This window comes from Megascapheus bottae, chromosome 34 (genome assembly GCF_031878675.1).
Source record: "Megascapheus bottae isolate mThoBot1 chromosome 34, mThoBot2.hap1, whole genome shotgun sequence".
Classification (NCBI taxonomy): Eukaryota; Metazoa; Chordata; class Mammalia; order Rodentia; family Geomyidae; genus Megascapheus; species Megascapheus bottae.
In genome coordinates, this window is record NC_143542.1 from 2,446,819 (window position 1) to 2,556,067 (window position 109,249).

At 43.0% G+C, this 109,249-nt stretch overlaps 3 protein-coding genes and 1 long non-coding RNA gene across 5 annotated transcripts; 2 read left to right on the forward strand and 2 right to left on the reverse strand.

Moving 5' to 3' along the window:
• Positions 1 to 418: 418 nt before the first annotated feature.
• Sptlc1 (serine palmitoyltransferase long chain base subunit 1) lies at positions 419 to 37,891 on the reverse strand. Its single transcript, XM_090324389.1, has 15 exons — positions 37,780 to 37,891; positions 34,620 to 34,727; positions 33,876 to 33,970; positions 27,587 to 27,680; positions 27,111 to 27,183; positions 18,306 to 18,438; positions 13,297 to 13,426; positions 10,263 to 10,352; positions 8,118 to 8,225; positions 7,143 to 7,238; positions 6,507 to 6,603; positions 4,561 to 4,615; positions 1,877 to 1,994; positions 901 to 974; positions 419 to 597 (listed from the first exon to the last, which is right to left on the reverse strand). Exons 1-15 carry the CDS (start codon positions 37,834 to 37,836, stop codon positions 504 to 506), a joined length of 1,422 nt encoding a protein of 473 aa, XP_090180515.1. The 5' UTR covers positions 37,837 to 37,891; the 3' UTR covers positions 419 to 503.
• Positions 37,892 to 37,998: 107 nt separating this feature from the next.
• Positions 37,999 to 74,255, forward strand: LOC150042610 (uncharacterized). Of its 2 annotated transcripts, none has more exons than XR_016533590.1 (5): positions 37,999 to 38,195; positions 49,283 to 49,375; positions 58,231 to 58,285; positions 72,656 to 72,756; positions 73,601 to 74,255. It is a non-coding gene; the product is annotated as an uncharacterized LOC150042610 (long non-coding RNA). The 2 variants fall into 2 exon arrangements; XR_016533591.1 differs by having other exon boundaries at positions 37,999 to 38,104.
• LOC150042611 (spermatogenesis-associated protein 31E1-like) lies at positions 59,122 to 66,434 on the reverse strand. Its single transcript, XM_090324069.1, has 5 exons — positions 66,228 to 66,434; positions 65,536 to 65,593; positions 64,961 to 65,021; positions 61,268 to 64,772; positions 59,122 to 59,136 (listed from the first exon to the last, which is right to left on the reverse strand). The coding sequence occupies exons 1-5, from the start codon at positions 66,423 to 66,425 to the stop codon at positions 59,122 to 59,124; spliced, it is 3,837 nt and encodes a 1,278-aa protein (XP_090180195.1). The 5' UTR covers positions 66,426 to 66,434.
• Positions 74,256 to 89,682: 15,427 nt separating the features above from the next.
• Positions 89,683 to 95,706, forward strand: LOC150042612 (spermatogenesis-associated protein 31E1-like). The gene is made up of 3 exons (XM_090324070.1): positions 89,683 to 89,931; positions 91,387 to 91,604; positions 92,216 to 95,706. The coding sequence occupies exons 1-3, from the start codon at positions 89,695 to 89,697 to the stop codon at positions 95,643 to 95,645; spliced, it is 3,885 nt and encodes a 1,294-aa protein (XP_090180196.1). The 5' UTR covers positions 89,683 to 89,694; the 3' UTR covers positions 95,646 to 95,706.
• Positions 95,707 to 109,249: the final 13,543 nt, after the last annotated feature.

Here is a 109,249-nt window from a genome sequence, read left to right on the forward strand (position 1 = left end):
AGTCACACAACATGTTACTCTGCAGAGAAGCCACCATTTCAGTTTACATGGCAGATACTGAGAAAGAAGAGGCTGAACCTCAACACTGCATGTTGAGTCTCACTCAAGGTGTTCCTCTTAGCAGTAAGTTGCCACATCATTTTCCTATGAAATAGGAAGGAGTGCTTATGAAATCATGACTACAGAAAGGAGACATGAGCAACTAAAGTTCCAATTTTAAACAAAAAAGAATACAAAATACTAGTACAATAAAACACTTAGTACTAAATAGTATAATTTAAATACCATTTATATGCTGTCATTAGTCTTTTAAAAAGTCAGGTTTGGGGCTTTTAGATGGGTTTTCTTTTCTTTTAAATAACAAGTGTTCATCCCTCTGGCCATACATTTGGTCCACACCCAGGCGGATTGGAGGCAATCGTCACTGATGCCCTGGGCCACATCCTGGGCAGCTAGAGGTCTTTGTGTTCTGTGTGTGCTGGGCAGGAGCCGCTGGATGTGGCCTATAGCAGGACAGCTTGGGCTACTTCCTTGATGGTGGACGCCGCTTTCTCCAGTTCTTCCTCTGTTTGTTCCACTGTGACCACAACCCTAATGCTGAGTAACAACAAAGGACATGGAAAAGCACTAAGCGAGAGGCTATACCCAAGGTCAACTATCTATGGTCATTCAAATCCTGCTGCCACTCAAGAACTTTCCTTCCTGGACTGGCTTTAAACTATACCACACACAAAAAATTAATTTGCAAACAGAACACAGGTGATGTGCTATATCGAAGACTAGATATTCTTTCTTAATCTGTTGATATTAAGCAAAATAAAACAAAGCCAAAACCACAACATATTTCCTAAGAGTTTAAAGCGAGGAAGAAAGTGAGGTGATACTTTAATGTCAACCAACCTTGGAGGAGGGAGGGACTTCTCCTCCTTTTCCAAGTAGCGGGCTTGAGTTAATGCGATGCGTCTGCTCATACACTGCAGATGGAAAAGGAAAACATTAGCAGCCCAGACTTAGACCTTAGGAACAGACGCAGCAAGGGACGCTGAGAGCACCCGGAAATGGCTGGCATTCACACTTCCAACTGCAACTGCTAGGAGACAAAGCTGAAAAGCCACTCCATACTCCTGAGCCTCCTGCAGTGGTAGATGGGTGTGGGCTGCAGCGTCCGGGATACCGAGTGTTCAGGGAAATGACCTGTGCTTCTGACTGTAGGGCTTGACGTAATTCAGATGTATGCAGCCACGGTGGCTAGCATTTCTGACAAAACATAGAACACAGGAAAGCAGTGTGAGCACGACAGGCAGTGCTGCTGAGGTTGAAGACCCAGAGCCCCTAATGATGTGTGGCTAAGGAGTAGTGAGTAATATACACGGACTTCCAGAAGGTAGAGATGGGAATGCTCCTTCCAAGTTAGAGGTGTGGTAGAGGTCTTTTCCTTCCTACAGGCTTTCAGGAACATTTGGATTCAAGAGTTGCTGTCTCTGAGCTATGTTGCAGGTTCGCCCCACCTGGACAGCTGTTTAGCATTGGCTGTAAAACGCACTCACTCTGTCCCCAACTACAAGACTGCGGGCTTGCCTCTGTAAGGGGGAGAAAGTGAATTTTCTGCAAGGCTATTATGCCAAGGATATCTACATTCACCACAGGACGAGATGCACAGCTTGAGTGGGAGTCTACTGGGTGGAAGAGAAGGTCTGTTTCCTGTGCCTACTGGCACACTGAGCTCATGAGGCCTGGCTGAGGAGACCCAGGGACAACTTTCCACCACTCCCTCCATCTGCTGGGGCAACGAGATCTTTCTACAAGTGATGCAGAATCACTGCTAGGGGAGAGGGAGGGAGGGGCATGGCCTTTCACTTGAAGTGCCGACACTCACCTGGTCTACGATCTCCTGAAGCAGTTTCATATCCTTCTCTCGAGACCCAGTGCTCTCTTCCAGCTGGAGGTGAAAGGCCGGGGAAAGGGACTCCCCCACCACTTTCAATCCAGAAATGCTAAAGAGGCGAACACAGCACACTATGAATTCCTTCCGGGCTCTTAGCAGCTCACACAGAAGTAACAGAAAAGGGCCAAACTGTTGAACCTTCTTAGCAGGACAGAACAAGACAGGGCAAGATAGCACAGTGACTCGGATGGAAGCACTGTCCACTGGAACTCTAAGGTCCACAGAAAAGCGAACGATGCGCCTGAGCTGCCTCTTGGTCCAGGAAAAAGCTGGGAGAGGCGCTTCTGAGTGCATGACCACAAGGAAGGCACCCTGCGCTCCAGAGGTACCAGCTTTCTTGGAGAGTGGGCATGCTCCCCGCCTGTCCAGACACCTCTTCACAGGTCCCTCCAGCCCTTGGACTTGCCCCATCCTTGTAGGTCTTAGGTTTATTAGGGCTGTGCTCCAGAATGGGGCCCTGACCTCCTCTCCTGTTTCCTGAACTATGAGGCGTGTGGTTTAGTCTGTCCTATGTTCTGGCTTTTCCAAAGGCCCAAATAATATGGCCATTTGACCAGAGCTTCCAGCCTTCAAAACTAAGTCAAAAATCAGTCTTTTCTCTTTATCAGTTTTGCTTTAGCAATTTTACTGTAGTGATGGAACACATATAAAACAACTGTGTTCTGTGACTACTGTGAGGAATTGAAACTAATCTGACCTTGTTTTCAAACTACCTGTGCAAATTATTAATTTGTATCATCGTCTTTAAATGTACTATATCTTCTATGAGTACTCAATAAAGTAGGCTGCAGGTCTGAATGATGGAATTTTAGAATCTAGGGCATCTGGAACAGCATTTACCAAGGTCAAAACTAAACCATATACTTTAAAAACTTATATCCTATGTAAATGGGTATATACCATGAAGTACTAGTTTTCTTAGGTCTTCTTTTCTCAGAGGGAAACTTTAAAAAATTCCTTTTCAAATTAGCATTTCATATGACTCATATCACTTTCCTATTTCTTTTCCTCAAATAATTCAAGACACCAGAGGTCTAAATCCAGGTAGTGTTTGACCAAATCGGCTCAACTTTTTTTTTGCCAATCCTGGCCTTCAGCTCAGGGCATGAGCATTGTCCTTCCTTGGGCTTTCTCAAAGTCAGAGCTCTACCACTTGAGCCACAGCACCACTTCTGGCTTTTTTCTATGTATGTGGGACTGAGGAATCGAACCCGGGTCTTCATGCATGCTAGGCAAGCACTCTACCACTAGGCCAAACTCCAGGTCCCTGGGCTCAACTTTTGTATTAAGTAGAACAGAACTGAGAAAGAAGGAACCACAGAGAATCAGTGACCTAGTACTGCAGCTAGATGCTGACTGCCACAGAAGCTTAGGAAAAGCCACATAGACGCAGAACTATATAGCTCAAGTTTAGAAATGGAGAAGCTGTATTTCAGAGCCTGGAACTTGAAGAAAACATTTGACAAATATTTACAGATGGATAAGCACCAAGCCTTCCAAAGAAGGGGGAAAAAAAAGGTCACCTGTGGAAAACTATTGAGCCATATTTGTATTCTGAAGATGGTCTATCGGACTTAGTAACATGGTAGACTTAGTAGCTAGGTAAAGTGAGAATCGGTGTAACTGGTATCACTGATGTCCCTAGAGGAAAGTAGGTTCTAGAGGAAATTCCTAAGTGACAGCATGAGGTGAGGCTATCTATAAGAAGGGGTGGAATGATGACAGATGGCTAAGATTTCAGAAGAAAAGGTAAGGCCTGGATTCTGAAGGGCATCTGAGATTGGTACTGCCTCCAATGAGTTAGTAAATTAATATTTCACAAACCAATGCAACTAGAACTGATGTAAGTATATTCTCCTACTATAAATCATGCAAGACTTGTTACTATTGTATAGACACACCCAGAACTGTCATTGTCTCTGCCCTTTATTTTATCTAGAACAGCTGTGATTACTACTTCACTTATCAACTGCCCTTTCTGTTCAGTAACACATGTAATTTCCTTATCTTGCATAAGAGACAGGGCTTTTAGGACTGCAGAGACATATTTCTTCTTAGGAGGCAAAAAGGAAACACTTTGGGCAATGTGAGATCATTTCTTAAGAAACCAGAAACTGAAGATGTCACTAATCTCGGTTTTTTTTCTCAACCTTAAAAGGAATCTTAAAAAAATTAAAACTAAGGATTTTTTATTTTTAAAGAAAACATTCATAAGATTCCCAATTTCTTTTTCATGTCTTAAATTTACTAAATAGTAACATGGACAGCAGGACCCTAGTAACACCCAATTACCTTCCATAATATATTTATTCTGTGGCAATACAGAAATGCTCCAGTGTTTACCTTGCTTGTTTCTTGGACTAAGTAAGATGCTGTGTTATTTTATCTTCCATATTGATATAGAATTTTATTAGTATGATGAATTTTTTTTAAAAAAAAGCATGATTCTTGCCAACAAGGATAAATGGTTGCTTTAGTTTTATACAAATAAACCAAAGTGGGTGAACTGAGTTGTTTTCCTGGTTGCAGAGGCATTACATTGATTACAGCCTATAGAACCTTTCATTAAGTGCGCTATAGATAATCTTTATGTTAGCAAAAAATACAAAACTTACCCTTGTAAAGCTTTATGAATTTGTTGGCACTTTTTCTTTAATACTGCAAAAATATCTAAATGGAAAAAATTGTTGATGTATTGATTAATCGACAAAGTTGATAGTACTAAATAAAAAAGAATTTTAAAGGGTGGATGCCAGTGACTTAGGCCTGTAATCCTAGCTACTCAGGAGGCTAAAATCTAGGGATCTCAGTCTGAGGCCAGCCCACAGTACAGTCTATGAGACGCTGATCTCCAATTAACCAACAAAAAGCTGCAAGTAGAGCTGTGGCTCGAACAGCAGAGCACTAACCTTAAGAAAAAAAGCTTAGGAATAGCACTAAGCCCTTTATTCAAGCTCCAGGCTGATATACCACAAACACCCAAATAATTTTAAAGGCTCAATTCAAGTTCATCAAGCTAAAAGGCTACAAATCCTTCCATATGCTCTGTGGGGGCACTGAACTTAGTCTTTTGACACTGACTAGCCTCTTCTCACCCTATTCTACCAAATCTGAGAATCATGACTTCCAAGACAATGGCTTTTATTCTTGCCAAGACTCTACAGATTCCAGCTAAGAAGAAAATGGAACAAATTGATTTTTTCTTTTTTTTTCTTTCTTTCTTTCCTTCCTTCTTTCCCTCTCCTTCTCCTCGCCTGCCTCCCTACCCTCTATATGTGTGTGCCAGTCCTGTGGCTTAAACTAGGGGCTTGGGCATTGTCTCTGATCTTCTTTTGCTCAAGTCTAGTGCTCTATCACTGAGCCACAGCTCTACTTCCAGGGTTTTTTTTCTTTCTTTGTTGTTTTTGTAATTAATTGGAGATAAGAGTTTCTTGCTCTCCTGCTTGGGCTGGCTTGGAACCACAATCCCTGGATCTCAGCCTCCTGAGTAGCTAGGATTACAGGTATTAACTACCAGCACCTAGTCAATGACCTATTTCTTGATTTAAACAATTGATTTTTTAAAAATCTACCATATCAAAGTAAAGCATTTTGAAGTATTCTCCTTCTGTTGAAGGAAAACTAAAAAATGATCATAGCTGACCAAGAGATGAGGTTACAAAGTACCTCACAAGGGAGCATCTAACTGTTCACACAGACACATTCAAAAGCCTTCTGGGTTCTGAATTCGTATCAAGGCTATGTATATCAAGTACCAGGTACGGCTTCCTGTTCTCCTCTCCATTTTAAGATTTGAAAAGGCAGTCCTATTATAGACAGTGGCCACATTTTAAATTCTACTTTGACTTTGTATTTTGCCCACTGAGTTGGTGGTTGACAAAACAGTACTGGCAAGGCTGAATGAATTGGTGACTGAAAGTCTGAAGTAGGGAACTAACAATAGTTCTAATACTATATAGATCCCAAACCTGCACTTGAGTTTGTGGGCATTGGTTCATTTTTCAAAAAACTGTAAACCAAACCATGATTAGTTGTTTAAAGGAGTGAAAGCATCTACATTTGGCACTGACTGAGTGTACCTTCTCCTCCTGGCATCTCTGCATGCCAGAAAGCCAGCCAGGCTTTGGTTCCAGCTCCAAGCATAAGGACTGAAGCTCTGGCCTCCACTTCTGAGACCAGGGCAGTTTCTCTACTGCCATTCTTCTTATAAATGCCAGATATGGGCTAGTATCCCCTTTCTGAAATGCTGGGATGACTAATGTTTCAGATTTTCGAGTTTTTCAGATTCAGTAATATTTGTGAAGCGGGCACCTTACTGTGTAAGCCATGCCTCCAGCCCCAATTCTGTAGTGTTTACGTGAACATTCCTGGCTAAATTTCTAAAAATCTAAAATCTGATATTACTTATGCTCAGAAAATTTTGGATTTCTGGATTCGAAATGCTCATCTTGTCATGTAACTCGGCACTAGAGTTGTGTCTGGTAAATAATTTCCTTTTACTAAGTTCCCCCCAAAGCAAGCCACTGACACAGTTAACATAGCCTGAGCATTGAGACTGTACCTGGATTCTCTTCCATGATGTTGAGAGCCTCAATGGCAGCAGCTGCTAACAAGGGGGGTAACGAAGCTGAAAAGCAGTATCCTTGGCCAGAGAGTCGCTGAGAAGAAACAAGTCAAAACCTTACATATAAACATTCCCTTTTCTTTGGGCAGTGAGAAGAGTAAACATTTGAAAGACACTGAATTTCCCTGTCAGCCACAAAATAATGTGTAAATAAAGTGAGAGGGTAAGATCTAGTCAAGAAAAAGCACTATGCTCATAGAAAAATAAAACTAAAAGGGAGATAATTTCTCAAGTTAAATATTTTTGAGTTATTTTCTAAAAATCAGTAAAAGCTATATGATTGTAGTTCAAGCAAACTGAGCAAAAAGGCAGTGAGATCACATCTCAACTAATAAGCTAGTGTGGTTGTCTGTGGCTGTGACTCAACTACCGTGGAGAATAGGTGGTAGATCTCGGTCTGAGGCCAGCCTGGGTAAAAAATGGCTGGGGGCATACCTCAAGAGACAGGGCCCCTGTCTAGCAAGTATAAAGCCCCGTGCTCAGTTCATAGTACCACTGAACAAAAACAAAAATGTTGTATTTCAAAGATGTACTCTGACCAATTTAATAGTAGCCATCAATTTCATAGTTTACCTGGTGGTCAATTACAAAAGTTCTGCCACAACAGAAACCTCCAATAGAAGCAAGAGCATTCTCCATGTTGGCACTAATAAGGTCAATATCTTCAATCTGCCATAACAAGTGAGAAAGACCAATGGTTATTCCTCAACTAACAAGAAAATGAAAACTAGACAGTGCAAAGCTCAGAGACAAAATCCTTTCTTTCCTGGGTACCGGTGGTCCATGCTTAAAGTCTTAGCTACTTGGGGGGCTGAGGGCTGGTTTGAAGCCAGCCTGGGCAGAGAAGTCCCTGTGAGACTCTTATCTCCAACCATCCACTCAACAACTGGAAACGGGGCTGGGCTCAAAGTCGTAGTGCATGAGCCTTGAGCAGAAGAGCTGAGGGGCAACACCGAGGCCCTGAGTTTAAGCCCCACAAATGACAAAAACAACAAAAATCTCAACTTCCTTTAGTACATCTTTAATATGTCTGGATTAGTCAAACAAAATCTATGGCTGGCAGGACTGCAAGCATGGATATCTCTCTTCCTGATACTACTTACAGATAATTAAAAAAAAAAAAAAAGGAGATAAAATCGAAGACCATGGGATATTAAAAACATGCAAGGGCTACAAAGTAAAATTATTTTCTTGCTAAAGTAGTGAACTGGCTGGATTTTGCTATAGAAAGTACTCCAAATAAATAAAACTAAATCAATCAAAGTATTCTTAAAACACGTTATGCATCTATTACTCTCAGTATGTACTACAGGACTAAAAGATAAACTTTGAAAAGCAGTCAGAAAATCGGTATCTAAATATCAACTGTTTGTGACATACCATTGAATATTCTGTGTTCAAAGACTGTTTCACCAAACTTTCATTTTTGTCTGCATCCATTTAAACCAGGATCTGATGAGGAACACAATCTTGTGCCCACAAAAATATGCCTAGATTAGATGCACACATATTCTACAGGAAGGTAAATTTCCCCAGTGGAAGACTTACATTGATCCCATAGTGCTCAGTGACTCCTCGGCCATGTTTCCCAAGGACTCCAAATGAAAGGCTTTCTTCCACAAAGATTCTTGCTTTGTATTTGTATTTTAACTTAACCTGGGTGTTAAATAAAACCCAATTTTAAAAGTGATCATTAGTAGCACGTTAAATGTATTTCAAATAAATTACAGTTCACCTTTAGCATTTGTGTATTCCATATTTATAAATTTGCCTATTTGCTAAAATGTATTTGTAAACCCCAAAAGAATATCAATCGTACAACCCAGCCATCACTTATGTCAGAAGGCATGTGCAAGGGTGATATGGTAAAGAACTGAGTATTCCCAGCTGAGGCTCAACAGACCACTCCAAAGTATACTTCCAGTGGTCATGATTGCCACATTGCCCACAATTTTATTGGTGATTTTGCATTTAAAATGGTAATGCTGAAATGCTGAGATGTTTTCAAGGGATGACTGAAATATGTCTTATGGGAAAGTAAGTATTTGAAAAGTATTATTCTAGCAGGAAGGTAGTTTGGGTCAAGCTCATAATTAATAATCTATAAAGAAGGTGGGTTTTTTTGTTTTTGTTCTTGTTTTTTTTTGGCTAGTCCTGGAGCTTGAACTCAGAGTTTTGGGCATTGTTTCTGAGTTTTGATTTTTGTTTCCCCTTCTCTCAAGGCTAGTGATACCCACTTATACCACAGCTCCACTTCTGGTTTTTTTAGTGGTTAATTTGGAAATATGCCAGTGATCCTAGCTACTCAGGAGGCTGAGATCCAAGGATCTCCGTTCAAAGCGAGCCCCAGCACAAAAGTTAGTGAGACTCTTATCTCCAATTAACTACCATAAAACCAGAAGTGGCACTGTGGCTCAAGTACCCAGACCCAAAGATCAAGCCCTGTAATTGACAAAAATCTACTCTATTAAAAAAAAAAAAAAAAGCCGGGCACGGTGGCTCATGGCATGAGACTCTTATCTCCAATTAACCACTTGAAATCAAGGCGTAGGGCAGTAGCCTTGAGCCGAAGAGCTCAGGGACAACGCCCAGACCCAGAGTTCAAGCCCCATAACTGACCAAAAAAAAAGAAAAAGTCTCATGGATTTTTCCTGCCTGAGCTAGCTTTGAGCTGTGATCCTCAGATCTCAGCCTGCTAAGTAGCTAGAATGATAGGAATGAGCCACCAATGCCCTGCTAGTGAAGGTGTCTCTAAACAGAAAAGTGCACAAGACATATTATATACTGAACAAAATGTTGTGACCAGAGGGTCACAGAAATCTAATCCTGTATCTGTCCTAATAGCAACAATTTATGGGGCCAGGAGCATAGCCTGGTGGTAGAGTGCTCACCTAGCAAGTACAAAGCCCTGGATTCAATTCTTCAGTACAACATCCACAGAAAAAGCTGGCAGTGGTGCTGTGGCTCAAGTGGGAGAGCGCTAGCCTTGAGAAAGCCCAAGGACAGTCCCCAGGATCAGCAAAACAAAACATGTTTTTGGCTTTCATTTATATAAAATTCTACAAAGGTAAAACGAATCTGGAGGAACAGAAAATACATCATGCTTTGTGTGAAACCAGAGAATGGTACTGATTACCAAGAAACCTGAGAGGATCTACTAGAAGAAAATGTTCTATAACTCAACTGTGGTAGTGGTAGTGATAGGAATTCTACACATAAAGTACATTCTATTAAAACATATTTTTAAACTACATTATTTATTAAATATGCAGTATATATTACAAATATATATACAACATATTTACATACACATATCTGTCAACATTTATTTTGTCTCAATAAAGTTGGTTTCTAAAATCTATGTACAGCTGGAGACATGCCTCAAATGGTAGAGTACCTGTCTAAAAGCTAAGTACTGATTAGTCTTTTAAATGACTATCTATCTATCTATTTATCTCAATTATATGGGGAGATTTCATAGTGACATCTCCATACATATGAATTCTGTATCCCACTGTTTATGTTTTAAAGTCAGTTTTTTGACTTTTACTGTTAATCTACTTGCCTGGTATGTACATTTGAAACCTAGTATGAAAAACAGTACAGACATTATATGTCAGATGTAATCATAAACCAATACGAATCTGCCAAATAGGATAATCACTAAAATAATGATTGAACATGATTGCTTACCAATTCTGGAAGAGGACAGATAGTTCCAGTATTCTGATACAATCCTTCTACTATAATGAAACGTCGAGTTACACGAGCCTTGCGAGGATTCTTAAAAAAAAAAAAAAGTTATCCTTAATTTCAGTCTGAAAATACAAAATCAGTTACATACTGTCTATAACTTTCACCTCACAGTACCCATTTTGAAAATTGTTCAAGCGGTAGAGCACTTGCTTGACAAATGTGAAGCCATGGGTTGAATCCCCAGTACCACAAAAATTAAATGTAAAAGGTCTGAATGAATTTAAGACTTGGCAATTTGAGATCGTTTACTATTTATACATTCTGACAACATTAAAGGAGAAGCAAAACCTTCCCATCCCAGAATGATGAGAACAAGTCTGATGGAACCTTCTGGTCGACAGGAAAGGTATATCATGATGAAGTGATGCTATGGCTAAGAATGGCCCATTTCAATGTCTGTAAGTTTTATGTAAAAGGAAAGAACCGTAATGGAGATAGTCTGAAGAGCAGGTAGAAGCTCAGGTATGAAACCATGGCAAAATGTTGACGACAGCAGGAGGAGGACCGGGAGGGTCCTTTGTACGCAGCTGAGATTTTCTATAACAAGTTACAAAACAGGCAAATGCCAGGTAACTTCACCTCCAAGACACACGAAAGCCCTTTCCCTCCCACTCTTCACTGACTTACCAAGTCAGTAAAATTGAACTGCAATCCTGTCTAATCAAGTTCAAGTTGTGAGGTGAAGGGAATTGTTCAAATAATAGTTACCTCTCACACCTTACCCACACCGGGTTACTAATATCTTAATGGTAAGAATATGAATCTATTTCAGGTGTGTCAGACTGAAACAACAACAACAACAACAACTGAGTTCCACTAATAAAATTCACAACTGCTGTTCTACTCAAAGTTTCTTGCTTCAGGCTAGATGCTGGTATCTCACACATACAATTCTAACTACTCAACAGGCTGAGATCTGAGGATTGTAGTTCAAAGCTAACTAGACAGGAAAATCCATGAGACTCTTATCTCCAATAAAATACTCAGAAAAAGCCAGAACTAGTGCTATGGTTCAAGTGGTAGGGCACTAGCCTTGAAGACACAGAGGCTCAGGGACAGCAACCAGGCCCCAAGTTCAAACCCTAGGACAGGCAAAAGAAAAAAAAAAAAAGCTTTTTGCTTCTGCCCCTAGGGGAATTAAGAAAGTCAGGTATAAGCACAACACTTTAAGGAATGTTTCAGCACCTGTAGCTGTACCATGCAGTTTGCTGAGTTCTATAAAAGTGCAAATTACTGAGGCTACTCAAACTTCAAGAATCAAGACAAGCTAGATGAAAGAGATGTTTAAAGTTGCTTTCAAAGGAGAGGCAGGTGGGCAAGTAGAGAACATTAAAAGTTATCCGATTTTTATGCAAAAATGAATTTGAAAAACCAAAATATAAAATTATTTAAAAAGACTACTTGTGGTAGGAAAAGATGACATCAGTCAGTAAAAAAGTAAAATTGGTTGGGGAACCAATTTTTGTACAACCCAGCTACTCATACATAGGCATACATAGGAAGACTGAAGTTTGAGGCCAGCCCAGGAAACAGTCGTTGAGACACACTCTCAAAAACAAGCTAGAGGGCCAGGAGTATGACCCAGTGGTAGAGTGCTTGCCTAGCCCTGGGTTCGATTCCTCAGTACCACGTACACAGAAAAAGACAGAAGTGGTGCTGTGGCTCAAGTGGCATAGTGCTAGCCTTGACAAAGCTCAAGGACAGTGCCCAGGCTCTGAGTTCAAGCCCCAGCACTGGCAAAAACAAAAACAAAAACCCAAGCTGGGAATGACAAGTAGTACAGACCGGTGATATTGGTTAACTTAGTAGGTAGAAATAGTTTTGCAGTTGGAGAAAAGCCCAGTGAGACCTTACCTGAAAAAGAAACAAAAGGCAAAAAGACTAGGGGCACAGCTCAAGTGACAATAGCATTTGCCTAGCAAGTACAAAATCCTGACTTCAATAGCTAGTACTACCAAAAAACAAACCAACACAAAAACAAGCAATAAAGTAAAATGAAATCTCAGGACAATTTTGTTCTTGTTGCTATCCACAAATCCACGTATTAAAAAAAAATCTTCTAATAAACTCAAGCAGATGCCAGGCACTGGTGGTTCTTGAATAGCAAGAGGCTGAGATCTGAGGGGTTTGAAGCCAATCCTGGGTGGGAAAGTCCGTGAAAGTCTTATCTTGAATTAACTACCAAATACCAAAAGTAGAGCTGTGGCTCAAAAAGGTAGAGCACTAGCCTTGAGTGACAAAACTCAGGGAAAGCAACCGGGCCCTCAGATCAAGGCCCAGGACTGGCCTGGGAAAGGAAATCGTAATCCTCACAGTGATGCCTTGGATAGAGTTCCTCTGCCATTCTCCTATCAGCACACTGAGAAACCAATTTTCAAACCACCATCACCCTGAGCTAGAGAGGTTCCAGGGAACGACCTGAGAAAACGACTGGAGGGAGGCACAAGGAGCCCGATGCAGGGCACTGAGGCTCTATGCACAGGCAGCAGCTGCTTGGAGCTCCACAAGAAGGGTGGTCCAGGGAAATGGTCTCACATTGTTCATGAATTAAGAAATTACAACCTGCGTTTCTTCTTTCCATGTAAGTCACATATATTCCGATATGTCTTTTTTGAATTTACTAGAACACATCTCATTAAAGCAGTAATGACTCTTGGTGCTAACCATTTCGATGATAGTAGACAGCTCTCCAACTCATCAAGAGCATGCTGAGTCTCCCTCAACCCCCTGAAGACAGCTGCCTAGATTCCCATTCCCTACGCTTGCTCTATCTAATTATGGCTATGACAGGCAATTATGGTCAGGCTTGACTCTCTCCAGTCCAAAATGCATTTAATAATCAGCAACACCCTTATTTAATATCTAAATGTGATCTGCAGGCAAGTTCTCAATGACAAATTACCACCTCATATATAATTCAGCTGGTTAGAAAGTACAAAGGAACTATATAATTTTCTTCAAAGGCTCATACCTTTTGATCTTCAATCTCTTGTTCTTTTAGTAGTCGCTCCAGGTCAGCCACATCATTGTGTTTAAATAACTTGATGTCACTTCGTGATGCCTGTAATCCTTTCTGGATAGCAAAGCAGGAAGCCTTATCCCTGAGAGGAAGAGCGGTACCACATTCAGGTGAAAGGCTCTTGCCAACGTTCTCACAAAACAAATGCTGCTAATGTTAACTGGAACAAGACAAATAGAACATGTTTGAATACTTCCATGGCCCTGTTTTCTCTTCAATCTGAGAATTCTTCCCCAAACAGCTATCTTATTGAATGAACCATACCTCTTGCCAAATTCTAACCTCCCCAAAACGTGGATGATTCTCATGGGAGGCATATACCTTACTTACATACTTGCTCTTCCTGAGAAGTATACAAAACATCTCACTGTCAGTGCCATTTCTGACTGATTATTCTGCCATTACTTTGCCTGGAGAAGCAGTATCAGCAGCCCAGTGGCACAGAAACCTGGTAGACAGTAACCATTCTACTATGCAAACCACCCCAGAAAAAAAAAATCAACAGCTAACTCATCCCCACTAGAACCTGGATTTTGGGATCTCAAGGGCTATAACAGAGGCACCTCACATCTTTTCTGTAAGGCTGTCAAAAAGGGCCAGGCAATGTGCCAGCTGGTTACAGCAGACCTTCACTCCCACTCCACTGGAGTACACATTTTCATCCTCACCTAGCAGTAATGAGATGCCCTCCTCATCTCCACCTGGGCTGAAAGGAAAATCACAATGGTCATAATCACCTTGCAGCAACAATATAATCTCCTTCCTGGGTGTCAAAAGAGCTTATATAGGTCCCTGGGATTGAACGTCCAGGCAGGAATGGGCAGCCGTCTTCTCCACCCCTCTCTCTATTTATAACAGTGTCATACAAAGCTAGTTGAAACAGATGGTTTAGAAAAGGTTGGGTTGGTCTCCAGTAGTAGAACAGAATAGTAGAACACACTGAGGACAGAAAATATCACGCAGAATAAAGGAAAACAAAAAAATATAAATACTGGACAGTAAAGGATCCCAAGATGATCTAATAAAAATCAGAGAAGCTAGGATTTGAAAAAAAGTTTCAATGAATAATGTTAGTAGATCTAAAATGAATGAAATAAAATAGAAAATCTGAACATAAAAATATATAACAGAAACTTCAAAGGAGAATCCTATGCAGATATTGGTACTGACAATAAAACCAAAAGAGTGTCAGCAGGAAAGGAAGAACTGAAAGATAAAATAGAAATGCTTCACGGTGCACACCAGAGAACACAGACTAGAAAGAACTCCTGAGAGTATCGAAAGTAATCTAAGAACCATTGCTGAGTGCCAATGGGTCACACCTGGAATCCTAGCTACTTGGCAGGCTGAGGTCTGAGGATCATGATTCAAAGTCAGTCAGGGCAAAAAAGCCCATAAGACTCCAATTAACCACCTAAAAGCTGGTGGAATGCTAGCCTTGAGCACAAAAACTCAGGGACAGCACTCAGGACCTGAATTCAAGGTCCAGGCCAGGCACACAAAAATTCACACCTCCCCCCCCCAAACAACCCATCAGTTGTAGCACTAGACTCCAAGAAGAGAAAGAGGGTGGGACTATAAGAGTACCCAAAGAAACAATAGCCAACTGGCAACCCTACCAGTCATTTAAATGTGCAGTCATTTAAACCTAATGATTAAAAAACTGCATTTACCCAAACAGGTTAATCCAAAATCAATAGATGCCAAGAGGTGTCACAGTTAGATTCCTGAAAACTAATGACTAAGAATTTAGAGGAAAACACACACACACACACACACACACACACACACACACACACACACACACAGATGGGAGTGTGGCTTAGTGGTAGAGTTCCTGCCTCGTATGCACAAAGCCCTGGGTTTGACTCCTTGGTACCACATACACAAAAATCTGGAAGTGGTGCTGTGGCTCAAGTGGTAGAGTGCTAGCTTTGAGAAAGCCCAAGGACAGTGCCCAGGTCCTGAGTTCAAGTCCTAGGACTGGAAAAAAAAAACAACCCAAAACAGAAAAATAGACTTGGAAGGAGGATATAAGGATATAAGAATACCCACCTTATTTTTCACAAGTGATTATGAATCTGTACCAATTTCAATGGAAGAAAGAATGAGGTAGCCGGGCACGATGGCTCACGCTTGTAATCCTAGCTACTCAGGAGGCTGAGATCTGAGGATCAAGGTTCAAAGCCAGCCCAGGCACAAAAGGACCTGAGACTCTTATCTCCAATTAACCTCTACAAAATGGAAAGTGGGGCTTAGCTCAAGGGTAAGATGGTAGCCTTGAGCTAAAGAGCTCAGGGACAGCACCCAGGCCGAGTTCAAGCCCTATGACCCACAAAAAAAAAAGAGAGAGAGAAAGAGAGAGAGACAGAGACAGAGAGAGAAAGAAAGAAAAAAAGATAAGGTAAATAATTACTTTGCTGAAGCCTACCACATGCAAATCTTATGGCTGCTCAATGAAAGGAAAGAAACTCAAGATAGCCATCATGTTGTATCCCAACCAACTCAACAAAATCAATCTACCAAACACCATTTTCACTCTTAACGTCAAGCAGTCTCTCACAGATGGAGAAGAGAATATGGAAAATATGAACCAGCTGAGAAGGTCCAACTATTTAGGAACTGCAGGCTGAGCCACTGGACCTGGTAACAAAGAAATTGCTTTTACCACCTTTCCTCCAACCTGTGGCTGTGCACTGGGAAGAGGACGCCACCTGCTGGAAAGCAAGGTATAAAACTAGCATAGGACTGTGTTGAGCTCAGTGCCAGGCTGCCACTGCGTAGAAAAGAAGGCTGCATATGCAGAACAGAGGAAACCTTTAGGCTTGCCTGTGCACCAAGTGGAAACCTGTGTTGGCCTGTATCACTGTCAGCCTTGAGTGGGCCCAGGGTATACACTTCACCCTGGATTGTGACCTTAGCATCAGCCTTGATAGCCAAAAGATTATTTCTACCCCTATTCCCTGACCTTGGGTAACTCAGCTACTTCCAGGTCAGTGCTCTCAGATGGATTTCTGGACCTGCTGAACACCAGGCAGGTGTTTCAGCCTCAATAATCACCAGCTGCTAGGTGGGCTTTGTTGTGACTGACACCATGCAAGCCCTTGTAGCTATAAAATTTAGTCACCTTAGCTTAGGAGGCTAAGAGACTCCTGGGGCATCAGAGTATGACGTAAGACCCCACTCACTGAGGTTAACAAGACAGTAATAAGCACAGGAATATAACCTAGAACTCAGTGCCTAGCAGAAGCACCCTAACATTGGACAGCACCGCCACTCTCAGGACAGAGATTCTGGACTAGTTCTGAAGCTGAAGAAAGACACATACCAGGATGTATTAGACTTTTATTACAGCCAGGACTACCTATGATTGGCTGTGCTTGTCTTGAGCAATGAGTACGCTTCAAAAGAAGGGCAGCCTAGAGCAATGTGCACTTACTTGTACACTTCTTCTTCCTATGTGCTGCGCTGGTCTATAGGCAAGATGGGCTCTAATGGTGTGTCACAAGCTTAGTGTTGGTTGGCCACAGGTATGGCATAGGAGTCTGGGGATGATTCATCCGTGATAATACCACAGTGCTGTGACTAGGGACAAAGTCCCCAAGCCTAGACTGGCTCCTCGTATAGAACAAGGGCTGTAAAGACTGTGAAATGGAATCTTTCACTTGTTCACTCTTTGTTCCTCCAGTTTTGGCTTTTTAGTAATTTTTTTTTCCTTTTCTTTTATTTATTTATTTTTTAAATTGGATGTAAGAATCACACCTACTTTCCTGCAAGGGCTGGATTCAAACCGTGATCCCACTGGCACCTGTTGAGTAAGCATTTTTCATCATAGTGAAGATAATCAGTATTGCATGCTGTTGGTGGGAATGTAACTCAGTAAAGACACTATGAAAAAGATGGAGATTTCTTTAAAAATTAATCCTGTAATCCTGAGGCTGAGATCTGAGGATCATGGTTCAAAGCCAGCCTGGACAAGAAAGTCTGTGAGACTCATTTCCAATTAAGCATCCAAAAGATTGGAAGTAGGGTGGTGGCTAAGTGGTAGAGTGCTAGCCTTAAGCAAGAAAGCACAGGGAAAGCATCCAGGCTCTGAGTTCAAGCCCCATGACCAGCCCACTAGAAAAATTAAATTATCTAGCAATTCTACTCCTGGGTGAGTATTCCAAAAGAAATGAAATCAGTATGTCAGAGATATTTGTATTATCACATTCACTGCAGCATTATTCAAAAGTGTCAAGAGACTTAAGTGGCCCTCAGCCAATGGCTCAAGAAAATGTGAACATAATTATGCAGTGCATTTTAAAAAGCTAAAGGAATATATACATTAAAAATTTCACTGTAAGAAAAGCCGGGAAGCTGGGTATCAATGGCTCATGCTTGTAATACTAGATACCCAAGAGGCTGAGATATGAAGATGACAGTCCAAAGCCAACCTGGGCAGGAAAGTCGGTGAGGCTTTTGTTTCCAATTAACCATCACAAGGGCAAAACTGTAGCTCTAACGGATGGATTTTCAGTGAAAAAAAAACCATTAGGAACAAGGGCTGGATTCTTTGAAAAAGATATTCTGTTCTTTCATTATTATCTTTAGCTGTACAAAGTAAACTCAACACGTCAACTGTGAGGATAATGTACCTAAATGTCATCCCTTCCCTCATTCTCCCTAATTCTCCCAATCTCATACATCCCCTCCACTAAAGACATTGTGGCTTCATAGTCTATCCTTCCATTTGTCCACCTCCATTCTTACGTCACCATTCTTCTCCACTCCACAATACCTCATGTTCCACTTTCCAGCCCCAGCACTTTTAAACACCCTGGGAGAAGGTCTTAACAACCCTTGGCTTGGGGTAAAGAAATATTTTTTTCAAAAACAAAAAAGCAGTACGTTCCACGCATGACCCCTCTGAGACACTTTGCATTATTGTGGAAGGAATCCTGATCAGAAATGCTACTTACGCAAATATGATGTCTCCTCTCTTAGAGTAAGCAGGAATCGCACTGGCCACAGTGGAAAATCCATATGAGTAAATGATGGCCTCTTCGGTCTTCATAAACTTTGCCAGCCGCTCCTCCAAATCCAGGTGGACATCTAACTCAACAGGAAGTTCACACACTTAAACCTTCTTCTAATTCTTTTTCCCAGGGTGAGAAACCAACACAATGGTTTGTTCCCATTTCCACCTTATGGGATTTTTTTTTTAAAAAACAATGAACTAGGTCCGGGAGTTTGGCCTAATGGTAGAGTGCTTGCCTAGCATGCACAAAGACCCTTGGTACCACATACTTAGAAAAAGCCTGAAGTGGTGCTGAGGCTCAAGTGGTAGAGCTCTAGCCTTGAGAAAGTCCAAGGACAGTGCTCAGACCCTGAGCTCAAGCCCAGGACTGGCAAAAACAAATAAATAAACAAATAAACTACAAAAGAGCTATCAGAAGCTAGATCCAAAATACACTAGAACAAAGTAAATACAGGACTCTAGATATTCACACACAGTGAAACCAAAGGGGTATATTTTAAGAGAGGAACACAGAGACCCAAGACCTAATTGTATCTGATCACATAAAATAGTATGTATCAAAAGGAACCCCAGGAAAATGGAAAAGAGATTTTTTTCTTTGTTGTTGTTTTTGTTTATGTCTTGTTTGTTCATTTATCTGTTTTTGAGAGGGCAAGGTGGGGGGCCACAGAAATAGAGGGACAAAAGGTAAACAAATGGCCAGGCATAGTGGCTCACACCTGTAATCCTAGCTACTCAAGAGGCTGAGATCTGAGGATCTTGTTTAAAGCCAGCCTGGGCACTAAGGAACGTGAGACTCTTATTTCCAATAAACTACTAAAAAACCATAAGTGGCTCTGTGGCTTAAGGGGTAGAGTGGTAGCCTTGAGCTGAAGAGCTCAGGGACGGCATCCAAACCCAGAGTTCAAGTTCCACAAACGACCAAAAAAACCCAGTGTACAAATGCAGCAATGGTACTCATCAGACACTATGTTGAAAATGAACTATACGACTTATGGGTGGGGACAGGAAGGAAAAACTGGGAGTGAGGAGAGGGGTCACATAGCTGACTTATGAAACTTCTGTACCTCTGAACTTCACCTTTACAATCAATATAGAAAATATATATTAAAAAAAAAATCTAAGCCAGAAGCACTTGGGAGGCATATGTAAAACCAGCTGTAAGTATGACTATAGAGGTGCAACTGGGGAATTTGCTTCTCTATCATCCCACTATAAAATCCCCAGACCCACTGACTGCTTCAAATGCTCTAACATCCCTGAAACATTGGGGCTTTACCATTATTTTACATTAACTTACTGAACGCAATTTACATTTTGGCAAAATAACGTTTTGGCAAATAATAGTACACTGTCAAGACACTGACATATGCATTATAACTCACAGTGGATCCTCCTCTATGTTGACATATAGTTAAGGACCAGACATTCCTTTATAATGGATTTGATTATCTGAACTGTTTTTTTGCCAGTCCTGGGGCTTGAACTCAGGGCCTGGGCACTGTCTTTAGACACTTTCTGCTCAAGGCTTAGCGCTCTGCCACTTGAGCCACAACACCACTACTTGGTTTTTTCTGTGTATGTAGAACTAAGGAAACTGAACCCAGGGCTTCGTGCATGCTAGGCAAGCACTCTTAACACTAGGCTACACTCATGGCCCCTATCTGAGCTTCTTAAAGAGTATACTGAGGAAACAGAATTTATAACACCCATAGAAACATGGTCCTTTTATAGTAGTAGCGTAAGAATGCTAATGTAGGGCCGGAAGTTTGGCCTAGTGGTTAAAGTGCTTGCCTAGCATGCATGAAGACCCGGGTTCGATTCCTCGGTACCACATACATAGAAAAAGCTGGAAGTGGTGCTGAGGCTCAAGTGGTAGAGCTCTAGCCTTGAGAAAGTCCAAGGACAGTGCTCAGGCCCTGAGCTCAAGCCCAGGACTGGCAAAAAAAAAAAAAAAAAAAAAAGAATGCTAATGTAATTATGTAACTGGCATTTTTTTAATGTCCCTCTGAAATCGCCTCAAATTACCTTATTCCATTTTCATATATGTACACTGAACATTATGACTTCATGGAGATTTGATGAGACTGAAATTGAGCGTGGCTTTATTTCAGACTTTCAGTTGATTCAAACTGGCATATTAAGAATATCCCCATCAACATGGGTACTCATTACTATTTGTATTTCATGGTAGTAAAATAGCAAGAAGGATCTCTGAACCATTACTGACTTCTGACTTTCTATCTGAAGAAGCTAGGTTTTGGTTGATGTCAGCCCTGCAGAGCAGGTGCCATGATAGGCAGACAGGATAAGTGTAGAACTTGTGTCTCGTGATGCTATTTATGTAATGAAGAAACTCAAAAGCCAGGGGAGGGAGGCAGCAAGGAAGAAAACTACTCTGGTGTTTTTTGACATCTGTGTGCCTGTCTTTTGCATATAGAATGACCCACTTTGGCAACTAGTACCATAGCTTTGCCTAGAACATAACTCAAACATTGTCCACAGGCAGAGAGGTGGTCATAATGGGAAATGACCTAGAAAGTGATTTCAATGAATGGTATTTTCTACACCCGCTTATCTGCTGTCTGATTTCCTCCCCAGACCAATGATGACAATGCAAAGCTCAGCTGGGCTTTGGGGCTTCAAATTTGAGATTCTTAATCACTTAGTATGCACCTGAACGAATCTGAAAACTGGTTTAAACTTCTTGATGCCTCTTCTGCTAAAAAGAGGTAGCAATCACCCCTTTTTTAACAGGCTGGTAGGAGGCCCACACAGATTAATGCCCATAAGACACTTAAGAGTTCCTGGCACAAAACAAGCAGTATGTAATGCACAAACAAAGCCTGCTTCTATACAATGAAAGGGTTTCTTTTAAAAGGAAAACACAGGCTTTACTGTCTAGTTATCTAAATTTCCAGTAAAGACTATCTTCTATTAAGAACCAGTTGTTGGGCCTGGAATTTGGCCTAGTGGTTAAAGTGCTTGCCTAGCATGCACAAAGATCCGGGTTCTATTCCTTGGTACCACATATATAGAAAAGGCCAGAAGTGGTGCTAAGGCTCAAGTGGTAGAGTTCTAGCCTTGAGAAAGTCCAAGGACAGTGCTCAGGCCCTGAGCTCAAGCCCAGGACTGGCAAAAAAAAAAAAAGAACCAGTTGTTCAGCCTTACGGTGAGAAACCATAGCTTGGTTATTTTCCAAAGAAAAACCATGGTCAACAATGGGAGTTGTAAATAATCTGATATTTTCTCTGAAGAACTTCATATTTTAGTATATATATATTGTTTGTTTTGTTTTTAAAAAATGCTTATTCCACTACTTGGCATTTACCCAATCATCCAGAAACAAGGACATACTAAATCCACTAGCACAACAATGTTCACTGCAGCACTATTTACCATAGCAAAGATATGGAACCAACCTAGATGCCCCTCAGTTGATGAGTGGATCAACAAGATGTGGTGTTTATACATAATGGAATTCTATGCTGCTGTCAGAAAGAATGACATCACCCCTTTGTAAGAAAATGAAAAGACTTAGAAAAAATCATATTACGTGAAGTAAGCCAGACTCAAGGAAACACTGGTTTCTCTCATTTGTCATAATCAGTGGAAACCTTGGGCTCTCCTAGCAGAGATTTACAACAGAGCAAAACCTAGATACATAAGGCCATATAGTATGACACTAAATGAAAGGACCTCCAGGATATAGAAACAAAAGCCATATAATGAGTGACTGTTGTCCTTAATGTACTATGTTACCTCTCATCTCTTTTGCTGTCCCTTGGTTATCTCATATTGTTATAGTATTTTACCTTGTTATCTGATTTATTCTATATATGCTTATTTGGCTATTTGAAATAGGATAGGGAAGAGGGGAAAACAAGAGGAGGAGTGGGGGTGGGGGGAGAGAAATGGGGACCAAGACACAAGAAAGGGTATCAATGTTTGTGAAGTAATGCACCTTCTATCTGGTGAATATAATGTAACCCTTCTATTAATTATAATAAAAAATATATGAAAAAATGCTTAAGCTGGGTGTGATAGCTCACTCCTGTAATCTTAGCTATTCAGGAAGCTGACATCCCAGGATTGTGGTTCAAAGCTAGCCCAGGCCAAAAGTCCGTGAGGCTCTTATCTCCAATCAATCACCAGAAAACTGTGTGGCTCAAGTGGTAAAGCACTAGCCTTGAGCTGAAGAGCTCAGGGATAGTGCCCAGGCCCTGAGTTCAAGCCCCACCACCAAAACAAACAAAAATAAGTTATGGAGGGTATTTGTTTAAAAAAAAAACACAAAAAAAACAAGGGCCGGGAGTTTGGCCTAGTGGTAGCGTGCTTGCCTAGCATGCACGAAGACCTGGGTTCGATTCCTCGGTACCACATACATAGAAAAAAGCCGGAAGTGGTGCTGAGGCTCAAGTGGTAGAGCTCTAGCCTTGAGAAAGTCCAAGGACAGTGCTCAGGCCCTGAGCTCAAGCCCAGGACTGGCAAAAAAAAAAAGTCTCACAAACTTTTGGGCCACGAATTTAGCCTAGTGGTAGAGTGCTTGCCTTAGCATGCGCAAAGGCCCGGGTTCGATTCCTCAGTACCACATACCTAGAAAAAGCTGGAAATGATGAAGTGGCTCAAGTGGCAGAGTGCTAACCTTGAGAAAAGCCCAAGGACAGTGCTCAGGCCCTGAGTCCAAGCCCCGCGACTAGCAAAAAAAAAAAACAACACAATCCTTGGGAGTTTGGCCTAGTGGTAGAGTGCTTGCCTAGCATGCACGAAGACCCGGGTTCGATTCCTCAGTACCACATACATAGCAAAAAGCCGGAAGTGGTACTGAGGCTCAAGTGGTAGAGTGCTATCCTTGAGAAAGTCCAAGGACAGTGCTCAAGCACTGAGCCCAAGCCCAGGACCGGCAAAAAAAACAAAAACAAAAACAGGGCCTGAGCACTGTCCTTGGACTATGGACTTGAGCCTCAGCACCATTTCCAGCTTTTTTCTATGTATGTGGTACCGAGGAAAGAAACCCAGGTCTTCATGCATGTTAGGTAAGCACTCTACCACTAGGCCAAATTCCCAGCCCCCAAAATTTACTTTTTTTTTTGCTAGTCCTGGGCTTAAGCTCAGAGCGTGAGCACTGTCCTTGGACTTTCTCAAGGCTAGAGCTCTACCACTTGAGCCTCAGCACTATTTCTGGCTTTTTTTTTTTTTTTTCTATGTATGTGGTACCGAGGAATCGAACCCGGGTCTTCGTGCATGCTAGGCAAGCACGCCACCACTAGGCCAAACTCCCGGCCCCCAAAAGTTACTTTTACCAATTCTTTTCATGTTCATTACCTGAAAAGTTAAGAATATAGCTCAAAGAGGAAGTGTTTTTTGTAGGGGGTTTTGTTCCTGTTTTTGTATTTTTAGGTAGCTCTATGCTCACTGTGTAACCCTGGCTATCTTAAACTCATATCTTCCTGACTCTGTGCCCAGTGAGGGAGTGATCTTTGAGAACAAATGCCTAAATGTGAAACTAAAAAGAGAGGAAAAAAGATAAAATTCAAGCAATTGTTTGGGGGCCAAGCAAAAGAGAGTCCAAGACTTGAACTAAATTCTTCAAATATAAATAAGCAAAGAAAAGAAAGGGGCCTTCATATGTTTGTTTTTCAGAGCGGAGCAAGTATACCTTACAAATTTAGGACAATTTAATTATAGAGACTATTTTTGAGATTTAAACTTTAGAGTGAAATGACCTCAAGCAGTTTCCTCTGATTTTACTGAATACTAAAATTCCAAACTACATTAAGGTAACAATTATTTAAATGATTATTTCCAGAATAAGGAATAAGAAAAATTCTGCTGGATCACCAAAAGCACAAATATGGGCTATATATATATATATATAATATATATTCATATATATGGTAGGAGGGTGAAGGGGGGAATGACCAGTGAATATGGACAACTGTTAAAAAGTAATGAAACAATTTTATCTGAAGGGCAGCATGCCTAAGAAATATGACACATTACCTGCCAGTATAAAATTGTTCTACCACAAACTAACTTGCAGTCTTGGTCCAGATGTCAAAGTTAATTTGAATCTTTAAATATAATTTTAAGATATGGATGAATTTAAAAAATAATTTATAGAGGATTTGACACATTGCCCTGTATTCATTATACTGCCTCTTATGGCCCATTCCTTAAATGTGGTTTGAAGAGTCAGATTAAACAAATTTAACACATTTATTTCTGAGCCCTTGGCTAGCCTACCCAAGTACCTACGTTTAATGAACTTCAGCATTACAAACAACAATAACAACTACAAAACATTCATTTGACAGGACAGCAGAGAACAATGTGCATGCACACGTGTGTGTGTGTGTGTGTGTGTGTGTGTGTGTGTGTGTGTGTGTGTGTGTATGCCGGTCCTGGGGTTTGAACTCAGGGCCTAAGGATTTTTGCTCAAAGCTAGTATTCTACCACTTGAGCCACAACTCTATTTCCATCTTTTCGATGGTTTCTTAGAGACACTAGTCTCACTGGGTTCTTGTCCAGGCTAGCTTTGAACTGTGATCCTCATATCTCAGCCTCCTTACAGGTATAGGCTACTCTCTCCACCACTCACTAATGAGAGGAAAGCCTTGCTACTCAGGTAATGACTAGTAAACCCATAAAACATGCCTTTTCCCCTCTTGCAGTTTTCTAGTATTGGATTAAGGAAATTATTCCCTCTCAACAACAACAACAACAAAAACAAGCAAATAACAATTTATGCCTGAGACCAGAGGAAAGTAAGAAATTCTAATCTGAGTTCTGTGCTATGATCTTGACACTGAGACTGCAAGTCAGGACACTGGGTCTAATTTTAAGGTTGAAAAGAAATGAAGATGTGTAACTGTGAGGAAGGTACTTAACCAACCTGGGCTTTCTCTTCGTCTTTTGGATAGTTAGTATGACTGTATAGAAAAGATTTGTGAGACCCCCTTCCACCTGTACAAATCTATGATGCTAACTCTAGCCATCTGTTCTCAGAATGAATAATGTAACCATCAAGTTAAGGGACAAGGAAAGTAGTTTCTTAAAAGCATGCTAAAATTGGGCCGGAAACATGCCTCGTGGCAGAGTACTTGCCTAGCACTAGGTTCCATTCCTCGGTACCACATACAGAAAAAAAAAGCCAGTATCGATGCATAACATACTGCTATTATTGATCTTTTTATATAAATATAAATATATATATACATATATATAATTTGAATTTTTGGAAACTTTAGCTGTGCTGTCAACTTTGGAAAAAAGTATCCCAGTTTACCGTGTTGAGTTGGCATTGTACAGAAATTAATAGCCATATTGGTCTAGAAACGTTAAACTTTTTTTCATTTGTACAGGGGTAAACACACTGTATTAAATATGTAAGGTCTTATCTACGTGGGTTTGATTACAGAAACTAATAAAGTATTCTCTAAATAATAAATTTTGGTGCTTCTAAACAAAAAAAAAAAAGAAAAAAAAAGCCAGAAGTGGTACTATGACTCAAGTGGTGGACTGCTAGCCTTGAGAAAGCCCGAAGTAACCAGGCCCTGAGTTCAAGCCCCAGGACTGGCAAAAAAAAAAAAAAAGCTAAAATTATTGAAATTAGAAACTATGTAAATATTTAGAAAGGATGCAACAGAAGTTACCTCCCTGTTCTAGTTTCTCCACATTTGTAATTCTGTAAACCACAGTGTTATTTCCAGCAACCTAGGTATTTGAATAATTATTGAATGGCATTTTCAGAAACAAAAACCTATATACAAGTTAATAACAATAAAATGCTAGGTTTTCTTGGGAAGTTCTGAGTATGTAAGTTCATAGTACTTGCTATGGATACATTTGTGTATCTGGTTAGCCTATCCCAGGGTTATCCACACTCAAGGAAACTAACCATCTTTCCTCATATTCTCAGGAAGAGAAAAGCTACTGTTCTTACCTCTCTCAGGCACATGGCCACCCCTACCCTGCGTGTGACAAAGCATGACCTGGTGCAAGTTCTCACCAGCAGACAGAGGAGAGGAGCACATGTCTCCTACATTCTATTCAGAGTGTGGACAAAAGTACTCGATCAATGTATGGGATGTGGGAAGACCTGAGTCCCTTTGTAGCTATTAAGTGGAGAATCCTTAGTGGCTGGACACTTCTTACAGCTGTCGGAAAGGACAGAAACTGTCTTCTCGTGTCACTCTCTCTTAGGGTAGATGCAGCCTGACAGAGCACATCCAAAGGCACTGATAGCTCTGTTCACATACCACATCCAGCCCCAGACCCCAGAGTGTTTCCCCAGAGTGGTTCCAAACCACAAAATCAAAATGAAGTAACATTTCATATTCGGTTCAATACCAAGACTGATTTAAGAGTATGTTTTTCCAAAGAGTTTTGAAATAAAATTGAATTCATTTTTCTGTTGGGAGGATAGTGCTAGAGTTAGAACTCGGGCTTGTGTTGCATTACTATTATTTTTTTCCCAAAATAGGGTCTTGTTTTTTACTCAGCCACCCTGGACTGTGATACTCCTACTTTAACTTTCCACATAGCTGGCATGTCAGGTACATACCACCTTGCCCAGCTTTACACTGCTTGACGTGAGGCATTCTCTCACACTTTGTGGCCTTGAATCCTGATCCTCTCAATCCACACTTCCTGAACAGCTAAGATTTTAGGCATTATGCCTGGATCATACCGAATCTTAGCACTTGAACACAGTAGTCTGAAAAAGAATACAACAGCAACTTACCAAATGTGCCATAAAATCCTCTAGGTCCACAGGTACCCACACCATACTTCTTGAGAGAGGCTAAAGCTGCTGCCTTTATTGAAGCCAAAAAAAAAAAAATGAGGATAGGAGGAAAAGTTATGTGTAAGGATTCTTAAACCATGGAAAATTACATTAGCTTGATTCTCACAACCTGGTTAACTCAATGCTTTTTGTATATACATTAACAAATGCTTGTTAGCCTACAAACCTAATAAGAGATAGAGTAATTTCCTCTGACCTTTACCCAAGTCTGAATCACTAAGCTCTCTGGCTGTCACTCCCATTAAACATTTTTGTCTCCCTTATGTACAAGTCCAGGCTCCAAGTCTATCAGCTAGAGAAGTAAGGGGAGGCATTTGGCCCTTCCTGACAGTGTCCATTTCCTTTAGATTATTGCTTCCTAAGTCCACAATGCTACTTGCCCGCTTCAGCACTTCAGCATTATGTGTACTCACCTTAACGCGATGATTATCCAACAACCCAAGAAAATTAAAAGAGGCAAAGTTTATACATTCTTTTCCATTCACCACGATGTTGTGGCCTGGAGCACTAGGAGCAAAGAGACAAAGAGTGGATTGCTTGGGCGTATACCCAGGTTACATGTCATCCCACCGCCCTGGTGGCAGGCCCAACATAACAATGCTGTCCTGGCTACTGTTTGCCATCCAATGTTACCTTTTTCTTCTTTAAGAAGTTAAATTAGAACATGGTAGATTTTTTAAAAAAGTACCTTTGCATTAGTTCTTAATGTTTCACATACTTTTTTGTAAAAAAGAAAAAGATGAACTAGAATTCCATGTGGATACGTAGCAAGTTTTGCTTTGGCTTTAAAGCATGCTTGAGACATGTCTAAGTAGAGTGAGGAAAAGGGTGACGTTGTCCAAAAAGAAATGTACTATTTTTTTTTCCTTTGCTGGTCCTGGGGCTTAAACTTTGGGCCTATCCCTAAGTCTCTCTTGCTCAAGGCCAGCACTCCACCACTTGAGCAACCATAGCACCACTTCCAGTTGTTTTCTGTTTTGTTTTGTTTTTGTACTTTATTGGAGATAAACAGTCTCATGGCATTTCCTGCCCAGGCTGGCTTCAATCTGTGATCCTCATATCTCAGCCTCCGGAGCAGTTAGGATTATAGGCGTGAGCCACCAGCATCTGGCTAAGAAATGTACTCTTTTTCTGACTCTGACTCTAACTGTAACCCCTCTGCACATCACCTTTATAATAACAATAAATTTTTTTTAAGTGTTAAAATAGGTCAGAATACAATCTAGAAGGAGACAAAAAGAGAAAATATATAAACTGTTTAAAATCAAAGGCAAGAACAGGAAGAACAAGTTATGATCTTGCATAGTGGTTTAAAAACTAATGTTGGCAAGTGACGGAAATGCAAATGCCCTACTCCAGATGAATGGATGCAAAAAGTGTGAGATATACACACACACACACACACACACACACACACACACACACACACAATGGAATTCTACATAGCCAACAGACAAGATAAAATAATGGCATTCACTGGGAAGTGGATGAATCTAGAGCGAATTATGTTGAATGAAATAAGACCAAAAACAAAGAAAAAAAGGACATGGTATCCTTAATATGTGGCTATTAGATCCAAACAGTACAAGAGCGATGACTCAATATTTGGGTACCCAATGTTATGGACATGGTATTGGAAATATAAACATAACTACATAGACATAAAAATTTATGATGGGCTATGTACTCTATAGATATAATGTTTTATTATGTACATTAATATGTACCTATGATATACAAACCCTCAGCTTAATTTTAATTATGTTCTAAAATCTAAGTGCCAGTGATTGTATATAGATTCCCTTCTTGAATACTTGTTAAGCATGACATCTGAAATACGATGTAAAACCCAATGATAATAAATTCTTTAATTAAAAAAATTAATGTTGGAATGCTATTTAAGAGGACTCTCAACCTAATTCATACCTCAAAGTATTAGGGTAGCCAGCTACAGAGAAGTGATCTGAGCACCTATCTGTGCTCTGTCACCGCTGGGCCAGAGAAGGGCTCTCAAGGAGACATGCTTCTCAACCCTTTGCTATGCTTCTAAACTCATAGATTATAGCTACTCAATGCCTGACCAACTTTGTCACAGCAGCCTCATGTGACACAAGGAAACGAGACAGACCAGAACAACACACCAGACTTGCAAGCTACTGCACATACAGATGGGGAAATGGGCCACACCAGGACACTTTATTTCATTTATGGCTTTGTGTTGGACTGTGTCCTACAAAGTACACTCAACAAAATAAACTTCAGTTAGAGAGAACTGAGAGAAACAGGTCTCACAGATACTATTTAACACAATGAATGCACAAAGGAAGACACACAAGATGCTGGAAAGCTAAGTAATGAAAGACAAGTTGAAGTAAATCAATAAAAGCAGACTAATTCATACAAAAGGCAAGAAGCCTCTGAAAACAAAATGGGTTATAGAGTTGTTGGACACCATTTAGATTAAGGCTATTGACAACTCTGGAAGCTTAGGGATGTTTTCTGTGATCAGTTTCTTCATCTATAAACTGGGAGCAGAACCCATTTCCTAGGGGAAATAGGAAAAAAAAAAAAAGGACATGGCAGCTAGATGCAGGTGGACTGTGTCTAAACTCCTGGCTACACAGGAGGCTGAGCTCTGAAGATCTCAGTTCAAAGTCAGCTGGGACAGGAAAGGCCAAGAGACTTTTATCTCCACTTAATCACCAAAAACAACAACAATAAAATCACACATCTCAGAAGTGAAGCTGTAGCAACCCTGAGCTTAAAAAGAAAAAATGAAGCCTAAGTCCTAAGTTCAAGCTCCAGTACTGGCATCAACAAAACAAAACAAAAAGCACACGGCACATAAAAGGGTACTTTATACATTTTTCTTTTTCTTCTTTAGGCTTTCAAGGGCTTCTTTCAAAACTAATACCACCTATCTCCTTAACAGTTGAGATTCTTGGGGCCAGGGGTTTAGCCTAGTGGTAGAGTGCTTGCCTAGCATGCAGAAAGACCCGGGTTCCATTCCTCAATACTACATACATAGAAAAAAAGCCAGAAATGGTGCTGTGGCTCAAGTGGCAAAGCTCTAGCCTTGAGAAAGCCTAAGAACAGCACCTATGCCCTGAGTTCAAGGCCTAGGACTGGCAAAAAATAAAAATAAAAGAATTGAGATTCTTAATGTATTCTGTTATTTACTTTCCAAAGTCCTTGGAGCTAATTCCTCCCTAATTATACAAAGTATGAGCAATCACAGAAGGATGAAAATCAAAGCATCAAGGTAGGTGAATCTTTAGAAAGGCTGCTGCAGTGAGAGTCAAAGCCAATCTATAAAAATGGCAATACACCGACAAAGTCTCAATAACTATGCACAGGTAATCATATAAAATAATATTCTCTGAACTCCAAGGAAAGGAAATGAAACATCTTTTAGTTGCTATTGTTGCTGTTTTTGTTTTCTTTTCCTTCTGTCTTGTTAGTTGTTTATATTTGGGAGGGAAGGGGGGACACAGAAAAGGTAGAACAAGGATGAACAAAAACCAGGAGAGAGAGAGACGGAAGGGGACATGTAGTTCAAAAAGAATTGCACTCATCACTCATGGCCTGATTCATATAACTGTAATCCCTTTGTGTATCAACTCCACAATAACAATGTAAAGACTGCGGTGTACACAGAAAGTTAAATATCAAGAATAATCAAAAGGGTAAGCATGGGAGCTCACTCCTACTCCACTGAAGGCTGAGATTTGGTGAACCACTGTTCAAAAATGTAGCTCAATGAAAAAGCACTTGCCTAGTATGTGCAACACCCTGGGTTTGATTCACGTGCAAAAACAGAAAAGACAAGAAAAAGCATTGGAAAGTCAGCAGGGTGGTTCACGCCTGTAATCCAACCTACTCAGGAGGCTGAGATCTGAGGATCAAGGTTCAAAGCCAGCACAGGCACAAAAGGACCTGAGACTCTTATCTCCAATTAACCTATAGAAAACGGGAAGTGGGGCTTGGCTGAAGGGTAGGGCGGTAGCCTTGAGCTGAAAAGCTCAGGGACAGCGCCCAGGCTGAGTCTCTTCTCTCAATAAATTGGGCATGGTAATACACTCCTGTCAGCCCAGCCATGCAGGAATTATAAATAGGAGGCTCATAGTCCAGGCTGAGTTAGACAAAGGCATGAGACCTATTGTAAAAAGGGCAGCCTGTAATGCTAGCTACTCAGGAAGCTGAGATCTGAGGATCATGGTTCAAAGCCAGATTGGACAGAAAAGCCCATTCTCTTATCTCCAATTAACTACCAAACAGCCAGAAGTGGAGCTGTGGGTCAAGTGGTAGAGTTCTAACCGTGAGCAAAACTGCGTAAGGACAGTGCTCAGAGGCCCTGAGTTCAAGCCCTAAGACCAGCACAAAAAGAAAAAGGAAAGTCGGAGGGGGCTCTTGGGGGAAACACGGTATTTTGAACAAAGGCTGTGGAAATGGTGTCTGCAAGTCGATTGCTCCAACTTGGTAGCCCTTTGGTAACCGCAGCCAGGATTGGCTCAGTCTCTCCCATCAGTGGGTGTGCCTGTAATTACACTCAACTCTTGGTGTAACACATGAAGACCAATAGTTGGTAACCAACATGTATCTTCTTGTCCCTACCCTGCCACCTGGAACAGGGCACAATTATCTCCTAGTTGCTCTTGCAACTGGGTGTGGACAGTGGTGCCTTAAAATGACAGCAAAAAGAAGCTTCTGTACTACCCTCTGCCTGCTATCCTGTCTTGAAGTAACTTATGAATGAAAGCCATACATCTCAGGATGGGAACCTGGGGCCATGAACTCCCTGGAGCAGCCCATCAGTTAAAAGAAGAATTTTAAAAACCCAATCATGTACAAAAGAAACAACTACAAATAATAGCATAGGAAGGCTGGAAACAGAAGAGAACTACCTGAAAGCTGGTGCCGCTATTATGCTACTTGACAGACTTTCATGTAAAAGTATTGTTCTAGATAGAGAAAGTTGCTCTATAATGACGAAAAGACCATTTGAAAGGTTATAACAAGTGAGGAGCTCAAATACAACTAACAATGCACTTTCAAACTGAATAATTTCAGCAAAATAGAATACACCCACATAGGAGTACTTTATCCACTATCTCCTTTCATTCATTTGCAATTAAGCAGAAAGCAAATGGTTAGGACTAAAATATTTAAACAACAAAATTCCTAACTCAATAGACAAAACATTCTGAAACAGAGCAAATGTTTGCTTTCTTAGATACTACAGAACACTCACCATAAAATATAAACTTTCTGCAACAAAGTTTATTAGAGGAATATTGGTAACACTTCAAGCTACTTGAAAGGCTGAGAGCAAGAGGCTGGAGATTCAAGGCCAGCTTGCATAGAAAACTTTGTGAGACTCTGCAACCCACAGCTCAGTGTAGTAGCTTTTACCTGTCACCCTAAGCTTGGGAGGCTAAGACTGAGAGGATCTAGGCCAGTTTGGTCAGGAAAGCCAGTGAGACTCCATCACACAGAAGGGAAACTGGAAAAGGAGGCTTATACCTGTTGTTCTGGAAATGATGAGAAGCCTAATATAGATGGCTTGTGATCCAGGGCAGAACTGTGATCACTTTGACAAGAAGTGATATCTATCGCAAAACTCCTGAAAAATAACTGCCAGTTCAGTGGTCAAGTTCTTGCCTACCAAGTAGGGGACCCTAGTGCAAACAAAACTTTCCTCAACTTTTTTCCTGTGCTTTGGAAAATCATTTACATAGCACTTTTGATAATAATGGAAATATTACGCATATTGAAAAAAAATAGAATCAATTCTAAGTATTACCAAATACTGAGAAGGTATTGAACACAGCAATAAAAACAGATTTAAAAAATAGTATAGCCAGGAGCTGGTTCATGACTGTAATCTTAACTACTCAGGAGGCTGAGATCTGAGAATTGCTGTTCAAAGCCAGCCCTGGCAGGAAAAGTCCGTAAGACTCTTATCTCTAACTATCAAAAAGCAGGGAGTAGAGCTATGGCTCAAGTGGTAGAGTGCTAGCCTTTAGCAAATAAGGGACAGTGTCCAGACTCTAAGTCTAAGCCTCAGTATCGGAACAAAATAAAACAAAACAAAGCAAAACAAAAACCAACCCAGTATAGTTCAAAAGGGTAAAACAAACAATGTGTAAAAAATTATCTTCCTTTGGTACTCCTTGGGAGTCTATCTACTAACATCTAGACAGAAATGGCTAGGTATGCTGGTGGCTCACACCTGCATTCCTAGCTACTCAGGAGGCAGAGATCTGAGAAGCTAGACCAAGCAGAAAAGTCCATGAGACTATCTCCAATTAAACACTAAAAAGCTTGAAATAAAGCTGTGGTTCAAGTGGTAGAGTACTAGCCTTGAGCAAAAAAGCTCAGGGACAGAGTTCAGGCCCTGAGTTCAAGCCCTAGAAAAAGGGTTCTTGCGTGTGTGTGTGTGTGTGTGTGTGTGTGTGTGTGTGTGTGTGTGTGTGCACACGTGCACACACACGCACACACACACGCGCCAAAGCTATCTAGACTATCTCTTAAAAGAAATTTCTCTACTGGGAACTAAAGCAGTGAGTTACTCATAAAAATTTCTAAATGTTTTCCTTCAGTTAAAAAAAAATGAATACAATAAAAAAAGCAGCATATGCTTTAGCAAATACACTTCAAGGAAACCAAATAAAAATGATCCAATCAGCCAAATCAATTTACCCTGAAACAATGTTGTAGTTAAGCGCAGGATGGTCTTTTGAGACAGGAGGAACAAGAGGTTCAGGTTGCCATTCTTCAATCAATTCTTCCTTTTCCTAGAGGAGAAGAGACAGACAGAGCACAATGCTGGTCACTTCCTATTGACACCAGCAATATCTGAATTATATGCTGTAAGAGAAGATCCCAAGAAATACAATGCTAGAAATGTCTACCCTTACTCTAGTGACGGGGGTTAGAACAAGAATAGAATCTCTTTCTTATTCGTTTATTGTAAGCCAAGGTTAGTAGTTTTCATGCAGCCTTGTGGATCATTTGAGAATCTATGCCTAGGATTCTCCCACCTTACCACTTGAGACGGGAGTAAATAGGATTCTTTCTCCGAACCTCTTTTATGAAAACTAGGAGAACTGTTCCTTGGGGCTCAAAAATAGGTGTGCTTTCCCTGAGTAATTGGAATAAGCTTCAAACGGACACTAGTAAAAATCCAGGAGTTGCTCTTGTGTGCCTGAAACCATCTGTATGTTAGACTGTTGTTTACTCCTTTCAAAGAATATAGGAACATAATATGGAGTTCCTTTGGATACTGATCTTATTCTTCACTTTCCCTATATTTTTTTACCTTGATGTTTTATTCGCCTTGATTTCCTTACATTACAGAACATATTTTAACACATACTGGTTGAGTCACAATTCCTTTTTAGAAAGATGTAGCAAGTACAATAATACAAAAAATAAATTACTTACCTTAGTTGTAAGATCAGATCGCTCTTGTAATTTGTATGTCTTAGAGAAAAGAAGTCTGATTATCCAGAGTATTAGAATACCTTCCAGAATAAGATGGTAAGCAGGAGCCTAAAAGTGAGTAAAAGAAAAAAAACAAAGTAAATGAACTAAAGTCTTTCAAAATCTACATATTAAACTCAGTACCCCTGAATGCACTGCCTTTGGTGACCCTTTATCCCTCTTATATAATTTAATTTGTTCCTCCTTATATTTACTACCAAAGCACTCTGAATGTTTATTCATCCCTTTTCCTATTTCTATCTTCTTCACATGAAAAAGCTCTAATAGACTTAAAGACTTCCTTAGGAATACAAATGAAATTAAAAAAAATAAATAAACCAGACAAACCAATACTTAAAAACAATATTATCAGATAATTTTTTCTGGCTGGAAATGACTAAAAATATTACACTGTGGGGCAAGGAATATGGCTTAGAGGGCTTGCCTAGCATACATGAAGGCTTGGGTTCAACTCCTCAGTAGCACATACATAGAAAAGGCTGGAAGTGGTGTTATGGCTCAAGTGGTAGAGCACTAGCCTTGAGAAAGCTCAAGGACAGCGCCCAGGCCCTGAGTTCAATCACCAGGACTGGCAAAAAAAAAAAAAAAAAACAATATTACACCACTTAATAAGCCTTCTATCACCTCCATCTACTCATGAATAAGTTAATACTTAACATGCAAATCAGTTACTACAGTAATTTAAGTTTTGACAGCTTACTACACATTCTGTATCCAAGATAAATCTCCATAAATCCTTCCTAGACTATGGTAAGGGGTAGGGGTGGGAGGAAACTATAAATGCTTAAAGAAATAGTAGTTATTCTTTCTACCATAATCTCCCCAAAATATGTTATGTGTTTCATATCAATAATCACAAAGCTATCTATCTTAATATGATTATCTTAGATTTTCTGATCAACTGTATGATTTCAGATAAAAGTTAAGCCTTTGTATAGGTGATTTCAGATATCAACTAACCTTCAACCAGTGAGTTATAGGATGTCTTATTCCTGTGGGTTTTTGTTGGAAAAATCATTTGAAAAAAGCATTTCAAAGCCAGGTATAATGGTATGTGCCTGCAATCCCAGTATGTGGGAGATAGGAAGGTTTCAAGTTATAGGCAGCTTGGGCTACAGAGGGACTCTGTTCATCTAAAGTTCCTAAAAGGAACACTTAGAAACAATGCAACTGTTTCAAAGCACGGGCAGAAAGTGATAAGGATAGCTTTAAAAAAAAGTGAAAAATTGAAGAGTGTAAAACTGTTAAATTCATATGCAACAAGCCAATGTGTTAATAACTCTAAAACTATATATGTATGTGTGTGCATATATATGTATATATATGTATATGCACACACTATATACACAAATGGCTTTTTTACCAGATACACTATGCTATACAGATCCCCTCAAGTTCTTCAATATACATTTCTTTTGATGGTTTTTTTAAATTACTAATCCTTATTAAATATAATTCATTTAGAAATAAGTCTAAATATTATTTAAGCCATTAAGCTCTAGCAGGTAATTACTAGAGGCTGCCCAAATCGGTAAAAAGATTCCTCCGTTACAAGAAACTACTAATGTAGGGAATTAATTTTTTTTTTTTTAAATCATCTTTTCTTCTCAAGGCTAGGAGTTCTCCAAGTCTCTGATCATCACCTTTAGGAATGAAGTTAAACAACAAAATTTCCAAAACCAACATGCAAATATAGGAAGAAATTATGTTCCTTTCAAAATGTATTTCTGGGGGGGAGGGGAAAAGGGAGAGGGGAGGGGTGGTGGCTCAGGCCTGTAATCTTAGCTACTCAGGAGGCTAAGATCTGAGGATCATGGGTTCAAAGCCAGCCCAGGCACTAAAGTCTGTGAAACTCGTATCTCCAATTAACCACCAGGAAACCGGAAGTGACAGTGACTCAAGGGGTAGGGCGGTAGCCTTGAGCTGAAGAGCTCAGGGACAACACCCAGGCCCAGAGTTCAAGCCTCAGGACCGACCAAAACTAAAATTATTTTTAAAAAGTATTCAGTGTTAGTAACATCTTAGTCGCTGTAGTTAACCTCCTGAGGCAAGGGGTTGGGTACTGAGACTCAAAAACAAGAGGCTGGGAGCAGGAGTAGATCACTTGAATAACATGTTGGCCAAGTGCTGGGTTCAACCGCAGTATTAAAAATAATGGCAGAGAGCCAGACATACTTGTCTCAAACTATTTTTCATGAAGAATCTTCCCCATCAAGTCTTGTAACAGAAGACACTGTGATTATCCTTTCCGGTTAAAAGAAATACTGTTTCAAAAGTAGGGTATGGGAAGCAAAGCGAAACTCACTGTGTCAGCCCTGGGGACTTGGGTCAGTTTGTTAAATGTGTTATCTATCCCTAGCTTCTAGACTCCTCCTAATCAAAGTGATAGTTAAGGGAGCAAGGCACTACTCCAATGTACACAGAAGTTTAATTAGAAGTTAATTCCTTTCAATGCCTATAACCACATGTAGTCCAGTGGGGCCAGGAGACGATGCAGAAAAAAAATCCTACTCAACCGCACAGAGATTTGTCAATGCAGCCGCAGCAGCAGGAGCCAAAATTAACCAAACACCACCCTCCCCTGAGGATGTGAGAATTCTGATTTCATCCTTGCAAAATAAAAGGCCTAAAATAAATCTTATTAAAATAGTTATATATATATATATATTTTTAAAAAAATATATAAAATATAAAATGACACATGGCTGCAAAAGAAATGACCAAGTACCTCGTTTGTCTAAATCCGGGGATATCCCACTTGGTTTCCAGCTCCCACCGCTCCTCCCCCCCCTCCGCCCCACTCCAGTTCACTGCTCCACACACGTCCAGGACCGGCTCGGGGAGGACATCGTGTTGCTTCCTCCACCTCAGCCGTCAGTCAACTCCCAACTCCGCGGCTCCGGACCTGCCGGGGTCCCCCCGGTGGCCGATCCCGCGGGATTCGCACCCAGACCCCCGGCTTGGCGGCCCACGCCCGTCAACTCCTGCGAGTCCATTTCGCCTTGGGAGCGCCGGAGCGGGCGTGACCGAGCCAGCCCACCCGAGGCCTCGCACCGCAGCTCCACGCGCGTCTTCTCAGCCTTCCCCCCAGAAAGCTCACCTCATAGAGCGCCTGCACCATCTCCACCAGGACCCACTGCTCCGCGGCGGTAGCCATGGTCAGCGGCCGGCTTTCCTTCCGGAAGGCGGGACGCAGGTGGGTTAAATCGTGAGCCGCGCGGCCCAGTGACGTCATCGCGCCGCGAGGAGATGGGGTGGGGCGGGGCGTGCTGGTCCCGCCTCCCGACGCATGCGCATAAACCAGGCCGTGGACCGTTAGGCTGTGCACAGACCTGACTGCTGGCTGATGAAGAAGCTCAGGCAAATCTGTGCCAGGTACGGGTGAGGTGCCAGGCCCTGAGCAACTCGCGAGGGACAGAGTCGTGGTCAGTGGCCCTTGTCCTTGGCAGTCAGTGGTTACAGAATATTTCTTTTAAATTACATAAATAATCCAGTAATCCATGATAACTTTTGTAGGTGGGTAAATGTTATATTGTCTATGCAAATACATATCCATTTATAGATAATATTTATAACAATAGATCTCTATACAGGACACGTATATGTGCATATAACATATTTGCATATAATATATTTGCATGTATATATATTTTTTTATTTTTTATTTTTTTTTTGCCAGTCCAGGAGCTTGAACTCAAAGCACTGGGCACTGTCCTTGGGCTTTCTCAAGGCTGGCACTTGAGCCACAGCACCACTCTGGCTTTTTCTGTGTGTATGTAGTACTGAGGAATCGAACCCAGGGCTTCATGCACGCTAGAAAAGCACTCTACCAACTAGGCCACCCTCCCAGGCCCTGTGTATATTTTATACATTTATATATATTTAATATATCATATATTTATATGTTTAATATATTTCTGTACAAATTATGTAACACATATTTGTAATATATTTATACAACATATATTTGTATATTATCTTTATATATAAAAAGACATAATTCTAACATTCATGTTATATATCAAATATAGATTTATAATTTGTATGCATTTTATATATATATATACTTGTATAATAATTGGTAGGTGTATTTCATTTGATTTGATTTGTTAAATATAATTTGGATCCCAGGGATCTTATTTTTTCTACTTCTCCTTGTGTATACATATTGTATTTTTAATCAGAGAGCATTTTCAGGAATAATTTATTTCTCATTCATTTTCTTTAAACATTTTTCTATTGATGAAGGTAATTATTTAATTCTCTTTTTTTTTTTTTGTTGGTCATGAGACTTGAAGTCTGGGCCTTTTGTCCAGTTTTCTAGTGATTAATTGGAAAAAAGAGTCTCATGGACTTTTTAGTGCCCAGGCTGGTTTTGAAGTGAGATCCTCGGATCTTAGCCTTCTGAGTAGCTAGGCTTACAGGTGTGAGCCACCACTCCCAGTAATTATTTAATTCCCTTATATCAGTGTATTGTTGTTTACAGTTGACCCTTTTCTAGGGACAGTGCCCACGCCCTGGATTCAAGCCAAAGTACACACACACATACACACACACACACACACACACACACACACACACACTACTGAGAATTTTAAGACATGTTCAAGGACAGTGTCCAGACCCCAAGTTCAAGCCCCGATACCAAAACACACACACACACACACACACACACACACACACACACACACAGTGTCTAAAAGAAAAGAATTTGAGGTAAGATAGTACAATGTGGAGTTTTCCCAGGAGCATACGTTGAGTAATGATAAAATTATTAGCATAGTAATTAGCACATTCATCACCTTAAACAACATTTCTGTAGGGAGAAAACGTTCAAATTCATTCTTCTACCTGTTTAGACAAATACATTGTTCCTAGCCAGAGTTGCCACGCTGGGAAGTGACAGGACTTATTCCTTCTGTCCAGCTGTAAATTTGTGCCCATCGTGTAGCTTCTCCTAAGTTCCTTCTCTACATTCCTATCCCTGCCAACTTCCTCGAGATCAAGACATGATACTTGTCTTTCTATGTCTGGCTTCTTTCACTTTATGTAAGCTCTCAGTTTACTAAATATCATTCTAGGTTCACCCTGGAGCTATCCTGCCAATGACAGGATTTTATTCTTGTTTATGTGAAATAGTATTCTATGGTGTCTGTGCACCCCATATTCTTTCAACATCCATCTGTTGATAGACACTCAGGCAAAACACAGAGATCTTAACAGAGGTGATGGCAGAAGCCACAAAGACACAAGAATCGGTGAGGCATCTCAAAGATCCCCTGAAGCACAAGGAGGGCAGCAGTCTAGCTGGGGCACCTTGCAGGCCCGAGGAGCCCCTGGCCACTTTGGAGGGGAAGCAATCCTGAGCAGGGTGATGCTGCTTGCGGAGAATCCCATGGGGGAGAAGGTGGCATGAGCTCCCTAGAAGGCCCGAATTCTTACAGTGCTTTAAGGCCATCTGAGAGGGTAAGGAGACTGGCGATACCATCACTCTGTGATCCAGAGCTGGGGGGAAGGAGGTTGCTGTGGCAGCAGATCCAGAGCAGCACAGGCAGGGAATTGTGTCTTAGAAGCCATGGCATCCTGAGGCACTCAGTTGAGTCTGCTCATAGATAAAATGAAGACTCTGAAGAACAGAGAGGAACCAAGGCTCTTTCCAGAAAACCAGCAGACTGGCTTTGCCAGTACCTAGTGGAGGGAGGCCAAACGGGATGGGCTTGGAGAGACACCAGGTACTCAGTGTGGGATACGGTGGATGTATTGCATCTTGTAGAACCCAGCTGGGTAAACAGGTTCCCAAGATCATCTGCAGAAGGGGTGGAGAAGAGGCTGAGTTCTGGAGCATAAACAACCTAAGTGACAGAACTGGAATTCAGGAGGGTGGCAGGAAGCCAAGAGAGCACTTTTCACATAAGGGAGTAGCCATTCTAGTGAACACTGTTGAAAGGCCAAGGAGAAGACAAGAATGTCACATGTCTTCAGCCTCACAGGCAGAGTTAGCAACCTTGATGGGAAGAGTGATGTAGACGACAACTCCAATTGCAGTGAGTTGCAGGGAGAAATGGGAGGTAAAAGACTGGAGGTAGAGATATGAAGAGCTTCAGTTGTTCTGAGAATGCAGTGATAAACTGTTCCTCAGTATCACTGGAATGTTTATTACAGGAGTCCTGAAAATACCAAAACCCATTTATGGTCAGGCCCATTGCATTAACTGACCAGTATTTGCATATTGTCTACATATAGTTTCAATCATAGCTAAATTACTTGCATCAATACAATGTAAAATGCTTTGTAGATACTTTTCAGACCATAATGTTTAGAGAATAAGGATGAGAAAAATAAGAAAAAACTTTCTGGAAATTTTGTGGTGCATATTTATGATCAAAAATTGGTTGAACCCACAGAAATGGATCCCAGAGATATGAACTGACTACTATACTTACTTTATTGTGTCCAAGTATCATTTTTGTGCCAATCCCAGGCTTGAACTCAGTGCCCAAGCACTATCCCTAAGCTTCTTTTGCTCAAGGCTAGTGCCCTACCACTTCTTTCTTTGTGGTGGTTAGTTGGAGATAAGAATCTTTCTGATGGGCTGGGAGTTTGGCCTAGTGGTAGGTGTTTGCCTAGCAATCACTGATTCCTCGGTGCCACATACATAGAAAAAGCCAGAAGTGGTGCTGTGGCTCAAGTGGTAGAGCTCTAGCCTTGAGAAAGCCCAAGCACAGTGCTCAGGCCCTGCCTGAGTTCAATCCCCAGGACTGGCAAAAAAAAAAAAAAGAGTCTCATAGACTTTTCTGCCTGGGCTGGCTTCGGACCCCAGCTACCCGAGCAGCTAATTGCAGGCATGAGCCACCAGCACCAAGCACAACCAAGTATCAGATTTATTAAGAGTTTTTAGAAGGATTAGAACCCTTTGAGATTTTGTTTTTGAAAATTTGGGGTTATTTTTTTAAAAAAGAACCTTTATTTGTATTTATGTGGAATTCATTCCATGTTATATGATTTGAATTCTTTGGGTATAGTTTTTCCTTCTATGCAGCCTATTCTTCTGGTTTAGGAAGAATTTGTTCTCCTCAGTGAGTATTCCCTCCAGGTATATTAGAGCTTCTGCCTGGGTTAAGTGTTAATCCGGCTTGCCTGGGTGAACTCTGCAGGCACACCTGTGAGTGTTCCATGGCAAATCATGGGCATTTGTTCACCTAGATGTGTCCAACAATGAGGCCATCTCTGCCTGACCCCTCTTCTTGGAGCATAACCCACGGCATGCATGGTACCACATGCACAATCGTTACTCTGTATGTTGTGTATATGTACAGTGGATTAAAACTTAAGGTCCGCAAAAATACTGCACAACATTCTCGGTGACCTTCTAGCTCTGTGTGCAGCCTTGGCTGTCTACCCACATAACCACTGCTATGTCAGAATAATATACATTGCTTCCATAAAGCAATACGTCTAAGGCATTTGGTGACTTCAGATATGTACGCCTTTGGTGGCCTGGGTAGTTGCAAGGGTGTCCTTACAGTGAGCACAAGATCAAACACTCGTGGTTTGCATGCTGTCTTGCGGTTTCTGAGTCAAGTGAATAGCACACCACTTTCAGAGATCATGAGAAACTGTTTTGCTCCAGTTTTACCCATACTTCTCTCTCCTGGGGTTGTGCAAACACAGAAGTCAGTTTTTTTGGTATTTTTCATATATTTTTATTGTAATTAATATAAGGGTTACATTATATTCACCAGGTAGAAGGTGCATTACCTCACAAACATTGATACCCTTTCTTATGTCTTGGTCCCCATTTCCCTCCCCCAACCCCTGCCCCTCATCTTGTTTTCCCCCCTAAAGTCATTTTGGATCCAAACTGTTGAAATCATTCAACAGATTGTCCAAAAGAAGTTCCATTTTGCTTAAATGGGAACTTAATTATGCTAGGTAAAATTCATAGATCTTTCTCTTGGATGCATTTATGATGATACAGAATGTTACACAACTTTCCATTCTTCAATAACTAAATGACATACTGGAGGAGAAAGGTCCAGAGGACTACAGTTAGGAGAGCACCCCCCTTAAGTGATGGAATAAGAATTTTCTTTTTTTGCCATTCCTGGGCTTGAGCTCAGGGCTTGAGCACTGTTCTTGAGTTTTCTCAAGGCTAGAAACTTAACACTTGAGCCACAGCACCACTCCCAGCTTTTTCTATGTATGTGGTACCAAGGAATGGAACCCAGGTCTTTGTGCATGCTAGGCAAACGTTACCACTAGGCCAAACTCAGGGCCAAGAAACTAGTATGTTTTTTTTATAGTAACTCCTTTTTTTCCCTCAAAGAATTGAAATAGTTTTAAAAGAGTTCTTAAAATATAAACTCTTTGTTAGTGGGCAAACTTCCAAGCCATTATTCTACAAATACAAATGAAAAGTATTTCCATACTTTATTAGGAAGAGAAGGAAGCAACATTTCAAATTATACTTTGCCTCCACACCTGCCACCTACATATACAGTGTAACCTTGCTGGATGCTGTTTACAGAGTCGGTGCCAAGTTTCACCAGTTGTGAAGTACAGATAAAGTTGTTGTGACAATGAAGTGAATTAACAAATACAAAGCTGAAGACAGTGGCTGGCCCCTGTGTACTAACTGTCTCTGCTCAGGGTATTATCTTTGCACCTAGCAGATCTCAGTCCACATGCACTGGGTAGTCAAGGCTGGGATCTAGGCTCCCTTACTTAGCTTGCTCTGAGGTTTTTGGTAATGTAAACTTGACTCCTGTGGAATGCCCACACCCAAGTTACCAAGAAGCCACCAGCACCTTGGTGAGTGAGGGTTCCCGGAGCTATAAGGCAGGACAGACCTGGCAAGCCACTAAGTCCAAGTTCCATTCTATTTCAGAGTAGACAAGACAGGTAAGATAAAGGGATTCATTCAAAGGCACCCAATCAGTTAAAGACAGAGATGCCAAAAGGAAAACAAAACAAAAACAAAATAAAACATTGTCTCTTTTGTCAGCCCTGGAAATCCTCAGGATTTTCATCTGTAGAAACATTTTTTCTGGTCATTCTGTAAACAACCTAATATAACAATGATTTGCATAATGTTTGCATTAACTTAGGTGTTATAAATAACCTGGACATGATTGGTATTTAAAATGCATAATTAAGAAAACTCATTGGGGGGCCGGGAGTTTGGCCTAGTGGTTAAAGTGCTTGCCTAGCATGCATGAAGACCCGGGTTCGATTCCTCGGTACCACATATATAGAAAAAAGCCGGAAGTGGTGCTGAGGCTCAAGTGGTAGAGCTCTAGCCTTGAGAAAGTCCAAGGACAGTGCTCAGGCCCTGAGCTCAAGCCCAGGACTGGTAAAAAAAAAAAGAAAAAGAAAACTCATTGGTGTTGTATTTTTCATGAATATCAGCAGTGCCACTGCTGTTGGCACTGTTTGGTTTTCTATTTTAACACTGAAGGAGTGACATTATTTCCTATATTTATGAATTTATTATTAAAATCTTGGGGAAGAATAAGAAAAAATGCCTAAAATGTGTGTTTGGGAACTGTTATAACTCCCTTTTCCCCCAAAGTTGGACACCAAGTATATTCCTTAGGTTACTTTCCAGGATTTCACAATTATATAAAATCAGTAAAATAAAATAAAAAGTAGTTGTGTATTAAAAAATAAATAAATAACCTGGAGATGTGGGCTGGGAGTTTGGCCTAGTGGTAGAGTGCTTGCCTAGCATGCACGAAGACCTGGGTTCAATTCCTCGGTACCACAAACATGGAAAAAGCTGGAAGTGGTGCTGTGGCTCAAGTAGTAGAGTTCTATCCTTGAGAAAGCCTAAGGACAGTGCTCAGTCCCTGAGTTCAAGCCTCATGACTTGCAAAAGAAATAATCTGGAGATGATTTAAGGCATACAAGAAAATCTGTGATGGTGGTATGTAAATACATGAATCTTGAGCATCCACATATTTTTGTATCTTCAGAGGGTCCTGCTCTACTTTGCCCATGGATGCCAAGGGACAACACCATCATTTTGCAGTAGCATAATGCCTTTTATTCTTAGATTCTTTTTTTTTTGCCAGTCCTGGGCTTGAGCACTGTCCTTGGGCTTTCTCAAGGCTAGAAACCTAGCACTTGAGCCATAACACCGCTTCCAGCTTTTTCTGTGTATGTGGTACTGAGGAATCGAAACCAGATTTTCAAGCATGCTAGGCAAGCACTCTACCACTGGGCCACACTCCCAGCCCTATATATGTTAATGCCTTTTATTGTTGTCACCCAGTGGCCTATAGACTAGCTGAGATAACACTTACCCATAGCTGGCACAGATTGAGTTTGCTCTAGTTTTCTGCACAGGCAAAGCAGAGTGGACTGAGGCAGCTCTGATAAACAGGATCTGGGGATATTGGCTGCCAGTGTCCTGGAGTCCTAGCATTAATTCTTAGTGAAAAGCAGTCTTAAAAGTTACTAGTCTTTCAGCTGGGTGAGGTAGTTTATGCCTGTAATCTTAGCTTCTCAGGAGGCTGAGCTCTGAGGAGCACGGTTCAAAGGGAGCCTGGGCAGCAAAGTCTCTTTGAGACTCCAATGAACCATGCAAAAACTAGAAGTGGTGCTGTGGCTCAAGTGGTAGAGCTCTAGCCTTGAGAAAATCCAAGGACAGTGCTCAGGCTCTGAGCCCAAGCCCAAGCCCAGCAAAAAATAAATAAATAAATAAATAAATATCAGAGATCAAATCAGATAAATATATGGAGTATAAAAAAAATGGTCTGTTCAGTCAAGTGCAGTAGCTTACTTGTACAATCTCAGCTACTCCGGAGACAGCATTGGAAGGACCACAATTCAAGGCCAGCTCTAGTGAGTCAGCTCTGTTGCATGCTTATCATACCAATCATGTGACAAGCAATAGGTAGGAAATTTGAGGTTCAAATTGGCCGTACTAAAAAAAAATAGCTAAATAAAAAAGAGCTGGAGGTGTGACTTAAGTAGTAGAGCATTTACTAGGATAAGCAAACCGAATTCAGACCCTAGTATTTCCACAAACAAAAAAGTGCTTTATCTCCCATGGAAGTACACTAAGCCAAACACATTGGGGGACCCTGAGTGACCAAATGGCTTCTCCCAGTAGCAGTCACGGACCTTGTATCTTCCGAATTAAAAACGTGCTCTGCGTGGCTTCCCCTGAGTCAGTCAATGCACTGAGATGCCTGCCACTGTCCTTCCAGGAACTTCTCCACCTCTTCCTGCAAAAAGCGGTGTATCTCCCACTTCTAGTCTGACATAGCTTTATTCTTCCAAGTGAAACAAAATCAAAATCTAACTTCCAATGCAACACAACTTCCTGAATAAGCAAAAGATAGTGAAGATTCACATGAGGTCTGAAAGTATATTAAACAAAGAATGTGCTTATAGGACACTTTAAGAGGAAGCTATTATTTTCCAAGGGACAGTTGTATATCCGCTTTTGTGTTCAACTGCTGTCTGGCCCAAACAAAACAGGGCCTGGATAAAGGGAATTTGTTGTTGTTGGTGGTGGTGGTGCTTCTGGGGCTGGATGGCTCTGACCTCAAGTCTTATATTACAGCTCTCTGCACATTAGCAAAACATTCCCTTTTTGTCTCACTTTTCTGTTTTGTGTGAAGGGGATGGATGATCATAGAAAGAATGGCTTAAGTTTTAGAAGTGCATAGCCCAGGCAGCAAGAATTGACAGTTGCTTATTAGAAAAGTTCCAGACTGAACCAAGGCAGAAGATTAAGAGCCTTGTGTCATCAGAGGATGACTCCAGAACTGGCTTTTAGGGAGTGACTCCCTCCTAGCAGCTCAACGAGCTCCCCAGCTGCAATGGGACCAGGTGTGACAATGATGGCTCCACTTGGATCCTCTAGGGCGAGGACAGCATTCACACCTACACTGAAAAAAAAAAAACAAAACCACCCACCTGCAACATGAATGGAGTCCAGGACATGGCAGGAGTCCAACGACCTTCCTCCTCCCACAGTAGTTAGTTACAGTGTTTGAAGGAAGCATTTTGTGTTTTTGTCCGGCTCACCTTGACCCAGTTCACAAACGTGTCCAAGGCTGAACCTTTTGGGGATTGACCTCATTTATATTCCTTTGATGCCCCCAGGTGAATCAGTATAGACCCGTATTGGTCTTAATTCCCTAATCTATAGGCACACAAAGGGATGCTTAAAAGATATCCTAAACTAGTTCACCTTGCAGCTGTTTCTGTGGCCTTAGTTAGTCATCAAGCCCAAGGCATAGCATAGGTTAGAATTAGTTGAGTCTACTTCTAGGTAAGTCTTTCACCAGCAAGGCAGTCATTCAAGTATGCAATGGGTGGAGACTGACATAAGAGCTCATGAATGCAGTCATAATATACTATGAATATTGTGAAACTAGGAAAAATGAGAAAAGGAGTTGGGTTGGTAGGGATGGGAGAGAACGATGAAAAGGGCGATAAGGAGCAAGATAAATTGTACTTGCAAACATTCAATGATTATAACCCCTTTGTATACTACTTAAAGATAACAAAAATATAAAAGAGCCCATCATAAGCTGCCATGTTGGTCATCCAGCGAGTCAGGAATCATGGGGAGTCAAAGAAGAGGGGCTGGGGGCAAGAAAAGGCAGTCCAGTGGGGATGTTCAATTCCTGTTTGTCTTCTTCTCACTCCTTACTAGTGCTGGATTTGTGTGTGCATGGTCTGGCCTCTGCCTGGTGGAGCTCGGAAGTTCCCCTGGGCATAGAGTCTGGGTAAAGTTGTATTAAAGAGTTAGATTTTTTGTGTGTGGTACTGAGGTTTGAACTCAGATCCTCACACATGCTCACTGCTGGTACTCTTATCATTGAAGCCATTCTTCCAGCCCTGCTTTTTTGCTGGTCATTGCTGCTCCATCATTGCGTTGAGTCTGGGATTTTTAACTATTACAGAATTACAGACTGGAAGAAACTAATGACTTCTCTTTCTTCATAACATGACTGTTCAGTTGTGTGGTAATGTCAGTCCTGACAATAGCGACACGTTTGGGTGGGAAAAGTTGAAGAAGCCAAGAAAAGCGGGAGTGTCATGTATCTACTGAACTCTCTGATTATAATCAAAGGAGTTTCTGGAGTAAGAGTGCTGGACCAGGATCCAGAAGGAGCAGGACAAGTTTGGCAGCTTCCCTGTCTGCCTTGTTAGATTCCTTTCAGCTGCATTTCTCAAGAGCAGATTTGCACAATTGCATTTACCAGTTTCCATTGTGACAGTGTATTCCCCTTTCACTTCAGATGTTCAGTAAGGATCTCAATGTTGGACTTGAATTTTTATAGAGAGAAAATATCTTCCTCAACCCACATCATAGTTAGGGACACAGGAGTTCTAAACCTTTTAGAATTCCTGAGAAAGTATCCGGTGATTAGAAATGTCCCGATCACATACCTCTGCTCACCTCGTAATAAAGAAAACATCCACATACACCTTCTCATCACGTAATAAAACCAGTGATTGAGCCACCATAAAAATAGTGATAGCACAAGATTGCTCTTGCCTTCATTTTTCTGGTTTTTGTTGTAGTGTTTCATTGAGCAGGACTGGAGAATTAAATGCTATGCTATAGGCATTAGAGATGTGTATGTATACATGAGCCTTTGTGGATGAGGCAGAAAGAGAGCTTGTTGAAGGAGGAAGAGGAATAAGATGCACACACTAAAGCAATATTGAATGAAATAGTGAGACTCTTAATATATTTGGCTTGTACAGTTTTTACTGATCACCTACTACATGTCAGCATGTAAAGCACTGAATTGTCCTGAGACTATAGCAGTTATGCAGTGGTTTACAATAAGCAAGATATGGAAACAGGTCAGAGGTCAGATGCCCTACAATAAATGTGATTCCTATACACAATGGAATTGTACACAGTCACTAAAAAGAACAATATTTGCAGGGAAATGGATGGCTCAAGAACAAATGTTAAGTGAGGTAAGCCACTTTTGTCTCAGAGAGACAAAAGGCACATGATTTTTCTCTTATACAGAAGTTGGGTCTAAAATATATTTGATCAGTTTTATAGGACTCTAGATACTCATACACACTGAGACCAAAATAGGATACTCTGAGGGAAGAAACACAGTGCACGTGCTCCTGTGCCTTGTATCTATATAAAATTATATGTTCAGTGAAATGAACTCCAAGATATGGGAACAAGAGGTTTCTCTTGCTGCTGTTTCTGTTTTCTTCTTTCTGTGTGGTTTATTTGTGTGTACATCTTTGGAAGGGTTAGAGGAGGACACAAAACTCAGGGGAAGAGAGGTGAACAAGTGCAGTAGTGAGCTCATACACTGATAAACGTGAACTATACGACTCGTGAGAAAAGATTGGCTTTTTGTAGGACATCAACTCAGGTTTTTTATTATAGCAGCACAAAATGGACTAACAAGTTTTGTTGACAGATTTATAGGTAGGCAGTTCTCCTCTGGGAAGCAGAGATGGGTAGGAGGTGTCTGTGATCTTCTTAGTAAAGCTGTTGATAGAGTATTGTGGCACATATATATAAATATATAGAGAGAGTGTACAGAAATCAACTTGATTTTGGTTTGTTTATATCATTTTCTCTCTCCTACCTTTAGCTTCGTTTGCCTGTTCTAGTAGTTCCTTTGCTCAGAACTTCCTATGTCTGTGACTACTTTGTCTCCACTAGAGACAATCTTACTTCTTCCTAGGTAAGTGCATACCTTTTGCTCTTTGTCTTGCTCTACTAGGCTGTCTTGAGCACGGCTGCACAATTTTGAATGGGAGGGACATCATCCTGGTCCTTCATTGTAGGAGAAGAGACTAAGTACTGTGGTACTGGTTAATTTCTTTTTATGACCAACCCTTGTCAGATTGGGAAACATTTTTGTACTCATATGTACTAGAAGGTTAGGCTTTAAAAATCATACGTGAGTATTGAAATTTGTCAAATGCTTTTCCTACATCTGGTATGGTTTGGATAAGTGTCCTCCAAGCCCATGTGTTAAAGGCTCAGTCCTGGGACCTAGAGATTAGCCTAGTGGTAGAGTGCTTGCCTAGCATGCACAAAGACCCAGGTTTGATTCCTCGGTGCCATATACATAGAAAAAGCTGGAAGTGGTGCTGTGGCTCACTGAAAAAAATAATGATGTTGGCTTCAGGAGCCTGGCCTAGTGGTAGAGTGCTTGCTTAACATGCATGAAGCCCTAGGTTCAATTCTTTGGTACCACACACACAGAAAAAACTGGAAGTGGTGCCTTGGCTCAAGTGGTAGAGCACTAGCCTTGAGAAAGCACAAGGACAGTGGCCATGCCCTGAGCTCAAGTTCCAGGATTGGCAAAAAATAATAATGTTGTTCCCAAAAAGATGAGACTATGGTTATTACAAGCAAATTAGGGTGCTTCAGACTGAAATTGGTTCTCAATTTGTGTCAAGAAGATAAAGACAATCATATAAACCAAAAAGTCATCTCAGGTACTTTTATACAATTCCTTTTCCTACAGTAGCTTCTAAGAAATCATACCATTGCCATGAGATTCTTTTGGTGGTTGGGTAAATTTCTTCCCTCTGTCTTCTGACAACCCCTGTGAAATAAGTGGGGAGCTCTCAGAGGACAGACCCTTGTGAGTGAAGAGGCAGCAGTATAGATGGCTGGTCTCTTGTCCAGTGATAGGGAGGAGATTCATCATAAAAATAAAAAATAAAGAAGTTGCTGAAATCTCATTTTTCTGCTGGAGAGCCAGAGCTCAGAAAGAAAGCAAACTATGTGGACACCATATGTGTAGTACCTTGTGGCTCACCGAAAAAGGTTAATTAATAATGATCACAAAACCAAGACGGGTGGGGGGTGTGGGGGGGACGGAAATGGGTACCAAGACATGTGAAAGGGTATCAATGTATGTGAATTAATGCACCTTCTATCTGGCAAATATCATGTAACCCTTTTACTAATTACAATAAAAAAAATAAAAAAAAATAATGATCACATCCCTTCTAATTTCTTGAAGCTAGATAATCACAAGATGGCGCTAAGTACACAGAGGACAAAGCAAGTGTAGTTGCTAGGAGAGCTGTTTAAAACTGCAATTGTAAGGGCTGGGAGCATAGCCTACTGGTAAAACTGCAATTGTGTTCCATTAAATTCTAGAGCAGGTGAAAAAGAAGACCAAAACTCTCAGGACAAAAATATACAGAAGCAGTTATTTTAAAATTATCTCATCAAAGTTATTCATGATGCTTTTCTTTATTAAAGTTTAGGGGTTCTTGTTGATGGTGGGTTAGTTTGAAACCAGGACTTGAACTGTATATCTGACATTGGCTGGGTGCCCTGTGACTTGAAACAGACCTCCAACCCCAAAGCTTAGTATTTTTTTTACTTTAAATCTGTATATAACCTGACAAATGTAACTGTAACCCCTCTATACATTACCCTGACAATAAAATAAAATAAGTCTGTATATAGCACACATATAATTTGTAAAAGTTAATTTGAAAGAGAATCCAGTGCTACCTAAAGTCAAGTAACACTCACACACACATATACATAAGTATATAAATCTTTCAGTTGGGGATGGAGATGTGTTTCAAATCACAGGGCACCTAGCCTTGTTTCACTATTTTCTGGCACAAAACGAGCAATTGATTTTTTCTGTGTATGATCTTGCTTTTCCCCACTTACTCAGAAAATTTCCCTCAAGTGGATTTTAAAGGATGTGTCATGCTAAAATAATCATAGTTAAATAGTTCTACTGTTACCTAAAACTTCAAAAAGCAGACTAAATGTGTGACTCAAGCAGTAGAGCACCAGTCATTAGCAAGAAAGCTACCTGGGAATTCTATGCTCAAATTTCAAGCTCTGGTACCAGCATGAAAAACAACAACCAAAACCCTCAAAAAGCTTGAGGCTTAATAAATTTTATTAGACTTCATTTGCCTATAGTTTTACTTTAAAAAGAGAAATCAAACAATTTTTTGTGGTATTAAAACAATGTAACTTAACTGGTCGAATGTGAGCCAGTGATTCACACCTGTAATCTTAGCTACTCAGGAGACTGAGGCCTGAGGATTGCAGTTCAAAGCCTACACAGAAAAGTCCTCATGAGAATCCTATCTCCAAATAACCATTCAAAAACTGAAAGTGGAGCTGTGGCTCAAAGTGGTTAGGAGTGCCCAGGCCCTGAGTTCAAGTCCCACAACTAACAACAACAACAAAAGATTCAGACAAAATAATATATCTCCATATCTTAGACATAAAAAAGAACAAACAAACCCAAAATTAGCAGACAGAAAAATAGAACAGAGAAAAAATTAATGGAGATTAAAAATAATAACAAGGCTGTAGGCATGGCTAAAGTGATAAAATACTTGTCTAGCAATCAAGGAACCTCACCTCAAACCCCAGGACTTTGGGGGAGAAAACTGTAGTGACTCAAGTCTGTAATCCTGGCTGCATTACTTGGTAGGTGGAGCTTGGGAAGGTCTCATTACTACATCTCATTCTGTATAGTTTGCTCATTTCAACAAGGTCGCTGGTTTCTCCAGGTGCACCGACAACTGGGAGGTTAACTGCCTCTTATTCTCTTGACTGTAATCACCTGACTGTCCTCCAACCAGCCAGTCACATAAGGAACTGTGCACTCAATATGCAAAGTCCATTTGGTCTGTTTCAGCCCCCAGGGGCAATAGGGACAAGGGAAGAGAAGGCCTGACTATGCCACCACCACCACTCCCACGGTCTCTCTCTGCCTCTCTCATTTTTCTCAAGGATGATTTTGACACACTGAACATACTGGTTTGTAGAGGTAGGTCAAGAGAGGACTCACTGAAACACAATTACTTCTCCAGCCAGATCACCTTCTCATTCTTGAAAGATTAATGAAGCTGTGTGCTGGTGGCTCACACCTGTAATCCTAGCTTCTCAGGGGATCTGAAAATTGTGGTTTGAAGCCAGCCCAAGTAAGAAAATTCATGAGACTCTTACCTCTCCAAAAAGTCAGAAGTTCAGGGCTGGGAGAGTGGCCTTGTGGTAGAGTGCTTGCCTAGCATATGTGAAGCCCTGGGCTCGATTCCTCAGTACCACATACACAGAAAAGGCTGGAAGGGGTGCTGAGGATCAAGTGGTAGAGTGCTAGCCTTGAGGAAGCTCAAGGACAGTGGCCAGGCCCTGAGTTCCAGCCCCATAGCTGGCAAAAAGAAGCCTGAAGTTCAGCTGTGGCTCAAGAGGTAGAGTGCCAACCTTGAGTGAAATAGTGAAGTCTGAGTTTGAGGCCCTGAGTTTAAGTCCTAGGACTGCTGCCCTCTCCCAATGAATTCATGGAAGAATAATGGTATTGTTTCCATTGTTTACTTAAAGTATTTTGAGGTGAATTGACATCACTGAAATGCTTTTGTTTCAAATATATAGTTAATGACCAATGATGAACATATATACCTCCATAACTATCACAATAATCAACATTTAAAACTTTGTCACTCCCAGAATTTCTTTTGCTCTCCATCTGATGCAGCCTCACCTGTCTGGGGTTTAACCTTGAGATTTGCCTTTTCTAGATTTGCACATAAGACTACATAATCCTTTGAGTGTTAACACAGACGGGTGTTCTTTGGTAACATCCAAGTCTGCTTTTCTTTCTGTTGCTAAATGGTTATCACTCTGTTCATGGATCACAGTTTATTTAACCATCGGTAATTAGTGGAATTGGCTTATTCCCTGTTTCAAAAGTAAAGCTGCTAAATAAAAAGTTTCTGCACAGATAAAAGCATAACTACTAAAGTAGAAAGCCAACCAAGTGGGAAAAGATAGTTACCAATAATACATCAGACAAATGCTTAATATCCAGTATCTACAGGGAACTCAAGAAACTAATCCTCCCCCCAAACCCAACAAACCAATCACTAAATGGGCAAGGGAACTAAAGAGAAACATCAAAAGAAGAGGTTAAAATAGCAGAAAAGCATATGAGAAAATGCTCATCATCCATGGTCATAAAGGAAATGCAAATAAAACAATCCTAAGATACCCAGTAAGAATGGCCAAGATTTTGAACTCAGACAATGACAGATGTTGGCAGGGTTGTGGAGAAAAAGGAACCCTACTGCACTGCTGGTAGGATTTGTAAGCAAGTTCAGCCACTCTGGAAAGCAGTGTGGAGGTTTCTTAAAGAGCTGAAAATAGACCTTCCCTGTGATCCCTCCATACCACTCCTAGGCATCTATCCTGAAAATCATGACCCAAGATATGATAAAGACACCTGCTCAGCTATGTTCATCTCTGCACTATTCACAATAGCCAGCGATGGAAACAATCCAGATGCCCTACTGCAGATGAATGGATACAAAAAATGTGGTATATTTATAAAATGGAATTCTACATAGCCAACAGACAAGATAAAATAATGGCATTTGCAGAGAAGTAGATGAATCTAAAGCGAATCATGTTGAGTGAGACAAATCAAGGCCAAAGGAACAAAAGGCGCATGGTATCCTTAATATGTGGCTATTAAATCCAAACAGTACAAGAGTGATGACTCAATATTTGCATACCCAATGCTATGGACAAGGTATTGGAAATATAAACACAACTACATAGACATAAAAAGTTATGACTCCATAGACATGTTTTATTATATAGATTAATATGTATCTATGACATATAAACCCTCAGCCTAATTTTAATTATGTTCTAAAATCTAAGTGCCAGTGATTGTATATAGAGATTCCCTTCTTGAACACTTGTTTGTTAAATATGTCATTTGAAATATGATGTAATTATTTAATTAAAAAAAAGTAAAGCTGCTCTAGACACCCAATTACAAGGCTTTGCACACATGCATGCTTTTACTTATCATAGGTAAATACTTAGGAGTAGAATACAGGATTATATGGTGGTGGTATGCTTATTTTTTAGGGAAATCACCAAACTATTTTCCAAAGTAGTTATAGCATTTTTGTACAGCTCCACACTCTCCCATCACCTTTGTCCAGCTTTGTCATTTGCCCTGTCCTAGCAAGTACTGTGTGTTCACATATCTCAGATCTCATTATGGTATTGATTTTTTATTTCCTTAATGAGTGCATCCATTTCATATGATTGATCACTCATATATTGTCTTTAAAGTCTTCAGATCTACTTAAATCACTGCCTCGTTATTGTACTTTGAGACCAGTTTTTCTGATGTAGCTGCCTTCCAAGTAGCCCCCTGCTGGGCCTGCTTGGTGTATGTGCATGTGTGGGGATGATAGAATGATTGTCTTCTCATTATTGCACTGTACATTTTCTTTCTTTCTTTTTTTTTTTGCCAGTCCTGGGCTTGAGCTCAGGGCCTGAGCACTGTCCTTGGACTTTCTCAAGGCTAGAGCTCTACCACTTGAGCCTCAGCACCACTTCTGGCTTTTTTCTATGTATGTGGTACCGAGGAATTGAACCCGGGTCTTCATGCATGCTAGGCAAGCACTTTAACCACTAGGCCAAACTCCCGGCCCTGCACTGTACATTTTCTTTTCGATGACAAATAAAATTGTAAGATACTGTACTGTGGATTTTGTTCTCTTGCTACATTTCTTTTCCTTTTTTCCCTCCCTCCCTTCTCTCTCTCTCTCTCCTCTCTCTCTCTCCTCTCTCTCTCTCTCTCTCTCTCTCTCTCTCTCTCTCTCTCTCTCTCTCTCTCTTTCGTTTCCTTTTTCTCTCCTTATGTTGCCCATGTTAGCTTTTGTTCTGCCTCCTGTGACAGCTTCCCAAATACTGTCTCCATGCACCATTTTTTTCTTTTCATTTTAAATTTAAAGGAACTTTAAGTAGTTGTATAAATTCAACAAATCAGTTTCTAATCAGCATCACTTCTTTCATCATTCTCCCCCAGACTCTCCTGGTATCTACTTTTTCTCTGGCTCAGGAGCTTAAACTCAGGGCCTGGGAATGTCCCTGCACTTTTACCACTCAAGACTAGCAATCTGACACTTGAATCACAGCTCTATTTCCAGCTTTTTGATTGGAGATAAGAGCCTCACAGTGGTACAGGCATGTACCACTAGCACGTGGTTTTCATAGTATCTTTTGAAAACCAGTTATTCAGATTTTGTTTTCCTAGTGATGTTTCTGCATTCTGCAAGTAAAATTGCTTATCGCAACCAAACTCATGAGGACATTTTCCTCTTTCATTTTGTAAGTGCACAGTTCTAAACTCTGTATTTAGACCCATAGAATATCTGAACTAATTTGCTTGAGCTCGGTTAGTTTTTTAGGCTGCTGTAGCAAGTTATTACAAATGAGGTATTGGCTCATTGCTGTAATCCTAGCTACTCATGAGGCTGAAATCTGAGAACTGAAATTCAAAGCCAGCCTGGGCTAGAAAATTGGTGTGACTCTTAGTTCCAAGTAAGAACCTGGGCTAGCCTTGAGCAGGATAGCACCCATGCCCTGAGTTCAAGCCCCAGAACGGTCACAAAAATGACAGCTGTTGATTTACCCCCAGTTCTAGATGAAAAGCCTGAAACCAGAAGATTCTTGTGAGAAGTTTGCCACTTGTATCCTGGTGCTCCTTGGCTTGTGGCCGCACAATTCCACTATTTTTCCTTCCTCACATGGCTTTCTCCCGTATGTCCTCCTCTCCTATCCCTGCCTTTGTTTTTACAGGTACTGAAGCTTCAGATATGAATGCATATTTGGAGATCACAACCCAGTCTCCTGTGTTGGAATGCAGTGTGAAGTTTATTTTTCTATCAGAGTATCCACTGTCCTACTGTTGTTTGTTGAAAACTCATTCGTTTCCCATGAAGTCACCTTGGAAGCCTTTCTGAAAAGAAAAGACCACTTAAATGTGGGTCTCTGTGAGCTGTCTGCCATGTCATCCATCTCTGTGTTTTTCTTTATATAACATCTACCCACCTGATTACTGTAGCTTTAGTCAGTACTTTTTCCTTGTGGCCAGGAGATATAAATTCTTATTTCTTTTGCAAAAAGATAATTTGAATTCCTAGACATACCTTAGAACCAGTTTGTAGATTTCTAGAACACACAGTGGCCATGATGGAATTAAATCTCTTTTGTGAAGAAAATATTCTCAATGTTAAATGTTTAGTTTGTAGCTTTTATTACCGCATACTATGTCTATTTCACTTTTTAAAAATAGATGCTGTACATGGGAATGCATGCAGCTTCTGGCGTCACAGTGGTTCTCCTGACGCCTCCCACAGCTGGCGAGGGAGGTGAGGCCTGGCCGCCGGCGCCACCTATACTGCAGCTTTTTAATGTGCATGAGAGGCCCCCCCTCAGTAATAACTTTCTTTTAACTGCAAACCTATAAATTTCATTTTTATTTTATAAATGAACAGGGTTTTAAAATGCTCAACTTTGATTTTTTTTTCAATTGTACTGAAGGCCTTAAAAAGCTACATTAAGTGTAGCTAAAATTATTTACTGGACTGAAAATTAAAATGTCACTTCCAAATTTTTTTTTGGCTACACATTTGCATTCAGTTAAGGGAGAAAAATAAAACCTGCACAACCTGCACAAAATAAAACCTGGTGCTCAATGAAACATAACGATTTCATATGTTTGTTTCATCTTGAGATTGTGACCGGCAAGTCTTTCACATTCTCATCTGAAGTGCACAGCAGAGAATGAATCAATAATACATTTTTAAGTACCAGACAGCTGTACCTTTATCTGGTATTGTAAAGATGCACCTATGGTACGTTTATTAATGTTGAAATAATGTAAAACATGAATAAATGTGCAAAACCACAGTCCTAATGCACCATATGCACTCTGATACCTTAAAATTTTTTATAAATAATAAAATATTGAAGCTACAAAAAAAATTAGATGCTAACCTAGGTTTTTCTTTTCTTCTAATGCCCGTATTTGGAGCTTGAACTAAGCACCTGGGCACTGTTCTTGAGCTTTTTCATTCCTAGCTTTTTTGCTGATTCAGTTAAAAGAAGAATCTCTTGAACTTTCCTACCCGGGCTGGCTTTGAACCAGTATCCTCAATATCTCAGCCTCCCAAGAAGCTAGAATTTCAAGCTTGAGCCACCAGTGTCTAGCCACAAAACAACAATTATTGTAAAAACGTCTGTGCTTTTCTGAGTTTAATTGCAAGGGTTGGTGGATGGAAGGAAAATTAAATAAAGGCAGTCACCCTGTTGGTAGCCATGAAGTGACCTTATTCTATTGTAAAGCTAAAATCTCAGTGCAGGAGGAGTGAAAAATTTATTTCCATTTCTTGACAATGTGGGGGATAATTATCTCCTTGCACCTGTGGGAATTTAACACCCACAGCTGGAATGAGGTCCTCACCAGGTCCTGATTTTCCCATTTCCTCCTACTGAGTAGTTGGGATTACAGATGTGACATCCTGCTCCTTCCTAGCTCCTCTTTCTCAAAAAGAATATTTTTTTTCTCATGATACTGTCAGATAGTGCTCACTTAAAGCATAATTGGCTATCCTCTGTCCTTGCCCATTGAATGGTCTCTTTATGGTTGGAATTAGGAAAGCATATTACTATTGTCTAATTGACACTGCAGGATTGCGAAGTTTGTAATGGAACTCATTGTGATGCTTGCAGATGATGCTGTCACCGCCCATGCCATGAAGACTAGAAAGGATGACCAAATGGACTGGTAAGACCTCAGAAGTTTGCTGTAAGCCTCTCTCCATCCACAGTTATTTGCACCCCAGTATCACTATATGTAGAGACCTGTGACCTAGTTTGCTGTGACCTAAGCAATAGTATATCCTTATAGTTAAGCAATTGAGTCACAGCAAATTAGAACAATGGAACTTCAAACACAGGCTGTCAACCCTTCAGACCACACCCATATATTAGAAGTGGTGATTGCTGCCAATCTGATTATTTCTGGAGAGAACTTCCATTTTGGTGGGGCTATAAATACACACTGCACAGTTGTAAGGGTTAAACAACTTAGGTCTAGAGGAGTAGCTGATTACTAGAATCTTGCTCCACTTCAGTAAGCTGTATTGAATATAGTAGTTCTCTGTAACAAACTCCATTCAGTACCCAGCTACAAGAGCCTGCCTGAGTTCCTCCTGGCATTTGGCAACTCAACTTCTTTTCCCCTCTGATCTCTTTTCTGACCCTCCTTGAGCCATTCAGCCATTAACAGTGAGCTGAAATGTCTGGCAGCTTGGAAGACACTGAAGTAACAGCTCCTTCCCACAGGGTGAAAATGTTAGCTTAATTTAGAGGCATTGTAGCTCTAAGAGTGGGGAGGGCCTTGGTGGCAATGAGAGCATTGCATGATGAAGGGGAGAGGGTCTCTGTGGAGTTATCTATGCGCCTCCATGTTCTCTGTGAGTCTCCATCATAGGTCTGGGAATTCCTGCAAGTCTCTGTGGTGGATTGCGGATGTGTGTGCATGCATGCGGATGTGTGTGTGCACACACCCGTGGGAGGTGGCGGCTTTGGTCAACGAAGGTCTCTGTGGGATCTCATGGTTCACAGCTTCACTGTCTAGCAGGAGAAACCACAGCAAGTTGCCCACTGCTGCCTCTGGTTGGTTCCCTAGATGCATGGTTACACTGGTACCCACAGGATCCCTGGAGCTCATGTCCACATCTTACCCACCCAGGACCTACCTCGCATTTCCCTGAGATAACCACGCAGTTCAGTCTCAAGGATTCTGGTTCCTCGCTTATTACTGGGCCAACCCTGAAGGTCACTGTCATTAGGATAGACTAGACCTGACCAAGGCTCTCCTTGACACACCTACATACACCAAGGGGCTTCTGGCCCCACATGTGGGACCATGGTAGACTTGGATGAAGGGCCATGCTGTTCCATCTGGCTCAATGGCATTTGAATGTAAGAAAAAATGTGGCCTCGGGAGTGATGTAGCCCACTGGGTGTGGAATCCAGTGTGGGATGGTGGCTCCTCTTACTATCTTGGCTTCTATTTCTGTGAACAGACCCTGTGATGAGGACACTTGGGCTAAAAGCAGAGCAAGGCCCAGCAAGACCATTCCTGGGTTGCCCCTCACCCTGAGCGAGCAGGCATTTTGGACAATCACTTTACCTGTGTGGACCAGTCATGTCTGTGGTCCTTTTTCCGGTTATGTCTGGGGCAAAACGTAGGAACTAAAGGCCATCCCATCTTTTGGTCCTCACATGTCCCTTGTGAGGCTGTAGGCTACAGCCAAGGTTTCCTAGACCTCATTTGTGCACCATTGTCAACCTATTCTTTCTGGGATTTGAAGAGGTGACATGAACTTTTAATTTTGTTTGCCTGTCCTGGGGCTGGGTGTTCTCCCTGAGCATTTTTTTGCAAGCAATCTGTCACAGCTCCATTTCTGGCTTTTTTTGTAGTTAATTGGAGTTAAGTCTCATGCACTTGTCTAGGATTGCAGGCACGAGCCACAGACCCCATGCTGCTTAAACTTACTTCAAAAGGTTTTGTCTCCTCTTCCCTCTGCATTGGAGATGAAGGGGCATTTCCAAGTCTGTGATCTGGGACTCCATACCTGGGAGCAAGTCCTGGGGATGGGGCCCGGGGGAATGGCTCAGTCCCTGAGGTCTCAAGACTCCAGGCCAAGAGCACTGGTGTTTTCTGTCCCTAGCAGTAATGATAGTGACCCTTTGCCACTGTGCCTCCATTAATTAAACCTTAATTCTCCCATCCCCCCCTCTGGGTATATCTCCTCCCTCTCATGTGTTATATTGTACAGAGTTCTGCTTCAGAACTGTGACTCCCCCTCACCCCTAGGCAGAATTGTAGCATTCATGCTGGCCTCCGCTCTAGAGATAGAAGGCAGAGGTGATACTGCTGTGCTGTCCAGGCTGAGCTACAGGGGCTGGCTGGCTGACTCCTCCGTCTACTCCAGCCTCCATCAAGGCGAGCAGGGCATTTGGGAACAGGTGACCTTTATTCTTCCCTAGGAAATCCAGGGGGAAAGCCCAGGGCTACTATACTATACTTTAAATATTCCCTCACTCTCTTTGGGACATCTCTAGTACCTCTCTATATCCACTCCCACAACTGCACAGAGTTCTTAGAATGAGCAGGAGGAGAAGCCAGGTTGAACCAGATGCCAGGATGTGGTTTCATCCTCAGTGGCCTCATCCTGACAAATCGTAAAGGTTTTCTCTAGTGTGTTTCTAGTAATGGACGTTTGAGGGACAGTGAGAGACTTGGGTAGAGGTTGAGTCCTCAGAGCCACTGTCCCCGCCCTGTGTCCCCATCTTTCTAGAAGCTATTTGTAGGGACATCCAAATGCTGACTTCCCTATACCCAGTGGGCACAGAGTGGGGAGGGAGAGGGAGAAAGCTCATTTGGGGGGATGCAATGAAACAAATTTATTAGAAGCAATACAGATTTGGGTATTGCTTTCCTCAGCAAGGAAAACCACCAGAAACAATCTGGTCACCCAGACAAAACAGATTTCTAGTGGTAGTGTATTGGGTGATGGAAAATGTGTCCAGAGTTGTGTCCCCCACCCAGCCTGTCCAAGCAGGGTCTGACTAGGGAAACGGGCTCTCTGGACAGCAAGGATTGAGTACTAGCCTTGTTTGTGGCACATCCGTTCTTAGTAGAGTGGCCATTGCCTCTGTGACTGGCCTGATGACCACAGCTCACGCCTATCATTACTGGGGTTCGTTCTGGATCAGAGGGGTGCACATGATTATTAGCATGTGTGTCCTGGTAATTAGAGCGTATGCCCTGGTAATTAGAGCATATCTCCTGGTAATTAGAGTGTATGTCCTGGTAATTAGCATATGTGTCCTGGTAATTAGAGCGTATGTCCTGGTAATTAGCATATGTGTCCTGGTAATTAGAGCGTATGTCCTGGTAATTAGCATATGTGTCCTGGTAATTAGCATGTATGTCCTGGGATTCTTTTCCATGGTAGTGCCAAGGCCCTGTCTTGTTCAAGAGTATCTGCCCACCAGGCTTCCTGAGTGTCTGGGCTTCCCTTGCCCCACTGTCTGTGCATAGTTTGCTAGCTTCTGCCCCTCGGCTCTGAATAGTGGCTAATGGGCACTCAACTCTCGGCCGGGAGTCTTCTTTGTCTTGGCTTTTTGGATCAGGATGAAGAAACTGCAGAGTGTTCTGTATTTTTGTCTTTTCTGAAGGATGTGGTCCCATTTTGTGGGAAATCATCTTCCCACTGGAGCCTACTTTCCTATCTTGAGGAGAAGGGCTTGATTCCCAACTTTGGGAAGGCTTTACCCTTCCCTGGAGTACTGGACCAGACTTTCCGCAGTCCTGTCTATCAGCATGGAAATCAAACGTGTTGCTTAGGTTTTGTCCTTGAGCTTTAACTCTGATGTCGCTGGTCTCTTGTTTCCCTTGGCTCTGTCCTTTCATCCAAAGGTCACAAGGGATTTGGGAAGTTGCTGGGTTTCTTCTGGTTTGACACGTACTCTGGGTGCTGGTTAACGAGGCCTTAGGAGACAGGTTGTCTGTGATGGGAGGCTTGTCCGTGTAAATGTGTTGAAAGTTGTCAGTGGCTGGGTTTTGTGGCTGTTTTAAGTCAATCCCCAGTTTGCACTGGATCTCACAAATCACCTGGGCTTTCTGTTGAGCATATCCAGGGTCTTGTGAAAATTTTCTGGAGAAGGGGCTATTACTTGTCCCCTGAGACTCTGAAGTCTTCAGATTCATGTGAGTTATTTGAGAGATTTGTAACAGACTCGTTTCTGCTGGTAATTCCGGTTTAGGAGGCATCTCCTTTTTTACCTCTGCTCTTTCCTTGGTATTTCTGGTCATGGGAGGTGGGAATGCTGATTTTATCTTGAGAGTGGTCCCATTAAAGGAAGTGTCTCTTGAAACCATGTCCACACTCTCCTCCTGTGACTTATGACTGGACATTACTGGACTGGGACTTGGCTCCTGACCGCCCTTCACAGACTCCAGGACAGTCCTCCGTTGCCGAGTCCTGCTTAGGAGACTGGAGGTGCTAGGCTGACGGGACAAGCTGTTCTTCTGTTCAGACAGGCAGGCCTCTAGATACCTATGGCTGACATGAGATGGATTATGTCCCTGGGACCTCTGTATTTCTGCAGGTGAGGGGGCAGAGAAGAGGAGCTTCAAGGAAGCTACTGATAGGCTCCTTGCTTCTTCCTTCCCTGAATCTTTCTGACTGCATTCATCAGGCTTGGCCACCTCAGAATCACAGGAGCCTGAGGGCGAGCCAGGCTGTGGAAGAGGTGAGGCTGGATCTTCGAGTACATTGAGACTGGAGTCGCGGGCCTGCAGCTGGGGATACCATCGGTGTTTCATCCAGCATCTTACAGTGTTGGTCTCTAACATAAGGCGACTTTCAGTATCAAGAAAGGAAAGCTCCTTGAAGGTGTTGACCCTGGATGGCTGATTTGTGCAGGATACTACATGTGGTTTTGCAGGGGCACTGGGCTTGGAGAAAGCATGGCTTCTAGTAAGCAAGGATTGACGCACACGCACTGGAATCATGCCCTGCTTCATCTGCTCCAGTTTCCTTTCCAGGTGGACCTCCAGGAATTTCTTATCTAGTGTTCTGGGTAAGTGACTTCTTGAATACTTCTTGGGCATCATCCAGTCACTTTTTGAAACATGAGTGTGCTCTAGCGGCTCCAGATCTTGCTCTATGCCCTGGCATGGGCTGTCCGGGTTGTCTAGGTGGGAGGCTGCTTGGACTTGGTCAGAGCATGTGGGCCCTATCTTGCTTTCACAAGTGAGTGCTGTGGGCTGAGAGGTCTGGGGGAGGAGCTCATGCTCATTCTGTGGCTGGCACTCATATTTTCCTGGGAATTTCTCCTGATGCTGCATCAGCTGGGATTCTGGGATTCTGGGGGAAGGGAAGGGCTGCCATTTAGAGTCGGTGGCTTCCTCTGGAAGGGAAGGTTTTTCCTCGGGTTTCTGGCACTCAAGGATGGTAGAATTCCTGGGAAAGGTACAGTCTAATTTATTCATCTGGGGGGCCCTGCTTTCCTGGGGAAGGAGGAGAGTGGTTTGATCAGTGATCTCCTGAGTTATTTCCAACTTAGAGGTTAAAACTTCCTCACATTTCAGTTGCTCTTTTAAGGACCATTCTAGATCCCACCGTTCAGATGTCATACCTGATGTCCTACAGGAATTAATCTGTAGTGGAGCAGAATGCAGCTGGTTTGAGAATGAGTATGGGAAGTGATCCTCTGTCAGGACTTTAGATGCTGGTGGAGACAACTTTTGCGTATTAAGCTGGGATTGAGCAACATCCTGAGGCCGAGAAAGATGTACCGTTCCGTTAGGTGGAGATTCAGTTAAGAAAACATTATTAAATGTGAAGGGTTTCGTTCCACGAGAGGAAGACCTTGGTTGGAGCCAGGCTGAAGCCACCAGAGACTCACTATGCAGCGAGGGTAGGCCCCAGAAAAACTGGCTGCGTTTCAGGTCCCCAGGGTCTAACTCATCCTTGGAGTAAAAGCCCTGTGGATAAGTGGGCTGCTGCCACATCTCTGTTTTTGCTTCCCACAGGAGATTTTTCACGATGTGTCTCTCATTCTGTGACTTCAGTAGGCTCCCCAGAGAACCTGGAGGATAGCCTGTGCTCAGTGGTGTGAAAAATGGCCCACCCTTTCCTTTCTCCTTGCATAGTTTTTGGCTCACTTTTTTGGAGATAAACATCTCCAGAAGTTGAATGTTGTTTTTAATAAAGGAGATGCCTCCAGCCACTGTCTGCCAGAATCTAGAGTCTCTCTGGAAGGAGATTTCTGTTGGTTGTGGGAACATACTTTCTGGCCGGAAGGTGGTGCCATATGCCCAGGTGCGTAAAAATAAGGTTTTGGCAGATTCCCACCAGCAACACAGCAAATAAATTACACGGTGAAAACTGTAAAGGCCCAAGGTGGTCCAGGGGTAAAGGATCATATCGGCATTTTCTAAGAAGTAGCTCCAGGGGAAAGTCCCCAGGGAGATCCCATTAAAGTTAGATTGTTTTCCTAAGTGGTGTAGATGCAAAGAACACTCAGTCAGAGGGGCCAGGGAAACCCGTGGCAAGCTAGGGGAAGGACTTTCTGCCCTCTGTTCAAGTGTCTGCTGGGCTCTTTTGGTATCAGGTTTCAGCGACTCATTTGTGGCATCGTTATGTAAGCGTTGATGAAGATCCTCTTGGTCCTGGAGTTTCCCTAGGTAGCTGCAGGAGACAGGAGGCAGGAGGCGGCCAGGTGAGCAGCTGCAGCTCTTGTCCCCTCCACAGCCAGCCACACTGACTTCAGAAAGCCTATTGTCTCCCCAGCTGTTGTCACACCCCGCCACACCCACCTGTGCCTCCAGGGGCATCCTACGCAGGAATAAAAGCACAAACATTGACAAGTTCCTTACTTTTGCAGAACGAAAGCCAGATTCAGAGTGACCTCCAGTTTTTCCAGGCAGTCTCTGGTTACTAGAAATGGAGATTAGATTATGGAGAAGGGAAGAAGCTGGGATGTTATTGAAGGACGTGGGATGGCCCTTCGATGAGGAAGCAATTGGACTCTTGAGCTAAAGTCTCGAGTGACCACAGTCATATACTGGTGACAGTATGAGGACCGCCTAGGAAGGGGCAGGACCTCCTCACCACCTTGAGCCAGCCTCCATGACCTTCTGATCTCCCCTGTGGAGAAATGGGCTTGTCCTCTCCAAGAGGATGGTCTCAGGGAAGGGTCCACACATGAGCTCACAGTTCCTACCTCCAAATCAAAGCCATACACCTCCCACCCTCCCACCCTTCTCAGGTCCTATTCTCCAGCCCTTACAGCTTCATCACAGCACAAAAACCTGAGGCATTCCCAGTCCTGATTTCCTTCCCTGGTGCCTCCATCTCAGGGGTCTGTAATTCACAACCTCCGAGACTTGGCTCTGATGGTCAGGGACAGATGAGTTCAAATCCCCTCAGAGGTTGAAGGGCAAAAGCCTACCTTCCCGGGCATCACTCCTCTTCCTGCACCTTCTCCGCCATTTCTTCCCCACATGAGTCTGAGATACAAGAGAGAGAGAGACTGAGGCTCTTTCCACCTGCTGTGGACAATCCCTGTTCCGGTACAGTATGACATTCTGCCTCCCCCGTGTCCTTTCCTTTGTTTTTAGCATGGCTGAAAGTATTGTTTTCCTCGGAAAGGACACTGCTTTCTATGCAAGTCTCACCATGGGTGGCCTCAGAGAGTTTATTCAATACCAGGGACTCAACTCTGCAGATGTTTCTTGTCTAAAGCTTGGCTTCTGCTTCCTAAGGCCAGAGGCCACCCCAGCCTCTGGTGGTAGGTTGTTGGGAGTCAAGCACAGCTTTCTGATCAACCCAACACTGAGAAAAAGTGTGTTCCTCAGGACCCTGCCATGACAAGGGACCAGCGAGCTAGTGCTCGATTCCTCAACTCTTGGGAGCCCAGTGCTTGGCTACAGAATTTCAGTATTTGCCACACGTGCACAGAGGATCTGAGCTCGGTAGATGACTGCATGCCGCTCTCCTCCTTTGCTCTCTTTCCAGTGCCTAGGAGACGAATGCTGGCTCTTTCCCTGAGATTTCCCCTCTCCAGACCTTCAGAGTTCTTTTGGAAAAATGGAAACATCAGTAGAGACCCATTTTTGTGAAATGCAGCATAAGGGTTCTTACCTTCCCCGGCCTTTTCCTTTTTGCAGATGTAGGTAAAAATCGATTCCTCTGCAGATAAGGGATTAATAAGTGGAAGAGCCCCACTCCACAGACAAAGGCAAGGATCATATCCATTGCCCATGTCGTGATGCTTGTGGACCTGGGGTTCAGCCATGCCATGAAAACGCTCTTCAGAGGAGAGAGAATATTCTCCATCATCTGAATCGCAGTACTGCTCGCAGGCACTGACCTGGGATAAGCTGCCTTTGGGAGCAGGCAGTGAGACTCATGCTTACATCACAGAAGGGTGGCTTGGTCACAAAGAGCTTCTGAGAGGGGGTGGGGGAGGGGAAGCAGAGCCTGCACCACAGCCCCTCCCCTGCTTCCCGCTCAGCACATCTTCCACTTTTCCAGGCTTTTTTAGATCCCACTGCCACCTCCACCCATGCCAAAGACAGATCTCATGCCATACCCTGTTGAACCAAGCCACTGGCTGCCTTCCTGGAGATCACTCCTGGAGTTCCATCTGTTTCGTAGCCTTTGAAAAACTGGGCTTGTTTGTTTTTGTTGTTTCCCAGAGATTTCTTCTGTCTGGATCTCCTCTGTCTGCAACTCCAACTTTTCCACAGAATGTGTTCATTCCTTGTGTCATCTCAGATATGAACTCCTATTCTTCTTGGCTTTGTGAATTTTAAATAGAATTAAAAATAATTTCAAATTAATTTTCTGTTATAGGGTCTTTAATACTTATCTTCAGAACTTCAAAAGGCTAAACAGGTGTAAGAGTTGAATCTATAAAGGATTTTTTATTGTCTTTAGTTGTACAAAGATTTCAGTTCAATATGAGTGCATCAGATACTTTTGGATCCTCGTAATTTTTCTTAAAATCAATGAAAAAAGTTTAGAAACAGAGCCTTTTTAAAACCGATTCTATATTACAATCTAAGAATGGTATACTAAATGCTATATAACAGCTTTTCTTAAATATTGTATTTAGTACATTTTATTATTAGCAATATTTTCGGTCTTTATTTGGAAATACATTTTTCCTTCTGTTTAAATGGAGAGATTGATTGTACATGGATTTTTTTTGACAATTAGGGGATTGGCTATGTGGTAGTGGGTTTGAATTTAGGCCAAACATTGTGAGCCACCAGATAAAACTTCAGGGTTTTCTCAACTGAAGGAATCCAGGGAAGCATTTCTGGGTAGGTATGGCTCCCTTATACTTACTCTAAAGAAATCAATTTGAGTGAGGTATGGATGGTGAGGTTTTATATGGTGAGGTTTTAGAGAATATTGATTTAAGATGTTTCTGAGGCTATCTCAAGAGTGCTTTCCCCCTAACACTTCTGTGTTTTTAGTGAGAAACCGAACGATTTCCTCGTCTCCCCATTAGACCACCTGTGCTCTGGGCCTTTACGTATGGCACTCTGTTCTAAGGCATGAGTGGGCACAGAGTGAAATCTCAGAGCAAGGGAGGCTTACAGCAGCCTTGATACTCATGTGCCTGAGTTAGGGTTCCAGTTTTAAAGCTGTGAGAGTCTTTGTAGTTTTGTCTGCATTGATCCATGGCCTAGGTCTTACTTTCCGGATATAGAGAATTATCTCAAGTGATGACTATATTCCACTTTTGCAACAACGACTATTTTGAAGCAGTTTTTCAAATGATGATGATGATGATGATGATGATGTGTGTCTGTGATGAATAGTTAAAAGAAAGTTGAGGGAGAGGGGTATACATGAAGGGAGGGAGGGAGGAAGAGAGGGAGGAGAAGAGAGAGAGAGAGAGAGAGAGAGAGAGAGAGAGAGAGAGAGAGAGAGAGAGAGAGACAGACAGAGAGAGAGAGAGAGACAGAGAGAGAGAGAGAGAGGGAGCGCAATCAGGTAGAGAACTACAGAGACTATGTTTTCTGTTAGTGGAAAGTTTTTCCCCTCGAATTCTTTGCTATTTTGTCACTTGAGATTTGCAACTCCATAAATGTTCCCTTTATATTTTCTATGCATGATTGATGTGTTTTTGGCATTGGTAAAAACTGGCCTGTCTTCAGTTTATATATCATTAAACAGTCAACACTAAAAGAATATGTGTAGCTATACTAACTGCAAAGTTGACTATCACTCTACAGGAGACCACTTTGTAGCCTACATTGTTCCCAAACTTTAAATAAAGACAGTGACCTTGGAAATGAGGCATCACTAAACTGTAATGTTTAGCCCTTGAATGGTTTGGTTAGGACTGATTCAGCTTCTGGAGTCTTCTTGTTGTCATTGACTTCTTTTCTTCACTTCTCCATTTCCTCTACTTTTCTTTCTTCTCCTTTCTTCATTATCTTCTTCCTGCTCCATTCTTCCCAATTCCCATCTCCTTCCCATTTATTTCCCTTCTCTTTCTTTATGGGACTCATGTTTGAAAGAATCAATTTCCATTTTTTTTCCTCCTGAAGCTGTATAATGTATTTCTTATTTAAAGCATAAATACCTTGGCCATGGTTAATAATGCTGCAATGAACATGACTGTGCTGGTAGCTTTTAGTGTAGCCTTATTTGTGTTCTATTTGCATAAATGCCCAGAAGTGGGTGGAATTGTTGGATCATGGAGTACTTGTATGTTTAGTCTCTCCATATTGCTTTCTAGAATGGTTGAACAAGTTTACATGCTCACCAACAGTGTAATGGAGTTAGTTCCCTTTTGGCCATCATTTGTTATCTGTAAGGAAATGGTAAGACTTGGAAAAATTGTATTAAGCAAAAGTAAGCCAGACCCAGAGAAACATAGATGGTATGATTTCCCTCATTTATGGTAGCTAGAATATGCCTATAAATCTACAAGTAAACTGGGCTCTTACTTGTGGGAGCTAGAATTACTACTATACTCATCAATTATAGTAGTAATCTTAACTTACAGTAGTAATCCTACCGGCTGAGATCTGAGGATCAAGGTTTGAAGTCAGCCTAAGCAGGAAAGTTCGTGAGACTCTTATTTCCAACGAGCCACCAGAAAGCTGGAAGTGGTACTGTGGCTCAAAGTGGTAGAACACTGGCCTTGAGCTAAAGGATAATGCACAGGCCCAGAGTTTAAACCCTACAACTGAACAAAAATTAAATAAATAAAAATCTACATGTAAACAAGCTGAATGGAAAAAAAAAAGAAAAGAAAAAAGTGAAAAGAAAGAATGAAAAAGGAGAGAGAAGGAAGAAAAAAGAAAACACCAGTGGGACATGATGAGTTACGCAGGTCTGTAGGCATTCACACACAGTGAGAACAAAGGAGGTTGTTCTTGGGAGAAGAACACAGGGAAGAATAGCTAACTGTGAGAATTCCGTCAGCTGAAAATACTCGGCCCAGTGAACTCTAGGAAATGAAAACGTTTTCTCTTTGCTGCTCTTTGTTTTCTTTTCCTTTTGGCTTATTTGTTCATTTATCTTCCTTTGGGAGGTAAAGGGGAACACAGAAATGACGGAGCAAATGGTGAACAAATGTAAGGGTGGCGCTTACTAGACTAGGTGTGACATTGTTCAAAAAGAAAGACACTATTTATCTGACTTATGTAGTTATAACCCTCTGAATATCCTCTTGGTAATAAAAAGTGCATGAAGAAAAAAATAAACCTTACCGAGGTTTGTTCAAACTAGTTTAAGATGACATTTTTGTCTCTCAGGTTCAGTTCTCCACTTCGTTCTCTGCAGAATTGACATCTTCCTCTAGTTGCTGGTAGTTAACAAATGAAAGAAACTGTCCCTTCCTTGACATGTCTGGTTTTTTTTTTGCCAGTCCTGGGCTTGAGCTCAGGGCCTGAGCACTGTCCTTGGATTTTTCTCAAGGCTAGAACTCTACCACTTGAGCCTCAGCACCACTTCTGGCTTTTTCTAAGTGTGTGGTACCAAGGAATTGAATGTCTTCGTGTATGCTAGGCAAGCACTCTACCACTAGGTCAAACTCCCCGCCCGACATGTCTATTTTTTGTTAACAATTCCATCTCCTGATTTACTAGTAGAAAGACAGTCAAGTAGTCAAAGCAGTGGGACTCTTGAAGGAAGTGCTTTTCTCTCTTTGAGCCACCTGGAAGACTTAGAAATTGATTGTCTCTAAAACATTATTTCTAGGCAAACATGAAGTCAGAGATAATGCTAATTAGAGAGTCAAACTATATCTACATAGAGTTTTCTTGTTCATATATTACAGACATATATTTGCATACATATATGCATGAATAAGAAAATTATTACAAATAATAGATGGAAGAAATACAATTTAAACTATCACAGGATATGTCATAAGCAGCAGACTCAAAAACCTTTAAAAACAAATTATTTAAAACCTTTATTTCTATGACTGATACAAAAACTACAACTAGTTTTAATAAAGTTGAATGATATGTTAATGTCAATTGGCAATTTGTAATCATTAAGACATTTAAAGTGATGGTTACTCTCTTAATAAATATTACTAAGTATCTTCTTCAAAAAATTAAAAAATAAAGCGTAAATAACTATACTGAGGTCTTTAGCCATGAATGATGACCTGGCAGAACTGAAGTTTTATCTGCTAATTTGACACTGTAAAACAGTGAGGCCTATCATGGAGTCCATCAGACTCGATGTGAGGGTTGTAAAGGGTGGCTCCACAGTCCATGTCTGATGCTTCACACAGGAAAGGAGGACCAAAAATGGAGTTGTTAAACCAGTAAGTTTCCTTTAAATGTATGTCCCTACGTGGCTGGTGATGTTTTTCCCAAGCCAGCCACCACACTTGGCAGCATGTAAGCAAGCCTTTGGAAGAAACTGTAAAGTAGACCCACCTAACTTAGAGGCTCAGCCAATCACAGCAGGAGGGCTTCAGCCAGTCGCAGGCTGCCAATTATTCAAACCACGCCCATAAAACGAACCCCTCCCTCGGTGGCAGCCAATTGGGTTCTTTATAAAGGGAATTTCCTTTCCTTTGGCTATAAATACGCGGGGCACAGTTGGAGGGGTTAAACGACTTATATCCAGAGTGGTTCTTGGCACAAGAACCTTTGCTCTTCAGGTAAACTGAGGTGTACCAGTTGTCGGGTTTTCCTGTAACAGTACCCATCCATCAACCAATTGTGATAGCCTGCCTGTGTTCCCCTGGGGCCGTTTCTGCCTATTCCCGAACCATTCTGTCCTCAATGGTAAGTAGAAGGGCCTGATGCATGGCTTTGTCCCTACAGGGTCAAATGCTGCTTTTAGCCAGCTTGAGAGCACAACTGCCACACATCTTTTTTTTTTTTTTTTAGTACATTGAAATTTTATTCACAGAGAAATATTTATATGTATTTTTCGAGTTACATAATTTAATAGGCATTCCTAATCACGTGTTTCATTTTCCATGTGTTTGGTCACATCATTCTACAGTTATATTCACCAGACAGTAGGTGCATTATACATTGATACCCCTTCTCATGTTTTTGTCCCCATAACCCTCCCCCCACCCCCTCCCAATCATCTTGTTTTCCTCCTTCCCTTTCCTATTTCAAATAAACAAATAAATGTATATACAGCTATGCCAGGTAACAAAGTCAGATACTGTAACAATATGACATTGACCAAAGGGCAACAAAAGAGAAGAGAAATAACATAGTACATTAAGAACAATCACACAAGATAAAGCTCTTGTTTCCATATCCTGGAGATCCTTTCATTTAGCCTCCTCCTGTGTGGCCTTACGTATCTAGGTTTTGCACTATTGTGATCCTCTGTGCCACACATCTTTTATAGCCTGGACACAATCAGTAGATTTTTTTTCCCCTATCTGAAAATAAGCAAGTAAGCCACATAGTGGACTCCAGATTTAATCAAGGTCCAGGCTAGCCATTCCCAAAGCACAGGGGTCAACATCTAATGTGGAAAAAACCATTTTGAAGAACCTCACATCCAGCCTGTTAAAGGTCATAAGTGCAGTAGCTTTGTGATTTCCATAGAGTCCTTCCACATCGAAGAAAATTAGTAGAAAATGAATAAATGTCATATACTACAAAGTGATTTGAAGGAGTATTTTTTTCCTTAGAGCACTCTAAATCTGTAATACATGTAAAACATTACCTTTTGTGCCATAAAAATACATTACTAGGCTGGAGGCATGGTTCAAGTCATAGCACATTGCCTAGTGCTTAAGGCCCTGAGTTCAAACACCATACTGAGAAAAGAAAAAAGAAAAAAATAAATATTGCACAATTGGGGGAAAGGGAAAAGATATGGATCTATTAGTATATTTTATTTAGAAAGCAAAGTTTAGGGATGAGTGTGTGGCTTGAATATGTAGCTTATCTAGCAAACACAAGGCCCTGTATTCCAACCCTACTACCATAAATAAAAAGTAAAATAAAAAAGCAAAATCATCCAAACAGATCTATGCAGTCTTTTTAATGCTATCACAGGTTCTGTCTTCATTGTAACGTTATTAACATCCATCCATCATTTTCTAGGTCACAGAAGTCGAGTCACTGAGTGACCTGCTCATCACGGACCTGGTGTGGCCTTAGTCCAGAGTGGCAATAGATTTACATACCTTTCCACCCCAAAATAGGTAAGTAACGTGTTACATGAAATTACTGAAGGAATAGCAAGGAAGTAAAACGCTCTGGTCTTCCTTTAGATATTTCTAGGGGTTCCCTGAGCATCTGTATGGTTGCTTAGTCATACTTAAGGAATGGTAGAGATGGCAAACATACCAGAAGGCAGTTGTTTGTGTTTCTAGATTCTGGAGAAGGGGATACCAAGAACAGCAAGCATTTTCCCAGAGAGCAAGGGTAAGACTAGCTAAACCACAAACATTCTCAAAATCAAAGAGTGATGTAACCCTGTTCTTTGGTCAAGATGGTACTCGTGTTCTCCTGGACCATGGCGAGCACAGTACCAGTACCACAGCCTCCTGGAAGGTAGTTTTGATACCTGCTTTTTTGTCAGTGTGGTGTGGTGGCTGTGACGCATTTGTCTGTGGGGAAATGCTCTACTCACCTTAGGACAGTGTAGCCCTAAGAGGGGTACAACAATTAACCTCCATAACATGTCATCCTGTTTGGAAAATGAGCCATCCACATTGTTGATGGATTATGTTTCAAAAGTGATTGTGGATCTGACCCTAATTACAGAACTTATTGGGAACCACTCAGTGGGGACACTTGATTATCTGGTTGTAGACATGCTGGGCAGGATACAGAGGTCTGGCTACACAGTTTATCTTAGAGGGAATGGGGCGAAAGATATGTTGACCCAGACCCTGGGTGGAATTCTCCTAGATTGCCTTATCCTGATACATCCCAAAGACTGGCTTTAGCAGGTTTCTCTAGTGTCCTGATGATAGACACTCATGGAACAATGAGGGATCTGGTGTGAGGGTCCCACTGTCCCTGTGTACCCATCCTCTCTAGAAGCCGCTGTGAGGGAGAGCAGATGCTGACCTTTCCTACAACATGTGCAACGCAGAAGGAAGCCCATCCTTCAGGCTCAATGAGGATTTACTAAGAAATGGTCCATGTCGGAGTGAGAGGAAACCACCAGAACATGGAGAACTGTACATCCCTGCTAAACACAAGAAACCTTTCCTCAGTGGGAAAGACAGAAGAAGCATGGTCTGGATAACCAGACAGAACCCCTTTTTGATGACAGCATGTTGGATAATGGTGAGGGTGGTGTGAGGCACGGGTCCTCGTTATCCTATACTGAGACCAGACTCTGAGAATATCAAGATGCATCTGCTGTGGCCTTTGTGACTAGTCTGGTGACTAACAGCCCATATGTTCCATCACTAGGCTTGACTCTGGGCCCGGGGACCCCTTAATTATTCTTGTGTGTCCAGAGGCTCCTGAAGTTCTAATCATGCCAGAATGACTAGAATGGCCAATATTGTTCGACAGCATTTGGCCGGCAGATGCATAAGCATCTGGCCTTCAAGCTCCGCCACTGCTTGTGAACAGTCTGCTTGTGACAGATCCTGGATATCGAGCAGTGGCTGAGGGGGGCTCAGTGTTTGGCAAGGAGTCTTCCTGCCCTTTGCTTTTTGTTTGGGGGGGGCAAGAAAGTTCAGAAAGTCCTGCATTCTTGTCTTGCTATGGCTTTCTGGGGGATGTGGTCTCTTCTCTGTTGGAGTTGAGGTTGTTTTCCTCTCAATGGGACTTATTTTCTTGACCTGAAAAGAGGGTCTCAGACTCCAGGCTTGGGAAGGCTTCACAGGCTTCTCTCATTAGAACAAATATCCTGCCCTGATTTAGTCCTAGAATCTTCCCTCTCATCTATCTCCCCGAGCCTCTGTTTCTCTTGGCTCTGCTGTGTCCTCATCGATATCTATAAGTAACAAGGCACCAGGAAGTTGCTGTGCTGCTTCTCTCTTCTTGACACGTTCTGGATTCTTGGCATGGAGGCCTGAGAAAGCAGGTCCACAGGGGTGTCCTTCAGGTGAGAGAGATCTGCAATCGGATCCTGACATTAATTCTCCAAGTCAGTCCTCACTTTGTATTTTCTGCGTACTAGCTTCTGTTACTTCACATGCAAGGACATCTCCTTCTCTACCTCCACTATCTCTCTGGACTCTTAAGCCATTGAAGAAAGATTGTGATGCTCATCTGGTCTTTAGATTGATCCCACTAAGGTAGATGTCTCTCCTGCCATGGATTAGGTTTGACCCTTGGTGCACTTGGCATGAAGCTGCCTTTCCCAGTCTCCAAGACTGTTCTTTGGAGGGTTCTGCTCAAGAGACTGTCTGTGCTGGGCTTATGTGGCTCTCCTGTGTAGACAGATGGGCTGGGTGCCGTGAAGGATACCAGTGTGAGTCCTAATCTAGGCTCTCTGCAGCTCTGTAATTGGTGGGGCAGCAAAGCGACTTTGCAGGATAACAAATGATGCTTTTCTTGCTATCTTCTCCCTGCACTTCACAGACCTTTTTATTCCAGGGTGTTGACCACCTTGACGGTGAGGAAGGGCCTTGAGTCACAGGAGGCTGTGGAGGGAAAGGCAAAGGCAGACTGTGGAAAGGGTGAGGCTGAAGCCTCATGTAAGTTGAGATTGCGTGGCTCACAAGGCCAGCAGTTGGGGATCCCATCCGTGTCTCACTTGGTACCTTACAATGTCTCTCTCTAAAATCAGGCAGCTTTGGGGATCAAAGAAGCAAAGCTCTTGAGTATTTACGCAGAATCCCTGATCCTTGAAGGATGCAATATGCATGGGTTTTTGTGGGAATTGTACTTGGGAGAAGCATGAATAGCAGCAAAGACAGGATACACACACACACACACACACACACACACAGAGTGATCATGTCCTCTTTTGTCTATTTCAACTTCCTGCCAGGTAGACTTGCAGGACTTTTTCTAGGTTTTGGGGTTTTGGGGGGTTCTTTCTTTGGAGGGGTGAGGTCGTAGGTAAGTGATTTCCTGAGTGACCCTTCCTGGATATGTAGACATGTGTGCGCATGCATGCACATGTGTGTGGCACAGTCCTGGGTTTTGAACTCAAGGCCTGGGTTCTATCCCTCAGCTACCCCTGGGACCATAGCTCCACTTCTGACTTTTTGGTGGTTAGTTGGAGATGAGTCTCATAGACTTTGCTGCCCAGGCTGGCTTTGAACCACAACCATCAGATCTGAGCCTCCTGAGTAGCCAGGATTATAGGTGTAAGCCAGTGGCACCCAGCTGTCTAGTCACTTTTTGAATTTTCCTTATCTTCCAGATCTTTCACTGAGGTGCTTTCTGAACTGCACGGTAGATTTCTTAGGGTCCTTACCAGACTTGGTTGGGTAATCCAAGTTGAAGGTTGCTGGACTCTCCTTAACACATGTTGAGTTTCTGCAAGGGTACTTGCTTTCACAAGGAACTACAGAGTGCTGAACAAGTGTGGGAAGGCCTGGCACTGGTATCACCTGCCTGGGAATTTGCCCCGAGGCTGCATCAGTTACTATGCCCAGAGTCTACGGGAAGGGCAAAGCTGCCACAGCCATCTGCTGACCCTGTCTTGGCTCCGTGGCTCCAGTTAGACTCTTGGAGTTGGGGAAGCAGAATTCCCAGCAAGAATGGAGGCCCATTTGTTAGTCTATAAGTATGGCTACCCTGGGGAAGGTTGAAAGTAGGCTGGCTTGTGGCTCCTCTTGTGGGTTGGTTTGTTTGTTTGTTTGTTTGTTTGTTTGCAAACTTAGATGCTTAGACCTTCAGAACACTCACTTGGGCATGGTCCATGTAAGGTGCTGGTTGACATTTGGGGGAAATGGCTGTGCCCTCTGTTGAGATATAGAGCCTGATATTCCACAAGTTGGGAGAGGACATGGGAGATGGCCTTTGGTTTGGACCTCAGCCATGGGCAGAGTCAAGTTTTGAGCTCCTGTTGGGACTGTATTTTGGGTCAAGGACCTACCCTGGCAGGACTGAGGAGATCCTACCACAATTCAACCAGGAAAACAGTAGTAAATGTTAAAAGTTTTATTCAGGGAGAGGAAGACATTGCAGATACTCCTACAATCGCCACCAGAGACTTCCCATGCAGAAAGGACAGGCCTCAGAAAGGTTGGCTGCATTTCTGCTAGATAAGGTCCTCCTCGGGTCCTTCCATTAGGATACTCACTGAGAACTTGGAGACTGCCATTTGTCTGCTTTGGTGTTCCAGAAGTGATTTTCCATGGTGTCTCGCTCATCACCCTGAGCTTTCAACATATTCTCCAGAGAACTGAGCGTGTAGGCTGGGCTGGGGAGTGAAGGTGCGGGGTGGAAAATGACTCCTTTTCTTCCTTATTGCACAAGTTTTGGCTCACACTTTGGGAAGCTAGGATCTCTAAAAGCTGAGCATTGTTTTTCATGAAGAAAGAAGGGCTCGCTCAGCCTTTGTCTGTGGGCACGTGGAGGCTCCCTGGAAGGAGGCCTCTGCTGGTTGCTGCGACAGACTCTATGGCTGGGCTTTGCCATATGCCTAGTTGCTCTTAGCAGTTGCCCACCAGTTGTACCGGAATGAAATGGTACAGCGAAGTGGTTAGGGCCACTGTTGGTCCTAAAATGAGATGCCAACTCAATTCCTAAAGAGCTGGCTCAAAGGAGCAGTTACCAGAGAGATTCTGTTCAAGTAAGACTGTTCTTCTAGGTGTTCTACAGGTAGAGGTGAGGCCACAGGCAGAGGACAATTGGTCAGGATGCCAGGAAAACCATTGACAAGGTGATGGGGCAAGATTTTCTACCTTCTGCCCCAATAGCTGCTAGGTTCTACAAGTCCCAGTTTTTGCACCTACTGGAGCAACCAGGGGCAAGTGGGAATGAGGGGTAGGCAGGAAGGCTAGCCTCCCCTTCCCTCTGCTCCCCTCCCCTGTGCTCCCCTTCTCTCTCCTGCCCCTGCCTGCCATGCTGACTTCAGAAAGTTTTCTCATTCCCACACTCCAGAACTCCAGTCACATCTCACCACCCCCAGAACAGCTTCAGTTAGGAATAATTCGGTCACAAAACCTGACTAGTTTCTTATCTTTGTAAAAGGAAAGCCAGTCTCTAATTGCTAGAAAAGGAAATTGGGTTCCAGAGAAGGGAAGAAGTTGGGATGTTGTTTGAAGAAACATGGAATGTCCCTTAGAAGAGAATACAAGACATTAGACTCTGGAATTCAAGCCTCAGTGTCAATAGCCTAATCCTGCTGAAAGTGGTGGATGGCCCAGGAAGGGAGGATTTCATCACAAACAGGATCTTTACATCTCTGTCAAGCTCCATGACTTTCAGAACCTCCTGTGGAGGGAAGGCTATGTTTTGTCAAAGAGGAATGTGTCTTAGGAAAGTGAAATAGTTTGGCCACACATGGGGCTAGAAGTCCTGCTTCTAAATGAAGGCTCCCCCAGCTTTTCACCATGCAGCATTATGGGCCACACCTATCCCCAGGCCCTTTGGAGCTTCATTCCAAGCACAAAACCTGAGATGTGTTCATGATTCTGATCTCCTTCCCTGGCGCTTCCCTCTCAGAGGCCTACGCTTGACCGCTTTAGCTCTGGTTGTCAGGGACAGGTAAGTGGTAGTTCTCTCTGCAGTTGAAAGGCAGAGCCTACCTTCCAGAGCCGCCTCATTCTTCCTGCTCTTGCTCTGCCATCTTTTTCCCACACGAATCTGGGATCCAAGAAAGAAAGAGACTGGGGCTTCCTTCTCTTTTGTCACTATTCCCTGTTCCTATCTAAGAGGACATTCTGCCTTCACCTGGGTCCTTTCCTTTGTTTTGTTTTTCATGGGGTTGAAAACGGTCTCTGTCTCACTGCCTTGGGAGATACAATTGGGAATTCTGAGACAAGATTTATCACAGACAACCACAGTGTTGCTCTTCTGTTCAGGGCCAGGGACTCAATTCTGCAGGTGCTTCTCGTCTGCAGCTTGGCTTCGGCTTCCTAAGGCCAGAGGTGACGCAGCCTCTCCCAGCAAGTTGTCAGGGGCCAAGCACAGCTTTCTGATGAGAACAAGTGTGGTCCTCGGGCCCCTGCCGTGACAAGACACTGATGATTCCAGTACTTAAGTCTCCAACTCTCAGAAGCCTAGTTCTTGGCCGCTGAAGCAAGTGGCCAAGTAGCGGTGTGTGGCTTCACCCTGGCATTTGCTAACCACCACAAAGGTGATCTTTACCTGCCCTGTCCTGTCACTGCCTCGGGGAAAGATGCTCCCTGCTTTCCTGGGATTTTTCCTCTTCAGATCTTGGTGTTTATTTGGGAAACACCAGTAGAGAAGAAAAAAAAAGAACTTTTCAAAAACATTTTAAATTGTTATTCTAAAGGTGATGTACAGAGGGGTTGTCATTAAATAAGAAAGGGTAAAGAGTACATTTCTTTTTGCACAATGTCACCCGAGAGCCAGTTTTTTGTTGGTTCTAGTACGAAGGTTCTCTGTGTTTTTGAGATGTTGTGAGCCCCAATCTATATGCAAATGCAAAGGCCATATGTGGGGCTTCGTGGGGCTGAGGGTCAGCCACGGGGTAATAATATTTTCGGAGGAAAGGAAGGTTCATCCACCATCTGAGTTACACTGGTACTCTCAGGAGGCCAAACTGGGGGGTGAAGCCTTTCAGAGCAGACGGTGAGGCTTCAGGCCTGCAGGCATCAGAGACTGGATGAGATCCCTCATTACGAAGGGATCCTGAGCAGGAGAGAGACATTGGGAAATAGACGGCAACAAAGCCCACCCCTGCCCTACCTCTAGCCTAGCAATTCCTCCTCCACTGAGCCCTTCAGATCTGCACCTTTAACTCTGTACTCAGCCCGACAGAGACAGACATCACTCCATTTTCTTTGGAAGACAGGCATGGACTGGAGCCTTAGAGATCACACCTGAGGCCCATCTGTTTCAGATTTGGCCTTTCCTCTGTGATTTTTGTTGTTTCCTAGAGTTTATCTCTGGATCTCCTCTGTCTGCAGCTCCAGCTTGCCCACGTAATGTGCTCAAGCTTGGTATCGAGTGCAGGCAACTCACTTTTCTTCTGTATTCAGTTTTGTAAATCTTAAATAAAAACGAGTGTTCATTTCTGATTTCTCTTGTGCCCTAGGGTCTTGTACCTACTCAACGTGTCTGTTTACGAAATGCACGTTGATCACTGTCCCTCCTTTCATCAGAGTCCCCATCCTCCCCATCAATGGTCCAGGTTCCACAGGACACACACAACATAAAGACTGCATTCTTCCCCCTTTACCTCTATCCTCCTCCCCGTGACGTCCACCTTCAACAAGCAACGGATTCATTCCCAGTATTCATTTTGAATTTTCCCCGAAAATACCACGCTTTAGTTAACATGTTTGTGTGCATATGCTCATAACCCTGCATATGTTTATTCTTATTTAGGAATCAGATCTACTTTCCATATATGAGAGAGAACATGCATTTTATCACTCAGGGCCAAACTTAATTCACTTAACAAATCTGGCATCTTCTCTCACTCTGTAGGCTATCATTTTAGCTTGTTGACCATGCTATGCACAAACTTCTTAGTTTGGTGTGATCTCCCAGTTTCTCTCTCCCATCCCCCAACAGTGTCCAGTGAGGACCATGGCTGCATTTGTTAACCCTTTGTCCCACTTGAGCCATGGTGATACTTCCTGCCTTTTCTGACTACTCTATTATTTGTGATTAAGAGCCTCACTGGCTGGCTTTGAACCACAATCCTCAGATCTCAGACTCCTGAGTAGCTAGGATTACAGGTGTGAGCCACTAGTTCCTGGTACATAAGTTTTTGTAATTAACCCTCATGCCTTCCAACTTTGCTATTAACAACTGTTCTTTTCCTCTGTAGTTACTGTTGATTTTGTTCGATTTTTGTGTAGATAAGCTTGTCAGATGCATACCTATCTCTCCCAGATCACTATAACTCCTTTTCCCTTTTTTGTCTTAGTGCTTTAAGCGCTTGACTTACTGTATTCTATTGACTAAAATGGTGAAAAGGAATTCTTCACCTTCTTATCTAGAAAGCTTTGAGTTTCTCACTTTTCAGGATTTTGTCAACTTTTTTGTGATATTTATCAAGTTGAAGATGTACACTACTCAAGATATGCTGGAATTATATCTTTTAAATCATGAATAAATGCTGGAATTTTTCACATAGACTTTTTATGTCTAATAGTAAAAACAGGCGATTTTTTTTGTCAGACCTGGGGCTTAAACTCAGGGCCTGAGCACTGTCCTTGGGCTTTCTCCAAGGCTAGAGCTCTACCACTTGAGTCACAGCACCATTTCTGGCTTTTCTAGATATGTGGTACCGAGGAATTGAACCTATGTCTTTGTGCATGCTAGGCAAGCACTTTACCATTAGGCCAAACTTCCAGCCCAAAACAGGTGATTTTTTTTGTTTGTTTTTGGTGGTTGAACTCAAGGCTTTGTCCTTGCTGGGTGGATATGCTACCAAATGAACCACAGCCAGAATTTTTAGCTTAAATATTGATATGATAGCTTTACCCAAAAATGATTTATGTGTCTAACCAGACTCTCATACCAGAGAGATAGTCAGCTTGGTTTGACTACTATTTTTAGTGTTGTTTGATATTATTTGTTCATTTGTTTCACATCTTTTCTGTAAAATATTGTAGACTGTGGTGTTTTTTTTTCCTTCGGTTATTTTTATCTGATTTTTGTATCGGTGCAAGGCTGGCCTAATGGAGTTAGGTGTTGGTTCTTTGGAGGGCGTGTTCTGTTTAGAAGAATAAAGTCAAAAAATAAGACTTTGGTCACAGCTCTGAAAAGAAAGTGAAGCTCGATACCATCTTTGAGGATGGCAGTGTTTGGCAGTGCAGTGGATGGCCTGTTTACAAGCGCCAATCTGATGTAACAGAACACTTCTCCAGGTCAGCGGCCTGTACGAGTATAACAAGCAGAGCCTCCCAAAACATTATCGGTTCCTATGCTGTAGATGGTAATAGGTCCATTGGCCTACGAACCACCTGTCATTCTACGTGCCCACCCACCCAGTGACTATATCTCAAAAGTACAAGAGGGTTGGGCCTCCACCCTTGCAAACGCTTAGTATACAAAGGGGTCCAGTAAGGGAGTCCAAGGGTCTTGCCTACTCCTGCAGTACCACCATCCACACAAATCATTCTGTTTAGAGACAGGAAAAAAACAGAGCTGACACATGGCGGAAGTGTACAGCTCGTGGTACTGAGCTGAGCTATGGCCACTGGATGTTAAACTGACACACGGCACGAGCCACCACACCTGGCTTATTGATGAATTGTTAATTCACATTTTAAAAAAATGGTCCTAGATAACTGAATATATCATAAAATACTAAGAACTAATGATGTTTCAAAAGGTTTTAGAGCAATTTCTGATTTATAATCTATTTTTCTGTATTACAAAAGAACCAGTAGTGTATAAAAAGTGAGAATTCAGGACTCGGTGGAATAAACCTGCCTCTCCCATCCTGGGACTGGTCTTCATGAGCAGTAAGTCCACGCTGTGTCTGTGTAAGTCTCTATGAGGTCTCTGCGCATGTTCTGTGGGGAGGTCATTTGGAAGAGAAATCGGGGTGTGTCAGTGAGACGTCTGTGAACTGTGTCCATGGGAGGCCACTGTGTGGGTTATCTTCCAGGGGTGCTGTGTGGGTCTGTGGGAGTCAGGGGAGGTCTCTGTGGGTCTCCAGGTCCCCCACGGCCCCCATGCAGGACAGAGTTGACAGTGGCAGAACACACTGCTGGGACCGGCCCACCAGCTTCTCTGTCTATGTCACTTTTACCCTGGGAGCCCTGCCCAGCTCCTACACACCGAGACCCTGCTGCTTGCTTTTCTGAGATTAACCCAGTTGTGCAACCTTACAGCCTTGGTTGCCTTCATGCTGTTGGGCCCACCCGGGAGGGGTTCTTTTTAGAACCAAAAGGTGAAGACTTGAAGACATCTTAAATATACTATTAGGCGTAGTCTGGGTCTTAGCTAAAAGGCCTTCTCCAAGTCTATGATCTAGGTAGAAGAGCAGGAAACCTTGGGGCTGGTGTGGACAGGCCAGACCGTGAGATCTCATTCCCCAGACAGTGACCTTCTGTCCCTGTAGCCCTTGTGGCGTCCCCAAGCCACTCCTCCTCCTCCCTCAGCTCCAGACTTCATTTTTCCACATCCACCTCTAGGCCTGCCATGTCCTATCATTGGCTGGTGGCTCCCGGTAGAGCTCTACCCAGAGGGAACAGCAGTTGACCACGACTGGGGATAACGCGTTCTTCAGCAGCCATCCCGAACTCCAACTCACACACAGGCACCGTGGAAAGTTCCATCCTGGCTTCTGCTTTAGAGCGTGAGAAAGACAAAGGTTATGGGGATAAGGGGACTATGCCCCCCAACCATGGCTCTCATGGTAGCCACCATGCTAAAGAGGAAGGCAGAGGTGGCGAGGAGGGATGCCATCCTTGCTGAGGCAGAGCCAAAGCTGGCAGCATTCATCCCAGCCTCTGTTACAAACAAGGTGCTCTATGGACAGATGTTATTCACCAGGAAATCTAAGGGGGTTCAGGTCTCTCTCACTGAGCCCAGGATTGCCAGAATTACACCCCCACATTCCTACACCTTGGGACATGGGAAGGCACTGGGCCCAGTAGTGCTTTTGTACACACACACACACACACACACATATACACCGGAACCAAGTCCACTGTAGAGGCAGAACAGTGGGAAGGCCAGGTTGAACCAGATTCTGGGAGCGAGTCGTCCTAGTTTGCCTCATCCTGACAACAACTAAAGGCTTTCAGTAGTTCATGACTGTAGTGATCTAAGGACAGCGATACTAGGTACAGGAAGGGATCTGCTGGGAGGGCAGGTGAGTGCCACCGCCGCCTCCAGGCTGATGTGGAGAGGAGTCCACCACTCAGAGGCAAGGCAACAGAGTTACTGGGTAAGGCGCCATCAGCAGATGGAGCGTGTGCACACATGAGAAAAGACAAGAAGCTGGTTTGGGGTTTGGTTTGGGGTTTTTTGTTATTTTAGCCGAACAACATGAGAAAAACAATCTGGATAATCAGGCAGAATATTTTTGTATGACGAGATGTTGGGTAACAGTGAAAGTGACTCCTGCCCCCTGACCTCCCCTGAAAGGGACAGCATGGGACACAGCCTGATGCTGATCCTGTCACAGAGGCCACAAAGGCTGTGCCATTTGTGACAAGCCTGATGACGATAGCCCCTTTGTGTCATCACTGGACTGTGCCCTGGGTCAGGGGAAGGGTATGGTGGTACAAACGTCTGCCAGGTAGGGCTTGGGGTTCATGGCAAGGCAGTACAAGTACGCTGGGTGTATTTTGATGGATGAACTTAGTTTCTGGTGACAACGGGGAGGAGTTTCCCACAATGGTACCTGTACTCCTCATGATTCATTTGGAGGCAGCTCCAAAATTGGAGAGGTCCTCATCTCTGCACTCTTTTGTCCTGCATATCTGTTGGGACTTCTGTAGTTTTTTTCTCAAGTGGTTGAAACAGCTTCTCCCAATGTTTTCCTAGAACCTTAGCTCTGATATTCTAGGTGCCTATCTCTTCTTGGTTTTGCACATCAGTAGACATCTTTGATAAAAGTCAGTGGCCAAGACTTGAGGCTAGGGGGTCCTTCAATTCAACCCCAACTTTGCACTTATAGTGCATCTCCTCAAATGTGCATCTCCTGGCTACTTTTTGTTTCATGGTCCTGGGGTTTCAAGTCAGAGGCATGCACTTGACAGGTACCCTGAACACTTGAGAAAACCCTAAAGCTTTACATCTTCAGATTGATATTGATCGTTTTCAATCACCATTTTGTAAACAAACTATCTTCTGTTGTTAAGCCATCATCTCCTTTGTTTCTTCATAGAAATACTAGAAAAGTGTTTCACTAATGCCAGGAGACCTTGATATCTTCAGGTCCACGTAGACGATGGGAGGGTCTACACCACACTGGCTCCCGAGGGCACTTCCACCGCAAGTGGTGTGTCATGGCTCCAAGTCAACCACCCCTACCAAATTCTGCTCAGGAAGCCAGGGCAGGGGGCTTGAAAGTAGAATCCCCTTTCTTGGGAAAATTGGTACCACTGACAGCATGGCTACCACCAGATTTTCCACTCTGTGTTCTCTCTGGTTCTTCAGGTTAGGGAGAAACAAAGGGACTGTTCGGGATGATAACTGACCTTTTCTACCTCACTTAGACATTTCTCAGGATGGTCTTCCAGAAAACTGGACATCTTACCAATGGAATTAGCCTCTGCTGTCACAGCAGGCTGTAGAAGAAAAAGCTAGCTATGGAAGTGGTGAGGGTGGGGCCCCATGTTGGTTGAGATTACTTGACTCACAAGCCTGCAACTAGGAATTCTAACTTTTTCTTATCTGGTACATTACAGAATCTGTAACAGCAAGTTCTAGGGTGGTAAAAGGAAAGCTCCTGTGACAGGTTCACCCTGGATCACTGAGCCTTGTAGAATGTTACAGCCATAGGTTTTTGCGTGGATGTTCAAGTTGGGAGAAGAATGGGTAGAAGCAAGGCAGACTGGTGTGTGTGTGTGTGTGTGTGTGTGTGTGTGTGTGTGTGTGTGTGTTGGCATGTACACATAGAGGAAATGTGAGAACCAGAGAGGCAAGAAGTTCTACCTCATGCTGATATCATCTCTGGGTTGGGGGATGTTCAGGAGAGAGGAGAAGAGAGAGCTTCCCCCCAAAAGCTCCTGGAGGGAGCAGTGCCTGGGTCTGTGGAAAGGTAAGAGGCCTAAGTAGAGGCTATGGTGAGCCGAGAAGCCTGGGGAGAGGCCTGCAGTGAGGCAAGAGGCTTGCAGAGAGGCCTGACTGTGCTGAGGTGAGAAGCCTGTGAACAGGCCTATGGAGAGGAAGAGAGGAAGAGGCCTGCCAAGAGGAGAGGGGAAAAGTCACCCCCTTGGAGGTTGTAACTGTTCCTGAGGATAGCCAGGACAAGGCAGTTGCAAAGCGACTAATAAATCTCCTTTGTCTGATGACCTCTCTGCTGGCCAGAATTTTTTTTATCCTAATTGAGGAGTGGAGAAGAAATTAAGCCAACAAAAACTCTACCCAATATGATCTGTTCACATATGTAAGACTAAGTTATTTCTACTTTTCCAGAAGGGGGTATTGCTACTCATTTGCTTATAGAAGCATCTGGATAGAAATTACATTTTTAATGGATTCTTTCAAAGGTGGTCCACCACTACCTCCACTTACTGGTCTAACCACGATTTGAACCTGGGATCACACACTTGCTAGGCTAGGAGAAAATGAGGGAGGGAGTGACAATTCAAAAAGAAATCTTATTACCTGACTTATGTAATGATAACCCCTCTGTATATCTTTACAATAAAAAAAGAAAAAGTGAAAATAAAAGAGCCTTGAAACTTTTTTCCTGTGCTGATAGAACTCAGGGCCATATATATATATATATATATATATATATATATATATATATATATATATATTACAGGATCACTGAGCCATGTCACTGAGCCTCCAATGAACAAATTTTTAAAACTTTAGTTCGAATCAACCATACAAAATAATATTTTCATATTTTATCCTCTGCGCTTTGATATTTACCTCTCCATTCTCCACTCTTATCCAACCCTTTCTCCTCCCACTGATCCTCCTCCTCTCCAAATCGTTGTCCTTTCATGTCTTCAAAAAATGTAGAATCTGCAAATGAAAACATACAATACTTGCCTTTGAGTCTAGCTTATTTCACACAATTCCACGAGTGTCAGTTCTATTCACTTTTCTATAAATCACTTGATTTCACTTTTTCTGTTGCACACAGTTTAACAATATGATATAGAAAGTGAGTTGGTGCTTTACCATTCTATTTCATGATTGAATATTCAATTTTCTTATTCATAGTTATTATAGATTTCATCTTTTATATCTGAATAATATTCTGTTTCATGTGTGTGTATCTCAGTCACATTTAGCAACCCATTTATCTGTGGATGGCTGGTCAGAACTGACTACGCTGATTTCATGACTTGGCAATTGTGGATAGTGATACAATAGTGATGTAATTGTGTGTGTTGTATGCTGGCTTTGATTCCTTCAATACACAGCTGCGGTAGACCAGCTAGTTCTAGTTTTCTTCATTTAGGAACTACCATACTGATTTCCATAGTGGATGAACTTACTTATGTCCCATCAACAGTGTCTTAGAGTACCTCGAAAGAACTGGAAACATAGAGGTTTTGCCAATAGACAACTCACTGTGAGCCATACAGACAGAAGTGTGTTCCCATGGCAGCATTACCTAGTGTTTATGTCCCCCAAATCTGGGTGATGAGTGGATATGGCTTAGGACAAAAAGGGACTTCATCCTAACTCAATGCTTTATCTTAAACTCACATCAAAATGTCACTTATATCCTGCAGCCAGAGTCTGGCTGTAAAGCTCCACATACTGTTCCAATGCTTATTTTTTTATTATACATAATTTTTACTAGCATCAATAGGTTGTACAAAGAGGTTTCATTTTGATGACTATATTTGCAAACAGTATACCTCGGTCAGAATCACCACTTGTACCATTCTTCCTCATTCCCTCTCTCCCAATTCCCAAACCAGTTTCAGCCAGTTTCTTTGTTCCACTTTCCCACATGTCCATAAAATAGTTCAACCAGGACCAGGAGTGTGGCCTACTGGTAGCATGCTTGCCAAGCATGCATGAAGCCCTCGGTTCAATTCCTCAGTACTGCATACACAGAAAAAGGCAGAAGTTCTGTGGCTCAAGGGTAGAGTGCTAGCCTTGAGAAAGGCCAAGCACAGTGAGTTCAAGCACCAGACCCAGCAAAAAAAAAGTATATATATTAACATTATATATTAATATAATATATAATATAAAAATATGTATTATATATATATTGAGTATTTCAACAATACTCAATGTTCTTCCATTTATCCCACTACTCAAACTAGCATGTACTTCCCTCACAAATCTTCTGTTAAATTCTTTTTTTTTTTTTTTGCCAGTCCTGGGCTTGAGCTCAGGGCCTGAGCACTGTCCTTGGACTTTCTCAAGGTTAGAGCTCTACCACTTGAGCCTCAGCACCACTTCCGGCTTTTTTCTATGTATGTGGTACCGAGGAATCGAACCTGGGTCTTCATGCATGCTAGGCAACCACTTTAACCACTAGGCCAAACTCCCAGCCCCTGTTAAATTCTTATAATTCAGGTTAAGTGTATATTAATTGCTTTAAAGGATCTCGCCATGGTTATTTCATATACACATACACTCAGACTGGCCCCTGACTCTTGGTTTTATTCTCCCCTTCCCTCCAATTGCTCAACAGCTTTTAATGAGCCATTTTGTCATCTTCAAATAATACCACAATATACTTCTATATTGTTCACCTTCTAACATTATCCACCCAATGCCCCTAGGCCGATGAATTAATGAGCCACATGTTGGATATACATGTATAGCAAGCAACCTAATGGTATCTAATTGGTTCTATTAGATGTCATTAATTTCAATGTGACCATGATGTTATTGGAACAATAAACCTGCTTTTCCACTGTGTACTTTGCTGCATCTCTTACCTGCATAAAACACAATCGGGCCTGTAAGATTCATCACAATCATGGACAAAGACAGATACATGCTTCCCATCAGAAAAATCCCAGGATATCACCCAATTTTATCAGGATAGGAGCCAGACAACTACAATGTCCCCTTTTCCATAGAAATGAATGGGTAAAATTCAGTGAGGGAAATATAAGAGGAACTGATCTCTAAATATGCTCACAGTATAGTTTCAGCATGTTAACAAACCAGGATGCTATCAGTTACACAAGTTTTTAAGAGGCAGCATTTTTCTTTTCTCATTCTCCTCTTCTCCTACCCCCTTGCCAGCCCCAGGAGAGGAAATTCAGGATTTTTTTTATAGCTCCAGGCAAGGTCACCACCCTCCTCTCCTTAGCTTCTTACCAGGGTATTGAAGGAACTTTCAGGACAAGGAATACTTCTCCAGAGACTAATGGGCAGCCGTGTTTAGAAATCAGTAGGCACAAGACCACCATTCAGCCAGATGTCTGGCCTTAAGACTTAGGCCCAGAGGAAGTTCCTGCACCTGGGCCTTTCTATAAAAGCTCCTTGCAAGGTTCTGGTGGATCACACCTGTAATCCTAGCTACTCAGAAGACTGAGATTTGAGAATCACCATTTGAAGCAAGCTCAGGAAACAAAAGTCCATCAAACTCAGCTGGAGTAGAATACTAGCCTTGAGCACAAAAATAAATGTAGGGATAGTGTCCAGACCCAGAGTTAAAACCCTAAAATTGGTACAAAAAAAAAAAAGGAAAAGAAAAAATAAACGCTGTCTTTGCTGGGCACTAGCAGTTCACACCTGTAATTCTAGCAATTCAGGAGGCTGAGATCTGAGGATCAAGATTCCAGCCCAAGCGGGAAAGCTAATGAGTCTCATCTCCAAATAATCACAGAAAAAATCTGGAAGTAAAGCTAGGCTTTGGCTCAAGTGGTAGAGCACCAGCCTCAAGCACTAAAGCTCAAGGACAGTACCCAGGCCCAGAATTCCAAGCCCCAGGACTAGAAGGGAAGAAAAAACTTTCTCCCCCCCACCCCCCCCAACAAAGACTGCTCAAGTAGTTTTCACTGTCCTTTAAGACACTAATCTCATCTGTGAATTGACCTTGAATTCAGGTGACTGAAATTCTAGTGATGTGGGAAAGTGGGCATTGATCTTGATCAAGGTGATCTTGAGACCACAAACAACACAAATCCCAGAGCTAAGTCCACATTTTCAAAAACTGTGAACCATATGGACTTCAAACAGTGAAAACAAAGAACGGCTAATGTCTTAGTTCAAGGGGGAAGACTGCGGAAATGGACTGAGATCTGCCTCTCACAGGCCGAGCAGGTGAACTTGGAGGTGGGAGTCTAGAAGCCCAGGAGGGAAGAGGCAGGGGGAGGGCTTTGTTATGCATCATGCCTCCCCCTTTGTGACTTAGTGCAAAGCAGGCCTCTGTGACGTCAGCCTTCATTGACTATATGTTGCCAAAGGAAATGCCCAGAGCTCAGTTGCTCACGAGCAATAGTGCGATTCAGATGATGGAGAATCCCTTCTCTTCACTGAAGAGCGTTGCGATCCCCTGGCTGAGCCCCGACCTCACCACCTTGGCAATGGACATGTCCCTTGCCGTTGTGTGTGGAGTGGGGCTCTTCTTCCTGCTACTGCTACTGCCCTGCTTCAAGGAAAATCCACCCTCACCCACTCCTGTTCGAAAGAACAAGCCGAGGAAGGTAAGAACCCCAGGAACAGACCACCCAAAGATGGACATATACATATATACATATATATGCATATATAATGGAATTTTACTCATCCATTAGAATAGTGTACCACTTGTAAAAAAAAATGCAAAGACTTGAAAAAATTAAGTAAAAGTCAGGACCAGAGACAAAGGATCCATGTTTTTTTTTCAGATTTAATTTACAAAGTCTTCAGTAAATCTATTGGGTGGTAAGTGTCTACAAATGTATTAAAAGAGATCTCAAATAGGGTAACTCCTTAAAAAGCTAAAAATCAAAATTTCAGTAAAATGCAGTTGTATTTGAAAGGGGTTGGGGTTGGGTCAAGCATGGAAAAGGGGTAAATGAATGGAGGAGTGGAAATGCAGACAAGAATCCAATACATAGGTTACAAAATTAAGAGTGAAGGAAGATGGGGAGGGGATGGATGGGTGGGAATGTTAAAGGGGGTGACATTATATGGTATTCAGAAACTGCTCTGTTCAATGACAAAGATAATTCCTTTTCTCTATTGCTATTTCTCCTTTTCCAATTAGCTAGACCGTGGAGAGGGAAATCCCAGGAAATAGCATCCTTCTCCAGGCACGGGCAGGGTGGCATGAGGTTCTCTACTGAGCCCTCTGTATGGCGGGCAGTTAGTGCCGGGTTAAGTCAAACCCTAAAACTCAGTGACCAAAGACTGGGATCCTGAGAGCTGGGGAACAGAGAAGGGACTGTGTGCCACACCTTTCCCCTGTGTAGAGATGACCCAAAGGCTCACACCTGTGATCTCAAACACTCAGGAGGCTGAGGTCTGAGGCTCACAGGCTTTGCCCTTGGACAATCCTCACCTCTGGACTTAGGAAGCAAACCTATTGTGGTCGCTGAGAGCTGGGGCTGTGGTCCTGAACACAGCAATAGTACTGATTTCTACTGAAGTAGAAATCCCAACGGATAATGCAAGGAAGGCAGGCAGACATCTTTTTGACATTAAAAATGAGGAAAGGAAAGGAAAGAACATGGGTACTGAGTGTCATTTTATCCAGGAGCAGTGAATATTTGGGTTTGTCTAGAGAGAGGAGTCTATGACACTTTATTGTCTCTCAGAATCATATGGAAAAGTGGGGCCAAACCAAGAGCAGAAAGAAAAATGGTGCTCTGAAAGGTAGGCTTTGCCCTTTCTCCCAACTGTCTGACAGCTAGAGCCAGGATACCAAGGATGTCAGTTTTAGTCCTTACAGGGAATGTCCTGGGAAAGAAATGGGGACTGGAGACCCATCTCAGGATTTCTGCTTTGAAATGAGGCTGTCGGTGGGCCCAGGGGCTGGGTGTGTCACAAAGGGAGGAGGGGCTAAGGTGCTGTGATGTAACACTACTGTTATATGGAGGGTGCCTTCCAGCCCACATGTGGACCATCTCACTTCCCTAAGAACAATATTAGAGATGAGATCTTCTTTCTCCCCAGCCAAGAGAGGTTCAATAGGCCACAGAGGTTGGCAGAGTTGAAAGTACCTTGTAAATAAAAAAAATAGGCACTACCCATCCTTATGCCTTAGCAGAGGCCATGAACAGACTTGGGATTCTCCAGGATCCCTAACAAAGGGAAGTTTTAATTCAGTCTCAGATAAAATCCAAGTGATCTGTCATAACCACAGTCTGTTTCTAGCTTGCAGAGATACTCGGGAACAGCTTGAGGAGATTCATGATCTAGTTTCCCTTCTGAGTAGGTAAGGACTTTCCTCATGTCCCTGTCCCTGTACTTCTACTCCATGGAATGGGATTGCTATGGGGAAGGGAAAGACTTCAGGTGTGGAGGGGACTGAAGCCCAAGCCTGTGGAGATGGAGAGAGGACATCATAGGAAAGATCACACTTAATAATCCTAACCACTCAGAAGGCTGGGATCTGAAGATCACAGTATGAAAGCCACCAGAGCAGGGAAGTTGCTGAGATTCTATCAAATGAGCCACAGAAAAAGAGGAAAAAAGACAAGCAAAATAGCCAGAAGTAGCACTGCGGCTCAAGTTGTGGCTAGCCATAAGCACGAACACTCAGGGACCATGCCCAGGCCCTGAGTTCAAGCCTCAGGATTGTGTCTGTCTCCCTCTGTGTCTGTCTATCTGTGTGTGTGTGTGTGTGTGTGTGTGTGTGTGTGTGTGTGTGTGTCTCTCTCTCTCTCTCTCTCTCACACACACACACACACACACACACACACACACACACATTGGGGGTGGTTCGGTGGTTGGCATAGATAGCAGCAAATACCCTTGCCTAACTTGCCCATCCTCCTTCTGGGCCAATCTGTTGCTGAAGAAAGTTTTGTCTCCTGTCTCCTGCAGCCACCTAGGGAAGCTCAGTGACAGCAGCTCCGAGCACTTATTAAAAGGAGACGCCCTAGGTGACGTTGTCAACTCAGCATCTGCTGCAGCCTTCCCATCAGCCAGACACTGCGAAGAGGACACTTTCTCCAGCACTGCGTCCCCAAAGGCTTCCCCAGCTCCTTCACACGAGGGCTTGCAGCCTCTGGCCTCTACCTTGTCACCAATCCAGACATATTCCTCAGTTCCCGCTGAGACGCAGTCACACCAGACTGCGTCTCAGCCTCCAGAGCTGTTGATTCCTCTAGAACATCCTCCTCCCCGTTCTCTTTCCCCTCCACCTGCGGCCTGCACTCCACCCGACCATGACTCAAACTCGGGTCTTCCTCTATATAACGTGCAAATCTCACCAGAAAGCACCCCACAGAGCAGTTCTCCAACCAACAGCTCTCGGGTGCCTTCTCCTAGCCCAGCCCTCAACTCTGACATCCTGGAGCTGCTGGAGGTAGTGATTAGTAAGAGGGCTAAGCTGAAAGTTGGGCAGGAGATAAAATGCCCCGTGGGTTCTTTGGGGAACCTGATGAAATCGCTGGGCAGTGAACAAGACACCGCTGCTCCACAGCCTTTCTGGAACACAAAACCAGAGCAGCTTTCTGATTCTCAGGAGCATATTTTCCCCACAGTGTTGGGGGGCCAATTACAACAGAAATGCAGTCAGCTGTTCTGGGGCCTGCCTTTTCTTCACAGTGAGTCCCTGGTGGCTCCTGCCAGGGTGTCTGGCCATCTTCTAGACCTACCCTCTATTTTATTCAATGGATTGTCTAGCTTCATTCCGATACAGGCTAACGTACCTCCCCAACTGTTTTCACCCCAGCCTTTGCTCCACCACTTAGTACAATCTCAGGCTTTGACGCCAAACTTTCCCTGGTCTCCGCCTCCACCAGGAGCTGAGATGCAGGCCCGGGTTCCACCATGCCAGTCACCTCCCATGAGAACCTGTGAGGGTAAACAATATGCCATTCCACCTGTCATCCAACAACTAGAATGTCACCTCCTGAAGAAGCACAACGAAAGTCAGAAAGCTCTACCCTCTGTAGTTAAGCAGTCTTACAAAGTCTTTAGCCATGGTCAGGGACCTTTGGACCCAAGCCACTTGGTCAACTTCCCAGGGGATTTGATCAGCTTTGAGTTCCAAAAGAAGCTGGAACATCACCTCCAAGAGAGGTTCACACAGCACTGCTATAGAACACAATGCAAGATCCAGCTGCCTCCTGAGGAGAAAATCCCAGAGCCAGGCCAGGCAGACAAGAGCTGCCAGGCTACACAGAAAGCCATCTTGGAAGACTCTCCTGGCTGGAAGAAGGGACGCTGTCCGTGCAGAGTCATGAAAAAGCTGAACAAGGACATAGAAAGCTCTTCAGAGGATGCTCTGGATTCCTTCACTGACTCAAGCAGTGATTCGGAATATGTTTGCCCCGTGCATTCAGACAATTGCCCGCTAAAAGTCAAGCCCCAAACCCATTCAGAATGGGGGCAGAGCCAGGTCCCTGTGAGAGTGAGTCCCTCCGGGGACACTCTAAACTCTTCCCTGTCCTCCACTGAAAACTCCCGCTCTAGCATGGACATTGAGAGAATAACAGGCAACAGCTCCCAGCTTTCCCGCTTAGATGCCACCACTCGCCAGCTGCTGGAGGCACATCTTAGGAAGCTCTGGGTAAAGCACAAGTGGGGTCTGTTCCTAAAGCTGCTCAAGCCCGTCAATCAGCTCACTTTGAAAAGGGCTCCCCCCATGCCAGTTTTACAGGAACCTGCTGGGAACCTGGCCTGCAAGGACTGTAAAACCAATCCCATGGTCAAGGAGGGTGAGTTCCAGGGTGCAGCTCCCCCCATAGTGCCTAGAGAGGAGACGGGAAACATGGAAGGTTCAGGCACACCCAGTGTTCTTCCTTCCCCTCTGCTCGAGTGTCTGCGGAGAATCCTCTGTAGTTATGTCTGTCCTCCCGCTCAGGGAAGTCAGGGAATGCCACTGCCACAGGAGGAGACACTGCTCCCTCAGCTCCAAACTTGCAACCTGGTGGGAAGATCTTGGCACAGAGACATTGTGCCAGCATTCAAGGAAATCAGTCTAGAACCAACTACAGGCCTCCAGTCAGACCCAGGGGAACCCCTCAAGACAGACAGCCTCAGCCAAAACGTGTCCATACGAGAGGTCTTTCGGGAGTCCCCACCTGGAAAGGCAAACGATTTCAGGGAAATGACAGATGAAGACATATCCACGGACTATACAGATTCCAGCCATTTGAACCTCAGAAGTCTAGACGTTCTGAAGGCCACTCAAATGCCATGCTCTTCCAGAATTTTTCCCAAGCCTCCCCAAGACTTGTGCCTGAAAGAACAAGCAGAGTCAAGCGCTACCAGCGAATGCCCACCTTTAGATGTCATCCTGCAGGACTGCCAGACTAAAGCATTCCTGCAGAACTGCAAGCCTGAGGTGCTACTGGCTACCCACATGCTGCCCTACCCGGACTCTCTGGACAGCTCCCACAACCTCTCCGGTAGCAGCACATCCATTTATGCCCCCTGCCCTGGGAAGATCCAGACGCAGCAAGAGTTGGAGGTATCTGAACTCCAGGACCCATGGTACAGCAAGATGTTTGGTGAAGCTGAGAAAAAGGGCTCTCTGCAGCCTAAAGTAAGAATTTGGGAGGAAAAGCTGGAGAAAACACAGCCCCCATGTGGCCAGAAGCCATGTCCTGCTGCCCAGGTCAGGAAACCAAGAACCACGTGGAAGAAGTCTTCTCTCCCTCTGCCAGAGAAAGAGCAGTCTCCTCCAGAGAGTCATTTTGGCAGTCGTATAAAGAATTTTTTTACGTTGCTTTTCTCTGGTAAGGGCAAAAGTCAGGCCGATTCCCTGCAAAAGTTCAAGATCCAATCAACCAGTACCCAGACCCAAGATTTACCCACAAGCAGAATGTTGGATGGTGGCAAATTGTCTGGTGTCTACACACGCATGAGCAGCGGTGGGCAGATCCAAGAGGAGGTGGTGTGTGCACATGAATTGCCCAAAGAATTCCAGGCCCCTGGGGGCAGATATTCCAACCACCACATGGCTCCTTCCTGCCACAGACACTACCCAGTTAGGAAGAAGAGAGTCTGTTGTCACCAGACCAGCTACCCTGGCTACCACCATCCTATCACAAACAGGAGGATTCCCTACTGGGATGGCCGGGGGACACGTCTGCTTCCCAGAAGGCCCGTGTCTCTAGTCAGTCATCCCTGCCATCATAAGTGGATGGGGACCACCACAGGCCACCTTGTGCACTGCCCACGGCACTGTCGTCACGTCACCGGTGTATTCTGTAGTCACGCCTACCACCCTTCTCATGTAGTCTCTTGCGGTGTATATACGCCTCAGGACGCTCTCCACAGCAATACTATTATTTTTATATGAATCCACCTTTAATGAACGGATGTTTGTCTTCACCCGTGTGTATTGCTTCTAATAAATAATCCTCTGCACTCATGAAATGTAGTGGCCTCTCTCTGTGCCGCTGGTCAGGGTAGAGCTAGCCAGTGCATGGTCTTCTAGAAGCTTCTAGAAGGAGAGAGTGCCATGAGGACTCGCCCTCAGACAAGGTCAAATGCTAAGGCTGCAGCCCAGCTCTGAGCTGCTGCAGAAGGCAGAGGCCAGAGTAACCTCCCGGATCCTGAAGAAAAACATGTCTGTTCAAACATGGTTACCACATAGTAGCAACCAGATTCACTAAAGTGAATCTGTAACAAGCTCTAAAGAATAACCCGATTCGTGCCATTTGCTGTTTATAAGAATTTCTCCTGGGGCCGGGAGTTTGGCCTAGTGGTTAAAGTGCTTGCCTAGCATGCATGAAGACCCGGGTTCGATTCCTTGGCACCACATACATAGAAAAAAAAAAGCTGGAAGTGGTGCTGAGGCTCAAGTGGTACAGCTCTAGCCTTGAGAAAATCCAAGCACAGTGCTCAGGCCCTGAGCTCAAGCCCAGGACTGGCAAAAAAAAAATTTCTCCCTTGATCAAAGAAATGGTTTACACACTGTCTTTTCATCCATGCAAGTCAAGTATAAGAAATGGTTACAAAAATACTAAACCAATGAATTTTGAAAATTGTAGGATTTTTATATTGTCTTACATTAGTTTGAAATTTTAATAGTTAATGAAAGCTTCATGCTAGCTATTGAAAACTGGTACAAATACCCAGCTTATAAATATGAAAATACAAGTCTTACAAAATCAGGATGAGGACTTTAAAAATCCTAAAGACAAGAGGAACCACAAAATCTCTAGTTATTCAGATAAAAAAAAATCCAGAAACACTTCAAAAAATCCAGAAACACTTCATCAGCTACAAGTTCAAAATGCACAAATGGAACACAGATCTAAAACCTAAACACAAGATTATATATGTGTACCCAGGCACATTTCTAGCCCAACTGCCAGAATAAACAGTCCCAGGAAATTTCACCTGCAAACTGAGCCACCCTCACAGGGAAGTGTTAACCAATCACTACAGAGCATCAGGTTACTTTCAGAAAACTTGCCCAATAGTGATTGCTCACCGTACCATTCATTTACGTAAGCAAATGAAGGGAACTCATAGGAATGCTGTATATGAGCCAGTTTGCTCTCTATTGACTTCCTCTCTCCCTTGATTACTGCTTACAGGTTTAGTTTTGTTTTTAAATAAGCCCTCCCTTTAAATAAGCCCTCCCTTTTTAATCTTAAGTTCCTTCTTAATGGGATTCTTGTTACAAGTGATAATTCTGCCACCTATACTTTCAATTCTTCACCCATAGAAATATGGTATTTTATTCAACTTTATCAGACCTTTACCATAGGGCTCCCATTTATAAATGCTAACAGAAAAATAACTGAGTTCTAACAGGTTGCTTGGAATCTCAGTGCTTGTTCACAAATTCCAGAGAAAATTTAAGTCCTGTCCTGGCCTCCTGACCACCCCAGGAAATGGATGGGATGCTAATGCAGGGGACAGATAAGATCCTTACACCTAATGACAAAAATTAAATTTAAAAAAAAGATCCTTATACCTGAGTCATGGAGTTCAGGAAAGCACACAATCTTGGGAAATTGTTACACATTCTAAACCCAGTTATGAGCCCTCAGAAATACACAAGACTGTCACAATTCACCCTCAAGGGAAGATAACCATAAAGTCTAGTGATGCCACCAGAAGCCCTGTTTCATAAAACCATACCTTCAGGGGCTGGGAGTTTGGCCTAGTGGTAGAGTGCCTGCCTAGTATGCACAAAGACCCGGGTTCGATTCCCCAGTACCACATACATAGAAAAAGCCAGAAATGGTGCGGTGGCTCAGGGTAGAACACTAGCCTTGAGGAAAGCCCAAGGACAGTGCTCAGGCCCTGAGCTCAAGCCTAGGACTGGCAAAAAACAAAAAACCATACCTTCACACACATTTAAATAGCCCATTTAAAACATCCCCTGAATGGCACATCCAAAACGTCACACATGCCTGGGAATGCAGCTTGGTGGAAGCATGGGCAAGGCCCTGGACACATGGACGGTCCACTGAGTGGATTCTGTGGAAGTCTAAGTTTCCAGCCTCACATCAACCCACTAGTAGTGACAGCAACTCCTGACACACATTTTAGTCCTCTTTTGGGGAGGAGGACAGGCAGTGGCTGTCACTTCCATCAGGAAACTGCAACTCAGCTCTGTGTTCAATTACACGTGTTGACCTCCATGGGTCAAGACAAGTGATGTGTCACAGCATTCATTGACACTTGAGGTCTGAGGCAGAGAAGCACAGGGAGCTGAGCTTAGAAACCAGCCATTCCACACAAGTAACCTGCAATGTGCACAGAGGCACTGGAATTATAAAGAAGGCTGCTTGTGAGAGGAGGGACACCTTCCTGCACTTTAGGAAACAGCTAGAAAATAAAGGTAAGGAGCAAAACTACTCAGCGGGTCCTGTTCTGCAATTTACCAGTGTCACTTCCTCTAAGTAATGGCGCCCTCTAGTGACTCACTGTGTACTTGCATCTCAGCAGTGGCAAAGTGAATCCACCAGCAATTAATTCATTTTTTGCTTAAAATGGAAAATGCTTTCTGTCAAGATCTAATGATTTGGTTTGATCAACAGCCACATTTTTAATTCATTCTTGGAGGAAGAAGGTGGAAAGCTAAGTTAAATATGGTCTCACACACAGGGTAATACTGGTTTACTGGAAAGGCAAGTTCCTGTTTAGGAATGGCCCAGGACACACACGAGCATTAAGAAGTAATCATTAGGGCCATTGAGGATGGACAGACACATGAAGAAAACCACTCTGTGTGCAGTGGTAGTCCTTCCTTTGCAAAACTCCCTCCAAAGTGAATACCAGGCAGAAAGTTCTCAATCCACTTACTTGTAAAACCACACCAGGCTGCCTTCCTGACCACAAGTCCTCTTTAAAAAAAAAACTTGAGGGCCAGAAGCGTGGCCCAGTGGTAGAGTGCCCTAGCGTGCAGGGAGCCCTGGATTTGATTCCTTGGTACCACATATACAGAAAAAGTCGGAAGTGGTACTGTGGCTCAAGGGTAGGACACTAGCTTTGAGAAAGTCCAAGGACAGTGCTCGGGACCTGAGTTCAAGCCCTAAGACTGGCAAAAAAAATTAAGAGTGAGAAGAATGCAGAGGACTTCATGAAATTTCTCCAGGAAAATGTCCCCTGAAGTAAATTCTGATTGAATGGAACTTTTTTTTTTTAATGTAGAGTTAAATAACGGGTCTGCTGACTCGTTTACGGCACTAGTGTCATAAACTGTGCATTCACAAAACTCTCCAGAATCAGCAGCAGAATATATCAAAAAAAACATAGTACAAACTGATAGAATATCTAATATTCAGGCAGGCTATTTCTCCTTTAAGTACAACCCAGAGCTGCTAATATCCTTTGTTAAACTTCTTTTGTACAAGATAATGGCTTGTTTTCAGTTCTTAAAAATGTACAAAAGCAAAGCTCATTTTTGTAGTATCCAATGGCTGCCTGTAGGGAAACTTCTTTTTTTATTTCTTTTATTGTTATTAAAAGGTGATGTATGAAGGGTTTACAGTTATGAAGTCAGGGAACGAGTACATTTCTTTTGTGACAATGCTGCCCCTTCCCTTCCTCTCTCCAGATTTTCCCTTCCTCTCCACCCTCCCCCAATCTGTACAGTTCCATTTTCAATATTGTGCCCTCCTTATCCTCCCAAAGACAGAGAAAAGAACAAAAATGGCAAAACCGGGGGGGGGGATCTCATTTCCATTTCTATAAATAATATAAGCACACAGACACTGCACCTTTGTGATCCTTCCCTAGAAGGATCCTTGTAAGGGAACTTCTAACTTTATAGGTGACATACAAGCTAATACCATGTCCCCCCACGGGAGCACAGCCCACACCTCGGGTAGACTGTGCCACTCAGAAACGTGTCAGGAGAGGAGGTCTTCTGGGTGTATCCACACCCTTCCTGGCAGTGTGAGTGATGAGCCCCACCAGGGCCAGGTATGCAGTTTCTATCCTCCTGCATCACACACCCCCGGTCGAGGGTCCCTCACTCACTTGGCTGCCATCTTGTGATAGCTCATGCGGTCATAATTGCTTAGGCACTCCCGTTCCTGAAGGCCTCTCCACAGGCCCTGGTCCAGGGACATGGTGGACTTGAGCTGGGCCAGGGACCGGTCCACAGGTGACCTTCCATCCCCAGTTGACCCAGCCCAGTACACGACTTTGTTCTCCTCACCCCTGCTGCCCTCACGTCCTGCTCCAGGATGGACTCTTAGTTCCTGGTCCCCCTTAGGAATCCATAGTAAGGGCAACGATGGCCTCATGTTCCCATGAGTGCTTTCTGTTAGTGTGCATTGTAGACTGAGTGAGTTTGTGACATGTTGAAGCCTTAATCCACCAAGCGATGCTGCAGACAGAGCCATGGGTCAGCCTAGCTTAGGTACAGTCATGGAGGTGACAACCCTAGGACAGGGCAGGGCCCTAGGAGACACAGGAAGAACAGCAAAGCTACCTCTCAGCCCTGGAGGACAGGGACAAGGTAGCCGTAGGGCGAGCCATCTCCAGACATGGAATCTGAGAATTCCATCCTCTGGGCTGTGAGAGAGGAATGTCTAGGTTTGATTACCAGTTCCACAAGTATGAGTGATGGCCTAGGCCGAGGGACAAATGCATGGAATGGTCTTGAGCCTAAATCCAAATTGTGGCACCTTGTGTACCAGGCGCTGTGTGGGAATTTGGTATTCCCTGGCCCTTGTCAGAAGGATCCCCGCGCAGGCGCTCCAGTAGGAGCTCCTGGGTCCCAGAGGAGGCGCTCACATGAAGAAGCAGGCCAGGATCTAGAAACATTTGCATTTTACCCTTTAATTATACAATTATGATTTGTCAAGTGAAAAAGACATCAATAAGGACAATAAGAGAGATACAGAAGCATGGCGGGCCTGCTTTGGCCTACATGGGTTTGGTAGCTGCGATGCTGTTTTCCCCTTTCATTGGAAGCACTTGTTCCTGAATTGGTGTATATTTGGGGGCTGTCAGGCAGTGACACAATGTCAGAACATGAGACCATCCTCCCAGTCTCCAACAGAGGCAGTGACTCACCCATCCAGTTGCCTTCTCATGCCAAGACTCACCAGTGTGACTGCTCTTGTGGAGGTGGGCAGTCATACACCACGGGGTTTCCCAGCGGGGAGGGACTTCTACTTGTACTGGAAAGCCTATCAGGCTCTGTGGTCCTGATTCAGAGACTGACTCATGGAAGAAACATACCTGGACGTGGAAGAGTCCCCAAGAATACTCATAAATTAAATGTATCCTACACACTGCTGTCAGGAGAGCTGAAGCTTCCACAAGCCACCCAGAGCCAGAGAACACCCTCATGAGTGGCCCAGATTGGTGCATCAGAGTCTGTGATATTGGTCTGAGTGCCTGGCTCAGAACTGAGCTAAAAACTAGACCACTTCTATGCCATTGTTCTATTAATGGTGCCTGAACTTCTAAAGGGTAAAGAGAATAACAGCCTTGGGATTTATCCTCTTATGGAAACCAGAAGTATTCCATTCAAAGTCCAGCCTTATGAAGCCAGAATACAACCTGGAAATTAGAGAAGCATCTGTTGTTCACCCAAGGTGACCCCAGGCAGAGGCCCAAGTCAGAGCACACGGTGGTTCTCAGACAAAATCAGATATGCTCACCAATTCCTTTCAGTGACATTCTTGCCAGATATTCCTACAAGACTGTGGCCCCAGATGTGTGATCTGAGTTGTCATGGACATGAGACCCAGCAGTCTAAGAAAGATAAAACTGAATGACACCCTGGCTCCATACCTAATGCTCCAATGCTCCAGTATCAGTTACTTGGGAGTCCAGGCCGGGCACCTTGAAGGATGAGGATATGGCCTGGCCTATTTCCCAAGAATTCTTCCACTGTTCCTAGAAGGTCAGAGTCACTGAACCTGTCCGTCTTTTGACCCTCAGAATCTAGGTGTCTGAGGATGGTGAAGAGTCAGGGAGGGTAGATGTAGGAAGAGCCACCATGCCTTCAATTCCCCTCTGCAGCCTGTAGAGGAGTGTGGCCATTTCCAGTAGAGTTGCCCAAGTACGGGCAGTTGTGGTTGCACCTTGCAGCAGTGAGGGCTCACAATCAAGCCAGCTCCACCAATCTCCCAAGGTCACTTGGCCAGAAAACTCTCTCTCCTTTGGTCAACCCCCACAACTTTCATATTCCATGACTAGAAAGATGCTTTCCACTGTCTTCTAGAACATGATCCAAAGGTCATGGGCCATGACTATAAGGTCAATTTCAAGTGAAAACCCAAGAGGAGATTTCTATTCTTCCTTTGGCAGGATTTTCACAGTCTGTTGGGTCCTGAGTTTGCGCCAGGCCATTGTAACTTTGCAAAACACCATCTTTTCCTATATTGAGAAGGACCTAATTAATAATAGTCTATGAACTTTTCTCCTCAAATGACAATGAGGTTACACTCATTGTCACCTCATTTTTTTTTGCTCAATAGCAACACCCAATAGCAAAGCCTGATAAATACAAATGAACAGTGCTTCTAAGACGGAAGTTTCTATGCATAAGCCTACATGAAAACATCAGAGCTGAGGATTCAAGGGAGAGGGCACCTGGCTAGCAAGCCTGAAGTCCTGAGTTCAAATCACTGTACCACTGAAACAAAACTAAAACTTAAATCAGGAAAAGAGATCTATTCAAATAACTCAATGACACATCCCAATGTCTTAGAAAAACAACAAGAAATCAAACTCAAATGTAGGGGGAAAAAAAGTGTCAGAGTTGAAATGAATGAAACAGAAACTAAAAGAAGACGAAAAGGAAACAAAGAGTTGAACCTTTAAACGTATAAGTAAAAACAACAAATGTCCAGCAAAACTAACCAGGAAGTAAAAGAATATAGTACAAGACCTTTAAAAGATGGGGCTAACACCAACAGTCTGCAAATTCTTCCACAAAATACAGAAGGACAAATTCTTCCAATGAATATTATCCTGATACCAAAAGCACATAAGGACATGCCCCAAAGAGAAACTTACAGGATAATTTCCTTGATGAACACCTAAGAAAAAACTCTCAATGAGGTGAAGGGGAATGAAAAGATACAAACAGAAAATTAAAAGGTTAAGTAACCTATGAAAAAAAGATGCGGTGGAGTCAAAAAATTTTTAAAACATTAAATCTGATTTTAAAAAAGACACTTTCATCAAAAAGAACAGGCTACAAAAAATCAATCTACAAACTTCAGAACTTTACTACACACACACACACACACACACACACACACTTTTTTTTAAAGAATAACAAAAAGACAAGACACGATTCCCATTCCACTCACAATTATGTCAAAAAAATACTTAGGAATAAATAAAGTGAAGGAAGGTGAAAGAAGTCTATACTGAAAATTATGTAACATGAAACAAAAATATAAAGAAGACGGCAGAAGATGGACAGACATTCTGGTTACTAGTGACTCATACTGTTAAATGACCAGATTATTTTAAAAAAAAGTGATACACAGCTGAGGTGACATAAAGCAGAGAGTGGTTCAGACTGATCTGGCTAAGAGAGCAATTCCAGTTGACTTGGCTTCAAGGAGATGAAGCTGACTTGGCCCAAAAGGGATTGGGATGATCTGAGTTGGAGAGATAAATTCTAGTGGACTTGGCCTGGGGAGAGAGTGATGTCAGCTAAGGTGGCCCAGAGGAGATCAGTTTGAGCTGACTTTGCCCAAGGGGAGTTTGCTATGAGCTGACTTGGCTGGAGGAGAAGGGTCCCGATTGTCCTGAAGGAGAGTAATTCCAGCTGAAGTGTTCCGGGAAGAGAAAAGGATTTGAACTGACTTGGCCAGGAGGCTTAAACTGTTGTAAGCCAGGAAGAGATGGGTTTGATCTGACTTGGCCCAGGAGACTTGGTTACAGTGGAGCTGACTCATTAGGGAAGGGTTAGAGAAGGGCTCCAGCTGATTTGACCTAGAAGAGAGCAGTTCCAGCTGATTTGGTCCACCAGAGAGGGTTTTCAGTTGAGCTGGCCTACAGGAGACCAATTGGAGTTGTGCAGGCCAGGAAGAAAGAGGATGGAGCTGGCATGGCCCAGGGGCATTTTGGTGGAGCTGAGTTGGCCCACAGGAGAGCAGCTTGAGTTGACTTGGCCCAGAGAAGAGAGGTTCTGGCTGCATTGACCTGGGGAAGGAGAATCTGTCCTGAGTTGGTCAGCGGGCAGAAATTCCCACTGACTGAACGCTAGGAGAAGTGTTCAAGCCGAGTTGATCTGGAGGCAACTGGTTTCAGTGGAGTTGACCCAGAGGCAAACAGCTGGAGCTGAGTCCACCCAGGGGAGCGTGGTGCCAGTTGGCTTGGCCCAGACTGAGAGTGGTTTGAGCTGAGTTGGTTCACAGGAGAGACATTCCAGAGGAATTGGCCTGAAGGAGAGAGGTTTTGAAGAGAGGTTTTGAGCTAAGGGGGTGTGGGGGGGGAGCAGCAGAGACGATGATTCAAGCAGAGAAACGCTCAAGAAGATACTTAGCTGAGCTAACCCAGAAAAAGTGTGCCTGGAGCTGACATGACAGAATAAGGGACTCTACTTTAGGCTGTCTGGGGGGTTGACATGACCATATTTGTATAAACTAGAACAAATGGGCCATAGGTGAAGTGTGCTAGATACAACCACCAGAGGGAGAATGCATACAATGCAGTGATTTTATTGGTTTGCCATAGTCAGAGACTCAACAGGCACCTACTGAGGGGCCATCAAAGAGGCCACTGCATCTTGTGGACCTGAAGGAAACGTTCTGCCAGTCATTTGCAGGCCAAAGGCCCTCCACTTAGCCACTGGCCCTAATAGAACCTCCCTCTCCTGGTTCTCCCTCTCCCCTCCCTCTCCCCCCATCACCTCAGTGGGAAGCAAATTTCCTCACTTAGCCTATCTCCCTAGAAGATGTCTCCTTTGGGGGAGCAGCATCACAAGTGGGCTGCCCTAGATTCAGTCCTCCTTATCACTTTGATCAAAGCCCTTGCCTCTTAAGAGTCTCAGTTTCCCTCAGTAAGTAGATCCCACAGAGCAATCTCACAGTGAGTCAACCTCCGCATCACCGTGAGATGCTGAGGCTGCTGGCAGTCTGTCTGGCAGTGCTGGTTTCCCCAGGCAGGACGGCAGACAGACAGGCCGGGGTCAGCATGGGAGCAAAAACCAAACAGGACTCTGCCCACATCTCAGGGTCCCACCGCCTTCTCTGCTGCCTTTGAAGCCTCTGGAAAGGATGGCAAGGAGAAGCCTGGCCAATAGGCCTTACTGGGGACATTGGTGGCTCACACTCAACCCCACCACCTGCCTGAGACAGCTGTGCTAGCCTGGAGAAACCTCCTCTCCGTGGTGACAGACAGGGTAGGGGGTTAGGAGGAAGTGTCCCAGAGAAACCGCAGCCTCTCCCTTTTCCCCCAGGGAGGGCAGAAGGGCATTTCACAGTAACCTTGACATCCGCATCTCACCTTACTTAAACTCTGTATTGGATGACGTGGGAGGCTGGCAGCTTTCCCCAAGCTCTCCTAAAAAAAAAAAAAAAAAAAAAAAAAAAAAAAAGTCATCTTTAAGTAGTTGTACAAAGCAGTTGTCATGGGGCCGGGAGTTTGGCCTAGTGGTAGCGTGCTTGCCTAGCATGCACGAAGACCCGGGTTCAATTAGCTACGGTTGCCTTGTGTGAGATCTCCAAGCTGATTCTTCTTCCTGTCTGAAAGCCTTCCTTTGGCCTACAACTTCTCCTTCCCAGTGAAGCTCCCCCTTCTGACCTCTGGGAAGCATTTTTCAATGACTGACTTCTACTTCAAAACTTGTGTGTAAGTGTGATGCAGCCGAATCTGGCTTTCCGAGATGACAGATCCTCATAGGATGATTTAATCATCTCACGTCATGTAGACAGATCTAGAGTTTGTAAACCATCCAATATGTATTTGATCAGTCACTTATAAGTGGCATTAATGACACCTAGATAAAATAAAATGTGGAAGCAAAGCTGACTACCTTACCTACCCACTCTTGTCATTCTTATGCTAACCACCTCTCTCAGGGGAAACACTTCCCTGTGTAACTTTTGGGGATTTCTTTTTGACTGTTGGACAAGAGCACAGTTTGTAAAAGCAAGATGAAAACCTCCTTGGGACACTACTCCAGGTTTTTTGTTGTTGTTTTTTAACCCAGGGTACAGTCTGTAGTGTGTATACCAATGGCTTGCCCCAGAGAGGAGGAGATTTTTTTTTCCCATTGACAAACCCTGAGTGGGGTTAATGCTAGGTCTTGAGTGACAGCTGTTGTCATTCAGTGGTATTGAGGTCAATATTCTTCTGATTGTCAAGTTGGTTTACATCTAAACCACGTAAGAACATGACTCCAACAATACTATAGGATTTTTTTTTATGAATAGAGATTGAAAACTTAGTGGCAGAGTGCTTGCCTCGCATGAAGACCTGGGTTCGGTTCCTCAGTGCCACATACATAGAAAAGCCGAAATGGATGCTGTAGCTTCAGTGGTAGAGCACTAGCTTTGAGGAAAGCCCAAGGACAATGCTCAGGCCCCAAGTTTAAGCCCCGGACTGGCAAAAAAAAAACTCTCAAAATATAGAAAAATAAAATAAAAGGACTCCAAATAGAGAAGGAAGAGGTCAAATTGTTCCTTTTTTGCAAATGATATGATCTGCTTAGAAGGTTATTTAAACACTAGAAAACTCTGAAATCCAGCAAAGCAGTATGATACAAAATCTACAACCAACCTCACCTCCTCACAGTAAACTCACTGAAAAGGAAGTCTGACAGTAATCTCATCCCCCAAAATGTGAAAAATGCCAAGGAGGCAAAAGACCTCTGTAACAAAAAACACAAAGCATGGAAGAAATTATAAAAGACAAAAGAAGATGGAAAGACCTATATTCAGGGTTGACAGAGTAGTGGTATCAAAGCAACTACATTACTGATAATGAATTAAAAGTGCAATGCAATCTCCATCAAATTTTTAATGTCAGTCTTCACAGAAAATTTTAGCATCAATCCTAATTATTCATATGGATGCACACAAAGATCCTGAATAGCCAGTGCAAAAAGAACAATGCTGACAGGGCACTGATGTCCTGCGGTTCTAGCTACTCAGGGGGTTGAGATCTGAGGGCCAGGGTTCAAAGACAGGCTAGTCAGGAAAGTGTGTGAGAAATTTACCACCAGAAAACTAGAAGTGGAGCTGTGGCTCAGAATGGTAGAGTGGAATACTAGCTAGTCTTGAGCAGAAAAGCTCAAGAACAGCATCCAGGCCCAGAGTTCAGGCCCAGATTTCAAGCCCCATGACAGACCATCAATCAATAAGCAAGTACCTGACTCTAGATTAGACCACAGAGCTGCTTGCTGTAAACAAGACCAGCATGATATTGGCAGAAAAATAGACACATGAAATATGTAGAATGAAAGAGGAGACTGAGAAGTAAGCTTCCTACAGCTACAGCCACGTGGTTGACAAAGATGCCAAAAAACATATACTGAGAAAAGATATCTCATGCAGCAAAATGTGCCGAACACATTTGTATTTGATGTCTAGCCTTCATCATTGAATCATGAACCTTAGGCTGCATTTAACTTGCCTTGACAAATTTTTATGCCATTTAAAGGACATTTATTTTGAAAGGGAAAGCAGGTTTCAGGTTCTTTTTTTTTTTTTTTTTTGCCAGTCCTGGGGCTTGAACTTGGGGCCTGGGCACCATCTTTGAGCTTTCTCAAGGCTAGCATTCTACCACTTAAGCCACAGCACCACTTCTGGATTTTTCTGTGTGTGGGGGTCCTGAGGAATCAAACCCAAGGCTTCATGCATGCTAGGCATGCACTCTACCACTAGGCCATGCTTCTGGCCCCCTAGTTTCAGGGTATTACAAGAGGACAAGGTCACACTTCCCTGAGGGGAATACAATAAAAATGGTATGTCCACTCACCTTGTAACACGGGTGACTTTGAGGCTCCATTACATCCTTGCTGTCAAATGTTACTGTTGTATAGCACATTGTGTATGTCTGACCAAATTCCCAGCTCTGAAAAAGGACCATAGATTATTTCTTTACATAGAAAAATAAATGAGAATTTAGAGGGGGTGGAGGGAGGGAAAGTGGGAGAAAAACATGGGAGGGGATATCCAAGTTCAAGAAGTAACGTACCCACTACCTGACAAATGTAACTGTTAACCCTCTATACATCACCCCCACAATAATATACAATTTTTTTTTTAAAAAAAAGAAAGAAAAACAAGTGAGAGGTAGAAGATCCTAAGTAGAATTTGAAGCCAGCAACAAGTGGAAGATATGCAAGAGTGAAACACCAAGAAGACCAGAAGGAAGAAAATTCCAGGGCTAGCAGATACTAACTCTAAAATAAGGGTGGATCCACAGAGCTATCTACCAGGAAAGGGAACGGGAGAGGGAAGACATGGGGAAAGACACATTTGCTGTTTTAGTCAGGCTGGGAGTCTTTGTTAACAAACTCTCATCCAGTCTTACCAATGTTAAGGAAAATCTAGACATTGTAATGAAATTGAACATAGTACTATGTACTGGTACAATTCCCAAGAAAAATACCATAACCGGGAGACGTGGTGGTGCCATACAGATGGGTGTGGACAGCAAAGAGCTACTAGTGTAGAGGCTGACTGTAGAAAAGCATCCTGGGAAATGGGAGCACCAGCAGACATGGCTGTAGCTGGGAAAGAAAAGCAGCAGGCAGGAGCCAAGTGTGAGATGGAAGGCAAGAAATGGAAAGAGGCAGACAATAGGGCAACCAGATTGTGAGGGAAAGGAGCCATTGGTGAGATGGGTGTGGTTCGAGATAAACAGGGGGAATCAGGAGCAGGGCTGAGAGAATGAGCTGGAGGAGTGATTGTTAGTCAGGGGGGTTCAAGACAGGGGCACCTGGAATCTCAGCTACACCAGAGGCATAGGAGGACAAGGTTCATGGTCCGAGGGTGGCCCCAGTCAACGAACAAGAGACCCTACCTGAAGAACCACCAAAGCAAAAAAAGAGCTGGGGCAGGGCCCTAGCAAGAGTGAGGCTCCAAGTTCAAACACCAGTCTTGCCACCAAAAAACAGGTCACGAATACTTTAGAGAAAGATGGTGGCAGAGTGGAGAGGCGCCATGCAGTGCAGTACTAATAACCCCACTGGCCAGCTTGGAAGCACCCAAGCTACCAAGGAATGAACCAGTAGGATAAGAGTGGATTTACTTACACCAGTGATGGCTGCCCAGTCCGGGTTGATCATCTGCCTGTTAGAGGACATAATCTGTCCTTTATTGGACAGTGAGGAGGCACAGGTCCATGGCTGAAGTCTCGTGAGCTCTCTGGAGTGAAGGGTGTCGAGTCCAAGTAGAAAGGCTAAAGAAGCTGGTGTCTCGTGTCCACATAGGATGGCGGCAGCAACAGATGTACCCTCTTTGGGAAAGTGTCCTCTTTCCCCACTTTTATCTCATCTGGAAGTCAGGG

Bases quoted from the DNA above. Each gene is read 5' to 3' on its own strand.
- LOC150042612 (XM_090324070.1), top strand. From the start codon at position 89,695: ATGATGGAGAATCCCTTCTCTTCACTGAAGAGCGTTGCGATCCCCTGG. The intron at 89,932-91,386 runs ATATATACATAT...CAGAGTTGAAAG, and splicing joins ACCCAAAGATGGACATATAC to TACCTTGTAAATAAAAAAAA. The intron at 91,605-92,215 runs GTAAGGACTTTC...TGTCTCCTGCAG, and splicing joins CTAGTTTCCCTTCTGAGTAG to CCACCTAGGGAAGCTCAGTG.
- Sptlc1 (XM_090324389.1), bottom strand. From the start codon at position 37,836: ATGGCTACCGCCGCGGAGCAGTGGGTCCTGGTGGAGATGGTGCAGGCG. The intron at 33,971-34,619 runs GTAAGTAATTTA...CTTCTCCTCTAG, and splicing joins GATCTGATCTTACAACTAAG to GAAAAGGAAGAATTGATTGA. The intron at 27,681-33,875 runs GTAAATTGATTT...CTTTGCTCCTAG, and splicing joins AACTACAACATTGTTTCAGG to TGCTCCAGGCCACAACATCG.
- LOC150042611 (XM_090324069.1), bottom strand. From the start codon at position 66,425: ATGATGGAGAATATTCTCTCTCCTCTGAAGAGCGTTTTCATGGCATGG. The intron at 65,594-66,227 runs GTAAGAACCCTT...CTTGTATCTCAG, and splicing joins AAAGGAAAAGGCCGGGGAAG to ACTCATGTGGGGAAGAAATG. The intron at 65,022-65,535 runs GTAGGCTTTTGC...CTCCATTTCTAG, and splicing joins GAGGAGTGATGCCCGGGAAG to TAACCAGAGACTGCCTGGAA.